The 144,179-nt window shown below is 33.9% G+C and overlaps 12 protein-coding genes and 2 pseudogenes across 17 annotated transcripts; 8 read left to right on the top strand and 6 right to left on the bottom strand.

Annotated features, from left to right (window-relative positions):
- The first annotated feature begins 2,130 nt into the window (after positions 1–2,130).
- Positions 2,131–12,474, top strand: LOC108200076 (putative MO25-like protein At5g47540). Its single transcript, XM_017368136.2, has 11 exons — positions 2,131–2,456; positions 3,556–3,717; positions 3,901–4,019; positions 4,451–4,525; positions 4,777–4,870; positions 5,765–5,824; positions 9,657–9,725; positions 10,225–10,323; positions 11,343–11,387; positions 11,768–11,870; positions 12,071–12,474. Exons 1-11 carry the CDS (start codon positions 2,334–2,336, stop codon positions 12,139–12,141), a joined length of 1,020 nt encoding a protein of 339 aa, XP_017223625.1. The 5' UTR covers positions 2,131–2,333; the 3' UTR covers positions 12,142–12,474.
- A 7,557-nt stretch (positions 12,475–20,031) lies between these two features.
- Positions 20,032–21,244, bottom strand: LOC135148510 (MDIS1-interacting receptor like kinase 2-like; annotated as a pseudogene).
- Positions 21,245–31,941: 10,697 nt separating this feature from the next.
- On the top strand, positions 31,942–36,049 carry LOC108198310 (ABC transporter B family member 11-like; annotated as a pseudogene).
- Positions 36,050–42,428: 6,379 nt separating this feature from the next.
- LOC108199295 (DENN domain and WD repeat-containing protein SCD1) lies at positions 42,429–64,826 on the top strand. Of its 2 annotated transcripts, XM_064083125.1 has the most exons (23): positions 42,429–42,939; positions 43,664–43,757; positions 44,531–44,732; positions 45,357–45,498; positions 45,583–45,687; positions 46,934–46,993; positions 47,151–47,264; positions 47,758–47,975; positions 48,754–48,808; positions 48,905–48,988; positions 57,613–57,808; positions 57,928–58,054; positions 58,143–58,209; positions 58,296–58,340; positions 58,820–58,895; positions 59,880–59,953; positions 60,037–60,087; positions 60,289–60,446; positions 60,995–61,042; positions 61,396–61,453; positions 61,544–61,627; positions 63,045–63,306; positions 63,400–64,826. In XM_064083125.1, exons 1-23 carry the CDS (start codon positions 42,766–42,768, stop codon positions 64,542–64,544), a joined length of 3,639 nt encoding a protein of 1,212 aa, XP_063939195.1. In that variant the 5' UTR covers positions 42,429–42,765; the 3' UTR covers positions 64,545–64,826. The 2 variants fall into 2 exon arrangements, with proteins under 2 accessions (XP_063939195.1, XP_063939196.1); XM_064083126.1 differs by lacking the exons at positions 42,429–42,939; positions 43,664–43,757 and having other exon boundaries at positions 44,531–44,638.
- A 2,833-nt stretch (positions 64,827–67,659) lies between these two features.
- LOC108197187 (ras-related protein RABA5a) lies at positions 67,660–72,343 on the top strand. The gene is made up of 3 exons (XM_017364728.2): positions 67,660–67,884; positions 70,719–71,451; positions 71,787–72,343. Exons 2-3 carry the CDS (start codon positions 71,112–71,114, stop codon positions 72,113–72,115), a joined length of 669 nt encoding a protein of 222 aa, XP_017220217.1. The 5' UTR covers positions 67,660–67,884; positions 70,719–71,111; the 3' UTR covers positions 72,116–72,343.
- A 2,742-nt stretch (positions 72,344–75,085) lies between these two features.
- On the bottom strand, positions 75,086–79,689 carry LOC108199763 (heterogeneous nuclear ribonucleoprotein 1). The gene is made up of 4 exons (XM_017367728.2): positions 79,389–79,689; positions 78,809–79,031; positions 77,329–78,529; positions 75,086–75,648 (listed from the first exon to the last, which is right to left on the bottom strand). The coding sequence occupies exons 2-4, from the start codon at positions 79,028–79,030 to the stop codon at positions 75,635–75,637; spliced, it is 1,437 nt and encodes a 478-aa protein (XP_017223217.1). The 5' UTR covers position 79,031; positions 79,389–79,689; the 3' UTR covers positions 75,086–75,634.
- Positions 79,690–84,670: 4,981 nt separating this feature from the next.
- On the bottom strand, positions 84,671–89,283 carry LOC108199876 (scarecrow-like protein 13). Of its 5 annotated transcripts, none has more exons than XR_001802504.2 (4): positions 89,160–89,283; positions 86,045–87,864; positions 85,323–85,374; positions 84,671–85,243 (listed from the first exon to the last, which is right to left on the bottom strand). XR_001802504.2 is itself a non-coding variant. In XM_017367884.2 (3 exons), the coding sequence occupies exon 2, from the start codon at positions 87,666–87,668 to the stop codon at positions 86,055–86,057; it is 1,614 nt and encodes a 537-aa protein (XP_017223373.1). In that variant the 5' UTR covers positions 87,669–87,864; positions 89,160–89,283; the 3' UTR covers positions 84,671–85,374; positions 86,045–86,054. The 5 variants fall into 5 exon arrangements, 3 of the variants coding, with proteins under 3 accessions (XP_017223373.1, XP_017223372.1, XP_063938833.1); XR_010286296.1 differs by having other exon boundaries at positions 84,671–85,153; XM_017367884.2 differs by having other exon boundaries at positions 84,671–85,374.
- Positions 89,284–93,976: 4,693 nt separating this feature from the next.
- Positions 93,977–98,552, top strand: LOC108197338 (uncharacterized). The gene is made up of 8 exons (XM_017364921.2): positions 93,977–94,283; positions 94,375–94,468; positions 96,170–96,292; positions 96,377–96,425; positions 97,167–97,266; positions 97,381–97,442; positions 97,540–97,598; positions 98,115–98,552. The coding sequence occupies exons 1-8, from the start codon at positions 94,132–94,134 to the stop codon at positions 98,217–98,219; spliced, it is 744 nt and encodes a 247-aa protein (XP_017220410.1). The 5' UTR covers positions 93,977–94,131; the 3' UTR covers positions 98,220–98,552.
- Positions 98,553–101,749: 3,197 nt separating this feature from the next.
- On the top strand, positions 101,750–105,017 carry LOC108197754 (rho GDP-dissociation inhibitor 1). Its single transcript, XM_017365449.2, has 5 exons — positions 101,750–102,098; positions 102,223–102,289; positions 103,636–103,854; positions 103,936–104,060; positions 104,548–105,017. The coding sequence occupies exons 1-5, from the start codon at positions 101,814–101,816 to the stop codon at positions 104,623–104,625; spliced, it is 774 nt and encodes a 257-aa protein (XP_017220938.1). The 5' UTR covers positions 101,750–101,813; the 3' UTR covers positions 104,626–105,017.
- A 413-nt stretch (positions 105,018–105,430) lies between these two features.
- Positions 105,431–106,872, bottom strand: LOC108197756 (F-box/kelch-repeat protein At3g23880-like). The gene has a single exon (XM_017365451.2). The coding sequence runs from the start codon at positions 106,786–106,788 to the stop codon at positions 105,610–105,612; it is 1,179 nt and encodes a 392-aa protein (XP_017220940.1). The 5' UTR covers positions 106,789–106,872; the 3' UTR covers positions 105,431–105,609.
- Positions 106,873–109,071: 2,199 nt separating this feature from the next.
- LOC108198845 (acyl-CoA--sterol O-acyltransferase 1) lies at positions 109,072–110,519 on the top strand. Its single transcript, XM_017366625.2, has one exon. It carries the CDS (start codon positions 109,190–109,192, stop codon positions 110,351–110,353), a length of 1,164 nt encoding a protein of 387 aa, XP_017222114.1. The 5' UTR covers positions 109,072–109,189; the 3' UTR covers positions 110,354–110,519.
- A 2,211-nt stretch (positions 110,520–112,730) lies between these two features.
- On the top strand, positions 112,731–114,011 carry LOC108198867 (acyl-CoA--sterol O-acyltransferase 1). Its single transcript, XM_017366640.2, has one exon. It carries the CDS (start codon positions 112,825–112,827, stop codon positions 113,887–113,889), a length of 1,065 nt encoding a protein of 354 aa, XP_017222129.1. The 5' UTR covers positions 112,731–112,824; the 3' UTR covers positions 113,890–114,011.
- A 1,588-nt stretch (positions 114,012–115,599) lies between these two features.
- LOC108198714 (mannan endo-1,4-beta-mannosidase 6) lies at positions 115,600–118,534 on the bottom strand. The gene is made up of 5 exons (XM_017366491.2): positions 118,032–118,534; positions 117,146–117,343; positions 116,910–117,032; positions 116,396–116,607; positions 115,600–116,258 (listed from the first exon to the last, which is right to left on the bottom strand). The coding sequence occupies exons 1-5, from the start codon at positions 118,422–118,424 to the stop codon at positions 115,853–115,855; spliced, it is 1,332 nt and encodes a 443-aa protein (XP_017221980.1). The 5' UTR covers positions 118,425–118,534; the 3' UTR covers positions 115,600–115,852.
- Positions 118,535–119,743: 1,209 nt separating this feature from the next.
- LOC108197141 (fumarylacetoacetase) lies at positions 119,744–125,327 on the bottom strand. The gene is made up of 14 exons (XM_017364654.2): positions 124,952–125,327; positions 123,198–123,276; positions 122,963–123,021; positions 122,756–122,880; positions 122,570–122,644; positions 122,165–122,237; positions 121,823–121,922; positions 121,670–121,729; positions 121,487–121,557; positions 121,343–121,405; positions 121,088–121,152; positions 120,755–120,851; positions 120,226–120,351; positions 119,744–119,949 (listed from the first exon to the last, which is right to left on the bottom strand). Exons 1-14 carry the CDS (start codon positions 125,153–125,155, stop codon positions 119,887–119,889), a joined length of 1,260 nt encoding a protein of 419 aa, XP_017220143.1. The 5' UTR covers positions 125,156–125,327; the 3' UTR covers positions 119,744–119,886.
- Positions 125,328–144,179: the final 18,852 nt, after the last annotated feature.

Genomic DNA, 144,179 nt, shown 5'->3' with positions numbered 1-144,179 from the left:
ATTAGTCTAATAGATTTCATATCTTATAAATCTTCAATTTTTCAAATCAAAAAAAATTGAGTAAGATTAAACTTACAAAATATTTTTCCCGATTGATTTTTTTTTTGCAAAATTTAGAGTGGATTTCATTAATACTTTGAAAGAGACTCAATCGGCACAAACTCCCAACTGATCATGCAACTAGGTTGAAAAACAAATAAACGAGCTAAATAATTAGCCGCTTTGTTTCCGGATTGGTTAACTACTTGAATACAAATTTTCTGAAAATTAAAAATGAAGATAATGATTTTCCGAGTAATCCAGCCTACATCTCCGCTGAAAATAGTAGCTTGACAATTGACACTCACAATAATTTCATACCAACCACGTCGTTATTATTAATGTTTTAGTACTTTGGAATAAATATACTAATTAACATATCATTACGGCCTAGGGAATGATTCAAATACATTTAAGAAATAGTTTAATAGATCCTTTTGTCATCGACATAACTGCCGATCATATCATCATTTATTTTCAGTTCAACTTAATGAACAATCTTATCAGTATCAAAATCGACGATTTGAAGAAGTAAACAAACACGAGAAGTGTTGTACCGCCATACCATTAATGATTTAAAATTTTTTTTGTCATTGAAATTTTACATTATCAACTGATCATTGGGTTCAATCAAATGAACTATTATGATTTTATATGAAGTCTAACAAATGCGAGGTAAAATGCTGTATAATTGATTTAAAGTCTTTAGGATTACAAAGTATAACCCCGAGAATTATTAGAAATTGTAAGGCATATAAGCCTGCATTGTCAAAAAAAAAGTATAACCTTTCAAAATCTCCTGGATTACACATATGGATTTCTAAAAACCCAAAATACACAATACTATAACATCCATCAATTATAAATTTCAAAAAAAAATCCATCAATTTATATCTAATGACAGATTTTAATGAAATTTAAATAATTCCAACTAAATATCACTGATTTTTAAGCATATTTTAAAATTTTGATTAAATACTATCATATTTTTTAGGATATCTTAATTGATTGTTTTAAGATTTTATAAAAAATTTAGAATCTTAATCGAATATATCTGGATTTTGAAAATTAAAAAAGTTCTTAAAAATTTTAATTGAATATCCTAAGGAGAGGTGTATTCAATTACGACTTTAAAAGATTTTTTTTAATTATGAAATTCAGTGGTATCCAACTCAAAATTTAAAAATGTATCAGAATCTTGGGATATTCATTTAAATTTTAAATTATGCTATAAAATCTGATTGTAATTAATTAGAATTTAAAATTATGCTATAAAATTCGATGATATTCAATTGAGATTATTTAAAATCTATTAAAATCAGATGGGATTCAAATTTTGATGGATTTTTTTTTTCACTTCATAAAATAATGGAATTTGGGGAATTGTTCAATGTATTTTAAAGGGCGTTTTAAAAGCGTGCATTTCATTTCATGGATTTAAAATGACCGGATTTGAGTTGTCATTTCGGATTTTCAGATTTATGCTAATATCTGAATGTTTGGATTTCAAATGAAATCAAAATCCAAATTCTCAAACATGATCAAATCCACAATTTCAAATGAAGTCCAAATTTTTTAACCTGCCAATTTATTTGACATTCCCAAAAATTAAAATCAAATACAATCTACTCTCTCCATCCCAAATTAGATGATCCTTTTGAGAAATTTTTTATTCCAAAATAGTTGAGCCTCTCACTTTTCAATGTATATTTAGCAACAATCTTCCATTCTCACCCTCTCTTATTTATCATTTCCAATGTACCACTAGCTAATATACAAAAGAAGTCAACACAATAAATTTGGGTAAAGATGGAAAAAGTAGCAACCATTTAATACAACACAATAAATTTGGGTAAAGATGGAAAAAATAGAACCATTTAATACTCCTTAATATGTGTGAAATGAGCAAAAGACTCGTCTAATTTGGGATGGAAGGAGTATTAAAATCTATCAACGGCTGATATCCATTAAAAACGAGAGTATTTCACGACCCCAATCCTACGGCTAAGATTTGGCTGGGAGACTCTCCTGCAAAAGCAATCTCTCTCTGTCCCAAAAAGGATATATCCACGCACTATATACCTATTCGGCAAATTAATATAAACAAACAAACAAATAAATAAAATTATATAATAAATGACCCCCTGCTGATACATACACATTTGCTGTATCTATACTTCCACCACCGAACGGAGATAGAGATCGGTGAAAGAGAGAGAATAGGAATCTGTTTGTCCGGTGGAACCCTAGCTGAGTCGCGGCGGCGAGTGGACACTCTCTCGTCGGCGGCGAAAATGAAGGGCCTTTTCAAGTCTAAGCCTAAAACTCCGGTCGATATAGTTCGGCAGACTCGCGATCTCCTCATCTTTGCTGATCGCTCTGCTTCTGAGGTTCGCACTAGCAAGCGCGAAGAAAAGGTTCATAATTTTGCTTCGTTGATGTTTTTTTTGGTGAATATTAGTTGAATTGCTGTCATTCAAGTGTTTTTGTGGTAAAGATTTGATTTTGAGGGTGTTTGTAGATTGTTTATGTGAAATTGTGTATGTGGATTAGAGTCTACTTTAATTATTGCTGTGATTGAGCTGTTTGTGTTGTGAAATTTTGTTTTTCTGTAAGTGGTGTGTAGTTGGAATTCGTAAGAAAGATGTGAATATCTTGAGATTTTAATGTTTTGACATTGTTTGGATTGTGTGCAATTTTGGTTTGAAAGTAATTAGTTTGTTGTGTTTGGTGATGGTGCTTTTTGGTAAGTGTTGTGGTTAGTTGTGTTGTCCCGAGTTGGATTGAAGTTTGATGTTGTGGTGGTTGTAAGGATTTTTGATGATTTAGAGGTTGTTCTAGTTTCCAGAGTTGGCGGTTAAGTTGTTGCAAATGGTTCTTCAAATTGTAGTGCTGACGGGATTGGTTTTGCTCGGAAATGTGCTTACTTTTTAGTACCTATGATTAGAGCAACACCACCTGATCTTATCAAGTACTGACAGATTTGAAGAAACTAGTGTGTGCTTAAATGGTTAACTGACACTTTTCCAATTGGAAATCATTTTTTAGCTGTCACCCATATGAGCTACTAATAGGGAATAACGCGGAAATTTATTTTTTATGAAAAACCTAACGGTTATTTAACTGGTGCTTTACAAACATGTTACGTTTTGTTTTTTCTGTCAAGTCCTGCCGACACTGCAATGTATATAATTGCTTGATTCTTAGTATTTACCTTTTTGGATTGGATTGCTTATTTCTCTTAAATTTAAGGTTGAATCAGAAATCTTGTGATTCTCATAACCCCAGAATCTGGGGTTATGAGAATCACAAGATAGATTGCAGGTATAGACATTAAAACCAAAAAGAAAAGCTCAAACAAAGGAATTACTAACCTGAAGTTGCATCTGAGTTTCAAAGCATTGCTCTGGTCGCTATTGTTTGAACCAATATGTTTTTGATTTAGCTCTTGTTAAATTTTCCTGCTTATTTAATAATTATTGTTAAAAGAATGCCTTATTGTTGCCCCTTTAACAGATGGCTGAGTTAAGTAAACTCCTCCGAGAGATGAAGGTGATCCTCTATGGTAATAGTGAGGCTGAGCCTGTCCCGGAGGCTTGTGCACAGTTGACTCAAGAATTTTTTAGAGAGAACACACTACGTTTGTTGATCATATGTCTTCCAAAATTAAACTTGGAGGTAAATGTTAATATTTGCCTTCCTTCTGAGAGGATTCATGTGACATGATTATTAACTTTACTTTTTCTTCCATGCCGTTTTTCTTTTGATCCTTTGCATGCATTTGAATTAATTATTTATAGGTTTTTCTTTCTCATCCTTGTATATATTATAATATTATATCGTAATGATGATTCTATGTAGGCTCGCAAAGATGCCACCCAGGTTGTTGCAAATTTGCAAAGACAGCAAGTTCATTCAAAACTAATTGCTTGTGATTACTTGGAAGCAAATATCGATCTTATGGATATACTGATAGCAGGGTAAGATTTGGCTGCAGTTACAAATTTGTTCTCAATTGCTTGAGTGTTAAACTAAAAATGATAACCTAAGTTATTCCATATTTGGGGGTGTTTGATGAGTGAGGTAAGCAGTTTACAAACTTAGCTTTGTTGAACAGTTTGCATCCTATTTATTAAATGTTAATTATTAAATTCGGAAAGAAGCTTATTTGATGCACTTATTCCCTCTGATCAATTATGTTGATGCAGTAAGTATACCTTTTGTTAATGTCTATTCTGCTGAATGCTGATGCTATGATTTATTTTTTCAGTATCGAGGTGATATAGGATTTATTGCCGTTTTCTCTTGTGAATTTTAACATAGTAGGATTGGTGTTCTGAGGATGCTATTAAATAGAGTGATTACTGATGTATGTAAATTAAACGAATTCTAAATTGTGCTCTTCATTCAGTTATGAAAACCCCGACATGGCTTTACACTATGGTGCAATGCTAAGGGAATGTATACGCCATCAGGTTGTTGCGAGGTGAGATTATGAAGCAATTTCAAACATGTTTGCTTTTCTGGCTTTTATGTGATTAGGTTCATGTGGATATTTGGTGATGATTTCTTTGAGGATAGATTGGCATTCCGTGATGCAAATGGAAATGATTATAAGTTGGATATTTCTCATTACTAGGATGTGTTATCAATTAAAATAAATTTTTGCCAAAATCGTTTTTGGTGTGGATGACACATTTTCAGTTTATCTTTAAATATCCCTTCTTTATCTTGCAGGTATGTCTTGGAGTCCGAGCACATGAAGAAGTTTTTTGAAATTATACAACTTCCAAATTTTGATATTGCTGCTGATGCTGCTGCAACTTTTAAGGTTGAGTGTGTACTATGATAGTTACTGTTTAAAAAATGTTATTGTGTGGAGTTGCTATTTATAAACTGCTTTTATCCATCTACTTGTCTCGAATCCTTTCGTCTTAATTTTTTTTTGCCTTCCCAATTTACACATTGTAGAAGTTGATCATATAGTTCTGATAAGAAGAAAATGTTACAAATTGTACTTTTTTTGGTTTTTCTAAATTTCTAAAATCTCGTACAACTACAACCCCTTCATAATGTGGTAATTCTTGATTTTTCATTCAACATGCATAATTATATAAACTGCCATTCTTTAGTTATTGGTTCTGGTGCAAGTTATAATTGGGTCAAATTTACTTTTATAACAGGAATATTTATCAGCATCTACCTGAAATATAGATACCAAAGAGAAACAGGCACATCTTGTGTGTTCCTACTTTAACCAAAGATTTGTATAATTAGCAAAAACAATGTTCATGCCAATATTACCTTCATGTTACACTGTGCCTGGTGCAAGTCCAACATTGTTTTGTACGGACGAGAATAGCTTGGGTTTTCACGTCTTCTGCAATCACTTTAGTTATAAGTGGCTGGCCGTTGCTACCTTTAGCAAGTAGTCAATAGTCAGTGATACTTAACTTTTTTGGTCTTCGGATATTTTCTTAAATAGGAATTCGAAACACTAACTCGGTCCTTTCACAATGAAGGCGTAATGAGGAATGACCTGGTGCTCTTCCCAGTTGTAGCAAAATCTTTTTTTGTGATAAAATTACAAGTTGCATATAATTGCATGTTTACTGTGTATTTATGATGTAATGATTTGGCTTTTTTGTGCTTGGTATTCATTTTGATCTGTTATGTTACATCGCCTCTTGCCATACATGATTTTGTTGTAAAATGATTGTTTCAGGAGCTTTGCACGAGGCATAAATCGACTGTAGCTGAATTTCTTTCTAAGAACTATGATTGGGTAAGTTATATTTTCATGTAGTATATGTTTGGAAAACAGTTTATATAGAGATAATTTGTTATATGATGGTTTCATGTAGTATATGTTATGTTGAGCACTAATTTGATGATTTAGTACATACACTGAAAGTGGACACTACTTCAACAAAACATGGAGGATATAATCTTTGAATCTGAAGTTTTGTTGTTTTACTCACTATTAAAATTGAAGAAATTTACACCTATCGACCTTTATGCAATTGCAATGTTTTCTGTATTGAAGTCAGTCCCAAGACTCCAAACTGATACTTGAATTAATAAACCACAAAGCTGTTACTGCATATGGCCTTTTTAAGGTAGAGATAACTTCTAAAAATACCCGATACTGATGGAAGTTTCCTGTTTAATGTTTACAACAAGCTTGTTAAGTCGACAAGTCGAGCCTAGGCATTCAAGTGCCTTCAAATTGATTAGTTGACATTTGACAAGTCATCCGACTAGTCATAAAATAGTCAACATACATATATTTAGAGTAATCATAATATATAACATTAGTTAACAGTTAACACATACAATTCAATAGTTCAAATATAAGTAATAGATAGTAAGTTAAAGTAACCAAAGTTATATAGTGAAAACAACTATAAAAACACAATAATGTATCAAAGAGTCAAATAAACTAAACAAACACAATCATGCATCAATAGTCATCCTTCTCATTATCATGATCTTCATCTCCCTCTCCAATATTCTCATCAGGGGTACACCATAACCATCTTCAACGTCCTCATCATGAAGAAGAAAATTGTCTTTCATCCTCCACTTCCCCAAAATCATCAATAGGTTGAACTTGTGTTGAACTTGCTCCACGTCGAGTATAAATAAGAGTGGGATCACCTCTAGCTCTCCTCGGAAAATTGCGTCCCTCAAGCGCTTCGGATGAGATCAGAGATGAAGGAGATGAGATGAAGGCAGTTGGAGATGAAGATCATTTAGGTTTCAATTAAAAATCACATAAGTTCTATTAAAAACCCCTAACTTTTAAGTTCGGGTCGAGTAATTGTGTTTCGGGTCGGATCCGGGTAAAACCCATGAACGCCAAACTGAATAAGTCGTGGGTTGACTTTCTCTGCTATGTCGACTTGTAGCCGACTAGTCGTCGACTTGACAATCATGGTTTACAGTTTTACTCTTATAAAAATTTTGGTTAAATAATTAGTAAAAGCTTATTAAGAGCCAAAATTGAAGGAAATGCAAAGTTATAAATTGGGTTGTTATTCACCAAACGGAAAAGATCTCCATAACCTGGGAATGTAACCATTAATACAAAAAGAATATGACTAGACTCGTAACCTTGAACCTGGAAAAGATCTCCATAACCTTGAATCTCTAAAAAACTCCCTCTCTCATGAGTCATGACCAGTGTTATCGAAAGCATTAAGCGCATCGAGGCGCAAAACTCTCTGGAGCCTAGGCGCAAAGCGCAAAAGCGAGGCGCGCGCTTCTTTGAAGCTAGGCGCATGTTTTACAATTTTTTTTATTTATTATTTAGGATATATGTATATAGGTTTATAACATAATTTATACTTCATAATATATTAAATCACACTTTAAGCCAAAAATAACTTAATGTATCCTTTATAATATATTAAATAATACTTTTAGAGGGAAAAACAATCCTAAAATTAAATATTAAAATTCAAAATTTATGTTTCATAGGCAGAATTCCAGGCTAGTACTTTTTATTTGGGCCTAAAATTCTTTTTTTTTTTGTTATGGGTTAGTACTTAAAATTCTTTTTTTTGTTATGGGTTAGTACTTTTGGGCCTTAAAAGTGGCCCAATAACATTAAATATCTTATTATGCGCTTAGCTTCGCTAAAGCGCGCTTTTCTACCGCTTCGTGCTTAAGCGCGCTTTGTGCTTCAAGGCTAAAAGCGTGCGCTTCATTGAAGTTGCTTCGCCTCGACATATATGAGGCGCTAAGGGTGCGCTTTGCTTCGCTTTGCGCCTAGGCGCTCGCCTAGGCGCGCTTTTCACAACACTGGTCATGACTCATAATCTTGAGCCTATGTCTATAAACGCTATACAAAATCATTTGCCCAAGTTTCAACTAGTCTCTAAGTTTCAACTAGTCTCTAATTGAAGCTATCAACTTTGATCTCAAACTTAACCAACAAAATAGTGTCCCTATATATGAAATTGGAGTGGCCGGTTGCTTAAGTGAAATGCCAAGTAATGCAACTTTTATTTGCGTGCTGGTGTGTTAATGTAGTCATGGGTGTTTTAAAGCTAATTAATGAATGATCTAAGCATTAGTGGAGGACCAGAAATCAAAAAGACGGAATTAATCGGATTAGCAGTTGCCACTAGATCCAAGGTGATCCATATGAAGAAATATTACATGACAACCGCAGAAACAATTTTTCATAAATTGAAACCCATAAATAGTCTCCATAATTAAGGTCTTTCAAAATCCTAAATAAACGATTACATTCCCTTCTAGTGACAAAAGGAAGAAAAAAGATTACGGCCCAGTTTGGTAATTAGCGGTTAGCGGATTGAATTAGATGTTTTGACTAGCTGATTGAAGTAGATATTTTGACTAGGGGATTGAATTAGTAGTTTGTCGTAAAATTGTTTGGTAAATAGCTGATTGATTAGCTTTTTTTGACACAAACCAAAACCTCTAACCTAAAAAGCTCCTCAAAGTAGCTTTTTCAAAACTAGATTTTTGGATCGAGACCTCTATTTCAATCCGCTAACTACCAAACATTAATATCAGCGGATTTTAGTGGTCAAACCTCTAAAACATCTCAAACCTCTAATTTTGCCCTAAACATCTAACTTCCAAACAGGACCTACATCTACTTGTATAGCGGAGTTAAACCCTAAAACAAAGAAACTTCAATAAAGTAAACAGTTCTCTTATAATTCTATTACATATTCTTGATCATTCCTGCTAATCCTTTTATCTAATATAGGTACACTTTATACAATTCAAATATATTTCTAAAGTAATGACATGATATAAATACATATTAAAATTTTAAAAATCACGCTCCGCATCAATTAGGTCTAAAAGGAACCTTTTGCATTATGTTCTTTTTGTACTCCCTGAATAGATAACTTAATTGAAAGGCTTTGTTACTGAAAACATATAAATTATAGGGCAGAATATTAATTAACCTGAGCCATTTCACCTGGAACGCTTTGGAAGTTGCAGAGCAGAGAAAAGAACACTCGAGTGCCACCTGTGAGTGTCAATTTGTTATTGTTAGAAAGCCACTAGAAATTAATTCTGAAGCTCTGATGTGTTAGATTAGAGATCAAGAAAATGGCATTGTTGACTTTTCAGCATGGATGCTGAGAGTATTTACTATATAGGTTCTCTTCTCCTTATTAGATCTCCCTGGATGATGGCATTGCTGTATAGCTTATTTACTATTGGGGATCCTTATCTCTTTGGTCATATCTCTCAAGTGGCGAATCTTTTATTCATTTTTTCACTTTTGTGTCCAGTTTGTTTTTGTTGAGTCTTGCCTTATTAAGCTGCTTCGTACCTTATCTTTACCTAGGTGTCATAGATGCTTATTAATATTGCATTGCCTTCTCACCGTAGCTGACAACTTAACAAGTGATACTAATGCATAAAATATTCTCAATCTCTGTAAATTGCACTCAGAAGGGAACTACACATTCATGTTTTCAGGATAATATTGTAAAGGATTAAAAAGGCTTATTCTACAGGATATTAATGTTTCCACTTTCCAGTGTCTAAGCACAAGCATTTGATAGTTTAGTTTATGCCTCTATGATAGCAAATGTAATAATTCTGCAAAATTCCGCTTTCAGTTTTTTGCAGAGTACAACTCGAAGCTGCTAGAATCTTCCAATTACATCACCAGACGTCAAGCTATCAAGGTATATACCAAGGAATTCCATATTTTATGTATGATGGTCCTTTCACTCTATAAGTAGCTGAACTATTTGATCTCACTTTCAAATAATATTTTATATATGTTTGTTGATACAATATGGAATTATAAATATTGTACACAGTATATAAATCATGAATACTTTGTAAGTTGGTTAGGTATGGAATCTTTTACTCTCATTCATTAGATATATCCTATTTCTTATGTATATTTTCCTGAATATTATTTAGGAAATAGCATAAATGATATAGTTTTTGTGATTGGGTATAAATAAGAAAATTCTTTGGTTTGCACTCCTCTATTAGTAGATAAGTGGTCTTGGATGACTTTTGTTGTATAACGTAGTGTAGAGTTACTATATAAATTAGTGTACTAAAGTTGTTCCAGCATTACGTTTATTCTTTTAAGATATTTTGAGAGGATTTACTAATTGGCATTTATGACATCACATCTTTATTTTCTTAATAATTTCTTTGATTTGACAGCTGTTGGGCGATATTTTATTGGATCGCTCGAATTCTGCTACTATGACCAAATATGTGAGCTCAAGGGATAATCTTAGGATACTGATGAACCTGCTCAGAGTATGATCTCTTCTTGATAATTCTTTTCTTGTGTGAACCAGGGGTGGCAAAATCTGACACGATCCGAAACCCGACTCGAAAAAATCGAATTAGGGTCGGGGATTTTGTAATTTGGGTCGGGTAATTTTTTGCCCGAAAAAATCGGGTCGGGTTTGGGGACCAAGTTTACCCGAACCCAACCCGTAATATTTTTATATATAGTATATTATGTTAATTATATAAGGGTCGCGCTAAAGAGAGAACTAGTCCTTGAAATAGAACTATGAAACCACTAAGGTTCTGCTGCAGAACCCTAAATCTTAAATAGATTTTTAGGATCTAAATCTAAATACATGTTTTTTTCATGTTTTTTCATCGTTGTGTGTGTTCAAAAATAATTTTAAAATATAATACACAGATTTTGACATTTTTTGCATTTAAAGTTCTGCTGCTGAACCCTAACTAATACTAGAAATAAGGTAAGGGTTCTATGGGTTCTCTCTCTAATGGTTCTCTCTTGAACATGACCCATAAATTATAATTGAAAACAAGATACTATAATCTCATAAAATTATTATTTTCATATTTTTAAATAATTATAATAAATATAAATTTTCTAATAAAAATAATTAACTTTTAATTAATTCCGGGTCAAAATGGGTCATTTCTGGGTAATCGGGTACTGAACAGGTCGGGTTCATGTTAATTTTCAACCCGTTTCGGTTTCGGGTCGGGTTGACCCAAAAACTGGACCGGGTAAGACAACCCGACCCATTACCCAAAATTGTCACCCCTGGTGTGAACACAACCCAGTTCCCCTTTTCTTGTTTTGATAGACAGAGGGTTAAATCTGTCAAGAGAGGAAGATAGGTTAATAAAAATTCTTAAATCACAAAGTTTAATGCTGTTGCCTGTTTACATCTGAGGATAATTCAAGCTTCCTCGTAATATTGTGTGCAGAATCTTGAAACAGAAAGTACTATGTGTACAAATCATTTCTCTGTTTTATGTAAGCTAATCAGTAGTCCCATCTTTTGCAGGAATCGAGCAAGAGCATTCAGATTGAAGCATTTCATGTATTCAAGGTAATTTTGTATATATGTCTGCAGTCAAGTTGGGGAGGGCAAGATGAAATAAGGAGATAATAAACAATTAATAACGTTGTAATGTAGAATTCTTGCTTACTGAGTGGTAATTATTTAAAAATATCGTCATTCCTAATTTTCTACCATTATACAACAATAATCAGTACAACTACACAAGTTAAGAAGTTTGCAGGTTAATTTTTACAGCAAGTGTTAAGTAATATTTGTTAAGAAATTAAAAGAAAAGTACTAACTAAACAACCAGAGTTGAGTACTCAACTACCTGCGGACGGTAGACAATATTATTACTTTACTTATAATGGTTGCAGTTCCTTTTTTCGACATTTCGCTCACTGTACTTGTTCTATATCATTTTGCAGTTGTTTGCTGCTAATCAGAATAAGCCCCCAGACATCATTACTATACTTGTTGCAAATAGAAGCAAGCTTCTGCGGCTTTTTGCAGACTTTAAGCTGGATAAAGGTGGGAAAGTATACATATTTTTTTAAAGGAATTTATTTCTATTTATAGTGTTTTCTCTTTTTGGAATTGGCATCCAATTTGTCAATGCTAGTGTGAAGTCACTTTTTTGCTTTAATTAATAGATCACTGAAAGGATGGAAATAAGATGGCAATTGTATATGTAATTTGCTGCATATTGACTACTACGTTTTTTTTTTCAGAGGATGAACAATTCGAGGCAGACAAAGCACAAGTTGTTAGAGAAATTGCTAGTCTTGAACCCAAGGGATGACCTGGACCCTGCATGAATCCATACTTCCAGTCTTTGTATGGTAGTGTTATATGTGCAGATCAGTTATAAAATGTTTATCTACAGGTTATAAACAGATTACAGTGTCATAGTCCAGGGCAAAAATGGAACTTATACTTCCGTTCTCATCTCCAATCAGCTGTACAATGTTTTCCCGATTCTATTTTGTATTTGAGATTAACATTTGCAAGGACGTGATCGGGAAAATATGATAAACAAAGATAAAACTAGAATAGTTGAAGTTAATTACTATACATGAGAGATGTATTAAAATGTGTTTCATCTCGTCTTCAATTGCAAGGTCTTATTACATTTCTTGCCGCCTTCATTTCATCCGGTGGGACAAGCATCTCTCCATGCTTATATGTGATTACATTTAGTTTATGTGCAAGGTATTTAGTTTGGTTTATATGTGATTACATTTGCAGACTTGGCAAGTTGGGTAGTTGATCCTTGTGATTGGCAGGGGTGATCCAGATTCTTAAATATTTGAGTAATAGATGACGATCTGTAATCTTTTGTTATGAGCATACAGACCCTGTGTCATAATTAGATTTTTCGGAGATAGGCTTAACGCCTTGACCAGCATTACTAAAACAGTAAGCACGACAATCAACAGAACTTGAAAAGTAACGGTTTTAGACTTTTAGTTCGTGCTTCAAGTTTTTCTGGCCGACAGATAAACTGAAGAGTAGCGAGTCGAGTATTAAAGTAGCAAAGTCACTGAAGTTTCTGCAAGTATAAATAATGTAAATAAGTAATATATATACCATATTAATAATATCAGATATGTTTTTATGCTTATAATCTAAAATGTTAATATATTTATATTTAAATTCGGTCGGTGGTTGTTAACCACGGTTAAATAACCGAAATTTTGATTTTTTTTCTCTACCGAAAACCAAACCAAAATATTTATATTGGTTAACTGAACCGAATTTTTTTTTCGATTATTCGGTTAACCGAGTCGAATGCTCACCTCTAATTGTGATGATTAAAACAAGGTTAAGGTGAAATAGATTGAAAATGATTTAGTAACACACTACAATTTTCAGTTTATACTGAAACGTAAATTTCACGTAATATTGAAAAGTATACTTTTTTTATTATTTATACTAATCGCGAAGCACGAGTGACTATAGTTAAATTTTTTTTGTTTGTTATAATTTAAATGTTAATATAATTTTATTAGAGTTCTAGTATTAATCAAAGTTTAATTAAATTACAATAACCGATTGATTGATTTTCTCTTGAAAGTTTAGATTTTGCACTATTTTTTTATATTGTACATTGGTAGTATGAATAATAAATATTTTTATTATTTATTTTCCAATAATTTTTAAATATAAATATGTGAATGTAATTTTTGATTAATTAAAAATCATAATTTTCATATCACATATACCTTTATTTGCATTACCAATGAAGATTAATATGTGAAAAATATTTGAAAATAAATAATAAAAATGTTTATTGTTTATACTACCAATACATAATATAAAAAGAAAAGTGTAAATGCTAAATTTTAAAGAGAAAATACAATCAGTCAGTTAATATAATTTAATCAAATTTAATTAATACTAATATACTAATAAAATGATGTTAAAATTTAAATTAAATATAATAAACTTTGAACTATTTACACGTTCATGCTTCGGACGGGTTTAAATCAATAATATAAATTGTCACAACACTAATAAGTTAGTGGAAACGTGATCGTAACCGGAAAAAATTGGAAAAAATTGATTGATTCGAATGTAATCCACCCGCAACCAAACTTGAAAAATTAAAAACCGATCCGATTTAAATGGTTGGGTTCGGGTTATATTTCCTAACTAAACGAATAAAAACCAAACCGAATCGGTTATATAAATAATAATAATAAATGGTTTCAAAAAAATAAAAAATAATAATAAATATATAAGATATAATTAGTATATAATCTAATCATATTTAAAAATCAATAAAATCTATTCAAATACTTTTTCGGTTGGTGAATTTTTTTTTGTCATGGAACTTTTGGTAAAATATTATATGAATTTAATAAATTAAATAGCAAATAAACTTTTTGTATATTTCGGGCCATGTGAACATTTTCTTGGTCAATAATGTTTTCAGTTTTCTATTTGCTTACAATTAAGATTTCTCATAAGAAACTCACTATTAAATGCAAAATATCTAAATCTATAGTTACAATATAGCGCCCCGAAGTGATTTTCAATGTTATAACAGAACTTTTACTCCAATATTAAATGTATTTTACAACTTAATATTTTAATATTTGACTAATTTTTTTATCCATCTCAATATAATTCGTTTAAAGTACACTCACTTGCATTTCATTTATAATTAATGGATGAGTTGATCAGATGCATGTATGTATTTCAGGATGCAAATTTTTTTTCCTCACAATTTTAGGATGCAAAATTGGACAAGTATGTATTGCACATATTTGAATCGGTATTTCTCTTAATACGCTTGAATGATTTAGAATATATATATTTGTCGTGCTGGGTGTTCTTGGTGCCCGTTATAGTGTATCTCTCCTCATTTTTATCTTTATATGATTTTACACCTCAAGTGATAATTACATTATTATGTTTGATACAATGAGATCATAATTAGAGATCTTTCTATGAATTTGTATTTTATGTACTAAAATTTGGAATCAGTCCTTGAGAAACTTATTGGTGAATAAATTAGAAAAAAAAATGTATATTTTTTATAAACAACGATATATTTTTAAAACAAATTTTATTGCTATTAATTTTCATTCTCAATTACAACAACTTTTAATATTCAGACTCTTTAAAAGGAGTTTAGGGGTAAAATAGATTAAAAATGATCTAAAAAGTAAATTTTTTTTTAGTTTGGACTGAAAATATACTTCTCTTATAAGGCTCAACAGTATATTCTGTGTACGGTCATAATTCACTTATACAAAAGATTCATTTCAGGCTGGTTTTAACAAGAGCATTGACATGTATGGCTTACACATCTGCAAGAAAAATACAACCAGGTCCGTCAATAGTATATTGCATAGGTGCAGCTGCTTCTTGCTCTTGGGCCACAACATTGGATAATTGTGAATCTATGCAATACTATAATAAGCCAACATGGGTATAATTTGTAGTCCAAGGTTTTAGTTATATTTTTTAGTTTGGTACTCTCCTTTTGGTACTACAAGTCTACAAATACTAAAAACACTTATAACAATACATTATCATATAATATTTCATTAAAAAAATTATAATGATGTTATATATAAAATTATAAATATACAATTTTGATTTTTTTTTTAACAAGAACCTTCATATAACTCTTTTTAACTTTAACGTGTTCTATTTCAATATAACATTACATAATATAACTCTTTTTAACTTTAACATGTTCTATTTCAATATAACCATTACATGACCCTTTCTAACTCTAATCTTAAAAGTTATTGTTATAAAAAAAACTAAGATTACAAAATTACGTTGAAATTCGATTGATTGATCACTGAATCTTTCAAAGGTATTACACGATCGACTATGTTTGGAAAAAATTAGAATTTTCTAATTTTTTTTTATCTTTAAATCTACGTGTACTAAATTCGGATTAAATGTACTAAAATCCTAAAATCGGGACAGTTGAATAATATAATTTAATTAAAATTCAATCCATTAATACTAAAATACTAATAAAATGATGTTAAAATTTAAATTATAAATAATAAATTACGAACTATATATCTGCCCGTGCTTCGCACGGGTTAAAAGCTAGTATGCATAAAAAAAAAGGATAGTTGTGGATGAGCATAAAAAAATAAACACAATTTTATACTTGTACATATTTGAAGAAGTTTGGAATGATTTATACTAAATCTAATTCTTAGAATTAAAAATATAAGTAGAGAAATTATACGTCACGTCAGCTACATGACATATATGTAGTGAAATCAAGTGAGGTAGATATGAATTGAAAAGAAGAGTTACAAAATATATTATGTAATTAAGTATTTCTTAATTAATTGCACAATATAAAATTTATTATGTAATTAAGTTTTTCTTAAATAAATTCACAATGTAAAAGAAATCTAGTGATTTATTGGATCCTTTAAAATGTCTAAATATATTTGATATATTACATATGTAGTTTATATGTTGTCAAATGTAGTGGAAATCATTTAAAATTACCAGGAATATAGGATTATTTTTAGTTGGCTGATTTGATTGAAATAAAAATTTAAAATTTTCTATTTCTAAATAAAAATATAAGCATATTATAGGGTTAATGTCCTTAATAATATATTCTTAATGACTATCGACCAAAATATCATTTGTCGGGAAAGCAACCCATAATGACCACTAACTTACTCATTGCAATATGTGTAGGTAAGGTGTATATATTTTTATCATGCGTAATTATTTAATATATTAATATTTTATTATTTTTCGAGTTGCATAAGCATAAAGCATTGTCGATTAGATTTTTATAAAACATGGGTTCCTGTTATGCATATATGTAATGGGGGAGTTAAACTTGGAACGTGGCTTCTTTTATAATTATAAATAAGCACGGTCTCTCAATATCTCTCACAAAATTTTGGATCACCCAACTAAGTTCATTCAATTTAAAAGGAGGATACAAAACATGTCAACAATGATGATGAAAAAAGAACAAAAGGAGTTAACATAATACACGAGTGTAGCAATGCTTTTGTGGTGCTAACGACGAGCATATCAATTCTGTTCCATTTCTTCATTGATGTTACACTTACCGGAGGAATGGGATTTTGGTGCTTTTGTGGTGCTAACAACGAGCCTACCAATTCTGTGCATTTCTTCATTGATGTTACACTTATAGGGGCATGGGATTTTGGTTTATATTTGTCCAGAGCACATTTGGGAAATGAATATTGTTGGCTTAATCTTAAGTTGCTAAGCTTGCTATTTTATTGTCTCTGTAGCCCATATATAACATTCAAGAAATATGATTTGTACCGACCTCTTAACTATCTTATGAAATATTTTATTTTGTTTTAATACTAGCAATGAAAATGAGAAAAAAAAATTGTATTACAGGACTCAACCTCTTAATTTGGTTAGGTTCTTGTTCCTCAGCCAACATATGTTCTTTCTGTTAAAATCTAAGAAGCGGTGCTTGACAGATTCATACTATAAAGGCATGGGCACTGACGCTGGTTCTAATATTATTACCTTACTGCGTTTTCTGCTTATAGTATGTAAAACAACTACTCCCTAGCTCCGTCCATTCGATTGTTACGTTTCTTTTTCTGTTTGGCACGTATTTTAAGCCTCTTATAATATATAATCTCTCCCTCTTCACGTTTTTTGATACTCGTTTTAAAGTTTAGTTCCATAATATTTTTTAATTCTTTTTTCTCATAATAAAAGTTTGATATTTTAACTTTTATACAGAAAAAAAAATTTTAAAGAAACATTTTGGAACTATACTTTATAGGAGTCTCGAAATGCGTGCAAACAGTAAACGCCGGGACGGAGGGAGTAGTTCTATAACTTATTTTTAACTTTTTTATCGTATAAAATATAAATGTTATACTTTTATATAAAAAAAAAGAAAATTTTAAAAATAAGTGGCAAAACTATATTTTATTGAGGCATTAAAATTCGTGTTTTCGTCACTCGATGTATACTATTGGCCGAGACGGAGGGAGTACCTTGTTTTTTGTATGACTTGTTCAATGTGCGATTACTAATCCTTGATGCGAGAATTGAATCCGAAGTTTATGTTTATACTCCTTCCTCCCATTTCATATCGTTTAAGAAGATTATGCGTTTAAGAAAATGTTGATTGAGTTCTTAATTTTCTTGTTTATGCATGATAATTGTACTAAATTGAATTATGTTATGAGTATATGTATATTACTTTTGCTATTTGGACATGTTAGTTTTTAGACTTTTTTCATGTACTTTTAAGAATTTTGGTCTTATATTTATAAAAAAAAATGTTTTGAAATTTTTTTTAGTGAATAATAAAAATATGACACTAATATATTAATTATTCACAAAAAAAATTAAATATAATAGTTTTAAAAATAAGAGAGTATTAGTAAAATATTAAAATTTTCATTTCAAAAACATTTTAAAAACTATTCAAAAAATAATTTTGAAAAGAGAGAAGAGTAAGGACAAGTACTATTTTAGGACAATTTTTTTTTTCTTACAAATATATATACTATAACAGAAGAAATAATAGGACTTTGGATCTTCATATATGCTATACATTTTTTTTCTGCGAAGTTAATTTTTATTGTGGATCTGCGGTTCATTATCAACTATTAATCTATTATTATTGGGACGAGAAGAAGTGAAAACAAGAAGACGAAAATGAGATTGCCATGTTTAAACAGACTTTAAACATTGCTGAATTGCTGCATCAGTCAAACAACGACCAAATTCATGGACAATAATTTTCATATGTTTAACCATATGCACCGGCTCTGATCTCTATTCATGACAGTTAAGCTGTTAGTTATATATATAATATATCATACACAAAATGCTCATGCATTAAAAATTTTACATAATCATGGTACTGCAATTTGCTGGATACCGGCTTTGTAGATACTGGTTTAACAATGATAATGTCCGGAAAGCACTGCATGTCAGAAAGGTACGTCCAGATGTCCTGAATTTCTTTGAAAAAAGAATGTAGAATTAAACAGCATGTTCAATACAGGGGACTACATGGGAATGGGAAAGATGCAGAGATGCTTTGCCTTATGAATATGATGCTTCGGATAGTAGAGTGTATCATGCAAATCTAAGCAGGAAGGGCTATAAATCTCTAATATACAGGTAAGGTCGGACACTATTTTATAAGACAATGTTGATATATTAATGATTTGTTTCAAATCTATTAATGATTCGTTTTGAGATTAGTTATATAAGGCCTCCTGCTTTGATTTAGCTATGTTCGGTCCAGACTTGGAAGGTTCTCATCTTAAGTAACAATAATTTGAAGAAAAAAATCAATTTTTTGGTGCAGAGTGTATGACTCATGGATTGTTTTATAAACTTTAAATATAACTACAATCAGGGAGCTCGAAAGAGAAATTGAAAGAAAACAGTTTCTGTTGAATAGGGCCCTTAGTGCCATGGTTTAGAACTGACTTGTGGATATGGCAAGTCAAATGATTTATCTCTTTAACAGTAGAAAAGTGATATGATATGCTTGAATATAAAACCAAGCTTTACATCGAGTTGAATAAGTTATGATCAACTAGATAAAAGTAATAGTAATGAAGGCACAGTGTGTGAAGTAATGAGGGATTTTCCTTCTTCAAGTAAGGCTTTAAGTTTTGCTCAAAGACCTGGATATGGGCAGCTTGGCACAAAATGTGTTGTCAAGGCTAACCATTTGTTTGCAGGGTTACCAGAGAAAGACTTGAATCATTATGATGTAAGATATATTCTGTGCTTATAAGTTACTAATATCATTTGTTAACTAATAAGATGAAAAACAATTACGCCCTTTTTTAAAAAAATTGGGGCCCTTAAGCTGGCATTTCTTCTCCATTAGTGCTATGCATTTTACAAATCAAATTTGCCTTCTGTATTTTTTTTTTTGTCCTTTCTTCTGAAATCATTAGTGGAAATTTAAGTATAGTCAATTAGTCATCAATATTGTTCATTTTGTTGTGTCCCCGGTCTGTGACATTTATACCTTATTGTCCAAAATATTGCAGGTTACCATCACCCTTGAGGTGTCATCCAGGAATATGAACAGAGCCATAGTGGCAAACCAAAACATAAAGGCGATATTTGAACTCTGTCCTGCAAGAACACATTTAAACATTTAAACAATATTACCTGGCCACAATTGTTCGATTATTCACACCGCACAAAACATGTAATTTTTATTTCACTCTTAATATCTGACAATAGGCTATAAGCCTCTATTACATACATATGATGATCGTTGAATATACTTCCAAGCAAAACAGTTTATTCGAGTACGAAAGCTATTACACTAAACACTAAGTAGAATACACAAAATCAACAAACATCTTCAATTGAAGTGGTATATATAGAATCAATAGTTAAAGTCCTTGGAGTTTGTAAGAATTCCAGAGATAAAGTAAGCATAGATGGCCGCGATTTGGGATTGGAGCACAGACACGCAAATGCTTTGCTCAAAACAAGAATTATGTCATGTTCTTGACGTCTTGTAGGATGCGGGAGGCGTTTGTCCAACAGCTCAATCAACATTTTACTCCTCATGTATCTGGCACGAGAAGATGTAACTAATGACAGAAAGTCCCCTGGATGGCTTCCGGTGATTATTTTCAATGCGACCACTCCAAAACTATACACATCACACTTTTCGATCACTTGCATGGTGTATGCAAGCTTTGTACAGTTAGAAAACAAAGGAAGATTTTAGGAAATTTTCCTAGCATAATTCAGTGCAACAATAAAAAATATTTGTGACTGATTAAATAATTATATCATGAGAGGAGGAGATAACCTGGAGCTATATAACCATAAGTTCCAGCAACCATGGTTCGATTGGATGAATCAGGATTTAAAAGCCTTGATGCGCCAAAGTCTGCGACAAATGCCTCCATTTCAGAGTTCAAAAGTATATTATTACTTGATATGTCACGATGAACTATTGGAGGAGTACAGTCATGGTGCATGTAAGATAGAGCATGTGCTATACTTTTCACAATTGCCACCCTCTTACTCCAATATAATTCCAGTGCTTGGGTATCATCTCTAAGAGCACAGAACAAACTCCCCCTCTCCATGTACTCATTGATAAGAAACATGCATCGATCGTGCAAGCAAAAACCATAGAGCTTCACAATATTTCTATGTCTTATGTTTGACAAGACATGTACCTCATTCTTGAAGCTTCTGTCAAAATTTGGGTCCTCGGCTTCCAGGTGGTGAAGTTTCTTCAGGGCAAAAGTTTTTCCGTTTGGTAACCGAGCCTCATATACACTACCATAGCCCCTGTTCCTATACAGTATCTTATGTCAAAATTATCTGAACAGAGCCCGTAAGAGAATTATGTGCTGCATAAAATCCTTGGAGCTGAGTGAGATTAGCATCATAAAAATCTAAAGAGCCATTTAATTGATTAGAACTAAGGTGTAGGTAATTGAGTTTAGTTAAGGAGCCTAAAGCTGATGGGATTGTCCCTGTGAGTTTGTTATACTCAAGGAATAAAAATGCCAAGTTACTCAGGTTTCCTAGTTCCACATGAATAGTTTCACTAATATTATTATTATTAATGAGTAAACCAACCAAATTTTTACTCAGGTATGCTAGTTCTAAGGGGATTAACCCTGTGAAATGATTCTTATCTAGATAAAGCCATTGTAGGTTAGCCAGGTTACCCAAAAAAGAAGGTAAACTACCACTGAGATGATTGTCATGTAAATAAAGATCCACTAAGTTAGTGAGGTTACCCAAAGAAGAAGGTAAACTACCACTGAGATGATTATCATATAAATAAAGCACCTCTAGGTTAGTGAGGTTACCCAAGGAAGAAGGTAACTTCCCACTCTGAAGGTTTTCAGGGAGCATGAGAGAGCGGAGTTTTGAAAGCATTCCAATTTGGTAAGGTATGCTTCCATGAAGATGACAGTGTAAAAGATCAAGTGTTTGGAGGTATGGGAAGGAAGAGAAGTGAATTTGACGTTTTAAAACCAAAATAGTAATTAAGATATCTGATCTTATGGTCTACCTTTATCAAGTTCTACTATATGAGTTGGATGCTATATGGAAGGTTTGTGGTTTATGTCGTCTTATTATATTACAATTTTCAGCAATTGGATTTATCAAGAACATCTAGAATGTGAAACTAATCAAAAATCGTGCGTATGCCCGTGCTTCTTTGGAACCCAATTATCAACCTCCTGCGATTTTCATTGTGGTGCAAAAACCACATCATACAAGGTTATTCGCAAACAACCTCAGGGATCAAAGCTGCACTGATAAAAGTGGAAATGTTTTGCCAGGTATTATAATGTTCTTCATGTCAAAACTAACACTTCTTTTATACATGCAAGTTTTTGTCCCTATTTATTATGCTGTATACTTAACATTATTTATTTGATAAATTAATTTCATTCTCACGAACCATAGTTCATTCAGGTGATAATCCTGGGAATCCTTTATCCGATATGTATTCCGATATGAAAGGGTAATATTGAGGTCTCGAGGATGCTGTTTTTTTTTTTGTTTCACATTAGTGGTGTACTTGCTCTATTTTGTCAACAGAAATTTTTTTCCTCTATTATTCGTATAATTTGCCTTACAAATTTGTCTGGCCGTCTGGGTGTTGTGAAGTGATGCAGGGTAGGTCCAAGTCATATCACCATTCTTCATATGGGATTCAAGGAGGGGACTACCTTCCACTATTAAGAAAAACACTTCCTCAATCAGGAACAAGATATCTTGCACCAGATTCTATTGACAAGATATTCCTCTTGAGCTGTCGGTAATCTATTAGCCATCAGTATTGTTCTTTTTGTTGCGTCCCCAGTCTGTGATATTTACCTGATTGTCCAAAATATTGCAGGTTACCATCACCCCTGAGGTGTCATCCATGAATATGAACAGAGCTATAATGGCAGAACTGGTGAAGCTGTATAAAGAATATGACTTGGAGATGAGATTACCCGCTTATAATTTGTGAGTCAGCTGTGCTGGAAATTTTCTACCCTTATGCTAATTATGAATTTAACGATACATAACTTTTTCATAGTTTAAGGCCAAAAAAGAGCCTTATACTGCTTTCCCTACCCTGTTTTTCTCACTCTTTGCTTAATTTTCTCTGCATTTTAATCCCAACTTATATGTACCCTACCCAAATCCCAAAGGTATAGTTTAAGCATCTGTATATATTTAACATGATAATTATTGCTCTACATCTGATGTTGAACCCAGTTACAAATATGTTGAATACACGATTTATTTAGGTGTTATTTTTAAAAATTGTGATGTTTTTTCAATAATTTTCAACATAGATCCTTTCTACTAAAGATTAACACGTTGGGTGAATTAAAAATTCAAAAAAAATTGTAAATTTTTAACTTTAAAAAAAAATTATTTGATTCTATTCATATGTATGTGTATATATTAATTTAATATTTATATAATTTTTACCATTATAAATTTATTTAAAATATATACTGAATTTGTTGAGAATATTTAACTAAAATAGGTGGAATAACTTATTGATCAAACAAAGTTAAAATTAGCCTAATATTATATGAAAATATATTATTCTTAAGGTACCGTTAGTATTCGTTTTGGTTCGATATGGTCGTGAATCGATTGTTATCGGTCGAGTTTGAACAAGGAAATTCGTCTTATAAAGTTATTGAACATCATTTGGTTCATGTCATTATTTAAAGAAATCGAATTTTTTAATGTTAATGAAAATATTTCGTCAAAATATGAAGATGTGTCTTCGAAAACTTTTCTCAACAGGTAATTTTTTGATTATCAATTACCAATATCATGTACCATATAAAATATAGATACATATATGTGCATCCGCAGACACCCTAAAGACAACAAATGTTGTGCATTACTAGTAAAAGACTAGAAGTTTATTGTAATGCCACCATTCCTCAAAAGGAAATTTAAGAAACCTAGAATCTCAGCCTTTTACTTATCATTTTACGATTTATTAGAGGTTTTGAGAGTGACAAGAAATGACTTTCATACTAAATGAAAATTATTGATATATGTCAAAAATATAGCTTAAGACCTTCCTCTAAAATCTTATTATTTGAGATGGACTGATTTTCAACATAATATTAAAATTCAAGTTTTGACGAGATTTCAAATTTAACTTTCACAAAGTCATTACTCCAAAGAAAACTCAAAATATGGGATTTCGAGATTCTCAATAACATCAATTGGACAATTGATCAAGTACTGTAAGGAAAAAACTCATATGATTGTAGCTTGAACATCTTTCTGTTTGAGTTGAGACATATACTTGTAGCTTTTATGGAGAAAATTCCAAAGTTTGACACGAGAGCAAAAAATATTTTTACTTAACATCCTCAATGGAAGGACCTATATACAACTGTCTGTATATGTTAGATAATTATTTAGATATATATTAGTTTCTCTTTAGTGTGTTTCTGGTGTCATGAAATTTGATAAGTTTGTTTCGCATCTTAATTCACTCTCTTACAATTAAATGTAAATTTTGTAAGTTTGTATCATTCTCTCTTTAAAAGTATTGAACTTGAACTTTCATAAGATGATCAACACTCATTGAATCATTAAAATATCTTAATACGAATTAAAGAGTTGCCGAAAATACTAAATTAAATATCAGAAAACACAAGAGGATCAAATCCCAATACAAGAAGTTACATCAAGGGTGCCCGTGAGTTGGGTTGGGTCGGTTTTACCCAAAACCCTAACCTAACTTATTTTATTCGGTTTGAACAACTCTTAATCCAATTAAAATTCGGTGTAAATTTTATCGGTTTGGATCGTGTTAGAATTTGGTTCGGTTTGTTCAGGTTGGATCGGCAGAATAACCTTTTATTTTCTTCGGCTACATTATCTATTTGGGTCGGTTTGAATCCGTGTGTTTTAACCAATCAATCTCTCATGTCCCGCTACCAAATAAAAAAACAAATGAATGCTTCAGTAGTCCTATAGCTGCTGTACACTACAATACATAAACTCATATAAATATAGATAATAGATAATCAGGTCACTTGCCGTTAGTGACGTTAAATAGTTGACGGAATGATGAGTTGGCGGTAAATTTTTTTAGAAATTCTGATTTTTATTAAATTTTTTTAGTTTAAAAATTTTCAAAATTAAAAATTTTAAAAAATTCCAGAATTTCAGAATTATACAAATTTTCAGAATTAAAATTTCAAAATTATAAAAAAAATCATATTTTTAAGTTCCCGTTAAAGAATTTTTTTTCATACATTTTCATTTCAAAAAAATTTCGGATTTAAAATTTTTTAGAATTTTAGAATTTTAAAAATAAAAAAAATCAGATTTATTTTCATAAATTCCCATTTTAAAGAAAATTTTCATAAATTCTCATTTTTTAAAAAAAATTTATTTATATGTTTCCAGATTTAGATTTTTTTAAGTTTTCAAAAATTTTATAAATTTCCAGAATTAAAAAATTAAAAAATGAAATTTCTAAATTTCAAAACTTTTTATCATAAATTCTTATTTATTTTGAAAATTTTCAGATTATTTACTTTTCAAAAAATCTAAAAAATAAAAAAATCATATTACTTTTTTTGGAAAAGTTTCCTTTTTTGATTTTTTTATTTCTTAAAAATATATAGATTTTTTTAAAAAAATAATAAAAATTTAAAAATCGGATTTATTGATGTGGCAACTATCTTAACGGACTTCCATCTAAAGTCAATGCAATTTAATGGAGTTGAAAATTTTAACGAGTTTAATGACTTAATTGAATATTTTTCTTTGTTATATGATCTGATTGAAAATTTTTTGAGTTGGATGACCCAATTAAAAATTAGCAGTCAGTTGGGTGACCTAGATGCCATTTAACCCCGACCGCTCATGTTTGGTTCACAAAACTGAAGAGAGTCGAAATGAAAACAATGAGCTCGATAATGGGATTCGGGCACCAGGTAAAAAGGCCACCAGTTAGGTAGCAAGAAATAGACTACTCTGTGTTTGGAGATGAAAAGGGGCTTTCTTCACTTTAATGAAAGAAAAGGTTTGAGGATTGAGTTTGTTTTACGTTAAGCTTTATTTTGTGTTGAGATCTTTATCCATGTATGTCCACATGATGGGTCAAGTATAAAGACCTTACAAAATGGGAAAAAACCTAAAAAAAATCTAAATGCCGATATACCACAGAAAATTGTTTGGATAACACGTACCAAACTATATTCTGTTTAGAAAATCACCACAATATTGAAACCACGGCATCAACAGCTCCGCTCTACTCCCGCTCACTCCATCGCGCCTCTCCTTGAATCGAACAGCGACCCACCTTTCTGTGCAGCATCTTTTGATTATTGAAGTCGGGATTAAAGTCATCTGCCCCTCTTTTTAAGTCGATTGAAAGTTTGAAGTTATCTGTCTAGTGTTATTTTCGTAAGTTCTCTGATTATAAAAATTTCCGGTCGATTTAAAGTTGAATCTCGTGTTTATTTTTTGTTTGATTTATAATTTTGATATAAGATTCTCTAATTTTGTTTGTGTTTGATTTATAAGCTTTAGTTGAAGATTGCTTTTAAACTGTTTGATTGAATGCCTAGACAACATTCAGTGATAATTTTTATTTAACTGTTCAAATTCCTAGGTACACTTGTTTGATATTGCACAATACCAGTTTACATTTTTTTGCTGTAGTTGATTCCCAGCCTAATGGTGATAGAATTGATATCTTGCTTGGCCAGCCAAAAGTTGGTTTTCACCTGTTTTCAGGGTACATTAGTATTGGTGAAAAACAAGAAAGAACTCTGTTTTATCCTCTTGTTGAAGCTGAAACTAAGGCAAATTCAAAGCCTCTTGTTCTTTGGTTGATGGAGGTACAACTACAAATACAATTTACAACCCATTTTTTCTTGTTCTTTTTATATATGTTTAATTAGGATGAAGAAGATTAAATTTATGTTTTAGATCAAAAGATATTTGGTCACCGAGCTAGAATTTGAATTGGGTGTTGGTGAATCTGGTGTAGCACTGTTTCTATGTATGTGCTTTCCTTGATAGTGAAGTAAAAGGCTCTAAATTTAAAATAGAACTTCTTAGAATTTTGAATTGTTCAAGAAATTCCACAAATGCAATGATATAAGACATGCTATGGATAACTTATAATAGTCGATATTGGTGAAGTATGCGATTTCTTGATGGCACACCCAAGTAATACTTTTTTAACTTTTTGATAAGTATAGTTTTGTATAGATTCTTGACACAGTGGAAGATACAGGACTAGAAGCTGTTGGATCTAGTTGTCCCTTGCTCGAGGAACTGTGAATGTTTCCAACAGATTATTTTAATTAGGTTATAGTTCAAGAGGTGACAAAGTCAGGTGAAATTTATGTTCTTTGTTGTTAAAGGTAACTAGTTACTTGTTTTTTAGGCTTTTGTTGATCATTCACTTTTGTTTTATTTTTATTTTTTGTGTTAAATTTAAGATATTAATTATATGTTAATTTACTTGATTTGGGACTTACTGAAATTTGAGATTTGATTTCGCATTCATATGCATAAATAAATATATTCGATATCATGTAATCTTTGAGTCCTGTAATAAATATATTTTCACGCTGGATAAGGCTCAGGGTGCCTTTTAACTTATATAACACTTTATACGGTTGTGTCATCTCCAATTTATTATTCCATGACCATAGCTCCCTCTGACCACTGTTTATAGTTTTTAATAATTGGTAGGAACTTTTGTTTCCACATTATATACTTCATCTAAAACTCTTCAATCAGAGTAGTACTTGTAGCTACATGCTTGGTTTTGTAAATTAGTATATTATATGTGATTGAGATAATTCGAAGTAAATGAGCCTCTTCACATGTGAATTTAAAAAATTGTTATAAACATCATGCACTAGACAGAAGTCTACATGCTTAGAATAATAATACTACACTAAATTACTTCACCAGAGTGGGAGTATATGCAACACTATAGACCATTGTCAACTCCATTTTTTGCATGTGTTTTCTTTTAACTTGCCTTATTCTGGACTATTTATGAAATAAACTACATCAAGTGTGTCATTATTCCGTTTTTATCTAGTATGGCTACAGTGTCTAATTCCCCCAGGTTTCCTAAAACCCACCCGAGGAGAAATATTCTTGCAAAATTCATGCCACAGTTGACTGCTAGGGTGATGAAAGATGAAGGAATTGTTCATGACGATGCTAATAAGTTATATGTTTATCAGTTGTCGGGCCTAGAAGGGATGCATCTCCCTTTGTTCTTACTCTCTGAACCTAACACAGGATCATGGTGAGCTTCCACAACTTGCACAACTAATTGTTAAAACAAAAACGAAGATCAATTTCAAGGGAATTGCGGTTAGTACAACTTAATGACATATAATGCAGCAAATTGTTTCGAATCTACTGGTTTACTGAACTGGAATACTTATGTATGATCAGACAGGGAATTCTCTATTGGAATTCAATACAGATTTCATTACATCGCTTAATATCAGACGCTACTTATGACCTGTTCAATACAATTTGTAACTATTCCCAAATTCGAAGACAAGCATTGAAAGGAGTTTTTTTTTCTTGATTGTTCTAGAGTGATCATTCAAGCCTCAAATGAGATTGGTGGATTTATGGACTCATATGATGTTACTCTTGACGTCTGTTTGTCCTCAGTCCTTTCACAATCTGGAATTTTAGATAAAACATTGAGCACATTACTTCATATATCCAATGTGATTGACCTGAGCACATTGGATAAATTACAAGCCGGTGATATTATGCCAAAAATTGAAACTAATGCCAAAAAATTTGTTTTAACTAATAAAAATGAAAAATTGTTAATTATATATAAAATGCATTTCAATTTGACAAAGTGTCACAATAACAATGGCTTGTAATTTATCCGATGTGCTAAGGTCAATCACATTGGATATATGAAGTAATGTGCTCAATGTTTTATCTAAAATTTCGGATTGTGAAAGGACTGAGGACAAACAGACGTCAAGAGTAACATCATATGAGTCCATTAATCTACCAATCTCATTTGAGGCTTGACTGATCATTGTAGAACAATCTGGAGAAAACGCTCCTTTCTGGGCTTGTCTTCGAATTTGGGAAGAGTTACAAATTGTATTGAACAGGTCATAAGTAGCGTCTGATATTAAGCCATGAGATAAAATCTATATTGAATTCCAATAGAGGATTCCCTGTCTGATCATACAAAAGTATTCCAGTTCAGTAAACCAGTATATTCGAAACAATTTGTTGCATTATATGTCATTAAGTTGTACTAACTGCAATTCCCTTGAGATTGATCTTCGCTTTTGTTTTAACAATTAGCTCTGCAAGTTGTGGAAGCTCACTATAATCCTGTGTTAGGTTCAGAGAGTAAGAACAATGGGAGGTGCATCCCTTCTAGGCCCTGCAACTGATAATTTATCAGCATCGTCTTCATCCTTCATCACCTCAACAGTCAATCTTGGCATGAATTTTGCAAGAATATTTCTCCTCTGGTGGGTTGTTGGAAACCTGGGGGAATCAGACACTGTAGCCATACTGGATAAAAACAGAATAGTGACACACTTGTTGTAGTTTGTTTCATAAACAGTCGAGAATAAGGCGAGTTAAAAGAAAACACAAGCAAAAAATGGAGTTGACAATGGTCTCTAGTGTCGCATATACTCTCACTCCGGTGAAGTAATTTAGTGTAGTATTATTATTCTAAGCATGTAGACTGCCTGGTGTATGATGTTTATAACAATTTTTTAAATTCACATGTTACTTCGAGTTATCTCAATCACATATAATATACTAATTTACATAAACAATCATGTAGCTACAAGTAATACTCTTATTGAAGAGTTTTAGATGAAGCATATAATGTAGAAACAAAAGTTCCTACCAATAATTAAAAACTATAAACAGTGGTCAAAGGGACCTATGGTCATGGAATACTAAAATGGAGATGACACAGTTGTGTAAGGTGTTATATAAGTTAAAAGGCACACTGAGCCTTATCCAGGGTGAAATACATTTATTATAGGATTCAAAGATTACATGATATCGAATATATTTATGAATGCGAAATCAAATCTCAAATTTCAGTAAGTACCAAATCAAGTAAATTAACATATAATTATATCTTAAAATTTAGCACAAAAATTAAAAATAAAACAAAAATGAATGATCAGAAAAAGCCTAAAAAACAAGTAACTAATTACCTTTGACAACATAGAACATAAATTTGACCCGACTTTGTCACCCCTTGAACCATAACCCGATTAAAAAGAGCAAGGGACAACTAGATCCAACAGCTTCTAGCCCCTTATCTTCCATTGTGTCAAGAACCTATAAAAAACTATACTTTATCAAAATTTAAAAAAGTATTACTTGGGTATGCCATCAAGTAATTACATACTTTACCAATATCGACTATTATAAGTTATCCTAGCATGTCTTAGATCAATGCATCTGTGGAATCTCTTGAACAATTCAAAATTCTAAGAAGTTTTGTAAGCTACTCCAGATTTACCAACACCCAATTCAAATTCTAGCTCGATGACCAGATATCTTTTGATCTAAAAAATAAATTGAATCATCTTCATTAACATATATAAAAAGAACAAGGAAAAACGGGTTGTAAATTGTATTTATAGTTGTACCTCCATTCAACCAAAGAACAAGAGGCTTTAAATCTGCCTTAGTTTCAGCTTCAACGGAAGGATAAAACAGAGCTCTTTCTTGTTTTTCACCAACACTAATGTACCCAGAAAACTGATGAAAACCAACTTTTGGTTGGCCAGGCAAGGTATCAATTCTATCACCATCAGGCTGAGAATCAACTACAGCAAGAAAATGTAAACGGGTAGTTGTGCAATATCAAACAAGTGTTCCTAAAAATTTAAACAATTAATTAAAAATTATCACAGAATGGTGTCTACGCATTCAATCAAACAATTTGAAAGCAATCTTCAACTAGAGCTTATAAATCAAACAAAATTAGAGAACTTTATACCAAAATTATAAATCGAACACATACGATTCAACTTTAAATCGACCGGAAAACTTTATAATCAGAATACATACAAAAATAACAGATAGGCAGACGATTTCAAATTTTCAATCGACTTGGAAAGAGTGGCATATGACTTCAATCCCGACTTTGATAATCGAAAATGCTATGCAGAAAGAAGGGTCGCTGTTCGATTCAAGGAGAGGGGCGAATATGAATTTTTATTTTTCAGTTTTGGCATCACTGAATTTTGGCATCACGAATATGACCGATGCCTAAAACTATTATTTGCATTGTTTAAAAAATAACCGATGCCCAAAATTATTATTTACATTGGTTTATATAAACCCGATGCCAATAACTAGTATTTACGTCAGTCTAATTATAAGATGATGTGTCAAATCACCTAAACAGGCATCGGTGCCTGATTGGACGATGCCTAAAATTAAAATAGGCATCGGGTACCTTTGAAACCGATGCCAATAACCTGATGCCAAAAGTAGTTTTTGTAATAGTGAATTCCTCATGTGATTGATGATTTATATTTCCTATTAGGGATGGCTGGATGGGCAGTTCAGTGCCATTATTTGGCGTTTTTTCGCTACTGCTGTGAAACGTAATTATTACTTATGGACATTGTTCAATTTTTTTTATCAACTGAATACATTTATATGATAATCTTATGGACTGCTACAAGTAGTATAAGTAACTGGTATAGATTGGAATTCGTAATACCTATGTCAGTAGTGAGTCTCTTCTGAGTAGCCTTAAATTTGTACGGAAACGAGATACTGTCGCTTATGTCATGAGAATTTTATCTTAAAATTCAAGTTTTCTCAATGTTGCCTGATATATGAACATATCATTAAAAGAATAAGCATATAATGTTTTATTAGGAATTACTTTGTATGAATCATATAGAATTTACATAATTCTATATCTATCTTCAGGTATGCCTTCTGTATGTATACTTGGCCATTGGTGCAGGCATTGCTTCAGTTCTACGTGTGTGTAAACTGTTATTCAGGTCATGGCTAATATATGTTTTTTTTAAACTATTTTTTGGACTAGTTCATTAAGCCAAACACTGCCAAAGTTCAAGTGCATTTTCAGCAGGGCAGGCTGCAGCCTATAAAATGTTTGAGACAATCAACCGTAAACCAAATATTGACGCATATGATACCAGTGGAGTTATATTGAATGACATCAAAGGTGCTATTGAGCTGAAAGATGTGTATTTTAGGTATCCAGCAAGGCCCGACGTGCAAATATATTCAGGTTTATCGTTAAACATATAGAGTGGTGTAATTGCAGCGCTGGTTGGGCAAAGTGGAAGTGGGAAATCAACAGTTATTAGTCTTCTGGAAAGATTTTATGATCCCGACTCTGGTCAAGTCCTTATTGACGGGTTGATTTGAAGTGATTTCAGCTTTAAATGGATAAGAGGGAACATGGGGCTTGTGAGTCAAGAACCAGTTTTGTTTGCTACAACAGTAAAATCAAATATTGCTTATGGAAAGGAAAATGGTACTGAAGAGGAGATAAGAATGGCTATTGAGCTGGCCAATGCTGCAACGTTCATTGACAAATTACCTGAGGTATTCCAAGTTTGCAAGCTTTAGTAATATTTTTTCTTTATAAAAATTAGAAGTGCTGAATTTTACTATGAATACACCTCACTACAAGAGGAAGTAGGCGTTTCTCAGTGTTGGAACATTTTTAAAACAGGCTTTGAATGTCAACAATTTAGAATTGCATAAAATTTTTATTAAGCGAAAAAATAAAAGAAGAAGAAATGCTAATTATTAAATTCTATTGTCAGACCAAAGTTGAACTTTGTTATACAACCTTATATGTGACTATATTTTCGATGGTGCCAGGCAGAACAGAAATTAATTGAGGCAACTCATTGTAAGTCCACTGCTGGCCCTCTCTGAGACTGCAATATCCGGACCTGGGCCTGAGCCTAGAGCCTTCACAAGGGATCATTTGATGTCACACTGTGTTGTTAGTTAACAGTCCATTATATATAAAGTTAATCGTTCTAACTGCGCATGGGATGTAAACAGGGTGTGGACACAATAGTAGGTGAACATGGAACTCAGATGTCTGGTGGGCAAAAGCGAAGAATTGCAATTGCAAGGGCTATTCTGAAGAATCCCAAAATTATTCTTCTCGATGAAGCAACAAGTGCTCTTGATGCTGAATCAGAAAGTGTTGTGCAGAATGCACTTGGGAAGGTCATGACAAACAGAACAACTGTTGTTGCTCATCGCCTCACAACCATCAGAAATGCAGATATTATAACTGTAGTGCATGCTGGGAAACTCGTAAAGAAAGGTGACTTGTTTCATTTTATTTGACATTTCTGATACAGATATTTGCGGACATTCTCAAGTAAAACATTTACTATCTTAAAAATGTTTTATGTGTTTGCTCGATTAGGAACTCATGATGAGTTGATTAAAGATCTAGAAGGTGCCTACACTCAGTTAATCCGAATGCAAGGTGGGGGTACTAATTAGGGTGAAGCAACTCGAGATGTGGAAGCAGAAGAGGATGATAAAAACATTAGCAGCTCCTCTAGCCAAGGATTTTCCACTATGAGATCCTTAAGCAGAGGTCTAGTCGATCTTCATACTTAGTTTCCGTTCCAGGTTTCAACCATATTGAAGAATCTCTCCTAGGAGATAGTGAGAATAGCACTACCAGAAGAGAAAATAATGAAACTGATAAGCAAAAGAAGGAAGATTTTATTTGGTGGCGGTTGGCCTATTTAAACAAACTGGAGCTTTCAGTTTTGATCCTTGGCTCAGTTGCAGCATGTATCAATGATGTGATCTTCCCTTTGTTTGGTCTATTAATATCAAAGGCCATCAATATTTTCTTTGAACCACATGCTAAGATACGAAGGGATTCTAGATTTTGGGCACTCATGTATGTTGGTCTTGGTTGTGTTACCATTGTAGTCATACCAGTGCAGAATTATTTCTTTGGAGTATCAGGAGGAAAATTAATTCAACGAATTCAATCACTATCATTCCAGAAGATTGTGCACCAGGAAATTAGTTGGTTCGACGATCCCGCAAACTCTAGGTACATATGTTTCTTTTTGGAGTGCATACATATTTCTTTAGTATCAAAGCATATCCTCTACAGAAGCAACTTTACCTCAATTACTTAAAGTCTTAAACAGATTCTTGCAGATGCGTTTATACTTTATACTAAGTAAACGACAGCTCTCTCAGACTGAATATTGTTCTTGAATGCAATGGAGCAGTTGGTGCCTGATTATCAACTGATGCTACAACGGTCTGGAGTCTTGTTGGTGATGCATTGGCATTGATTTTCCAAAACATGGCAACAATAGTAGCCGGAGTTGTTATAGCATTCACTGCTAATTGGATGCTTGCACTGGTAATTGTAGCGGTTTTTCCTTTGATGCTTGTGCAAGGACTCCTTCAGACAAAGTTTAATAAAGGGTTTAGTGCTGATGCCAAGGTTTGTACACTAAAGCAGCTTCAATATTTTTTGACTGTTACTTACTGAGTACCCTGCACATGTTTTTCATATCAGGATGAAATATCTCAAAGGAACTAGTAGATATGAAAATCAAGTTTTTCCTCTTTTTCTATCACGCAGGTGATGTATGAACAAGCCAGTCAAGTTGCAAACAATGCAGTTGGTAGCATAAGAACTGTTGCATCATTTTGTGCTAAAGACAAAGTGATGGCTATGACCCAAAAGAAATGTGATAGCCCCATGAAATCAGGAATTAGGCTTGGAATTGTGAGCGGTTTTAGTTTCGGCATGGGTTCTTCAGTTATCTTCTTAGTTAACTCTTTCATTTTCTACATCGGATCAGTCCTGGAGAAGCATGGGAAAGCCACTTTGCTGAAATTTTCAGAGTAAACACTAATCTGTTTTGTGACCCAAGGTGTGATTCAAGAATTAAAGAAATACTTATTGTTCTTTTGTTTTCCTTTTAAGTATTTTTTTAATAATATTTTGTGATAAATATTTGTCCCCCTTTTTCTAAAAGAATTATTTCATATTTTACTTGCAATACAACAATTTTTGCTTGATTGCAGGTTGTTTTTTGCTCTCACTAGATGACTGTGATTGGAGTAAGTCAGACCATTGGCATGGCACCAGATCTCGATAAGGTCAAGAACTCAGATGCTTCTATTTTCAAAATTCTTGATAGTAAACCCAAAATAGATTCCAGCAATGATGAAGGCTTGATGATAGATACTGTAAAAGGTGATGTTGAATTGCGGAATGTCAGCTTCAAGTTTAACTCTTAACAGAAAAAGAAGTTACTCTTCGAATAAAAGAGTTTATGATAGTTGTTAATCATGTGATCTCTGAATTAATTTCTTACAGACTGTAGCACTTGTTGGCGAGAGTGGAAGTGGAAAATCTACGGTGATTAGTCTGATTGAGAGGTTCTATGATCCTGATAGCGGTCATATTTATCTCGATGGTGTGGAGCTCCAGAAATTGAAGCAAAATTGGCTAAGACAACAGATAGGCTTGGTAAGTCAGGAGCCTGTGCTGTTCAACGTAACCATCCGTGAAAACATTGCTTATGGTAAAAATGGTGAAGCTACTGAGGAAGAGATTATTGCAGCAACAAGATCCTCAAATACACATGACTTCATATCAGCATCACCCCAGGGGTATGACACAAATGTTGGTGAGAGAGGGGTGCAATTATATGGTGGACAGAAGCAACGAATAGCGATTGCAAGGGCTATAATAAAGGACCCGAGAATCCTTTTTCTTGATGAAGCAACAAGCGTCAAGCGTGCTTGACACAGAATCTGAGAGAATAGTCCAGGATGCATTGGACAGAGTTATGGTGAATAGAACGACTGTGGTGGTGGCACATGACTAGGCACCATTAAAGGCGCGGATGTTATAGTAGTTGTGAAGAATGGTGTGATACTGTGATTGGTGAAAGAGGAAATCACAATGCGCTTGTGAGCATTCCTAATGGAGTGTATGCTTCTCTTGTTGCACTTCACATGACCTCAACATGAATGTATTATCAAAGGTTACACGAAATATTGGATAAGCCAGAATAGTTAGGCTTCCACTTTAGTAGTTGTGCAGCTACTGATACATAGGTCCTTGTAATTTTTTGTAATCTGCAAAATTTTAAAATGGTCGTTTCCCAGGTGAAGTTGCTGAGAATGTGGGTTTTACAGGCACATAGCAAGGGTGATGAGTGATCCATATCAAACTCTCTCTGACTTCCGGTAACTAGGACATGTTACCAACTAGGACATAATAAAAAATAGTTGTCCAAATGATTTGGGACATTATTTTAATACGAGTATTGCTAGGTGTACATAATTGTGTACATAAAATTTGTACATAATAACATGGAATTGACATGGAGTGTTTTAATTGGGGTGGTTGATGTGAATACATGGGGCTCATTCTAATTAAAACACACCACGTTCATTATGTATAAAATTTTGTACGCAATTATGTGCACCAAGAATTTTCCTTTTAATATATCAACTCAAACAACATGCCTTATTATTGTGTCTTATTATTAAAATAATAATATATTTGAATTATTGTTGCAGGGAAATGAAAAGGAGAGAGGAGAGATGTGTTGAAATGAGATAAATCTATTTTTTATTGATAAAAATAGTTTAGGGCATGTATAGTTGTGCCTCAAAAAGAAGGCCTTTGTTAGATGTCTTAGAGTTTTAAGGCAACACAGGGATATTGTTGGAGCACTCATTTGCTTCAATGTAATTTTAATTTAGGACATCAATTTAAGGCAAGACTTGCTCTTACAGAAGACAACTAAAGCACATCTTATTTCAGAAAATGTGTTAATGTGTTACTTAAATTTTATTTTATTTTTGTCTTTGTGATATTATTTTATTTTACTTTTTCAGTTTAAAAACGTAAGAGTTTTTTATATCTAAAAATTTTAAATTTTTGATCTACATATACTCACACTATTCTTTAATTTGTAATTTTTAAATTATTAATTGCTTAATTCCATTTATTTTTTGTCATAGCCTAATTCTATTTATCTCAAATTACTTAATTCCATTTATTTTTTGTCATAGCCTAATTATCAATTGCTTAATTTTAAGTAATTATTTAAAATGTAATATTACATATAGCAGCGGGGCGGGGCGGAATTATATTAAATCTCCAGTGGGACAAGGATGGGGATTAAAAATATATCCCTCGGGGAATGGGGCTGGGGCGGGGACGGGGCAGAAAAATATATATGGGGTGGGGCTGAGAAATGTAGTCTCCGCCCCGAACCCACCCCATTTTTAACCCTAGGTAAGAGTGAAATTTCAATTGGGTTTGTAGTTTGTTAAACAAAAGAGTTTGCGGTAGAATAAGACTATATGTATGTATGTGTATATATATATAGAGAAGTGATCAATTACAAACCAACTTTTAAATACAAACTAAAGCAGGCTCCCCACCACTATTTATAACCATAGGAATCACTAATTTGTACTGCATTAATCACTAATTTTACACAGAAAAATAAACAATTTTTATTTTTCAAAATTTAGAAAAATCTACTTATGTTAACTACTGGTGATTGATTATGAATGATCAATTTCAGTGGTAGTGAGGTTCTTGATGACAAAAAGTGATAAGTGGAGGTGTATGATAGTGGTAACTATTCACTAGTTGCTAGTTGTATTAAGTTATTATGACAAGTGTTGGTGACTATTTGTGATGGTAGGCAATGGTGAGAATCCATAAAAATCGCTAGTAATGGTGGTAGGAGTTCCATTATTTACATTGATGAGGAAGATGATGGTGATATACGTTTCATATATACATATGTATATATTTATATTTGAGAGATATGTTACATACAAAATAGTGATTACCGATGTACAAAATAGTGATATCTGTGGTTTAAAATAGTGATTAAAACACTAAAAACTAATCTAAACTATTGGATCAATCTAATACAAATCAAAAATAAAATACAAACTATAAACTAATCTAAGTCATTAGATCAATCTAATCTAACGGCCCCTTAGAATTCACCACACACAATAAACATGTACCATCCCACGCATTAATAAAAATTCGGTGAAGTCCGATTGTGTAAAAAGTTTACCGATTGACGGGAAAAATCATATTAAAAACAGAAGGGATTAGGCGGGATTGTGTGTGTGAAGGTGTATTGTATTTGCGTGTGATGCTCCTGGCGGGGCCGTTAGATTAGATTGAATATATGACTGAGGAGATTAGTTCTCATATCTCACATAGGTATGAGGTTCTCATTTGAGCACCTGCCTATATATATATGGAGATGATCTAATAAATAACATTATTAGTCTAAAAAATCTAAAAACTAGTTTTAAAATGATCAAAGATTTCCTTATACATTTTATAGGCATCCCCAATTGGTACATCAATTTCCCATAACTAACCTTTTCACCCAAATGTCACATTAGTAATGAGACTCGGCTAGAAGTCACGTCACCATGTCAGCATGGAGGCCACCCAGATTGCCACATTAGCTATCACTTCAGTACCGGGGGTCGTCTAAACTGCCACGTCAGTATGTGGGGCTGCCCAAATTGTCACGTCAGCATGACCGTGCGGCCACGTCAGCACGACGGTGCGGCCACGTCAGCACTTGCTGAAGTGGCAACTGTCACAACAGTAGCCCCGTCACGTCAACAGTGGCCATGTTGCTGGTATGCCCTTATAAATTGAAAAAAAAAACATGAAGTCATGCAGCGGAGTTCAATTACCAATTATGTAATGGATATAGCAAAGTTAAATATTCTTAACATTCCTTAATTTGTAAGTTAATTTGTTTTGTATCGAAATAAGCATGTTATATATAGAGTTGGCAATCGTTTAGTTTCGTGTATTTTCGTGTTTTGTGTACTCGAAGGTGAAACCAGTATCCGCTCGTTACTAATTTCGTGTACCTAATTTGAAACCCGTATCCGTTCCGAAACGTTTCGTGTATTTTTAGTGTACTTTTTGTGTATATTATATATAAAATATAAAATATTAATATAATTTTAATCAAAAAATAGATTTAATATATTTTATCCTATATAATTTTACTTAATGTGAATGATATATTTATACTCGTATATAATTCTCTACAAATTTGTTAATGTATCTATAATAGGGAACCGGTCCACAGCCACCGGTGGATAAAGACCGGTTTCCAGCCACCAAATCATAACCACTCGTTGCTGTGATCCTACGGTTGAAAAACACACTCCCCGCAATGAAACATTGCGGGTATACATGTCCCTGCAATGAAACATTGCAACCCCGCAATGAATCATTGCGGGTATACAAGTCCCCGCAATGTTTCATTGCAGGGAGTCTCTTTTTATTCCCTGAACCCTTTTACCCCTCCCTTCACATATCATATGACTTGTAGAGTTTATTAAATTAAATTGTTATCATTTAACATTTTAAATTATATTAAAAATATTGTTAAGATTAGAAGTGGTGAGAAAATTTTAATTTTTCTTAGTACAATATATGAATAATTTTCTATCTAATTTCTATATATTTTTATCTTATTAACTATTTTATGTCTTTTAGCTATACGAATAATTTTACTTATTTGAATACTACTGCTTGTTTCTTAAATATATCGAATATATGTTTGAACTACATAGTTCACATGCTCTTTTAAGGTTGATTAACTTTTTGCAGCTAAAGTTGAATTATTTTATTAGAAATTATTCACTTTTTCCGATTCTCTTTTGTACTGGTAGTGTTTTCAAATATACTCGAAAATATTCAAATCAAAGATAAATATCGAAATTATGAATAAACATCACTTAAATTGGTTGAATATTAGTAAGAACACATATAATTAGTTTTTTGACAAATTATTAACTTTTTCCAATTCTCGTATGTACAAGTAGTGTTTTGAAATATATTCGAACAAATGCAAATCAATGATACTCAAACATATACAAATCAAAGAAAAATATCTAAATTATTATAAATATTACTCAAATTAGTGAAATATTAGTAAGAACACATATATTAATATTTTCTAGCTAAAGTAGAATAAATTCTTACAATTTATTGAACTTTTTAAAATATTTTAAATAAAACAAGTAATATTATTATCCCCTCAATGTTTCATTGCGGGTATGGTTTACATAATTTTCTTTAAATTTAATAAAAAAGGTGGTTGGATGTGGTGGACAGTTTTTGTTGCAAAAAGACCCCGCAATGATTCATTGCGGGGCGTATTTTTTTTAAAAGATACCCGCAATGAATCATTGCGGGGGTTATTTTTTTACTCCAAAACAACCAAGTAAGGATTCGTACATTGTACCTTGCAGTTTCAAGAGAAGGGGGGGGGGAGTACCTAATTTTCAATGAAGAGGCGAGATTATGCAGAAGATAGCAGATGGGAGCCGGGAGTGTCGAACGGATGGGAGATGGGGATGGGATGGTCGCAAGTCTGCAGTGCAAATGGGAACCGGTGACCTAACTTGCAATTGAAATCAAAGGAGAAATCGGGTTTTACCCGGTTTTTCACCATCCGCAATATTTCATTGCGGGGTTTAATTATAAAATATTTTAAGATTATAAACAATTAATATTTTAAAATATTTGTGATATAATAATTTAATATATTTATACATTATAGTGATACAATTATTATGAATAATAATCCTAAAATTTTAAATTTTAATATATATATATAGAGTCCTACTCCAATAGAAACCAAATTAGCCTAAAAACTAAAAACCAGTTTCTGGACAGTTTTTTATCACTATTTTTAACTACAGAAATCACTAATTTGTACATAACATATCACTAATTTATATATAGCATATCTCGCCGATATAAATATATATACACACATATATGCAACGTATATGACCATCATCTTCTCTCAAATCATAATAATGGACCTCTTACCACCATTACCAGACGTTTCCATGACTTGCCACCATTGTCTATCATCACCAATAGTCACATACACTTTTCATCATAACTTACAAAATTAACGATTATTTACCATCATCACACAACTTCTCTTGGGGTTTCCTACCGCCAAGAACCTTCCTACGAATAAAATTGATCATTTATAATCGATTATCAATAGTTTAGATAAGTAGATTTTCTCAATTTGGACAATAAAAATCGCTGTTTACATACTGTATAAAAACAGTGATTAGTGCAGTATAAATTAGTGATACCCGTAGTTATAAATAGTGGTAGGGAAACTGGTTTCTAGTTTTTATTTTAAGAGTAATTTCTATTTGATAATGAGCCTATATATATATACATATATATATATTGAATTAATGAAGATAATCATATATTTAAAATGAAAGGAATTAATTTAAAATTAAAAATAAAAATTTATTAAACTAAAGTGGTGGAAGGGTAGTCTGGGGAGTTGGATTGCTTCGTAGTTCCCGCAATGAAACATTGCTGGTGCTTACCTACCCGTAATGAAACATTGCGGGTACTTTCATACCCGCAATGTTTCATTGCGGGTACCTCAGTACCCGCAATGTTTCATTGCGGGGAGTCTTTCTCATCCAACGGTCAAGATCTGATGGTTCGCTATCCAACGATGACTGTATAACAACCCCCTCTATAATATATATCTATATAGGCTCATGATCAAATAGAAACCAATTTTAAAATAAAAACTAGAAACCAATACAAGTTAGTGATATTCTCAGTACAATTTAGTGATTATCTCTTTAGGATTTAGTGATCTGTGCTGCAGAATTTAGTGAAAACTCAATCTCCAGATATTAACCAGCTTAGAATCTCCAGATCTGTTCATGTTTTCGATTCAGATGGTGGTGATAGTGGTGGAGATGGTGGAGGTGAAGGTGGAGATGGAGGAAAGATGATTGTAGCGGAGGTTTGGGCGGCTTGAAGTAGGGGGTTGGAGCGTTGCCGGAATAGTGGCGGCTCCGCCTTTGAAGTTGAGTCGAGGTGGAGAAAGAAGTATGAACGAATCTGAAGGAGGTTGAAGCGGCGATTAAGATGGGCCTGGTGAAGATGGAGGTGTGGAGGTTGTGTTGTTAAAGAAATAATGGAGGTGGAGGTGGAGATGGAGATGGAGGTGGTGGTTATGGAGGGGGTGGGCGGCATAGAGGTGGTAGTGGTTATGAAGGAGGCGACGACGGAGGTGGTGGTAGTGGAGGTGGGGTTGGTGAAGATGGAGGTGGGTTTGATGAAGATGGAGGTGGAGATGGGGTTGTTTAAAAATTTAGTGGTATTTGCTTTAGGATTTAGTGATATTTCAGTTTGGTTTTTAGTTTCTAGGATAAGGAGGTTTCTATTGGAGTAAAACTCTATATATATATACATATAAGCATATATTTTGTACATAATTATATATTTAATAAATTATAATATAATATAAATTATGTACAAATATTTCGTGTACGCAAGATGAAAACCTATATCCGACACGAAATATATCGTGTAATTTCATGTTTGTGTACTTTCGTGTTTCGTTCGTTTCGTGTGAGCGTGTCAAATTGTCAGGCCTATATATTATACAGACACCGGCTCCTATTAATATTTTCGTTTCGAGTGATTTGAGATCCAGACCAATGTCCCTAGTCCACTTCAACACATTTTCCTTTTAGATCCTTGCATACATATATAGTTAGTTACACATACACATTTCAGATCTAACATAACAAAACAATTTACTCAAATTCAAGTGATCTCTCTCACAATTGGTGAATAACTTTACCAATTTGAGAGAGGGAGAGAGACAGAGAGATTTTGAGAGAGGGAGAGAGGCACACAGAGAGATTTTTGAGAGAGGGAGAGAAGGCACACAGAGAGATTTTGAGAGAGAGACACAAAGAGAATTTGAGAGAGACAGAGAGATTTTGAGAGAGAGTTGCAATGGCTGGAATATTCGAGTACTTCGTGGTTTGTGGTATCGGACCGGAGATTCGAACACTGGAAGGCGAAAAAGGCTTTCACGGCACATTAGTGATGTACTTGCCGTCTCTTCTGGATCAGTATCCTCCTCCTAATCACACTCTCTATCCTCCCCCGCCTCCGCAGCTTCCTACTGTGAGTTCGACTTCTGCTCGCTTATCGATTGGCTCATCATTTGTTCACGGAACTGCGGAATGAATGTTGTTAGGTGTTTTCATGCTAGAAATGTTTCGCTTGATTGTATATATCTTCTTGTTGTTTTCAGTTGAATTAGTTGCTGTATGTCCAGTTGTGTTGTGTAATTCGAGCTGTTATGTTAGGTTTTGGACGTATTGACGTTTTTGATATGTTTATTGTTTACTTGAGATGCCTGAATTGTCATTTCATAGCTTTGTTTATCGGACTTTGTGTTGAAGTTCTTTTTTCTTTATGAATGTGTATGTCTAACTGATTCAAGTTTGATTAGTTGCTTATTGACCTGGATGATGATTTGTGATGTGTAGTTTGAGTTCCGCAGGTTTTATTGGTATTCTGATGTTTATGATATGTTTACTTTTGATTATGATACTGGAACTATCATTTTATAGCCTGTTTATAAGAATTAGTTTTGATGCTCTTTATCCATTTGTTATTGTATGTATATTGTTGTTCCAAGTTGAAATACTTGCTTAATGGACTGGATATTGAATTATTTATATGTGATCTGTAATTTGAGATTTAGGCTTGCCGGCTTGGGTTTTGTTGGTGTTGATGTTTTAGTTGTATTTGTTAACATTGAATTTGTCGGAAATTTATCGTTTTTTTATCTTTGTTTATGGTAGGGTTACTGGTTGTAATTCTCACGTACCTCAATTTGCAGTGTGTTTTACCAGCTGGTGTTGAGTTTTATGCGTCAGGATATGATTCTAATGATTCAGCGACCTTTCCACGGAGTTATCCTATTGTTTTAACTGGTATGCAAGAGCTATTTTATTCAATAATGCATATTTATGTCTGTGCATCTTAAGTAAATGTACTTGCTATTGCAAAGATCTGCGTTCTATATTAACCATCATCACCTTTTTCTATTTCTTTTGCTTACTCATCACCATGTTTAATTATTAACTCCTTACAATGTTGTAATGTGTAATTGTGTATATGTGGATATATTTATCTATGTATATTTTTTAGTAATCTGCAATCGAAGTCCTCTACAAGATTATTTTGTACTACATGTATTATGTATACCTGTGAAAAATATAATATCACGAGTTAAAAGTGAAATCACTTTTTGGTTGGTAACCTTGTGTTTCTCTTGGCTACTTTGTTTAATATTGGTTTTTCTAAATAAATTATGTTTTGATCGGCATGTGCATCCACCTTCATAGATAAAGTCTATTTCCTTTTAGTAACAGGAAAGAGGAGAAGCCGCGTGAAAGGCTTCTGATAATGACATAAATAGAGCTTGTTCCGCTAATTCCCTGATCCAGAAAGGATTTTTTTTTTTTTTTTTTTGTGGGGGGGGGGGGGGGGGTTGGGGGTGTTACAATGAAGATCCTTAGGGAGAAAACTCATGTACTCAGTACTGCTTGTCCAATGTTCATCTTGTTAGTGTCTTGTAAAAATGCATCCTGTCATGTCTACTTGTGTTTTTATGTAATCTACACATTATTTGCATATAACTTTAGTAATTGTTTTAATTCTGTGGCCCCAAAGTTATAAAATCTTATTATGCTGGTTATTACAGAGGGGGATGGAACCAAGATCTATGTTAGTTGCATTGCTTTCAGAGATCCAGTATGTGATGATATCGCTGAAGCTTATCAGATTCCTGCGAACTCATTTGCTGACAAATGTATTTGTTTTGTATCACGCTCTCCTAGTTTCAATATACTTCGAGATGCTTTGGAAGAATTATATGTGCTTTGTTTTTCCTCGAGTGGTAGTAGGTATGTATTATTTGGTAGTTTAATAATTCTCATAAAGTATAATGAAGAATTTAACGAGGAAGTACTAATCATTTGGGACCTGGAGGACATTTGTTAAAAATGCATGTATAAGTTTTGTGAATGGTTAAGCTTAAAATATTAAAATAAACACTAGTAATCAATTACTGCAGTTACTGTTTCATTCAGCCTAAAGAATTAAATAACCAAACAAATTTAATGTGGGAATCGTTAAGAAAAAATTCATTTTGTTTTATTCTCATGTAAACAAATGGCCCAAAATTGTGCTGTTTCAACATCCAAACTTGTTACACAAATGTAAAGAAAGCTTTTTATAACTAATTATTTAGGATTACCTTAGAGGCACATGGATCTAATTACTATTCAGCTATGCTAAGTTTAAATTTGAATCTGCCTCACTTGTTTGTGAGTTACCTGTTTAGCTTGATTTAACCCTACAAGAAAGTAAAGGAATTTAGAGTGTTTAACAGTAGAATATCCAGTTCAGCTAATTTGCTAAATTGGTATTTGGTGTTCATAGATATAAAAATTTACAGTATTTTGTTGAGACTATAAATAGCAAATGAGTAGAATGTTTGTTAATCTTCAGCATTGAACCAATTTCAGCAAGCCATTATGGGATGTTATAGCACATACGGTTTCGAATGTACCTTTGCCAACCCCCGGAAAGGATAGGCTCCTGTTTGCTATTGAGAATAGCCTTCTTGCTGTTGAGGTTCCACCGATGAACGGGTTACCTCATGCTGATGTATGTTCTAGCCTGCCTGATTTTTTGAGTTATCAATACTGTAATTGAGTATTATTGTAGTTTGACCATCTTTTTGTAATGCAGATATCATTTCAGCCATTATTGCAGTGCTTGGATGTTGATAATTTCATTATGCTATTTACAGCTGTTCTGATTGAAAGGAGGATTTTAATTCGATCAAACAAGTACCTCATTCACACTGAAACTCTGTGATGCTTAATCATATATAAATGCCTGTCATGTTTAGTCTTCTTTTTCATTTTTTATTAGGGCATATCTCTTTATTTGTCAATGTGTTGTACTGTTATGCTACACACTGTCCTTGTGTAACCATACTTGCCTTAACGTAGTTGCAGATATTTTAAGGTTTGTGGTCATAGTCTCTAATCTTTATATATGTTCTGTAGCTAGAAAAATTTTTGAGTGTGTGTGTTCATTAGAAAAGGTTTGACAGGGAGTCTCCTGCCATTGGAAAATTTGGGGTGGGGAAGATGAATAGGGGGGGACTTAAATAAGTTCTTTGATGGTATGGAATTCACGATAGCCTATAGTAGGAGACCAAGGAAACGCAAAGAGACTCTATTTTGCACAATTCAAATAGAAAACAAGCAAGTCCTAAACGATCTGACACTATGCTCATAGTAATTTTCCTATCAAATTGAGCGTTGAACTTCCAGACTTTCACACCGTTTATGCATCCTCTTTTCTTTCCAAACCATCATAAACAAATTAACAAAATTCGTTCTGTATAATTCGGAATCTACATAGGTTGAGCTCTATTAGCCCGAAGAAACTACAGATGTATATCAAGTGAGCATGAGTCTTATTAATGACAATTAAACACATGCACACACAACAAAATCCATATACATGACACACCTCTCTCTGAAAACAGTGCCTTAATTTTTTGTTTGTATCTGAAGCTAAGCATTTTGAGAAAACTTAAGAAGAGTTTGGGGGCCAAGTGCTGCAATGCAGATTACCGAACCCTACGTATTATATTTTCTGCTTTCTTTTAATATTTTAAAAAATTAAGGGAAGGGCTTATGTGAGTCAGGCACACCTTTGTTTCTTCCTTAGCTAGCTTGAGTAAGATTACATAATTATTTAGATTATCAGAAATATAATTTAAAAAAAAGGCTTAGACCATTTGCTTCCAATATGTAGTATCTCTCTGTTTCTTCTTTCCTGGTTACTTCTAAGCTAATGCCCCATTCTCCTTCCATTTCCATTTTGTTGCACAATATACTGTTTGCTATCTCTATAGTTTAATTGAAGCATTTCCATATTTGATTCGAATCCAAGTCAGATAGTGCCTGATGCTGTAATATTGAAGAATGAAACTAAATCTTGTTACTTATAATTTAGGTTGTTGCAACTTCTTCATCTTAATAATGATTCTTAACTGCTCTTTTGATATTGTCCTTGCAGGTACTCTCTGTTAACTCTTGCATCAGAAGCCATATGCCACTTAATATATCCATTCCGGTGGCAGGTATGTCTGAAGAGTGACTATAGTGTATTTAGTTTCTGATGCTGCACTAATCAAAAATATATATAATTGACTAGTACAAGTTCCATTAGTACTAATGCTATCAATTGAATGTTGCAGTGGATAGCCATCTGATCTATTTGTTTTTGTTGTGCTGAAGCATGTGTACATTCCGTTACTATTTTTCAGTGGAGTTGATTATATTGATGCTCCCACACCCTATATGATGGGACTTCATTCTGGTGTCGATACTTATGGTTTGTCAATGGATGGGGTAAGTCCCTCTATGACTTCTCATTTACATAGCAGTCCATTTAATTTGCAGTTACCTTAGTTATTTAGACTTGTGTGTGTGTGTGTGTGTGTATTTCATTATTGCTATGCTAATCTGTGGGACTGTGCTTTGACATCATTCGGCATATCATATCTGTTTGGATATGCGCTATTATGTTAAGTGCCATATAAATCAAAATGTAGATCATGCTGAAAGTTAACCTAAACCTAATTTTTCAACTTGCTATTGAAGTATTATATGTATATGCTGATCTTTAGAGTTGATGAGTACTTAAAGATTGAGAACACTAACAGATGCCTCAGCCAAAGCATCTAGCTGAGTGCATGGTTCTCAATATCTGTATTTTCTATATTGTCTAGTATCATTTTAAACACTGTGATACCTTCGAAGTGTGTACCCTCTTCTTAAGATATGCATGTGTATTATAAATCAAATTCAATCAGGTGTTAATTTTCTTCTTGGGCTGTGGTAGGTAGTGGTTGTCGACCTTGACATCAATCGCATCACTACATCAGAAGATATTCCTCCTGTACCAGAGCCAGAATATAGTTCTTTACGTGGCGAGATATTAAAACTATTATGTCCAAATGTTATGGGGATAGACTTGATGAAAATCAATCCAGGGAGTTCTCTGGAGCAAAATCCTAAAGCTGGCAGGCTCTGGGGACCAGATCATGACCTTCAGTTGAGGTGATTACTGAACCCTGAACAATTTCCTAGTGATTTAATTGGCTAACCAAGCAAAAAATACTTGGTGAAATAATGGCTTAACAATTAACCACCCCTGTTTCTGCTTGTTTATGAACTGATTTTCTTAAAGCTAAGGAATCTCTTGTCGTGAACTCTTCATTTTATACATTTTTCCGGTACTTTTATCACATTTCCTCGATAATTTTGGACCTTTAATGTGCCTGTCTGTGGTTCAATTTGTGTGAGAAGACACTGAAGAATGTTTTAAACAAAAACAATTATGTGGTTGTTACACATACTCATCATATCCAAACGTGCACCATGACTTAAATTTGTTTTTGATTGTTGATTAATATCATGTGGTCTTCCAGTTCTTTGATACCCTTGACAACTTCCAATACTGTTTATTATATTTTAATTTAGCTGATGAAAGTTGTCATTATAAGCTTCTTTATCATATAAACTTAACGTTTTATGTGCTCTGAACATGGCAATTCAGATTATACAGTTTATTCATCTGCTGGCACTGAATTACAAACTGGGCCATGCATATGCTTTTGAGAAACTTTGTTTCTCGCTTTTATAAACAATAACTATTTCGCTATATGGGCACAGCTAAATGTTGATGTTAAGTTCCTTGATGCATTATTGATTCTTTTGCAAGTGCAATTTAATTATTAAATGTAAGCATGCACACTGGACAGAGTTGTGCTTGTTTGTCAGTACTTTACATTCTTATGCACCTGTTTCTCAGTCCTTGACATTCTCTGTCACGCAGGTTAATATTCTTAAAATTCTTTGCATCGCTTTTAGGTGGCTATCGCAATTTCATAGTACGAGTTCTCTCTGTCTGTTTAAGTTTTTTTTTGAGTTCTTTGTGCAGTAAAAATGTTCAAGTAATATTTGTTGATTTTTTTTTTCTGTTATAGGAAAATACCGCAACTCAGGTCTTTAACAATCAGGCATTCTTGAGGAAGCGCTCTCGGTTAACTAACCAGCCCCCAGATCCAATGGTTATATTCTCTTTATACTATTGCACATCTTTAATTTAGAATGTAGCAAATTAAAATTTGTTAGTTCTTAATGGCTAAATATATCTATTATTGAGTGAAGCAGGGACTTGTTTGTGTGATCTTAAAATATGTTATTTTTCACTTATACGAGATAAGTGGCACATAAGTAAAATGAACTTTCTTATCTGTGAGTCTTTGTGTTTAAATAATTTACTTTTAAGATTAGTGAAGTGTTGATAAATTATTAAATATAAGTTATTGATAAAGTTAACTAAAGAAACCTTTTGATTAGGTTTAATAAAAGGCTTGTGCTAAATGCTTAAATGTTAATGTCAAAATTATAATCACAAATTTTGAAATATAAATGACTAAAGACAAAGAAAACAAATTAAAAACTACAACATATACGTGTTTGTGTACAATGGAACGTATGAGTATGAATTTTTTTCCTTTATAATTAATCATGTTTAATCTTTTATTAATATTATTTTGTAATATACATTTTAACTATTCTATATTATTAATAGATGATGAAAAACATTAGTAATAAAAATTCTTAACACGATGTAAAAGATAATATTTTTTATGAAGACTAGTTGTAAAGACGCCGCGGCCTGAGCTTTTTGGTTTGTGAAAATATGAAAATAGAGTGGTGAAACTAGTTGGGCTATCCTCACATACTAGTAATCTCATGTCTATTGGTATAAGCCCGTATTATAGATTTGCTAAACACTTGCAATTTATTGAAATGGGCCAAATCCCATAATATGTGGACTTGTATGATCTCCAAACGGGCACCAGATCGCACGAAACACTTGTATTCCAAAAACTGTTAAGAATTATATTTATTTGTTATGTTACTCGGTCTCTTCATTTGGTCTCGAAGTACTCGGGCCGGACACTTGACATTTGAACATGAACACTTGGACTAGGACACTTATTTTAGACAAAAACATGTAAATTTTATTCATGTCGGATACTTCGAGTTGAGTTCAATTAACACTCCCTCCATCCTAGTACGTTTCTTTTTCACTGCTCGACGCGCATTTTAAGGCTCTTATAAAATATAGTTCTATAACTTATTTTTAAAATTTTCTTTTTTTGTATAAAATTTTTATATTTTTATACAGAAAAAGAAAATCTTAAAAATAAGTTGCAGAACTATACTTTATTGAAGCATTAAAATCCGTGCCGCGTCCCCGTCCCCCCAATGTATACTATTGGCTGGGCTGGGACGGAGGGAGTAGTTTATTTGCGAGTTGCTTAGGAATGTTACTTTTGTCAAAGTTATAAGTTCGACTAGTGGTTGGGGAACATTGCCATGACATGGACTGTTTTCTTTTAAATATATATATAAACCTATATTTTGATATCTATACCATGCATATACTATATTATTACAACTAAATATGGGTATATTTCGCAATCGGTTGGTGGTACGTAACCCAAGGTTTAGAGTTCGAATCCCATCAACAACATATTTAAATTTAGGGAAATGTTATATCGAGACCTTGAAGACCATATATATCTTTGCATAGCAATATATTTTGCAATTTTCTTGCTAAAAGAACATATATGAACATATACGGTGTCCAAAGTCTTCAATAAAAAAGCGGTCTTCATAAAATCAGCCATTTAAATTTAATATTGAGAGTATTAACTTCAGAACTCATCAATTACATATTAAAATTTAATATTATACAATTCACAAACATATTAATATATTATTGACATTGAAATAATGTAAAATATTTCAGATATAAATCTAAAAAATAATGCATTAAAATTAAACACACATACACATATATTAGAATTAAATATACTAACAAATGTTGAGAGTTAGTATATTTAGAAGTGTCAAAATTACATATGGTATATACATGCACAACTACATACAGATGATATATACTTATAGTTACTTAAACAGTACATACAAACACTATATATATGTTAGGTATCAGCCCATTACAAGGTAACATGGACTTTGGTGATTCAAAATATACATGGATAATAATTGTATGTTTAGACAATTATTATAAAAGGTATGTCTTGATCACAAAGTTAGAAGAAGATTGTTGGGTATTAACCCAGTTGGAATTGGATTCTGATTTGAGTTGAATATTTCAGAATTGGATTCCAATTGCAGTTAGGTATTTCAGAGTTAGAGTTGATTCTGATTTCGCTAAATTTGAGATGGCTATATATACATAGTCATATTGTGTTTGATAGGTGTGCTCAAGATGCAGACTTAGGTATCTCTTACGAGCGGATGCTTGAGTGCTGTTAGGCTTGAGTATCCAAGTTTGTTTGATTGTATTATTAATAACGGCTTTGATTAATAATACAAGTTGGGACGTGGGTTTTCCGCGTCAAATATATTGTTGTCTGCGCGCTTTGCATTAGAAGTTGAATCTCGTATTTTTATCCCTAACAATATATATATATATATATATATATATATAGAGTTTTACTCCAATAGAAACCTCCTTATTCTAGAAACTAGAAACTATCACTAAATTTCTAAGAGAATATCACTAAATTCTCAAACAACCCCACTTTCTCCTTCTTCTTCTCCAACCCTCCACCCCACTTCCGGCAGCTTCACCCTACCACCCCCGTCAAGTCTCTGCTACTCTCTCCACCTCCATGCCGCCCGACCCTCCATAGCCACCACCTCCATGTCGGCCTCCATTATTTATATCACCACCAAATCCAACCCCCCTCCGGCCTCCACCGCCCCTTCCATTCCACCCCCACCTCCACCTCCACCTGTACTTTCGTCCTCACCTCCACCTCGGTCTTCCTCACCTACAGTACCGTATATCTAGCTTAATGCCGATTTAAATTCCAGATCTTTGCCAAAAATCTGCCGGACAAAGCTAAAGGCTCCTTCCATGTCCACCACCTCCATCTCCACCTTCACCTCCATTATCTCCACCACCGCAACCACCACATGAATCGGCAACTAGAACAGATTCAGAAATTCTGGGCAGTTTCCGCAAGTTTTCACTAATTCGTGCAACACATATCACTAAATCGTAAAGAGAATATCACTAAATTGTACTGAGGATATCACTAACTTGTATTGGTTTCTAGTTTTTATTTTAAAAGTGGTTTCTATTTGATCATGAGCCTATATATATATATATATAGTTACCTACATATGCATAATATTAAAATAAACACACCAAATACACAACTACATACATATAATTATATTCAAATGTTGAATACTATGATATATGTATTGAACAATTAATTCAACACTAGAAATTTGAAAACAAAATTGATTTTCACAAGTAGTTTTATAGTAGAATAATTCTGGATAATTATTATTCTGTTGTAGAATAATGTTAGAATATTGCACAAATTTTAGTGATTCTTATAATGAAAACATTGTATAATTTCGTTTTTGATTTACTAATTAAAATTTGTAATTATATTTCATTAAAATTGATGAAGACGTGGTTATGCATATTTTTATAATGGTATGTTACACAATCCTATATAAGAGGGCATTTTAAAACCGAAACATTAGAAGTATCTGTCGATATTTGGGCCTATGCAGGCCCCTTTAATTTATAGCATGATTTTTTTTTTCATTGTAACTAAAATACATTCAAACATTCTCTGTGTTTCGGCCTAATTTCGGGGCTCTTTAATTTGTATTGTATTTTAGTAAGTCTTTTCGATTATAACTAAAACACATTAAAACATACTCATTAAAATATTTATATCTAGGGTTTATTTATTAATAAGTGCTTTGACGGGCTTATTATTAAAATATTAATAATAAAATATTAACTCAATCATGTTTATTTACATAAAAATCTATTTTAATTAAAAAAGCATATTATTCCATCGTAAACGGATCTAAGAAATAAAATAGAAATAGAAATATATTTATATATATATATATAATAGAAAAAATTGTACAACATCCGTGCATCGTACGGGGATAAACTGATTATACTATTGAATTCGAAACATAACAAGTTCTGGTCGGCCGGTCGGTCGGCATTTGAGCTTTTATTTGCGGGCTTTTTAAATTTTATTACATATTTGTTTTAATTGATTTTGTAATTATAAATATAACACATTTAAACATCCCCAATAAAAAAATACTTTTTCACATACCCAATAAAATAATATTAACCTAAATATGTATATATAATTTTATCATATATGTATCTTTGAAATAAAAAAAAAAAAAAGAAAATACACACACACACACACACACACGGGCTTACTCCAGTACAAACTCACTTAAACTAAAAATTAGAAACCAATGATCGGAAGTGTTCGTCCTTGGGAGCATCCCGGGCAAGATATATGGCTTCAGCTGCGGCTAAGCGTGCCTTCCACCCCGCAAGCGTATTCTTCACTCTATCTATCCCATCTTTTAAATTATTATTTCCGGATAATAAAAACGATCCTTTTTCAAACATGGCTCCCATTTCGAATCAAAATTTACCAAGCTGGAGTACGGTAGGGGCAGAGGGAATTTCCGGTGTAACATGGCTGAATCTAACTCGGGTTCGGGGTGTAACAAGGCAGAAACCCCCGACCCGACATTCGTTAGTTTCGAATGAAGAGTGCTCCACGCTACATATTTTATTTTAACCCTTACCAACTGGATCTTGTTTTCGTTCTTTCGTAATCCACAGGGTATGATACCTCGTAGTGACTGAGGGGGTCGAAGACCAAGAAATAAAAATTTTTGACGCCCGAATTTGGAGTATCAATCTATTCACCCGTCTAGATAATATTTTTCGGTTTCCATTTCGGTTGTAGGTGTAACCAACCCGAGGTCTCCGGTTCAAGTCCAGGATGGCCCAGCTGCGCCAGGGAAAAGAATAGAAGAAGCATCTGACTCCTTCATGCATGCTCCACTTGGCTTGGGGGGATATTTTGATTTCTCGAACCGAGAGATCCACGAATCTGGATCCTGATGCACGGCTCCGTGAACGTCTCGCGCCCTTTACTAATCCTCCAAGCTATCAACAAATGAACAATACCATTTAATTTCTAAAAATGTTAACTAATCGATTACGTTTTGCCTCACAAAAACAAAACAGAAGGAGTGCCGCGATCCCGTAGAAAGACATCACAATCCCTCGTGGATCTTGGTCCATGATTGCCTTTTTATTGATTTTGACATTTTTGTTACTTGACCAACCATCAGGAGAAGCAAATACAAAGCCGGGGACCTAGGTGGTAATAGTGAAAGAAAGAGGACCGTCAGTCTTCGGATAACTACTATTACTTTTGCCATACCTTGTATGAGCTTTACCTCTTGCTAGCAAGTAATCCTAATTAGCGAACAATCAACACATGGTCCTTTTACCCCCTTTTACCCCCTTTTACCTTTTATGATAAATTGGATAAACTGAAGATATCAAATGGGCTACATCAAACTCGCATGCCCAGTAACCCCTCGAAAGGATTTTCCCGTACGAGTAGACATCTCGCTCTGATACTGGATCCCAATCCAATAGCCGCAATTAGTTCGGAAAGAGGGGAAAGGGGGTTCGGTGGGAAGAGGATTGTACCGTGAGAGAAGCAAAACGCCGTACGACTCGTAAGACATAAGACTTCTTGGTCAAGCCAAAAAAAAAAAATTCATTGCAGTCTTAAGAAAAAAAGGTTTAACACCATGCTTCCTCTGAAGCAAGATTGGAGTAGGAAGACCATGAGCGGAAAGGAAGCTTCAGTCAGCCCCTTTCTTCCTATTCTAATTGGATTTTTTTTTAATTCCGTTTATATGCCAAGACAAAGAAGTCAACTACGACATGGATGGCTCGAGTTGAGAAAGAGGGCTAGGTCATCGGGAGGGCTTTCAGGGAAAAGTGTATATATTTTACAGAATCGTGAAATTAAGGTAGGCGATAAAGTAGCTGGAAGACGGCCGGTCATAGTTCAGTAAAGATTTTAAGTGTGGGTAGGAGCGGGTCGAGTCCATATCGCCGCGGAATTGATCGGGTCGTGTAGCAACAAGGTTCAAGTCTACCGGTCCGGCCCGGGTTGGCTTTTTGGGAAGCCCGTTCCCACCGCGCTAACTTGATTAGCAGCTTGAACTCGCAAACAAAAGTAGGATGGTCCGGTCTATTGCTTTTTCCTTGTGCCTATTTCGCGCAGGGGCGCTCGCGTTTTTGGCGGGGTCGGCTATAAATTCTGCAAAAATATTAGGGCTTCCGCTTGACAAGGGATGGGGTAGTATGGGATTCGTGGTTGGAGAGAAAACCGCCTCTAGCTATAACTCATATATGCAAGAAGCAGGAAATGAAACTGGGCAGCCCTGCCAACTAAGCTTCGCCGTTCCTTCCGATTCGGATGGAGATGCGGAATTTTCTTACCGTTATCACATTTGAGTTCTTTACAAGGAATATTCAGGTATAAAATTTGGTTTATTTTACGTGAATTCCATTGGACCCAGAAATGATACATTGGAAGAATCCGTCGGGTCTTCCAATATCAATAGCCACCAACAACTTGTGTTTCCGTTCCCTGGATGAGGAACGATATTAGACAACCCGCCCCTTTTCTTGTTATTTTATTCTTAATTGATTGTTTCCGATTTTCCGGAAGTAAGTCTAGGGGGTGAAACAAAGAACAAAGAGTAGTTGGAGTCGGCGGCCCACCTAGGGTTATTCACCGACTGACTTGCTGAATCTCAAATCGTCGAAGGACTAATTGGTTATTGCCCCCAATAGGAACCTTTTCGATTCCAACGCAACTTATTCTTTTGGAGCTGACGTTGTTTTGGGCACTAAGAAAGGCTAATAAAGAGGTCTTTTCTCTCTTCTATTTTGAGTTCGAAAACCCCGAGCCCTAGCCCAAGCCCAAGCCCAAGCCCAAACCCGGTGTTCCTTCAATCACTATTATCATCTCTGATTACCACCATTAATTCCGACCAAATAATCGGAAATGAAGTACTTCAAAATATGCATTTGTAATCATCCCCAGCCCACAGTCTGCCAACTTTGAATTGGGTCATCGAGTGGGAAAAAAATATGATTCTAAGAAAATTATATAAAAGAAAAAGGTTAATATTTTTCTTTTCAGTTTTATTCCAGCCCACCTGCACCCCCACCGCACCCCCCCCCCCCTGCGATCACTGTCATCTCCGATTACCATCATTAATGCCGGACGCAAATCTCAAGGCAAAGCTTTGGGCAGATCGGATGGCTAATCTAGCTGATACGGTGACGGCCATGACTGGTTTCTAAGTTTTTTTAATTATTTTTTCTTCAGAATATATAGTTAATGTTTTAATATTATTCAGAAGCAAAAATTGAAAAAATTAAGTTCAAACGCAAAAAAAAAAATATAGAATTGGGTAGGGCGGAGGGAGTAATAAATAACTTTTTTATTTTTGTGTGATTACAAAATAATTAAATTTAAAAAAATTAACCTTTTTCTTTTTATATAATTTTCTTAGAATCATATTTGTTCCCACTCGATGACCCAATTGAAAGTTGGCAGATTGTGTAGTGATGAATTAGATAAAAAAATTTGAGTTCGGAGGCTGATGACATGGCTACATCGTAATTGATGTGGCTTCACTTCACAGATTTCTCCGTTAATAGTCAATGCATTTAACAGTCGTGCAAGTATTTTGGAGTTTACTAATGTGATTGAAAATTAACTGCAATTTTGTGATGTGATTGTAAGCATTTTTAGGCTGGTGTCCCAACTGAAACTTTCAGTATAGTGTGTGTATATTATGTATGTGTGTGCGTGCGCATGTCTGAATCACATCAAAATATACCATATATGTATGTATATTTATGGTCCTATTCCACTAGAAACCTCCTTGACATAAAAACTAAATACTAAAATTAAAAAAAATTCTAAATCACGTCAGAATGCAAATTTATTGTTGGGAGTTGAAAAATAGAGGGAAGTCAAGATTTCTAAAAACACTTACCGATTGATGGGAAATATCAAATTAGAAATGGAGGGGATTATGTGGGATCATATGTGATAGGTGTATTTTAATTGTGTGTGGTGACTCCTTGGGGTCATTAGATTCATCTAAGGGCTTAGATTAGATTATCTACGGGCTTAGATTAATCTCTAGTTTTTTATTTTATTTTATTTCGATTTCCATTTGATCACTTGTATAATATTGAATGTTGGATATTATTTCCGAGTTGTTTAATTAAGAGAACGAGCCGAGCACCAGACTGCTCTTTTTCTATTTTATTTTCTTATCGAGCTTTGTCTTCTACTTTTAAATCAACCCAATTATAAACGAATTCTAGTCAATATCACACGGGTAATCATAATTACAGTCTGACCTGTTTATTGCTTGTATTTGTAGTCAACTTCAACTTTGAAGTTTTTGTTGGTAGACTTGTTTGTAGACCGGAGACTTGGGCCCATATGTTGAGTGTTCAGATGTAGTTCGACACTTAGAAAAATAGACCATCTATTGACATTGTCATTTTTGCCCATTTGTACCAGAAAATACGATTATAAAGTTGCTTTAGGATATAAAGATATTCCACAACCTAATAAAGGGGTCCATTAATTATATCTTTGATCTTTCTCTGAGAGTTCTAGAATCTGAGCTAATACCTTCAGATCTGTTGTATCTTTTATTCTTTTGTATCACACAGATTACCCAGTTTCTAGAATCTCAAGGCTTTTTAGACTATTTGGAAAGAGGCCTTGGCTCTGATGAAAATAGTAACAACCTTCTTGACAAATTACAAGATGCAATTGGAAGAGGTCAAAATCCTTTATCAATTCTTCCATCAGATTTAGAAGAGCGCGAGATTATTACTATCTCTGATTCTGGTGTGGGCATATCAGGTACTTTTGAAGATTCTTTTTACTAGTTGCTTCAATTAGGTGAGTTGGATTGAGGGCAACATGTGAGACGGGCCGAGTCAAATATAGTGCTGACGTAGATATCATTTTATTTTTACCAGGATCTGGTGCAAAGTATTGTTATGACAGGTTTCCTGCAAACAGCAGAACTGAAGAGCAGGAAGAAAAGAGGAAGCAGATTTTAGCAACAGCAAGTGGAGCTCTTGATTCTGGAAAGCAGCTGTCTGGGTATAGAGATATGCATATTGATTGAGGTCCTTCATTTTGATAGCGATTTGATTCAGTCTATGCTTAATTGTGTTATTTCTGTTATCAGTTCACCGTCTGTGCTTGCTGCGGGCAAGGACTCGAAAGCTGAAAGTCTAAGTCCAAGGGAGAGAGCTGTAGGTTCCTATAAGCGATTGTTGTGACTTATAACTGATTCTTAAGTACTTTACCACAATTGTTATATGTATGCAATGTTTTGCAGGCTGAACGTGAGCGTATGGTTTTAGACATAAAGGTTAAGCTTCAGGTTAGTTATTTTTCATTGTCCAATCGTTTCCACGTTGTTTAAAATAGAACCGTTTGTGCATTTTACAATCAAAGCGAAGCATTTAGTGAAAGTAAAATACGGTTACAAGTCTTTGTGACATACGTTTAAAACAAGCCTAAAAGATGAATTCATGTCGTGTGCCTTTTTTCTCTTATACCCTTGTTCTGGAAGTAGCTGCATTGTAAGTTATCATATAGTAAATTGATAAGAGCACTTATATATATAAGAGTGTGCATCAGAATATGATTTATGAAGCAAAAGATGTTTTATGCTTTTTGGGGAACCCTTAACTTGGAAGGAAATAACAATTCAACTGGTAAGAACTTATCAATGATAAACATAACTCTAGCAAGATAAGGGCTGACCCTATTTACATTTGTAAGAAAGTTTTGTTTCTCACTCTTCCGTGTTTTACTTTACTTTGTAGTTCTCACATTCTTGGTTTACACTTGATGCAGGGGCTATGGCTACGTCTCTTAAAATTAGGATCAACTGATGATCCGCTCTCGTCTTTTGAGTATGGAACAATTCTCGGTAAGCCTATAAGGATGATCCACATTCAAATTCTATTAAAATATCATATATAATAAGTGTAAAAGGGATCTTCAACATTTGACGGTAACATGTATCTATTATGTATGTATATATCAAGTGAGAAGATCTAAAGATCGATTTCTAAGCATCAAAAAATTATATATACAATAATAGATAATCTCAAAGATAAGAAAGAATAAGTGAAATAATATATGAATATTCGGCTAAAAATATGTTTATATTTTGATTACTGTTCTTTCATACGATAAATTAGATCCACTTTTTTACAAAAAATCATACTATTCTTAAAACTGTATGACACAATATATTGTATCAGAATACGTATCTTGCATATAAAGTACTTAAGAAAACATAAAGCAATTGGGACCACCCTTAATGTATCAAATAGACACAATAAATCAATATAAGAAGCTAATGAATTATATTATAAATTTTTACTGAATCAATTTCTAATATCAAAAAATGTTAAATCTAAAATTCTGAACTTATTCACTAATTGTAATATATATATATATATATATATATATATATATATATATATATATATATATATATATATATATATATATATATAAAACTTTTGAAGACCTTGAAATTAAACAATTTCTTTTCTAAGAGTAGGTTGTCAGCGGTTTAAATCAAATATTTAAAAATCAAATCTTGACCACTACGTATGTATAACCACTTAGAAATTCTCAAGTTGAAGAATATAATTGTGGGCTGGATATAGGGAAACAGAGAAATTTCAAGAGGGTATAACATATTTAGTTGGTATGTCAAAGTGATGAGAATATAATATGCATGTTATACTTAAAGTTGTAGATGCTCTGTGCATCATATAGGTTTAAACTAGTATCTAATAATTTGTTCAAAGCAAATGTAGACTGCTTCTGCATATACCCATCACGAAATATACTTCTACCTACGTTGAAAATCATAACTATATATTTGATTGCTTTGCAGCTTTAATTGAGTCAGATGCAGAGGGTATTGGTGGTAGTGGCTTTGTTGAATGTATAAGGGAGCATATTCATTCAGTATGTAATTCTACATTGTGTAGGATCTTAGAGATTTTAATGCAGTGATGTGTGCCTAAACTTAATTGTGCTTGTTTTCTCAGGGATGGCTTTGTCAATTGACTGATGAACAGTTTATTGCAGTCAAAGAACTGGTACGTCTATATTGCAGCAAAGGTTTTTGATGTTTGTGACCAGAGAAATGGCCTGTATGAGATGGCTCTTTGTTGTCTTAAAACAGAACTATAAAAGTCTATTTTATAAGAAAAATTTTGCCTCAAGCTTCTGACATTACAGGTTTGTGCAGCCTTTTCTCTTTTTTGTTGTAATGTAACATCGTTATGTATATACTACAGCTCAAAACGGCTATCAGTCGTGCTACCTCGCGGAATGACATGGCAACTGTTAGGGATGCCCTCGAAGTGTCTGCTGAAATGTTCAAAAAAGACACAAATAATGTTTCAGACTTTGTTCAGAGACATCTCCGTTCTCTTACCATATGGGAAGAGTTACGGTATGAGTTTACCTTTCCATTATTCTTCACGTGCTATGAGAAGTCAACTGCTAGCATTTTTATGTTACATAAACTACACGTTAAATTTTTATCATGTAATCGATTGACATTTAAATCTGTCTTCCCTTATAGTATTTTAAGTGTTGTACTTCACTTTAAGTTGTAAATCATTCCTCGAAATGTGACATTGTCCCCGCCCCCCACTCCCATATAATTTTTTAAAATATCCTTGTATCAAGGTTTGTGCATGGTAACACGTTAGAAAAGATACGGCAGGATTAAAGTTATAAGAATTGCCAAGATAAGTAATCGGTTACCGCCCATAGAAACCTGTCTTTATCACTGCATTTATGCGATGTACAAAGAATCAACCAAAAGTTGTGCAAGACCATTTAAAGGCCATTAATGTCTTAGTGATCTGCTGGAAATGCTTATCTGGATTCTGGATGCCTAAAATAATCAACTTGATAGGATAAAAAAGACATTTACGACAAATAATATACAGTTGGGCTTTGATAATTGCTATCTCTTATTCTCTTCTATTGCAGTTTCTGGGAAGGATATTTCGAGTATCTGATGGAGCGCTTCTCAAACAAGTAAGGATTTGTGTGTGTGTATAGTCGTCAAGTGAATATAATACTAATATCCACCTATAGATATTCTTGTTTCAGAGGTTTGGCATGGATTTGTAGTAATATGAGCTCACTTTAATGTGAGGATTAGAATCCTTACTAGGCTATGAAGTATATCCTGTATTGTTTATGCAATGTTTTTTCTCAACATATCATTGAACAAAATATCTCTATGTTTTACTTTTTTAACCTATTAAATTTAGTTGAGAAAGCATGGGAAAGATTTTCTTCCTGACAATGCTTGTTAGATTTATCAATGTATTCAGTTAGAAAAGCATAGCATTGTGTTTGAATTGGTATCAATCTTTTTTTGTCAGATCAGCCAATTATGCAACACTAGTTACAACCCAGTTAATCATAGTGGCAACACACATGGTAATTTGCTCTTTACCTCTCTTTGACTCTCTCACCCTTTTAATCCTTATATTTCAGTTTATTATCCCTTTGTGTTCTATTGTTATGTAGGCTGGGTTAGGACTTCCTGATAATGATGCGTGGTACATGATTGAAACAATAGCTGGGAAGAACAACATTGGTTACAAGCATATTGTAAGTTCAAATCAGCGTTTTACATTTGTGGATGCTTCAGTTGGTAATATCATATACTTCAAAAAATTTGTCTTCGGTAATTCTTCAGTACTTCTAAAGTTGATAATTTCCTTATAATATAAAAACATAATACTGTATATAGAAACAGAACTATTAACAACGGGACAAGTACAGATAATGTTTCCTTCAACTACCTAGAGACCACAAAGTTAACATTTAGATAAATGGCACATTTTTTTCATTGTCAAAACTAGTGAAAACTGTAATCAGAAGGTCAGAATACTGATCTTAACAAATATAGTACCTTCCTGGCCCTTGTTGCCATTTTTTTTGGTATATACGCTTACTGCATTGGTTATTTGCTTAGGAAATTAATCAGTTTCTCTCTCCTATCTCTAAAGCTTCCTTTTTATTATCTTAGCTCTCTGGTACAAATTTAGATGTTCTTTAGGATGATTCCTGGCGTTACTTTTTATGTCTTGCCCATCTTAATTAATGTCAGTACGATATACATTTAAAGCAGATACAGGAATTCAGAACTATCCTTTTGTTTTGGCAAGGTTTAACTCTAAGATTATTCAAGACCTGATATTCCGTGATAACATTTATGATTATTATTTTTCTTCAATCTTTTATATTTTAAGTCATCTATATAGTTTTTTGGCTAATGCTACCTAAACTCCCTATGTTCTGCAGAAGAGCTTCGCTTTATTTGTAAATAGAACAGTTCCAATGATCTAGTGCAGTATGAAATTTAATTAATTATGTTAAAGCGGAAGCCAAGTTGATTGATTTCGGGTTTAAACTAATTCATCTTGGATTTGATTCTTATGTTGTGTTCAGTCGGATGACATGGAAACAGTTTGTGCTTCATATTCATCTGGTACTCTACAAATTGAAAGTAAACCAATTAACAAATGAACACTCATTCCTACCTCCAATTTTTCTGCCTAAAATAATTTTCACTCTCACCTAACTTTCCTTCTTTTCCACCACTATTTTATATTTGCTCTTTTATTTCATTGCATTCCATTCTACAAACCGAACACAACATTATTCTCCTTTTGTTTGCAAAGAATCAAATGAATGAAGAACGGAGTAAAAATTAGAGGTCGACAAGATAGACGAATGGAAGGTTGGTGGAAAATTCAAAGCTAATTTTCTATTCTAAGGTTTCTGAAGGAAGTAGAAGGAATAAGCACATAATATTCCGGAGAAAGGAATGAAGGAATGGAAGTTGTGAATTAAAAGGCTGCACCGTAGTGTGAATTTCATATTATTCCCTTTTAAACCAATGGAGCATCAGGATTCTCCAATTTGACTAACAATACATACTCGACCCTATCTGCAATAAGAATGGAGTATATTTTAGAACCTTGTATTTGTAATGCATTTCTGATTCTTTTATGTTTTTCAGATAAAACTGCGGGGATATTTGTCTCATATTCAGCAAATATGTATTGGTTACTGGGGCATTTATTCTATCAAGTCCCAGTCTGCTGCTTCTTATGGATTTCCCACTCCACATTTACAAGACTCCGCTGATGACAGCCAACAACCTACTGAAGCTTCCGGAGTTGGAAGGAGCTGGGTCCAAAGCATGTTTAGCCGTGATCCATCATTGCGAGGAAACTCCTTAAGTCGTGTTCGTAAATGGACTTCTGACGGCGGCAGTTTAGGTAAACTTTTTTTAACTAGTGCGTGAAGAACCTATTTGTATTATTAAACTCACTGTTATGTACTCGTACATCGCCATCTATTTTGTTAAGCAGCAAATGAGAATGGAACACGTAAACCTGATTTATCTTCTGGAGGACAAAAGAAAATACAAACCAGCATTCGAACACTTAGGGGTCATAGTGGTGCCGTAACAGCTCTACATTGTGTAACAAGTAGAGAAGTTTGGGACTTGGTCGGCGACCGAGAAGATGCTGGTTTCTTTATAAGTGGAAGCACAGATTGTACTGTCAGGATTTGGGATCCTAGTGTCCGTGGTTCTGAACTCAGGGCAACATTAAAAGGCCACACAAGAACAGTGAGGTCTATAAATTCTGACCGAGGAAAGGTTGTATCAGGTTCAGATGATTATTCTGTTCTTGTGTGGGATAAGCAGACAACTCAGCTTCTTGAAGAGCTTAAAGGGCATGATGCACCAGTTAGCTGTGTGCGCATGCTGTCGGGCGAGCGTGTTCTCACTGCAGCACATGATGGCACTGTAAAGATGTGGGATGTAAGAACTGATACATGTGTAGCAACTGTGGGTCGGTACTCAAGTGCTGTTCTATGCATGGAATATGATGATTCCACAGGGATAATGGCTGCTGCAGGCAGAGATGCAGTTGCAAACATTTGGGACATCCGTGCTGGTAGGCCGATGCACAAGCTTTTGGGTCACTCGAAATGGATCAGGTCCCTGAGAATGGTTGGAGACACTCTCATTACTGGTAGTGATGATTGGACAGCACGATTGTGGTCTATCTCACAGGGAACATGTGATGCAGTGTTGGCTTGCCATGGAGGTCCAATCCTATGTGTAGATTACTCTGCTTCTGATAGAGGAATAATAACAGGTTCAACTGATGGCCTAGTACGATTTTGGGAAAACGAGGAGGGAGGTTTGAAGTGTGTAAAGAATGTCACAGTCCACAATGGATCTATATTATCTATTAATGCTGGGGAACACTGGTTAGGAATAGGAGCAGCTGATAATTCAATGTCCCTCTTCCATCGGCCTCAAGAGAGACTCGGCGGCCTCTCTAGTTCAGGAGGAAAACTGGGCGGGTGGCAACTCTACAGAACACCCCAGAGAACTGTTGCAATGGTCAGATGTGTTGCTTCCGACCTTGAGAGAAAAAGGATCTGCAGTGGTGGACGTAATGGGATGCTTCGACTTTGGGATGCCACGATTAACATATAATTTACCACCTTTTCCTCGATTATGTAATTTTGTATCTAGTCTAGTTATAAGTAGCAAGCATGTAGTATTTGAGTGTTCAAAAGAGCTTCCATTTCTATACAATACATTTAACTGAAAGAAATTTTGTTAGCATCTCAATTGTGTCAATTGTATTATGATCTTAAATAGTGACACCAAATTTGTGGAGTTGGGCTTTAAGTTTTGCTTATACATTTGAAAAATCTGTAACTTTATGAGTATTACTTACTACTATTTGAACTAGTATTATGATTCATTTTTGCATCTGCAAGTTCTGCAAACAAAATTATTTGTCAATCCATAGTATGGGGTAAATCTAATTGCAACTAGTGCAGCAAGCTTTTGACTTAGATTCATAAAAGTTGCGCGCCTCGGCCCATGACAATGATGACAAACATATCATAAAACTGTGTAATGAACAGTATATAGAGATATATATTTTATCCTTGTTCACGGGGCATTGAGCTGAGAGCATCCTCTCCACACAAACAGAGAGACACATATATGTACACACATGTACTAGAAGAGGAATAGGTTGTCCCATCCATAATCCAACCAATACTGCAGAAATTATTGGTTTTTAGGTACTGTCAGTTCTTACTGATGCTGAAGATATAAAGCTGCCTCTTCATTTATAGCATTTTGTACTACTACTCAATTGCGTTGTCACATTTTTCATGAATGGGAGGATGGATTGGCACTTGACAGTAAAATTTATTTTGTTTATATACAGTATGCATAATCAAATCCGTCCTGTCATATTTCCTCAAGATGGGATAGCAGGCAAAGTAGAAATGTTCATATTTAACTGCAGTTCTTAGCTACACCTTTTTATTTCCCCGCTTCCGCGTCACGAAGTAGCATGACACATCTAACCAGAGGCACGGGAACGAGTGACTCTCTTAAAAAGATTTGATACTTTTTAACACTTTTAAATCTTACAAAATTATAAAAACTAGCCTTTAACCCGTGCGAAGCACAGGCGGGTATATACTTCATAATTTATTATTTATAATTTAAATTTAAGCATCATTTTATTTGTATTTTAGTATTAATGGATTGAATTTTAATTAAATTATATTATTTAACTGACTTATATATATATATATATATATATATATATTAGTATATTTCATCCGAATTTAGTACATGTAGATTTAAAAATAAAAAATTAGAAAATTCAAATCTTTTCCAAACATAGCCGATCGTGTAATACCTTTGAAAGATTTAGTAATCTAATCAATCGAATTTCAAACGTAATTTTGTAATCTTGATTTTTTTGGCAACAATAACTTTTAAGATTAGAGTTGCAAAGAGTTATGTAATGGTTCGTGTTTATATTGAAATAAAACACATTAAAGTTAAAAGAGAGTTATATGAAGGTTCTTGTTAAAAAAAGATATTCAAAATTGTATATTTATAATTTTATTTATAACATCATTATAATTTTTTTAATGAAATATTATATGATAATATAATACTAATAGACTCCACATTTGTAGAGTTGTAGTACCAAAAGGAGAGTACCAAACCAAAAAATATAACTAAAACTTAGGATTACAAATTATACCCATGTTGGCTTATTATAGTATAGTATAGTATAGATGTCCCTGAAAAATTTGAAAATAAATAAAATGTCTTTTGAAAATTTGTTTGATGTCCACCGTAGACATTGTCCTAGCAGCACCCGGTTTTAGAAATGAACACTTTATTGACATGAGATTCACATCATTCTGCGGACATTAATTTGTTTGGGGTGCCTCACATGTTTATTCTACTATTGGCCGTGCGACAAACAAAGCGATTTCTGATGTGGCACACATGCGTGATGCATCCACCACGGCCAATTTTTGACAGTTCTAAATTTCTAATAATTTACAGGAGTACGAGTTACATACTGTATATCTTTTGCCTCTTTTTAATTTTGAGTGCATAGAAAAAGCTTTTGATTTTATTTATACAGTTTAATCCTGTACATAGGAAAATCAAATTACCATAAGCAACAGGAGTATAGAACTAGGGGACCTTATGGTCCTTACTTTCATGTGCGAAGCCTCACACACCACCAACACATTGGAGCTCTCACACACACTCAGTGGTCTCCCTGTGATCTAAAATTTTACTGAACTTTATACTGTATATATTATATAGTTAAAAAAATATTATAAAAAGTATATGATTATAAAGTACATACAATCTACTTTAAAATTCAAATTTCATTTTTTTAAAATAGTAAAAATATTATGTCAAAAATAATTAATTTAATCATCGAAAGTCATGGACAACAAAAGAATGGTAAAGAACGAGAAGAATGGGACACTCAGGGGTGTAAATAAGTCGAGCCGAGCCGAGCCGAACTCTAGAGTGCTCGTGTATCGTTTGTTAAAAAATTAGCGAACTCGAACTCGAGTTCGAGCTTTGATCGAGCCAAAAATATTATTTGAGGATCGACTCGTTAAGGAATAACTCTGTTCACGAACGGCTCGCGAACCGCTCACGAACATGTCTCACGAACTTTTTCATGAGTTTTTGCTAACGAACCGCTCATTAACTTACGCTCACGAACATGTCTCACAAATTTTTGCTCATCAACCGCTCATTAATTTTGTTCACGAGCTTTTCAAATAAACTTTGCTAACGAGCTAGCTTATGCTCATAAATTTATTTATGAGCTTGTTTATTATTTAATTTAATTAAAAAAAATTAATATTCTAACAATATTTAAATTTATGTTCTAAGAAATCATAAATTCATAATAACTACGCTCACGAGCCAAGTTCACGAACCATGATCACGGGCCGAGTTCATGAACCATGTTCACGAACTACGCTCACGAGCCAAGTTCACGAACTCATAATTCAAACTTGTTCGCGAACTATCGAGTCGAACTCTGTGTGTTCAAGTTCAGCTCGTTTATAAAACGAACTTTCAAATTGTGCTCAAGATTGACTCGCTTATGAGTCGAACAAGCTCAAACCGAGCTTTTTTTTAACCGAACATCAGGCGGTTCTCATTTGCAGCCTAGGGACACTAAAGCGAAACAGCGTTAACTAAATTAGATATTAAAAAAGCTGGGCCGTGTCCCACTTTAGGAGTAGCATAAAGGCCCAAAGTTGCCCTCCGCAGCCATCTATCTTCAACTCTTTTTTTAAATCTCTCTGTAAATCTCTCTCTCTCTCTCTCTCGCTCGTCTCTCAATCTCGATTCTCCAACCAAACCCAAACCTAATCATCACCTTCCCCACTCCACTTCTCCGATTTAATCTCAATTCAAACGATCACAATCATCATCTCCTCACACATTTTTCTCAATAAACCTCTCGGTACGTTTTTTTTACCCTAATTATCCACTTTTCAATTCAATATCAGTCTCTTCTTTTGTAGATTTCTCATAAAACATCTATGCTGCTTCTCTATATTCAGTTTCAGTTTAGGACTTTTAATTATTTATGTTGAGTTTGATGATTTGTATTTGCAATAGAACAGGAAAGTGTTGTGGAGAAACAACTGTTTGAACAATTTTAACTTAGATGCCGAAAAGATCGAAGAAAGTTATCGAAAAATACGGTTAAAGGCCTTACAGGAGAAGTGTTTTAAGTAGCTAATTAGCTCCTATAGTTGAAATTAGGACAGAATCGAAGTATCTTGGTTGTTTGTGATTTTGTAGGATTCGAGTCGTAATTGATTTGGACTAGTGAGGTTTCTGTTAATTTGTTTTTTTGCTTTTGCGTGTTGGGAGAGAGTTGTTGTAGGATCGGAAATAAGAAAAAAGAAAGATTGCGTAATGTATAATTTTGATTCGGGGACAGGAAATGTATCCTGTTCCATGTGCTTCATGTGTTGATTTGATATGGTACCAGAAATGTGAAGTTAAGAAGGGGTCTGTTTAAGTACGAAGAACAGTTAGATTCATGCTAGAAAGTAAATGACTCGAGTCCGTATACCTGTGATTTTTATCTTTATGCAAAAGTTTGGGTTGGCTACTTGGCTTTTATGTTGCATTTATGGGATAAGGATCGGACATGGCATACCAGTTACAATATGTATGTCGGTCTTCTCCGTAGACATAAATTGTGCTAACTCTGTAGTTGGATTAGAAAAGGCATCTTTTACCATGTAAATGTCTGTAGATTATTTATTATTTCTTAATAATCGGCGTTTAAGTAATTGGTGTGAGTATTCACTTAGAGCTACAAGCTCAGACTTTAGGCCCTACTAGGTCTTAACTCCTAAGATGATCTGGGACCTTAGACATCTGGACACCAAGTCCTGTGCTACATTAACATAGCGAGAAGGCTCTGAAGCTTTAAATTTGGTTTTTCTAGTAAGATCTATCTAATTGTTTAATATTTCGACTTTTTCAAGGAATTAGAAGTTACTCCCACCATTCCAAAGTAATAGCGAAAGCGCGTAACTCGTGGTGCAAAAAAACATATTTTCATACATCATTTTCCAGATTTTCTTTTTCTAAAAAAAATTTAGATGTTAAATTTTTATTCAAAAAAAGAAAATTTGAAAAATAATATTTAGAAATATGTTTGTTTGCACCTTAAGTTACGTGGAAAAAGTCAAAGTGACTATTATTTTGGAATGGAGGGAGTATGTATGTAATTATATGATAAAAAAAATATAGACCAAGCACATACACTTTATATGTTTTTAGAGTATTTAGAGATATGGGCGACAAAAAATGAATGTAAAAGTTTCGAGATTATTTCACAACAGAATTTTTAACTACAATCTATCTGATATTAAGAACCAGTTCCACTTAGATTTAAACTTAAATCTCACACAGAAAACAGTGGCATAATGGGTTCACTAGGAAGCAGACTCACTTGATGCGACGTTATAAATTTTCTCGTTTTGACTTTTGCAGTGCAGTTTATTAATCTTATGAATTACAAAGTTTTTTTTTTATGATCCTGTTATGAAATTGGTGTGATGTTAATATTCATCGTGAAGATTTTTATATTTGTTAGTCGTAGTTGATGGAGTTATGCAATTTAGTACTCTTCTGGTTTTATATTAACGTGGTGGAAGTACAGTGGTTAATTATCTAGTCTAAACATTGCATGACGCCATGACCGAAAAACTGGATTATCAGGAAGGAGAGATGTCATACAAAGTTTGTGTAACTTTCTTTCATGTATTTTGGTTATGAATATATCATGACAAAATTTTCAAGATATATTTTCTACTGTATAGTATTAGCAATTTACTGGCAGAATTCCTATTTTTTCAAAACCTGTCTCTCGATTGCTGCTGTGGATGTATCACTTGAAATACCTAATATGTTGCGTTAGTTTTTAATGAAATGGATATCCTACCAGTGTCTGAGAACTGAGCGAAATATAATGTGCTTATTTGTTATTGCCTTTTATGAATAATATTTAGACAGGGCGGAGGAGTAGCATTTTAAACTAGTTTATCTTAAGAATGTAAGAAACATTTCAGTTGATTATATAATGTATATACATATATTTATTTATGATTGAATAAATAAATCTGCATAAAGGCCATGTATGTTTCAAGGGATTATTATCTGGTGGCTATTATCTTATTTGCTCTATAAATAAATTTAAAGGAAAAGTACGTTCTAGTTCATTTCCATGATATTATAAAACCTAGTGAGAGATGGTAGTATTTTTGTTAGGACGTTTCTCGGACCACTCTTTACCCGTTTTTTTTTATAAATGGGGTATTTTTGATCCCATAGATGACTCTGATCTAGTACTTAGGATGATAGTTTTTTAAACTTAAGAGTAAAAATAGTAAGTCCTGGGGATTATTATCTTTTAAAATTTGAAACGAACACGACCAAAGAGTTTTAATATCAAGCACAAAACTGATGTAGCAGATATGTTAAGCTCTTCACTATTTTCTTTCTTCTGCGTTTATTTAGCTATATCTGTGATTTGATACGTTAGTATAGAGTGATAAGAGTATTTTATTTTTAGATGTGCCATCTAATCACAATAGTACCTGCATGAGATATCTGATTCCGAGGGAATCTTAAGTGTTAAAATTGTGTATCGGCTTAAAAAATTGTACACACTACAAGCAAGCACTTGCGCAGTGTTATATAAATAAATTTAAGGGAAGCAAGATGATAAAGTTGGTACTTTTGTTGATATTCTCAATTTTTCTTGCTTTGCAGGTAGCATAGAGCTGTCACTTTCCTTTGTATGGATGACAAGATAGGAATCTGACACAAATCTTCAGATAAATTGCTTAATTGAAAGGAAAAGTAGGTGAAGGTGGGGGAATAGCTCTCTCAGAATAGTTTAAACCATCTTCCCTTTTGTGTATGCAGATACTTCCCTGGATACCTTTTATTCTGCATCTCTTTAATTGCTTTCCCACAGCTTTTGTCCTTCATATTCCTGGTGTTCCTTCCAAGCTTCCTCTTACACTATACTCTCAAATTATCATACCTTAAAGTTGGGAATGATAAACATTGTAGATAAAGTAACTGCTAATGCCCCCTGGTCATAGTGCTATGTTAGTAAAAATGGTTATCTAGTAATCTGAGATCTCAGAACGTTTGGACATGGAACTTTCATCTGGTGAAGAGAAACCCGAGGACTATCTTTTCAAGATTGTACTAATCGGTGATTCAGCTGTTGGAAAGTCAAACTTGCTCGCAAGATTTGCAAGAAATGAGTTTAATCCCAATTCAAAATCAACAATAGGAGTTGAGTTCCAGACCCAGAAAATGGAGATTAAGGGAAAGGAAGTTAAAGCACAGATCTGGGACACAGCTGGTCAAGAGCGTTTTAGGGCTGTTACATCTGCATACTATAGAGGTGCAGTGGGAGCTCTTGTGGTATATGACATCAGTAGACGACAAACTTTTGATAGCATTGGCAGATGGCTTAACGAACTTCACAGTAAGCATTAAAACAACATTTTCCTTTAACCCCGTTTACTTGATTTTTCTTTTTCTTTTAGTTGTGGCAATCTAATCAAGACATCTGCACACTCTCCACCTTCATACTAACAGATACAACCATAGTAGTTCCTAATACTATGATTGCTTTGAGGTGGTTTTCTTAGGTTCCATTTTGTTAAAAAGTTCAAATGAATTTGTGGGCTAGACAAAAAGTTTTTTAATCATGAAAGGAACGAAACAATAGTAATAACTTTAAACAGATGTGTATGCTGGTTTCTTCTTACAGTATATTATATGTAAAGATAGTTTTTGACGTTTCTTATTTGTAAACAGCTCATTCAGACATGAATGTTGTTACCATACTTGTCGGCAACAAGAGTGATCTTGAAGATGCCAGGGAGGTTTCTTCATCTGAAGGGAAAAGTGTAGCGGAGGCGCAGGGTCTTTTTTTCATGGAAACCTCAGCTCGTGATTCGTCAAATGTTACTGCTGCTTTTCAGACAGTAGTGAAAGAGATTTATGACATCTTGACCCGGAAAGTTATGCAATCCCAAGATTTCAAGAAACCAGAGCCCGGGAATGGCAAGACTGTAGTCCTGAATCCGGATGATAAACAGGATGTAGGTGAAGCACCAAAAACATCAGGGTGCTGTTCATCTTAGCCATGCACATCTGTGAATTGTGATTCTCCAGCTAAGATCTTTTTTCATTTGTCTGTTCCAGAGGAAAAAATTTCAGACTTTTCACAACCTGATGTAATTTTTTCCTGCTGAAATTAAGAACAGAGATCCACCGAACCTTGGCCGCAAGGAAAGATTCTGTTAGAAGTTGTAAATGACCTGAGAAGATAAGTTTTTGGTAATTATGTGAAATATCCATCTTCTGTTGTATATTCCGTCTTGTCCAATTTTCTCCACAAGGTTGCCTCACTCTCAACTAGAAAGTCTTCTGGGTGGATCATGGATATTCCAGTTTTATTCAAAGGTATTCCACTTTCGTTTTCGCCTTATACACGATTACTAAACTATAATACATCTGTTGCATAAATTTTTCAAGATGTTTAAACAAAATTGATAATACAAATTTAATTTGAATTAATTTATAATAAAGGAATTGATGCACTTATTGAATCTTAATTTTATTATACCACAATATAGGTACCCCATGTCAAAGTGAACAAAAATTTCAGGATCATTCACATATATAATAATAATAGCATATCCTGTATCCTGGGCTCCTGGCTCTTTACTGGAATGTGACTTGAGTTGACACTGGGTGCGGTGGACCTCCCTTGTGCCTGAACCACCTGCTGTAGCTTTTTTATGTAGTAGCATTTCCTCTTGTAAGGACTATGGAGTTATAAGAGTTCGTACTATTATAAATATTATTTATATATAATCATAAATTTTAACTAATATAATCATAAATTTTAACCACCAAATTGAAAACATAATTATTTAAATTTTTATTCGAATGATCATTAGAAATTATATAATATTGAAATGTTTTTCGAAAAAAAAAATATATTCAAACATGAATCCATATATAACAGAATTATAGTTGTTGAGAATTATTATATAATAAAAACAATTTTGAAAATCATGATTGTTTTCAAATTTTAAGTGTTATATTATATATAAAAATATGTACGTATATATCATGTTTTCGATATTAGAATCATATTATAGGTATCTTTAGAGCATCCAAGGGTTGAGGATGTGTTAGTTAAAATATCTATGTGTCATCCCATGTGTTATCTAAATGACATTTTTAGATGATATGTAAAAAAGAAAAACTCTCCGACCATCATCTTTTAGCAAAAAAAAATATAAATAATCATGTTTGATTCAATAGATTTGTTGAACTAATAAAGCTATTATATATAATTTTAACTTGACATAATTATACATAACTCCATTGGAGTGTTTTTCTCACCTGTTAGCATAAAACTTGTATAAACAATTTACATAATCATTATAGCTAACAAATTCAGAAATCACCCTTGGAGATGCTCTTATAATATCTGTAATAAAGTCAACAATTTGTTATGAGATGCTACAAAATTTCATAATCAATACCATATTACTAATTTAACATATCAAATATTTTCAATATTCAATAAGAAATAACTCATTTTAAAAAGCATTCCTAACAAATTAGTGGGGACAGTTTAATTTGGAGGAATCAATAAAGAATAAGGGTATCAATTAATTTTAATCTTTTTGTTGTTGTTTATTTATCTAAGAAAAATGTTATTTTCAGAGCAATATTTTTGTTTCCAGAGCAAATTCGATTCTCTCCCTCTTGCGTCCACATATATCATGCAACTTTAGTACAAATTTCTGAAAATTAAAAAATTACTCTGTATATAACATTTCCCGCAAGCTAAAATATCATTTCATTAGCTCTTTTAGACTTAGTTTTACCAACTACTCGTATATCTCTGTTCTCATTTCTTAATTACTTGCATCATTGTTCATGTCACCGTGATCCAGATCACCACTATCAATACTATCATCATATCGATCACGGATCACCACTGCTAATGATATCATCGAAATATGTGGTTAATCAGCAACCGTCATAAATAATTATCATGAATCATACCATCAATTATTGTTGTTGGTCGTCATTGACCATCATCATTATTGATCGTTGACAACCATCATCCTTTGTCAAAATACATTTCCTTGTAAAAAAATTATCATAAATCTAAAATCACCATCACTAACTGTCATTAGAAATCACCGACAACGGACAAATCACCAATATTATTATTATTATTTCATCTCAACACTTACACATATGTACGTGTGTAGTTAATAATTTCATTAATCATTTATTTTTATGACAGGAAATAAACAGAGAAAAAGAATCATTTTCTTTCTTTCTAATTATTTTCCTTCTTAAATTCCATTCTTTTTATCCCGCACCAACAAAACGAGCCTGAATTTATTTATATATTCAAATCGAACGAAACCAAAGCCGGAAAGAAACATGAATATGTTTCAATGTTTGAGGATAAGCTCTGAAAGTGGCCACACAGGTACACCAATAAAATATACGAGTGGTTCTTTACATGTACATTTCACCAAACGCTTGAGATAAGTATCATCATCTTCAATCCGTAGCTATCAGAATCAAAGAGATTGAAGCCCCACGTAGGGATGGATGGTTGCACCAAGTTCTTAGAAACCATCACTTGGTCGTGGTTTGTCTAGAAGTATTAGCTCACAACCCTTGGATCGGATATTATTTAGAATTAAATACGATAAAATATATTCGTCAAAAAAATAAGACAAAATATATATTATTAATAATATTTGAATTTCAAGAAATTATTTGCATTTTTAAAGATAATAATGATACAAGTATCTCATCTTGATAATATGATTAACAAGATCGGAATTTCAAATCATTAACAAATTTTATTTAGTAAATACAAAATAATTTTAATATAACAAAATCCGGTCTATTTAGCAGAAAAAGAAGCAAGCACAAAACAGTAAACAAATAATTTGCAATCCCCATTTATTTCGCAAATCTGTAACTTAAATAATTCTGTATATATAAACGTAACAACTATGAACTATTTAAACTATTTAAACAAAAATAAAAAGAACAAGCAAACCTTGCATGCAAAAGTAAATAAGCATCATCACGTTTATTCTTTGGGGTTTAATTGCATCCCCCAAAAGCTTTTTTTTTCACACAAGTAAACCAACCAAATGTTTCTTACAATCTACTTATGAATAAAATCCCAAGAGGAGCATACATGACAAGAACTAGCAACTTTGCTAGAAGTACAACCATCCAACTAAGAAAAGGAAAAATGAATTATGAAAAAGTAGTTTTTATCTTTTATGTTTTTTTTTTGCGTATTGTTACGACACCGGAGATGCATTCATGCTCAAGTGTTCTTGACCATGTGCCACGATCACATTTTACATCTCAACCAAATTCCAAAAGAAAATCTAATATGAAAAAACCTTGAGCTTATGCTCTGCGCAGATATCAGAATCTCTAGTAAAATGCTCTCTGATGAGCTATTGAGCTCTATAAACAGGTCCCTAAATGTACTTCTAAACTGACATATCTCCAAGCTGAGTAATGAGTAATTCACAGTTCTCCATATTGATTCACCTGATATACCTACTTAACGTAGTGACATAATAATCTTCCTAGGTAGCAATTCCTGAATCAAACAAAGATCAAAAGAACGTGTCAAAACATAATCGATAAATAGTAAGATCATTCATGAACAAATTATGGCATTGAACTTGGAAGATCAATCAGTTTCAGATAAACATACTACTAAACTATAATCCAGCAAAGTGATAAATGTGATTTCCCTAATGAGAGAACAGAGTGTTCAATAAACCACCCCGTGAAATATATACTTTGATAAAAAAAAAAAAAAAAAAAGGTGCCTGGATATCTATAACCTGTGTGCATTAAGGTTTGTAAGGTAAATTACACATTACTGAGATGCATCTAAACTTTGTAGTGAAACTGTAGTGCTGTACATATAAAAGTTCATAAATAACTCTCCTGTTTGTCAGAAGACTGAATTTGCAATTCAAAAGTATTGCCACCAAAGTTTGCAATGGTTGAATACATGAGCCATCATGCCATCTTATTTTACACCCTCATTCCCTTAGTGAAAGCAGACTGCATTATGAATAATGCGTTTTGAGGTTTTACGGAAAATAAACCAAAAAACCTATCTACCTCATTCTTTCTTTCGTGTCTTTCTTCAATCAATATTACAAGTATTGAGATTAAGATCCTATTTACTAAAAATGGTTAGACGTGGCAAAACACATGCAAAAGGTGGCACCCTGATTATTATCTAAAATGGCTAGTCTTGTACTGCTGAACTTGAAATTAGTACCCAGGACGGACAACATAGAATCAAGCAACATAGACATAGACAGACAAAATAGCATCTAGCAACATACCAATCAGACTATATTAGAAGTCCGGACACATACATTTATGCACCTGCTATATTATATTCTGTACCATGGATCCAAATTTTAAAAAGGAGCTTTGCAAGACAGAGTGAGGACTATGAACTGTAAAAAGGCTTACGTGGTTTGACACATCACGATTGTAATATGATACTAGAAACTCATCTCAGGTTGGGATTATGCACTCACCATGAGGCAAGAGGAAGGAGTAACTTGTGTCCATGGATAGAAGGTAGATGATGTTTGGGAAAAGTAACATTACCCAGGGGAAGATAATTCCAAAGAAACTGCAAGGAAACTGAGATGCTACAAAGGCCAAGATGGGGTACTCTATCAACATGATAAGCAAGTCCTTTAGCTTTAAGCTATTAATTTTCAAGCACAAAGATGCAATGAAGATTTATATCTAGAACTTCAGAGTTAAATCAACAAGATGATTAGAAAAAGGATACTTTAGATGAGAACTTCGTTAGCTACTTTGCGATATGGTTTTATATATATACCCATATATACATATACACACACATATATACATATATGTATATATATGGTCTTACTCCAACGGAAACTTTTTTAGCCTAGAAACTTGAAACAAAGAGTATTAAAGTGACGGGAAAAGGGCAGTAGAGCCCAGGGGTGGGGCCGGGCCGGGGGCATTTCTAGTTTCTAGGCTCTTGTTTCAATTTGAACATTTGCCTATATATGTAAACAATACTGTATAAATTTAGAGTGAGATCCTGAGTGCAAGTTATTTTTTCTATTCACACGTTTAAAAATGTTAACAAACAAGTTCAAACACTGATACGTTGATCATTTTCAAATGCTTATTTAGCATAAGAACTAAGAAGATTAAAACAATGAAATGGAAGAATAATTGGTATTAGAAGTAGAGAGTCACATACCTCTATTTGCTCTATTAGTAACACTATAACCACCAACATAACCAACAGCATTTTTAGGTGTGACCTCAGAAACTGCAGTCCGGAGATCATAATCAAAAGTTCGAGGGCCCTCGAGATCAGGAGATGCTGAACGCCAAGTCGTGTCCCCAAAGACTGAACCACTGCCATGAAAGTTACCAAAGGAACCTTCATAAGCACTATTTGCAGCACCAAAAGATGATATTGGAGATGGAGCCATATTGCCTCTAGTGTTCCTTGCATAACCCAATCCACCTAATTCGAAACTGTTCTCAGCATTGCCATAGTTAATGTTCTCATTGCTAAAAGCAGAACCGATGCCTCTGTCCTGACCTGATATGGGCGAGGAACCCCAAATGGCTCCAATATTACCTAGTGCATTGACTAACCCAGTATTCGCGCTACCAGAACCCATAAATTCAGCAGAATTAGTTAAGTTTTTGGTATAATTAAGACCACCATCTCCCCATGTGTTCCAGTTCATTGTGTTCAACACAGAGCCGGTTCCAGCTATGCCGTGCCCAACTGGACTTCCGTACCTATTTGGACTCCCGTTTTGGAAAGCATCCAAACCACGAGCATAACTAATATTAGAACCAAGGTGCGCAGATCCTTCAAGATTTGATCCCAAACCTGGTTCAAAATATGATCCCAGACCATAGCCAGAACTCAATGAAGAATATCCGCTGCGGCCAACAGCAGCTGGACTAAACCTACCATCCATTCTTAGTCCATAGCCTCCACCTGGGCTTGGACTATACCCCTGAGTGTAGGCATTAAGTAGATTGCTTACTCTGCTCAGACCATAGTTTTGCCCGCTTAGCTGACTCCTAATTGATCCTGGAGATAATTCTTTGGGAACAGCCCGCTTAACCTCGACCATTTTACCATTGAGCTCATGGAAAGTTCTAAGCAGCACCCTATCTACTGCTTCCTCCGAATCATATGTGATGAATCCAAACCCTCTGGGCCTCTGGGTGTTGTGATCATACATTACCACAACATCCGTTATTGTCCCAAATTGATCGAAGTAATTCTTAAAGTCACTCTCAGTGACTGTGGATGCCAAACCTCCTACAAATATCTTCTTGGTGCGGATAGGTACCGGCGAACCTTGAACACTGCCACTGATCCTATTCGGAGTTTGCTGATCATCCCTAGGAACAGCCTTCTTTGCTTCCACCTGAGGAAGCAGATATGAAAATCAAATTTTTATTCACAATAAGAATACATAGTACACAAAAAGAAAAGAATGTTATGTAAACCTAAAATTCTTGCACAATTGCAATATATTAGAACCATCACCAGCTCCAGTCAAATGCAATCTAGGCGTGGAGCAAACCCAAAGGAATACAAGTACTAACCTTTTCCACTTTTCTCGGCAAACAAATTATATTATACCAATGTATCTTCTAAATCATAAACACAACCAAATAAAGAAAAAAAAAGATATGCAACTTACAGTTCTGCCATCTATCATATGTTTATCTTTAACCACCCCTTCCGCAACAGCAGGATCAGCAAAAACAACAAAACCGAACCCACGAGCACGACCCGTTGTTCGATCCTTCATAATCACAGCTTCCACCACTTCACCAAACGTTTGAAAATATTCCTTGAGACGATCTTCATTAGTGTCCCATGAAATTCCACCAATGAACAACTTCCCAGGTTCCATCTCCATCCTGCACTCATCATCCAATCAGATTATCACCTAACATACCTTTAAAAACAACTAATTCCTAAAAATCTCAATCTAAAACACACACACACACAAACATAATCCCCAACAATATACTTACATAACAGATCTACCAAACAACACATACACACACATATATCAATCTAATAACACCTATACATACAACCAATAATCAAAATCATAACCATCTCTGATCAACATCAAATAAAACAAAAAAAAATCATTTTCATCAAAACCATCAAAACAATCAAGAATCAAATGGGTTCATCCATATAAACATAAAGATTCAATCTTTACACAAAAACAACAAAAAAAACCCATAAAAACATCAAAAATATACCTGAAGAGCAGAACAAGAAAGTGAAAAAGAATGGATGAAGGAGAAGACGATGGGTATGAATACAATCTGTATGTATATATGTATATAAAGATCTAAGAAGGGTGCAAAAAGAAGAGCAGAGGGCTGAGGCACCCTCTTTTCTTCTTCTTGTTTTTATATAAAAGATGGAGAAAGATGAAGATGGCAAGAGAATAAAGTTAATTAAACTCAGTTTTTATGGTAACAAATAAAACAGGGAGAGGAAGGGAATTTATTATTAATAATTATTTATAAAATTATTATTTTAGTTTGAGGAGGAGAGGAGTTCAAATTCTTACATGGGTTGGCTTCTGTAATAAGATATGGGATAGATAGATACGTAGGTTTTTGTTTGTGTGTGTATATATTTGGGGTTTTGGCCCCATATAACCATATTTAGCTTCAAAATGCCCTAAATAACCAAATACCCGGAAGATGGCCCTCAATAACCAATAGAGACGTTTTTGGAGTAGCGTTTTTGTTAAAACAACAAAAACGCTACATCGTGTAGCGTCTTAGTTGAATAATTATTTTAAAACGCTACATCGTGTAGCGTCTCAGTTAAATAAATATTTTAAAACACTAAAACGCTACACGTAAAAGCGTTTAAGTGTTTATATTTTTGTTAAATTTCAAAACGCTACTTGTAGTAGGGTCTTATTAAGCGATTAATTCAGTCTTTCTAAAACCCAAACCTAAACCCTAAATGTTAACGGTTATAAAATTATCATTCTGCCAGCGTCTCGGCTTCAGGGCCTTCGGCCCTTCAGCCTCGCTTAATTAGGGTTTAGGCTCGAGGGAGTAGGGCCTACCGGCCCTACACCCTCAATCCTAAACCCTAACCGTCGGCCAATTTATATAAAGTATGAATTAATCTTTCTAAAACCCAAACTTAAACCCTAAATGTTAACGGTTATAAAATTATCATTCCGCCGGCGTCTCGGCTTCAGGGCCTTCGGCCCTTCAGCCTCGCTTAATTAGGGTTTAGGCTCGAGGGAGTAGGGCCTACCGGCCCTACACCCTCAATCCTAAACCCTAATCGTCGGCCAATTTATATACAGTATGAATTAATCTTTCTAAAACCCAAACCTAAACCCTAAATGTTAACGGTTATAAAATTATATATAAATTTATGAATAATTGTTTTTTGTTTGAAATATATATATATTCTGATAAAAGTAAAAACGCGACTCCGTGTAGCGTTTTCCGTTATAGTAAAATGTGAAAACGCTGCACGATTTAGCGTTCCGCTGTAACATAGAAAACGCTATTTCATTTGCGTCTCTTTTGGTCATTGAGGGCCAATATTTTGATATCGGTTATTTAGGGCAATTTGACTCTAAATCTGGTTATTTGGGGCCTTTTTTCATATATTTGGGTATCCTCCCGTCCCGTGTAAGAAATGGAGAGCCGAGGACAAAGGAAGATGTGACTTTCTAGTTTTTCAATATTTATTTTTTGTTTTAGGTAAATCATGCATCACCTAGTTTGCGTTCCGTAAATAGCAATTTGTGATTATTTCTGAGGGAATTATTTTTAAGTGGAAACTGGTTCTAAAGTTTTCCTGATAAAAAAAAAAAAGGTGACATAGTTGAAGGTAGCGGGTGATCATCAAAATCAAACCGGTTACCGTCCGCACCGCACCAAACCGTAAACCGCACCGTGGTTTTCAATTTTTGGTAATGCAGTTGCGGTTTGAGAAATTTACAAAACCGCATATGTGGTTTGGTTTGCGGTTTGAGCCAAAAACCGCACCGCCCGCACTGCAATCACCCCTGGTTAAAAGTACAATCACCAAGTTTTTTTAGTATAAATTATTTATTTGTGAAAAATAAGATAAGTTGGAAGTAATAAGGTGTATATATATTTATGAATATTTATAATATTGTGTGGGGCGCACACGGTGTGTATATATAAAACACAAAATTAATATAATTTCATATTTAAGATTGGAATAATTAATTTTTGCAAGACAAATTATTATAAAATTTGATTGTAAACATCTTAATCTTGACAAAAAAATAATTCAAAATTCATATAACTAAAGATAAAGATAAAAGTAAAAAACAAAGAATGAAGTAAAAATCATACAAAGGCTCAAGTCAATCATGAGGCATATTTACATTAGCAACATTAAATTCAAATCCAATACCAAAACTTAAAAATGAAAAATAAAATTAAATAGAATGACTTGTATGTTGCAACCACAAAGTTGTGATGCCAAATCCTTTTATCCAGAACCCACTTGCTTCATGTGGAGGCAAGGGATGAAGCATAAATCACCTAAACATGGCCAAACTGTCATCACATGTTTACTTGTAACAAATGGACTCCTTTATACTACCTTCTATATAATTTTTGTTACATTCATCAACTCTAGGGAATATATTTTACAAAAAGATAAATTACATGCATATTAATGTACATACATTTTTGAGGAAAAAACAAGCCACTTTATATTTCACTTTAGAATATATAATTGGAAATAAAGTGGGATATGTGTGAGGGACAGAAGGGATTGCTGGTGTGCCCACTCATCTATTGAAAAAAACAGGTAGACTTGTAGATTCATGATAATATAATAGATTACATATGATGCACATGTATGGTGTAACTTGCCTATCTTCCTCAACCAGCTGGTGAGTTGGAGATTTTTATGAATTTTATTAGTTTATATTTGTTTTACAGATAGGAGAAAATATGCCTTGTGACATCCAAAAATAGGCATCCAAGAAATTCCACATCTTATCCAAGAAGCCACATCAATTTTGTTTGTTTATAACTGATAATAAAACCGTATCTAGTGCACAACATTCTCGAAAGCAAAAACTCCCCCACACAATCTAATCTTTTTTCTTACAAAGAATTTCTTTCAAGGAGTTAGACTAACCAAGTTTAAACAGAAAGGTTGTCTGTTGCATTTGAAAGAAGTTTGCTTGCTTGTTAATAAAATTTGTTGCTTCCAAAAATACAATAGCTGTTGAGTTTAAAAGAAAATGATCTTTCACACCAGGACTATATCAAATACACATCTTAGATATGATATTATTTTGGCATGCAATATTGACAGTCTTTTGTAGACATGGTGTGCAGAGCAACATGATACTTGCAACTTCTGTTTGCTTGTAAACTATAACAAAAGTGCCCATTCAACAAACCAACCCTATTTTTAATGCAAATGAATGTTATTCTGACTTGTTCTAAAGTGTAGGCTCATCAGTTGGGCTTTTATATATATATTTTTAACATATTTTGAGGTGTATATGTGAACAGGTGAACTTATGAATGTTTAGGGTAATGGTCGGCCACTTGGAAAAGTTGGATGAGTCTGAAATCATGAAATTGATTGGTTGGTATGTATCTGTTTGGGACAGAGCCTCTCAAAATCCTTTTCTCTGTTTTTATTATTTCTCTGTTCAAGTCAATGTCATATTACACTTGATGCTATTCATTCAACAATATAATTATTGCACATCTTTTCTGCATTTGCAATTATTTATTATACACTTTGAAACTAACTACAGTAACTTGGAATTTTTACATTTAAAATTTTCAAATCGAATTTATCAAAAAAAAATCATTTTTGGCGGACAATCAAGTTCGGCCACCAGTTTGGACTTCGGAAGTGAAACTGTGTGTTTCAAAATTTAGAGCCTAATCTGTACTAGTATAAACTCAGACAGACTACTACTAAACCAGTAAGTGCAGTGAACCAGCAGAGGGCCAATGGTCACATACAAAGAGGCCTCAAAATCTGAAAGGACCTAGTGTCATACTAAAGACAGACAATGTACAATATGATACTTGATTCTGCACCTGGCCATGTCAAATTCAGTGACAGAGAAGCAGAATGAGCTCAAACTGGGCTCTGGTTCTTTCAACAACCTAGTAATTCATCATAAAGATGACCATGCTACCATGCCCCGGAGTCCATACCATGAGAAAAAGCACTGGAGGGACATGTACACAGCTGCGGACCTACATTGAGCCAAGCACATGTCTCGGCTCACCCTAATATTTGAGACTCGCAAGAGCTCATGAGTCCTGCAGTGGTTCAGTAGGTGGATTTGAGTGGAAAGACAAGAAAAATCCTTTTTCCGCCTGGTACACTCGGTTCAATCAATTTTTTTGAGTAACGCTAGGTGCACAGAATCGCCTAATGAATTTTTCCATGTAACTCACGATCTTCATTCATTTTGTGTTGCTTATACTAATGACACACTTATGCTGTCTGAAATAAGTGAATGCATTTTAATCCTTGCACATCCCTCATTGCAATTCGCGAAGTATATTTTTGCAGAAAATGGAGTTTTAGGTTACTGAACTGCACTGTGACTAGAGAACATGATCAAACCTGCTGAACTTGCAGCCACACTGAACATCACCATAACAATCATCTCAAATCCACAACTACACCCTTGATTTTAAAGTGTCCAAGTCTCTAGTTCATATTGGCATGTCAACTCTCCTAGATCATAGCAACAGACCATGACTTTGTGGCTTAACAGTAAACAACGGCTCTTTCCATTTATTAGATTAGACTTTTATTACATGTCATTTCTCTGTATAAACATGTTATATCCTTGTGTAATTCTGCAAGCTTTTACAACATCAATGCAAGAGTTCTCTCTTCTCTAACATTGATAGCAACAGATATATAAACATACTCCCTCTGTTTTGAAATATAAGTCGTTTGACTTTTTGGCACACAATTCTAAATCTTTTGATCGCATAGTTAAAATCATTATTTTTAAAATTTTCTTTTTTTGAATAAAAATATATGATTAAATATTATAATTCGGGAAAAAGAAAATTTTAAAAATAATAATTTTAATTAAGCGGTCAAAAGGCTTAGAAGTGTGTGCCAAAAAGTCAAAGTAACCTATATTTCAAAACGGAGGGAGTATATCTCTACGCTTAAAGGTTCAATAATAAGAAGAGGAAAGCTTACCCTTCTTGATATCTAATTAACTTTTCATTCCATTCAGATGATTTATGTATTTATTCAGTTTTTTAATAACTCGCATGATTTCTTGCCTTAAGAGTTTTAGTCACTTTTGGTTAAGATGATTCTATTATAGAATGTCGATTAAGACAAGACAAAAATACAAGCTATGGCTTGAAGTCTTTATATGATCCAGAGAAGTTTCCATGTTGGACACTACCAGATCTATCTTCTATCAGACAGAAAATATTCTCCGATGTTTATGACAAGGCATTTCAGCATTGACACTTGAAATTCTCTACCATGTATGAGTACTGAGTAGTAGTAATGTGAGCTAGTAGTGATTTTGTTTTTGCATTTCAATTATACAAGAGGATCTCATCAAAGAGGTTTCATGACCTGATGCCACTGAATTTTAAAGTCTGTCAAAAACTGAACTAACCTTAGACCTATGGTTTTTCTTATTACTCGATGCTTCATAAGTTTAAACACAAAAGGGTCGTGCTCAATTAATGATTTTTCGGGGTTCGGATCGGGTTGGATACAGATAAAAAATTCGGGTTTGGATATAGATTATGCCATACCCGACCGGATCCGACCCGATTGCCATTCCTATTTGCATCTTTCCTAAATTTCTTGCTACTAAACTGCTCCATCTCTGAAAATCTATTTCATCATGGTACCAAGTTGATAGGCAGTCTAGTTTCTCCAATATGCCTCCTAGCATTAAGCTCACTTGTCGATACAGACAACCATGTAATATACTTTCCAGTTGCTATTCCCACAAAACTCTATAACATGTCTTCAAAAGGACGAGGGAATGGGGGAAAGAGAGGGAACACCAAATGAGTATGCACATGAGAAGAATAAGCGACCATGATCTTTAATGTAGCTGTCAGAGGATAGCACACGACTCAAATTAACCACAACACCAAAATGGGATGTACCGTGTACGAGCACAAGTGTCTTACCGTTTGTGAATAGCAATCTAAAGCAAGAGAGAATATTGAGGAGCCTTCGATGCTGCAGGATATTGTGCCAAGTAACAGTTATGCACATAATAAGATAGTGTAATATGGATGATATGCTAGCATCATAATTACTCCTATCACAAAGCACTGAATCATTAGCATCAGAAGAAAAAAAATGTAGAATCTTATTTCTGAGCTCAATCATATGAATATCACTACTAGAAAGTAATTACCATTAATCCCGTCATCCCAACATTAAAAAACTGTAATCTGTCTATAGAAGCAGAGCATGGAGGGAGTGCAACTAAAAAATGTACACTAAAGGGAACAGTTTTTGAGCCAAGTATCATACCCATTCATACCAAAAGTGAATATTACTCTTCCCACCTTATATATCATACTAAAAATATGTATTCTTATTGTTTAATACTACAAAACCTCCCAACCTCAAGAAACCACTTGAGGGTGACTTTCTTTAATAAAAATGGCTCCAATATGCCCATATAAATAGTGTAACTTCAGAAAACTTTGTGTATTTATATTAAGGGAGTAAACATGGCAGCAATAAAAATAAAAGCATCCACAAAAATGATAAAATTGAAATTGGTATATTTCAAGTCTACACCTTATATCAGACACGAGTTTTTAAGGCAATTTAGTACTACATGAAACTATTATATCACCACCACAAAAACTACTAGTCCTGCATAGCAGACACTTACATTAGTGTTTTCACCTCCATGCAGAACAAGTAACTAGATCTCTGTTCTTCCATCTAAGATATAGAGCCCCGTTGCGGTGTTCAAGCCTAAAATTCCCATCATACTCCTTCAGCATATCTTTCACGACACCATCAACATCATAACTCAGCTGACATTGGGTATATCCAGCCATTGAAAGTCTTAACCTCCACTTTCCAAAGAGTTCATGCCTTTCCACCCTCTCCGCTCCTTCACACGCTATCATGTTGACGATGTCCCGTGCTACACAATGTTCCTCAGCACTTATCCGCTGCCTATCATCTCTAGCACGAGTCGTATCAATTGCTTCAAACATGGCTTCATAATACTCTAGTGTCTCTCTAAACCGGGGTAAGAATGGAGAAGTGTTGGTATTAGATTCTTGTTCAACAAGGGTCACAACCTTTGGGGACAAACTCTTGATCAATCTAAGAAGACGATCTCGATGATTTTCAGTGCTTACACTTTCATCTGGCATATGGTGCAACACATATGGAAAGTTCACCGCCAAGGCTTCACCCTGTCGAACCCTTAGATTTTCAAGTTTGACCTCAGATCCAGAAAGGGCTGCGCCATGGAACTCAAATGGCACCCCACATGATTCTGCAACCTTTGACAACCTGTCTCCAACCAGTTGAAGTCCTCCGCCTCGAGCATAAGCTGCGTTGGAATCATCCACACCTGTGATACGGACACTTGGGGGCCCTCCAGGCCGAGAAGCGAGAGCCTGGATGAGGGGTACCCACTGGCTGCCTTGCACTATTTGAAAATCAATAATATGAATTCTGGACTCACTTTTCATGGCTTCTTCAATTATTGCATTGGAAGACATGTAAGCGAATTTGTAGAATGGTACAATTTGATAGATGACACCCATGTAAGACATTAGTTCTGAGCTCGTGGGCTCATCACTGCATTTCAGCTTTTTGTAAAGTATGCTCCCAGAAGACATCAATCGTGCTTTGATTCCTTCCATCATGTATGCACCCAACCGCTGCATTGGCTCTCCCGTGACTGAAACCTTGCGTTCCAATATGTTCATCAGCGGAGCTACATTTGATATATCACCGTTTGATACTACTTCAGCACAGGCAAGAAGCACTTGTTTCACATCTAATGTTGAAATCATTTGCAACATGGAAGTGACTTCTGGGTTTACACTGTTGAAGGTGTAACTACATACATCATCAGTTTCAGATTGAGGCCCAAGTGATTTGCTTTCCAATTCCTTATGGAAAAATGTCAATTTATTGCCATCATGAATCATAGGGGATCCACTCAATGGCGATCCATAAGTATAATCAGGAGACTGATGTTGCTCTGACCAATTTGACTGAGAATGTTGAACAGATAGAGGACTTCGACTACACGTGCTTGCAGCAGAAGGGGAATCATAGCCTACATAATCAGCTGGAAATGAGTCCAGGGTGAAAAACTGTTCATCGTAATGGAAGGAAACTGGCGTCTCTTGACTGCTATTATCTGAGGAGACACTGTTGTTAAATATCTGAAACTGAGACGCACGATATGGTTCTACCTGCTGCATTGATTGGTGATACAACCTATGGATAGCTCCTGAACTCTGACTTTGCTGGTATGTTTGCATCCAAAACTTTCTAATTGGCGTTGACGAGAAACTATACGATCTGCAAACTTTTTTCTGATTTACAACTACCACACAGCAAAGTTGTCTGATTCAATCCCTAAAAATCACAATCAGTTGAGATTTCTTGACATATAAAAGCTGGACACCATTATCTTTGCAGTATACTATTCAGTTATGCTGCCCCTTCCAATTAAGCCTACAAAATAAATTCAAAAAAAATATATCATCATTCATCAACGCAACTTTATTAATATTGATGAAAAATAAGTGTCAGAGGGAATGAAAGGAGTATGAGAAAATGTTCAATGAAAAACAAATGAGGCTCAATTATTCGTAATAGTCACTAGAGTTTTTATTCTTGAAGTTATTGCAGCTAGAAAGCTCCTTAAAGTGCAGATCACGACTTTAAGAAAAAAAGGATCTTGTGAGTTACTGTACTTTGCGGACAAACTTTCAAAATTTCAAACTATTAACTAGGAAATGACATTCAAGGGTACTGCTCCCTTTTGAACATTTATATTGATGTCAAATATTATACACAGTAAGAAGAGACTCAAACAAAGGTTTAGCATAAAATGAAACTTAGAAAGACCATTTGAGGACATACACTTGCAACAAAAATATTAAAAATTATCTACAGAGCAGACACATATTGTTGCAGGGTTCAATGATTACGTAGGATGCTGAAAGAGGAGTCATATTAAATCCAACACTAGATATCCAACTTAAAATAACTATACAATTAGCAAAAATTAAGAAAGAACTACCCTCCATTATATAGTAGAGAACAAGTGCTGCTTTTAACTAGTGTGACTTTAAAAGGGAAAGGTTGAATTCTTATCATAACATTACCAGGTGACAAATTTTAATATTAAAATTAATTATCCACTGAAATCATAACCTCAAAACAATAAATTGGTTAGGCAAAAAAGAAAAGAGACTGATACTCAATTAAGACCACTAATACATGTCTAAACGCCCCATTAGAACCCAGAATTGACTAATACATCAAAAAAGCTTTCATCATGAATGAGTAAGCATGCTATTTAACTATCCTCCTTATCACCTCATGATCATCAAAGACCTTGTAAGCTAACATAGTACCAGAGCTCAGTTGACAAATCGAACTTGAGATTGTAATTTGGACACTAACATTGAATATCAAATATCTTATAAACGCATAGACAATTGACCCCCTGTGACTTGTCTTATTTTTCAGAAACAAGTAATTTGAGAAATAAGTCACTTATTTCAAGTCCTACTTTTTTCTGGAAACACACAAAACAACTTTTACCTTAATGAAAACTAAAACAGCAACTGAGAAGATCAAAATTACAACATACATACATATACAGAAACAAGGTTGTGCTCAAATCACACCATTAATTTCAAAAGATTAATGATCTAACAAACTTTAACACGCGTGTGTACATATAATATAAAAGACATAACTAAATAATGAAGTAAAGAGGTTTGATCTCGTGTAAGTACCTTTAAAATTGAAGAGTTGACCTTAAAACCTTCAAACTTTGATTCTGGAGGATGAGAAGTAAACTTGTGTTCTGTAAGAAGCTGTGTTTTGTTGAAAACTAAGACCGTGTGGCTTATGTTTTTGTTTCGTTTTATTTTATATAGTTCTGATTTATATTAATGGCCTTGTTTCTTGATAGAATTACAGTTTTGCCACTGAGGGGGCAGACGTGTGGAAACACGTGTGGGCGGTCGTTTTGAGATGCTCGATACTCGTTATATCAGATTTTTATCTTCAACGAAGGAGAAATCGCAATCTTATCTGGTGAATTTATTTATTAATTTATGTTGTTTCAGATTTCTGAAAAAAATGTGAGGGTTATAAAATTAATTTTTAAAATATATATTTATATGATAATTTTAATATAAAATATTTAATAAGTTTAATTAAATTTGTTTACATAAATATGTCAATTATTCTCTAAAAAGGTATATATATTTGAAAATGTATAAATTATTTTGGAAAAACATAAATCAAACAGTATCATTGAAATATTGTCATGAGAGAAATGGTGAGCGCAATTTCAAACTTTTTTCGAAAGAAAATGACCAACTTGATAATTTAACGGATTTCAGTGTAGGTTTTGGATAAATTTCCGCTAACTTGTGTATTTAAGCAAAGTCGAAGGAAATTCATTTGCTGCGGAGAAGTAAAATTTATAAGCACGGTCTACTTATTACTTGCATGGACCATCTTGAAGGTTCGGTCATCGACTCAACGGTGACCAGTTAAGATGAGTATTGATCATTGAATGGCATATGTGTTATTAATGTTAAAGTATGTGCCTACTTTAGTCACGATGTTTATTCCCAGTAAAGTTGATAAGTTGATACCGCGTAGTGAGAGACAAAAGTTGATTCCAAACATAAATTAAAGCTATAGTAATAACATGTGGTTTTCAGATGAGCCACACTGAATAATTTTATAAACCGATTTTTCAGTCTGTTTTGATCTGATGGAATGAGAGGAAATATAATGAAAAAATATATAAAAAATTTATGCTAATAAAAAAAGGTATGAAATAATAATCGTTATATATGAATGCATTAAATTTTATTATGATAGTAAATTATAATAAAAAAGTATAATTTAGAAATGTAATGAACATATGTGCCAACACATTGGCAAGACACGTGTGTTAATTATAATTGATATAACTAGAATGGAATGATTAAAAAAAATTATAAATCTTGTTAGTATAAAATTCATCCTATTCGCCTTTCATTTCATTCTATCCAAACAAACATAATCTAATGTACCACTATTTAGTTGTATTATTGATTGATTTTTATTTGACACTAAATTTATTGATAATGATTTTTTTTGCATGAACAATAATATTCATCAATAATGATCTTTTATCTAAACAAAAAATAATTATTAATGTGTTCATAGTACATATTAGAAAAGCTCTTTTATAAATGATTATGTGATGTAAATGTTTATTATTATATGTTATGTGATGTAAATGTTTATTATTATATGTTATGTGATGTAAATGTTTATTATTATATGTTAACCGGATCTGCTAGATTGTTACTCTGTATTGAAGTTACGATTTTAAAGCATTTGCTGAAGAAAATAATTAGATATTAAAAATAAAAATTTTAAATTGATTCTTAGGGGCCATTTGTTTACGGTTTAACGTCGCTGAATAAATATGAATGGAACGATTCAGTATGTTTGTTATATTTTTTAGTTTGCTGATACGAGAGAATGGTTCTGAATACTTGCTGACTCGGTAATGTAGAATATGAAAGCTGGAGCGCTCAGACAACAACACTTCTATATAATTAAACTATTTTTGTTGTGCTTTCATCTTCTTTTTCTACATGCAGAAACAATGAAACATACACAATTCTAAGCAATATATTCTTGTAATATATCTGGTGTAATTTTAACTTAATTATATTAATTAGTTTTGATTTTATTATCACACTCATATGGATTTTCATGTAATGTTATATTTATTTTATAAATTTATATTATAGCTAGTTTACCATAGTTGTTATATTTAATAATTTTATATTAAATAACAATTTTATTTCAAGTCAAAGATAAAAAATTTGGTATCATTCAGATATTTTTAAATATATTTTTTCAAATAAGATTATTCATTCAGCTTTCAGAAAAATAATTCATTCAGATATATTAATCATTCATCAATTTTATATTCAGATTTGCCAAATGACCCCTTAGCTAAACATAAAATTTATCATACAGTAATTCAGAAAATTCTGTACTTCAAATCTCTTTTATTCTGGCCCCGGGGTATTTAGAAAAAAAAAAAAAAAGACTGCATTTTGTGAACCGGATGGACGATGACTCTTCAATGTCTTCATCCCTTTGTTTCTTATCTTGTTGGTCAGTTTTGGGATGGAAAGAGGTTAAAATATTTAATAAAAACAACATATGAAATTACTGGATTGATCAGAACTGCAAGCAACCTAATATGATTGAAACATATAGTCTTCTTCTATAAAAGAGGCCATATTTAATTCAACAGTTTCATTTATCTTATGTTATCCTACTTTTAAATGATTGAATTATAATTGTTTTGCTAGTTTTCATCAAAGAAGGTCAGCTGAGTGCAAAATTTGTCATTGTATAAACGCCAAGAAATATGTCCAGGGGACCAGGGCAATGCGAACAATATTGATGTTAGAGGTATTACAATATAATAAAAAAAAAAATTTGATATTAAAATATTAGAATTTCGGCTTGATTTTCTGATAAAATCGGAATTAAAATTCTACATCTTCGATTTTAGAATTTGAAAATTGCAATTATCACCGAGTAACTGATTCGGCTTTGATTTCAAAAATTCTGATTCGAGTTTTATTAGTTTGAATTCTAAATTAATATGTCAATTTTAAATCTGATTTCGTTATTATAAATCGGTTTTTCTGTGGTGTGCCCATGGGCACACTAAGCGCTAACTTTTATGACTATGGTGCATTTTTATTGGTCCTCCAATTATGAATATGGATGGCCCCCTGCATTTACACCAAGTCCACCAATAAAAATCCACCAAACTCGTCAAATTTAGTGTTTATTATGTGCCCTTGGGCATACATTAGAAAGACCCATTATAAATATAACTAAATTTTCATTTATGATTATAAGATTTGTTCATTCTTTTTTGTCATAAAACGGTTGTATCACCTCAAGATTGGAATTTACAATATCCGGATGGAGAAAGTTTCCTTCATTAGAGAAAGTATCTCATCTAACCGAAAACTGCTCCAGATATTTACATAACATTGCCTTTTAAGTCAGAGAGATAACTCACCTAAAATGTCTGGTTAAAACCCCTCAAGAGTAAAACCTTATGAAACTCAAGTGGGGAAAAAAGGTGTCCTACAAAATTACATCGTTTACACAACTGACTAAAAAACTGATGTCTTCTTTACTCTCTTCTATCAATATTTGTAACTCAATTGTCTTGTACACCAAGTTTCGCGATTTTTCAAAAGCAGCCTTAATAAATGGTACAAGAATCCTTAATTAGGAATAATTAATAATTAATATGAATTAAGGCAAAATTATCGACCAGTTAGCACCCTTCTTTTCCGTCTTTTCCGGATCTCTCCACCATCATCATGAATGTTACAACCTTATTATGTAAAAAGCTCCTCCATCCATAACATTTAGCAGTACCAGAATCAACACAAACTCTCTCTCAATGTATATATTTTCATGGATGCACGATACTCAAACGATATTTTCATGATGTACAACTTTTAATTAATATTCTTGTTAAACTGATATTTTTCGGAACAAGAACCATTATCGATTTTAAAGAAAAAAATTAAATTGATTTTTAGTTACCATATGGGTAATTTTATTAGAACTTTATAAGCTATACTAACATAATTATCATTTTTAAGTAAAACAAATTATAAATTTCAATAAAATTATTTTTTGATAAATAAATAAAACATTTCATTAAAATAATCGAAACTCAGTGAGGAAAAACCCCCAATTAGCGATACAACGTGGTTGAAAAATAAATAAACGAGCAAAATAAATGGCCTTGTTATTTCAAATCCCTTAAAAACTGAATATAAATATGGTTAACATAAAAAATGATTACAAAATTCTTCCAAGTAATACAAACGGTAACATATTTCATGAAAATAGTAGCATCTCAATTGACTTTCACACTTAAAAAATTAGTGATAATCGATTATTTGGAATCGTCAATTTCACTCACTAGGATTGGGTGCACATATTCCCTCATGTGTGAACAATCTTTCGTCGTGATATACACCATCGTTTCAGTCTCAAAATGATCTTTCGAGATTTTCAAATACAATGAGGAAATCATTTTAAAATTAAAAAACAACAAACGGGAATGTAAAAAAAATATGAATAGAAAAAATGGGGACAACCAATAATCAAAAAAGATGAATATATCAGATGTTCGCGGAAATATATTTATTGAAACGAACACAATAAAAGAGGGCTTCCGACAGAGGAGCCAACGCTTCTAGGGGTTTTCCGATGGAGGAGCCAACATAAGAGGGATACACATGAAATATGGATAACGTTTTACTTTCTTAGAATATTTCGAGCGAATACAACCTTTACCTAATTTTTTTTAATAACATTATAAATTATATTAAAATTTGAAAATTTTACAAAATAATTTTAAAAAAAAATCAGTTGTATAATTTCTAGACAAGAATATAATATTATACTATTTGTATTACGAAACAATTTCAAATTTGTAAATATAATTGGAGATAAATAAAAATATTTTTCTGCAAAAGTCATGACCAATACAAAGAACAAGACCGTGTTTGGCATAAAATATCACAAAAACACACCCGACTGAATCCGATCACAAACAAGTAAACAACTTATATGTTCTGAAAGGGTCTCGAAAAGCAAGAAGCAGCTGCAAATCCATCGATCCAAACAGAAACGATGGCGGAAGATTTAGTGTTAGATACAGCAATAAGAAACTGGGTTTTGATACCATTGTCTGTAGTTATGGTGCTAATTGGTGTACTTCGTTACTTTGTTTCTAAGCTCATGCGCTCCTCTCAAAACCCTGATCTCAAAATTGTCAAAGAAGGGTATGTGTGTGTTGATTTGTGTGTGTTTTTGTGTTTATGTATGTGGGTTTTGATGGGTTTGATGTGAATTGTTATGATGTTGAATTTGCAGGCAAGTTATTGTGAGGGCTAGGAATTTGAGGGCTGCTGCTAATTTTATTCCTGCCAAGGCTTTTCGGGCCCGAAAAGCTTATTTTACCAATGAGGTTTGGTTTTCTTGATTACCTTTTTTTTAATGATGCAAGCTACTGATTGATGGTTTAGGAAGTGAGAAAGTTTCAATCATTTTTGTTTGTTAATGAATTTTTATATTGAATTTGTCGGTGGCTATGTTATTGTTAGTTTACGGATCACTGCTGAACTTGAATGCTTGAAGAACACATCATATATTGTGTGATGTAAATTAAGTAGTCGCTAAAGTTACTGAATTAAGCTGTTAACTCTGGTTCTGCGCCGCCCAACTATAGTAGGTTTAATGCGGTGTTGGTATATTTTGAGGTTGAATTTATCCTACAAGTGTAGAAGAAGATACTATCAGGATGAAGTTAAGTGCTTTCATGACATGGAGTATCAATTATGGAGAATTACTTATAATAATAGGCGTAAACTTAATCTATGGTGTGAGACTTGCAAACTTTATCAACCAAGTAAGATGTAACTTGCTAGAGCAAGTTCAGAGAAATATATGCTTCTTTTATGTTTAACCTCGATATGTCACATTCTTTTCAGCTTTAATTTACATGAGTGACTACAACACTTGTATCTAATCAAAGAGCCGTTTATTGTTATCTATTTTTTTTTAATGATTAAGTTATGTATTTTGCATTCTCTGCTATCACTGAAAGATATTAGGTATAATTATCCAACTATAACTCATATACTTTTGACCTAGTTTGAAAATGATAATTACATAGAAATTCAACTTACTAATTGGTGTTAGTGGTTATTGTTTCATTACGGTTAATACAATAGTGGAAGGTGGAGCCAGATTCCTTTGCCGTAACAAATTTTATAACACAGTGTTGTGTGGGATATTATAAAATTGTTATCCTTGTGTGGATGAAGACTGGACCATTTCTACTTCACTTGATTTGATTAGCACTATAAGTCTATAATCAAGTTGCATACATGTGCTATAGATTTATTTTCAACAAATGACTGCTAGAAACAAAAAAGAGATAGGGAGCTAGCTTTAAACTGAACTAGGAAAAGAAACAATAGAAAGATTGTTTTAGTAAATTTGGATTTAGGAGGCTCTGAGAGGAAATGCTTATTTGCTTTCTCACATGTTTATTAACTCATGTGCAGTTAATAATGAGGGGAAAAAATAGCATTTCTTCCAGGATGAATGACTGTTTGCTAATTTTCATGCTAGTGTTGGTAGGGAATAAGATAGAACTTCCTATTGAAACATTATCATTATTCAAGGACGGGTCTTTGAATCTTGCGGGCATGTTGCAAATTTGAAAGGCCTGGTTTCTTGTATATGCTAATTCAAGTGGTAGAAAACCATGTTTTCAATCTATGAATAAAGATATTAAGGTCTTCAGTTAGGAGGGGTGTGCTACATAGATGTATATACTAGAAAAGGTAACGTCGTTGAAAAAATAATATAAAATTTATATTCTCCTGTAGTGAAAAAATAATCAGAAAAGTGTATATGAACTGCACAAGACTAAGTCAGCTGAGGTATTTTTTAGTACACCACGGGCTTGTATGTATGCATATGTAGAAGCACCTATATGTATAACAAAGGAACAAGTCAGTAGCTTCTGTGCTTCTCCTTGTATATCTTGTCGAGCAAGTGGCTGCAAGTCTTCAACTCTGTGTGTTTTAAAGCTATTGCACTACCTGAGCTGATAATGACAGTCTAATTACATTGAAGTTAATTCGATACAACATTGCAGGAAAATGGATTGCTTCATGTTCCTAAGGGCCAGGCTCAGAACAATCCACAGGCTCAGATGTTCTCTGATCCCAACATGGCTATGGATATGATGAAGAAGAATCTTTCAATGATCATACCCCAGGTATTTATCTTCAATCCCCTACTCCTTATATTTTACCAATATATACATCTATTGATTTAACAGATATTTATTTCCCTTTAACAGACTCTTACTTTTGCATGGGTCAACTTTTTCTTCTCTGGATTTGTAGCAGGTTTGTATGCTCTATTTCTATTTCTGTCTGGAATCCGTTACTTCTGTTTTTTTTTTCTTTTTGTCAAACCACGTACTTGCATTACTCATAAAGCTTCAGAAGAGATTACATGATGAATAAACTCAGGGGCATTTAACTGCCATTCTCTAGACTCTGACATAGAATATGCTGCCCTTGCAAGAGCATTAGCCGCACCATTCGCAGATCTACGTGTAAAACACACCACCACTTCATCAAAGTAGTGAAACAAATCAATACAATCCCTAACAATAGTCTCAAAATATGATATTCCGTTAACACCTTTGCATGCTCTCGCCAGAACTTGACAATCAGTTTCAAATACACATCTTCGAAAGTTTGTATCCTTAATCCAAGACAAAGCTTCTTTCAGACATAAAGCTTCAGCCTCCCTCGGAGGTATTAAGCCCTCTCTTCTCATACTTCGAGCCATCAGGAATTGGCCATCGGCTCCTCGCACTACACTCCCCATCCCTATGCATCCGATACCTTCAAACAATGCAGCATCGATATTGATTTTAACCCAATGACGCTGAGGTTTCACCCATTTTCACCCAATGTTACTTCTGTTTAAACCTCTGTGTTCTATATTTCACTGAAATATATAAACATGTCATCTAGATCAGTATTCAAACATCATTCTCTACTATATTTTTTGCTCTTCTCTGTTGATGGAATTTATTTTTGTTAATTAATATGGATCTCTCTGTTTTCTGTCTGCAGCAAAGATACCCTTTCCACTGACTCAGAGGTTTAGGTCAATGTTACAAAATGGAATCGATTTAAGTACTGTAGATGTTAGCTACGTCAGCAGTCGCTCATGGTACATATTCAACTTCATTAGCATAAAGCTTATTCATTTTAGTTTGCATCAAACTATGTTTGTTATCTTAATCGCATCTAAACAGTTGAACACTGTTTTCTGTTTCTTTATCAGGTACTTCCTCAATCTGTTCGGACTAAGGGGTCTATTTAGTCTTATTCTAGGAGAAGAAAATGGTTAGTACATTTGCTACTTGTCATTGAAGACCGTGTCTTAATTTGAGACATGTAGCAAGTGCAGCTGGTATTAAATTAACACGTTTTTGTGATGCAGCTACAGACGACACACAACGCATGATGCAAATGAGTGGATTTGGTTTTGACCCATCTAAGGTAAATGGTGATGAAATAAAGGAATAACCTTAGGTCTTTGTTTTTCTTTATAATCAGTTGCAGCAAAATTGGCTACAGTTGCCTTGCTTAAGATTAATGAGGGTACGCTGTTGTTTGAACAAGCAACATGAGCTTTAGCTCTTTGAATCTCGTTTGTTTGAGCTATAATATCTGGGACCTCCATGACTAGTATAGTTTCATGGTCCAAAGTGGGCCTTTGACTAATCTGACCAGACCTGGATGCACCTCTGATTGTTGCAATTTCCTTGATAATCCATAAAAAATAGTGCATCTCTGGTTTTTGCAGACCTTAATAGTTTTAGCAGTCATTCTATAAATAAATAAAGTTTTTGTTTGCTAAATAGATTCCTTACTTGGATCCAAACAATTTTACGTTATTGTATTTTGGGGTCAACTGAAAATAAAGTGTATGTTGATTTAGCACCACCTTGCATTATATTTTCTGCATTTGTGAACTCTTAGATTTAATCATATACTTACTATTGTTCTTGCCAGAGTTTGGGTGCGGAGAAAGATGGACTTGACATAATTCAGCATGACTGGGCCATGCCAAAGTTTGAACAGCGAGCGGAGGCTGTACTAAGGAAGCTTGTTAGCTAAACAAGTGATGTTTGACACCTTATCTGATTGGACCGTATCCCTTTCCGGTGCATTTTCGCCTTCAGCTCCGCAGATACGTCCAAAAGACTAGCTTCTCAACAACGTTCAGATAATTGATGCTTGTTGATACCATAGACCTCTTGTGAGTGAGAAATCTTACTTGTTCTGGTTGTGTATTAAAATTACTCAAAGGCTTTAATTAATTTGATCCTAGTGATGCCTGAAGTAGGTGATATCAGGATTTTGAATTGTAGTTTTCCAATATGGGGATGGTATCAAATTACTAGAATAATTTGTTTCAATTTGTGCAAATGCATGTAGTATTTACTTTGACTATGATCCTAAGTTTTGGGTTTTGTTAAAGACAGCATTAAAACAAAATTTGATCATATAGAATGTCACTTCTTGAATAAAAATGATTGTCCTAGTTGTAACGATAATTCTTCATAAAAAGTTATACTTTTTCTATGTGGAGATATTATTTCCACATTAGATAACTTGAATGTGAAGTTATTCATTATTGTCACCTATGAGCTAGATCTATTTGTATGCTATTTCTTACTGCCCAAATACTAGTACTCCCTCCGTTTTAATTTATATGTCCATTTTGAAGAAAATTTTTTGTTTCAAATTAGTTGTCAACTTCAACTTTCGATACAAAATTATATTTCCAAAGTCAATTTTACTCCACATATCTTTTATTTATAGTATTTCCTAAATCAATCTCAAACCACATATTACACTCATTTAATGCATCTAATTTGTAATATCTACTTTTCTTAAACTGTGTGTTTTTTCTATTTTGAAACGGAGGGAGTAGTAGTTTTCAAGTCTTTCCACTAATATGCATTTTGTCTGGTGGAATTGCTTGCTTGCTTCCTCTAGAGTGTAGACCTTTTAAGTTAGTTTCCGTGACTCAAGGAATCACAAATCTAGCCATAGATCTTTGCAAAAGATTTTGCAGCTTAAAAGCCTAAGTTTATTCTCAAGATCAAAGGAGAAATGAAGTTAGTAAATAGTATGATCTTGGGCACCACTTCTCTTGGAAGAAAAAGTAACTGGACAAACAAACAGCAGGAAGAAAGACAACGTAGAACTTGAATTATATCTTGATTAATCTTCTCTGTGAAGATACCTGCAAGGAATGTTGGATGCCCTTTTCTCTTTTTCTTCTTTTTGGTCACCGAGACCAACTTGTAATCAGAACGAAGACAAAAAGTGGAGGCTTGTATTTAAGTGTGACTTGTATACTGTTTTAGGAGCCGTTTGGGTAAGCTTAAAAAAGTGTTTCTTGCTTAAAATAAAAAAGTGGACTAGAAGTGAAAAACAAATTAAGACGTGATTACATTGTTTGGGAAAGAAGTTGAAGTAGTGAAACAAAAGCTAGCATTCTTGGTTTTTTACAAGTCCTTCTAGCTTTTTACACAAACGAGTCAAGAAAAGTAGAAACCGATTTTTTATCGAAAAAAATCAGAAGTAGCTATAGCCAAACATGCACCTAGTCAGTCTGATGAAAACAGATGAGAAAATGAAAGCCCCAATGGCTGTGTCTCCGGAGATGTGTTGAGCGTTCAAATAATTTGTCTTTATATTTGTCTGAGTAGCGTATTCTTCATTCTCATTGACAAAGAGGTTGAGATGAGAGATTCAAGGTTGTGGTCTTGGCAGTCATGTGAGCACCAGGACTTCCTACCATAAATTACCCCTGTCATGCATGTTTGGACCACAACATTGCCATTATTATAATCATTAGGGTCGAGATTTCCATTACCATGATTATTAGAGCATCTCCAACGGCGTTGACTATAATCGTTGGTTAAATTGGACCTGTAAGACATTACGTAAAATTTGCTGAACCTGTAAGACATTTTGCTTCAATGGTACTGACTATATTGGTTGGATATAATTTAAAAATAGTATGTTATTAATATTTTAAATTGTTAAAATAGAATATATCAGTTCAATATGGTAATAAATGATGTACAATCTTCCTACAGATTTTCTTACAGATCTGTAGAGGTTCGACAAATTTAGCCATCCATAGGAGGTTGGCTAAATTTATAGACAACAGCTGAGCATGGTTGGAGTTGGGTTTTTGGAGGTGTTGGCTAAATTTTTTTATTTTAGGTATGTCACCTCACTTTTTAGCCAAGGGTCTTAGATGGTTGGAGATGCTCTTAGGGACAAGATGGTCACATAATTTTTATTGCAACAATGAGCGGATAGATTGTTGCAACAATCACTTGTGTCCGACTCCGAACATCACAACATTTTTTCTCTTAATATCAAAATTAAAGCATTGGATTTACTTATTATGAACTTCCCGCAACTTCACAAATTGGCTATATATTGCAGTTATTTTCTTATGACTCCTCCGTATTCCTAGCTTATCCAACTAATTTTCAGTCCAACAATTTAAAACAAATATAATACAAAGTATTTTTTTTCTTTTCTTTTTTACAAAATAGCAGTTTCCTAGTTACAAGTTACAACGTATGTAGAGGTCATACTGCTTTTTCCATACGGTCCAAAATGCAACCGTCCAAGTCAAAAGTAATCGAACTTTAACAAAGACAAACAATCACTACACACCCCAAATATGCTTCTGCAAATTAAACTGCACATTTTTCTTATTTATAAGTGCAAGTTCCTCGAGTCAACAAGAAAACAAACACAAGACTTGTAAGTTGTAACCTAGGCAACTGGTCATCTCAACCTAAAAAGAAACAACCTGCCATTCCCCAAACATTTTTGTTAATTGCATGCAATTTGCATGGAAAGGGTACTGGACATGTTAAATAACATGTTTTTTAACCGATGGATGAAAATCCGGTGATCAGAATTTGACTGTTGAATTAATATCCGACAACCAGAATAATAAAATTTTCTTTAAGATGTTTAACGTTTTTTAACCAATAGGTACGAAATCTCTCTCACTTGTCAACATACACTACATTATAAGAAAAATGTTAAAATATTATAAGTGAGATTCAATGATACATGCTCCATGTGTGAAACTGATGTGTCTGCCCAGATTATCAGTTGGAAATTTGGAATACCAAATCACTTGTCTCACCAAATTCTAGCTGTCTTGAATCTAGCTATAATCATAAATTAATAATGCATATTAGTGACCTTCACGATCTCACCACTTCTCAAATACATTCCCATTCTATTATTTACTACATTTTTTCATACTTTTTTTAATAAATTTATTATGAAACTGCCCATCTCTCTTTTTCTTGTTTATTCTCACTAGCCTGTCTTTTCTTGTTGGAAGATTTATCTTTGCGCTCATTCTTACTATCACTTTTTCTTTTTTACTCTTTGTCCCCTCTCTTGGATTCTCTTAAAAAATTCTATCTTTTTTTTTTTTTCATTTTATATGTAATTATTAATGGTGGCAATTTGGGTGTGACCACCTTTTTTTTTGTGCTTTATCCTTTTACACTCAGGAAGAAGAATCTTAGTGTTCAGATTTTTACCACAGTAAAAAATTCTGGTTTTCCTTGGAATTCACATTTATATAGGCCATTACTCATTGGCTGAGGGTGTCATTTATGAGAATTGTCTCTTGAGTGAGTGCTCTTATTAATGTCTTTGGCTGTTGGACTAGTTTCAAGTGCTTCTACTTCAAAAAACATGGGATTTGATGAAAACAAAAATGAGGGTGCTAAAGAAAATGAAGATGAAAACAAGACAGTTGGGGCTGAACCAGAGGCTGAGAATGGTGGTTCAGGAGAGGAGAAGTTGACTAGGCAAATTAGTAGGAGCTCTGTGGATGCTTCTGATCATGATGAAGAGGATGAGGAAGATGTTGATGGCAAATTACAGTTGGGTCCTCAGTGCAGTCTTAAAGAGCAGTTTGAGAAGGATAAGGTTTGTTTCTTTTGTAATTGAACAAGAATTGATTACTCATTTTTATGTTAATTACTAAAGTTTGAGTTTTGATTGTATCTTAGAATGTTATGTTTAATTTTGTTGGTATGATATGGGAGTGTAGGATGATGAGAGCCTGAGGAGATGGAAAGAACAGCTGCTTGGAAGCGTGGATATCGATTCTGTTGGAGGTAAACAAATCATGGATCTTGTAGCTTTATGAACTTTTTTTTTTTGAAGGAATAGAAAGAATACAGGAAACTGATATTATGAATTATAATTGCAAAACTACTAGTTTAGCCAGGATTTTCACGGAAATAGACTCTTTACTTAGGACTAAAGGTAATTTTGGCGTTTCATACCCTCCCGAGACACTAATTTTGAGAGAAACATACTGTGTATGTTTGATTTGATTTACAAAAGTTACTACTAGACTTTTACTAAGTTTATAAATAGATGACAATATTAGAAGTTAATTTGTGCTGATTCCTTCTCCTCCAAGAACTCTTTGTTTCAATCTTAGAAAATTTGGTAAAATTGAAGCAAGACTTTCACAAGTTTTGGAACAATGGTGAATGGACTTGCCGAGTGACCAAATGGCTTAATGTTTGAGTCTTGGCAGAGTTACCGACATTACTGTAGATACCTCATACTCATACCAGAGACCAGTAACATAAAACAAATGTGACGAAAGAACTGTTTATTTTGGTATCAATGGCAACCATTGACAAGCATTAGCGAAAGTAAATAATAATGAATGGCCTTACAAAAATTTGAGTCTTGGTATACACTGTATTTGAATTACAGTACTGTAGATCCCCATCAACTTGAACCAAGTTCTCTTTAATGCATTTTGACCTGTCACATATCAAGTTTTCGAATTTAAAATATTTTTGGGTCCGTCATTTCCAAGTAAAAAAAATGTTTGCATTAATCGAGTTACGGTTTTTCTATGGTGTGACCATGGGCACACATTAAGCACCAAAATTTATGAAATTGGAAGGTTTCTATTGGCTTAATTTTTTAATAATGGTGGACCCCCTGCAGTTACAACAACACCACCAATCAAAACCCTCCATTTTTATTAATGTTAGTGCTTAGCATGTGCCCATGGGCACACACTAGCCAAACCGATCAAGTTATGATGTCAGCTGGGTCAAATTGTCAGGAATTTTGAAAATAGTGTGCAATTTTCTTATGTGTTGCAAGTTTCAGCCTTGTTTTACTGATTACAGGATGTGAGATTTTCTTAGGTTTAGAACATTACTAGCAGAAAAATGAAGAATCTTTTATTTAAAGTTTTAATAAGCAAAAAAGAAAGAGTAAATAGTCACCAGGTTTTAGGCTTGCTACCTTTCTGTTTTACATACCAGCTGTGCTAATAATTGGCCAATTGCCCAATTTTATTGAACTCTTTTTCTGTAATGGCTATATTCACTTATCGACAGCGAGTGTGATGTTAAACAGTGTGTATGAGTTATTTGCCATGATAGTTTCTAGCTCATCGTCTGAAAATTTATAATCCTTATAATTGTAGAAACTCTGGACCCAGAAGTTAAAATTCTCAGCCTTGCAATCAAATCCACTGGAAGATCTGATATTGTTCTTCCAATTCCTGAGTCTGGTAATCCAAAAGGTCCATGGTTTACTTTGAAAGAAGGAAGCGTTTACAGCCTAAAGTTCGAATTTAAGGTCTGCAACAATATTGTATCGGGCCTTAAATACCATAACACTGTTTGGAAAACTGGTCTTAAAGGTACTTTTTTTTCACTCATGCATACAATTTATGCCAGATGCAATTTCTGTAGATGTAAAAATAATTTTAAATTTCTTTTAGTGGACCGGACTAAAGAAATGATTGGGACATTTAGTCCTCAGCAAGAGCCTTATACGCACGAGATGCATGAAGAAACAACTCCTTCTGGCATGTTTGCCAGAGGATCATACACTGCCAAATCAAAGGTAATTAAATTCTTTTCTTATGTAGTTGCCAATATACCCGACATTGAATATTAAAGCTAAGATGCGATTCTTTTTGTGTAAACAGTGATCTTGATGTAATAAACTTCGGGGTTACATGATATGATGAAATAGTACAAATTTGAAGAATCCTCTTCTTTCTTTTAGGTGGCTGTTGCCCAAAACAAATCTGCAGTTTGAAATTAAGTACCAGTAGTTGGTCCTTGCGTGCTATAATAGCTCATTTAATAACGGGGGTATTAACCATCTTATGTCAATTTTGAAAGTATGCAAGTATGGATAGTCACAACTCATAAGACCTTTATTGTTACAATCGGTGGCACAGCAGTTGGAAATTGTTCTTAATGTTCTAGTACCACATTTATAATGCGAATTTATTAAGAAGAAACAGATGGAATGCATATTATGGTTATTAAACTTCATAATGTACATTTGATAAGTTTACTCTCTTATCTTTCTTTTGTTGCAGTTTCTTGATGACGACAATAGATGTTACCTAGAGATCAACTATACCTTTGATATTCGGAAAGATTGGCAGTCAATATAAAATGAGAATTCTCACACCTTAACTGTATTCAAGCATACTTGCTCTACTTTTCATGCTGATTTCTCATGGAGATAGCTAGGATGACAAATTGCAAAGAAGACATATTGTCCAAATTGACCGAAACTGCAGAGATCTCAGAGTTTCGTTTGTTGTTGGTCAATAGGGTATCTGCCTCTATATTCTATCACTGTTGCATTTCTTGGTATAATTGCAGTTCAGATATACTGATGGCTTTGTGATAGAATTTCTATTAGGATTTAGGAGAGTACTAAACAATGATTCTGTTTCAGACAGCCTGAACTCTGTCCTAAAACACAAAAAAGTCAGATTAATATATGCTTTAGTGCTAGGGAATCATCTAACCATGATTCTTAAGGACACTTGTTTCACAATTAGTGCTTAAACTTAGTTATCCTCTGTTTAAACGCTGGAGTTCTGTTGACAAGTTATACTTTGTGCAGATGAATTTTCAGAAGAATAATGTAGATCTATGGCTCTATGCTTTCTTCCGATTAAACAATAACAAACCACAACCCCCACCAAATTAGCGATTTATTAAAACTTCAACCCTCAACTGCAGGTCCGTAGCAATGATTTTGCAGGCCTTGTTTTTTAAGTCGAAATTGAGGCCTTTAATTTTGGAATTAATTTGTCTGAGAACGGTTAAAAAATCAACCCGCGACTGCAGGTCCGTAGCAATGATCATTCATAACACAACACATGACTTCATATCATTCAATTTCAATTCATTCTCATTCGAATTTCCATTGCTATGCTACATATAAAATTGCTTAATGGTAAGCAGTTGAAAAAACTCCAGTGGGTGATAGTTTGATATTTTTTCCACAAAAATATACAAAGAACAAATCACCAGAGTACGGAAACAGAAAAGAGGATTGCAAACCATAATTCATATAAAATTTAACTAAACATTTGATCAAACACTTACGTAGGTTATAAAACCAAATGACCTTAAGCAAATGATTAATGTTTAAGTGCATTGATTAATCCTTGAGGAACTCTGGAATACTGAACCCTTGTACGGCGAGTTCGGATTGTTGAATAAAAAGCAGACTCCATTCCCTCTATGAAAGCCAAACTAGGAGTATACCTGAAGCAGCTTATTCTCGAATCAGCTGTAGTTGCAGAAGATGTATTAAGGATCTTATAAATCCTATCTGTTTTGTGATCGTAAAAGCAAAACTTACCCCGATCAGAAAACACAATCTCGCCACCAGAAAATCCCTGTACCACCTCAAACCCACGATTAAATGGTCCGATAGTGTACATCTTAGTCCAAACACAACATCCCTCCTCCCCGTCCAAAGAAAATAGATTGAGCATAAGCTTCGAAAAAGGATACTTGTCATCATACTCACGCACTATCAAAGTAAGACAACCATTCATATCCACAAATTCAAAACCACCTACTTCATCACAAAAAAATCCAGGCATCAACTTGAACTCGTCACACACAGCATCAAACTTGAGAGCAATCAAACAATTAGTACCGTTCATATGCTCATCTTTCGGGTATCTACGAAATGCCCAGTAAGGACAATCCTTTACAATAGTCACGCGATTTGTTGACCTGGTTCCGCTAAAATCAGCACACACATTACCAGGAACAGATATATCAATCCAATCACCAGAATTAGAGTAGTAAACCATAGCAGATTTTAGATCATCTGACAAAATGACAAGCTTGTAAATATCACTCACGGGATCAAAACCGAACCCTATGTCATACTTTCGATCAGCACGGCATACCGGTGCGAAAATTTCCTTGGATCGATGTGTTGCCGGGTTCCATAACGATAACATATGGAAACTTGCAAGACAAACAAGGCCACAGACACAACCAACTACTTCAAAGTAATGCGTTGAATCGAGGGCAACTCTTTCTTCGTGGCGGGAAAGAATAATGAGTTTGGTATTCCTTTTAGCAACGAGACAGTCATTAGGGATTTGAGTGGCGCTGTGAGTCAAGTGTTGTTTTATGAACTGGGGTTCGGAGAGGAGAGATAGCCATGATTTGGATACGGATTTGAAACGGACCAGAGATCTGACCGGGAGTCGTGTGAGGATTTCGCGGCGGATTAGTTCTTCGGGGAGATCGGCCGCCGTAGTCTTCTCTCTTTTCGGTTTTCCACCCATTCTCATCAGATGCCGTTGGAATATGAAATACAGGGTTTTGGTTAGGGCTGCTCGTGGTTTGGTTTTGTTTGGGGGTTTTGAAGGTCTGCCAAATCAAACCGAATTTGGATGTTTAAAATTCTAGAAATTAAACACAAATCGATTATTACTCCCAACATCCCAATTTAGATGAGCTTTTTATAAGTATTATGTTGGATGTGTTATTTTTAGAACATCGGTTGTATATTAATAATTATATATTATGATATTATCTTTATTATAAGTATGTTGGATGTGTTATTTTTAGAAAATCGGTTTTTAATTTTGGAATCTGAAAAAGATAGTGCGTTTTTTGAAAAAGGTAGTTTCTAAGAAATTTGAGTTTTTTTAGTTAGAAAATATAGAAAAGATAGTAATTTTAGTTAAAATGAATAATTCATTATATAAGTATGTCCATAATTCGGCTCATGTATTGACCAACTAAATTTTTAATGTTTCGACTTTAATATTATAATAATAAGTATAAATATCCAGATATGTGCAAGACATATAAACTATTTTTCACATATTGAAAAGTCATAATCGAAGAAAATAAGACATGGATAACCTCCTGTAATTAAAAATAATATTGATAATGTTGCTGAAAGCCATTTATGACATTGTGTCTCATATCATAAAAAAAATACTAATAAAATGAATCATATATAAGTTACAAATGTATATCTTACCACGTAACTCTCCCTAACTCTGCCTTTCTCTCGTGCGCTTCTTTCTTTTCTTGCTTGGCCGTCGTGGGCTTCCACCAGATCTCAACCAGTGGAAAGCCCCAAAATCTTTTATTTTTTTTGTTTGTTCTTCCATCTTTCAATAAAATTTGTTTTTAAAGTTTTTTCTTAAATTTTAGTATTAGTTTGTGTTTTCAGATTTAAGGATTCAAAACCTTTTTTGATTTGACCTTCTTTCTTTTAGATCTCGATTCCACAGAGCTACGAATTTCTCGTTCTTCCCGGTGATTTTGTTCACGACCGTGGTCAAAGTTTTCTTGTTTTTGTGGCTTGTTTCCCAGATCTAAGTATTGTTTTGATTTAGCTAATATTTCATTTACGCATTTGTAAATTTAAGGTTGCTAGGTTGTGGTTTTGGTTTTTGTCGTCTCACCGTTTGTGTGAGTTTTGTTATTTTCTCACTATTTGTGTGAGTATGATGTTTGATTTAGTAATGAAAGTTGTTCGGGAATTGCATTCTCAATCGATAGCTCAAATTGATATTGGCAGAAGCGAAAGTGACGAAACATGTGTATATTTCATCTTCAATAATTCACGTGATTTTATCACCAAGAAGAATAGATTGATCGATGATTGTTTCTGTATTTTGTTTGTTCGACGCGACTTTTTATGCAGATGCCGTATGACCTTTTATTATTGAATGAGCTCATTTATTTAAGAAAAATGAATCATATCTTTAGAAAGAAACACACTATCAAATCAACTTGAAGCAAAATTACAAAATGAATGACTTAATAATCCTTGTTATTAGAGGTAATTGTATATCGCACTTCCTAACTATCGTTCAAAAATGATATTGTACCCATACTTTGAGAAACTCAACTCGCACCCCTTATCTTTACATTTCAAAAACGATATGGGTACGATATGGGGAATTTAACAGAAGGGGTGCGTATCGTTCTTGAAATGTAAAGATAAGGGGTGCGAGTTGAGTTTCTCAAAGCATGGGTACAATATCGTTTTTGAACGATAATTAAGGGGTGCAATATGCAATTATCTCTTGTTATTATATGTATAAAGACTCGGTCCTTGCACCTTATTTAATAAATAAGAGAAAAAAATGCAAAAATTAATATAGTACAAATTTTGTATGGCCATGTTAAGAAATTAGCGGTAAGCAGTTAGCTGATTTAATTAGATTTTTTGACTAACTGATTGAAGTAATTGTTTTGATTAGCGGATTGAATTAGCGGTTTCTCGTAAAATTGTTTGGTAATTAAATAGCTGATTGATTAGCTTTTTCTGACACAAATCAAAACCTCTCAACTATAAAAACTCCTTAAAGTAGTTTTTTTGAAAATTAGCTTTTTGTATCCAAACATTTATTTCAATATGCTAACTACCAAACACTAATATTAACTTATTTTAATGATCAAATCTCTAATACACATCAAACCTCTAATTTTGTCCAAAATCTCGGTTTACATCGGGGCCATTAATATCTTACAGAATATTATTAATCCTCGGTATATATCACCCATCCAATAGTCAATGAGCAAAAAATAATTTAGAAGTGTAAACTATAAACAACTCATCTGGCAGATCTTGCCCACCATCTTTCTGAGGTTCGGGAGGGAGAGAGAGAGGGAGAGGGCGAGAGAGACCGAGACAGAGAGAAAGAGGGAGAGAGATCCTGCATCGAAATGGAAGGAGAACTAAACACCTTTGTAATGGTCTGGACATCAGTCTTAGCATGTCTCTGCTATTCTCACACCATAACCAAGGTTTTTCCCAAAGGTACCCTCAGATTCTTAACTATTTTCCCTGTTCTATGCTTATTTATTTATCTTCCTCTCTGTCTCAACTCCATCAATCTCGGATGCAATTCAACTTTCTTCATTTCATGGCTTACTAATTTCAAGCTCCTCCTCTTTGCTTTTAGCACTGGCCCTTTATATTCTGACCCTCCTCTTTCTTTGACAAGATTCATCCTCTTGGCTTGTCTTCCCATAAAGATCAAGCACCCAAATCAAGAATCTAAAAATCAACCAAATAAAAAATCTGAAAATTACCCTTTTCTTGAAATTGCTAAAAATGGCCAAAAATATGATTTAAATGGAGAATCTAAAGAGTACCATGTTCAAGAATTACCCAAAAAAGGCCATAAGTCACTTTCTAATTATGCTATCAAGTTTTTGTTATTTTCTGCATTGATCAAAATTTATGATTACAAAGATAGTCTTCATCCATATGTGTTGTGGTTGCTTTATTGCTTCCACATTTACTTTGTTCTGGAGTTACTATTAGCCACGTTTGCCGCCATTGCTCGATCACTAATGTCATTAGAGCTCGAGCCACAATTTGATGATCCTTATCTCGCAACTTCACTTCAAGATTTTTGGGGAAAAAGATGGAACCTCATGGTGTCCAACATTTTGCGTCCTACAGTATTTGTGCCTGTCCATAATATTTCCACAATTTTAATCGGGAAGAAATTGGCTGCATTGCCTGCAGTGATCGCCACATTCTTTGTATCAGGACTAATGCACGAGCTGATTTTTTATAGCTATCAAAGGCAGAAAACAAACTGGCAAGCAATGGGTTTTTTTATGTTACATGGGGTGGCATTGGCTGTGGAAATCGGAATTAAGAAGATGGTGAATGGGAAATTCAGGGTACCTCGGATGCTTTCGAGACCTTTGACATTAACGTTTGTGATTGTTACTAGCTTTTGGTTGTTCTTTCCGCCATTCTTGAGAGGGAACATAGCAGAAGTGAAGTCATGTAAAGAAACTCTTGCTTTTGTTGAGTTTGTGAAGCATGGTCGTTTGGTTGGTCCTGATGAATTTTCTTGTCCTTTCTTGTAAGGTTCATTTTAGGTGTGTCTGATTTGTACCAGATGTATAAGTTGACTTAGTTTGGTTCTTACAGATTTGTTGGCAGATTTAGACAGGTATAGACTTTCAGCTACAGGCTCCAGGTGATACTACCTGTGACCTGTGGTTCCCTTTTCTGGTTTTCCTTTCACTTTCTCGCGTGCATAAATTAATAAAGTAATCTCTTTATTCTCTATTGAATGTATAAGTAATAAATTAATATTTAGGTAAAAGGTTTGTTTTTTGGCAAAGAATTGGAATAAGAAGTACAAAAAGGTCAAATTAACTTTTAAAATTTTCATAATAATTCTTTTATTATTTCAAATAATTTCGAAATAAAAAAAAGGGTATTTACCAAGTATACCACTTTTTAGTATTTTAATTGAAATAATACAATCTTCTCCCAAAAATTGCATACTTACTTTCTTTTTAAAAAATCTACAAACTTTTTGCATGAATACGGTTCCCGTCCCTGCCTCGCTCATTCTCTGTTTCTCTCTACTCCCTCTCTCTTTTACCTAGTTCGGGTATGGGGAGGGAGGGTTTCGGTTGGAGATGAGGAAGTTGAAGATGGATTGCCGTCGGAAAGGGAGTTAGGAATCTAATTGAATCCATATCTTCTTCTCCTCCGATTTAGAGTAGCTGGTTGTTGCTTTCTCACGAGATTCGATATAAGAGTTGAGCTCCTTTCAGTGCTATTGTTATCTTCCCCGCTCATCTTCTCTGCCACACCAATCCATCTTTTGATGATTTAGTTTTAGTTTTAGTTGATTTTTCTTTCGTGTTTTTGAATTTCAGCAACAGGCTCCAGGTGATACTACCTGTCGTACCATTTGCTGGTTCTTTCACTTTCTTGCGTACATTAAATAAAAAGTTAAAATTTTTTATTCTCTATTGAATGTATAAGTAATAAATTAATATTTAGGTAAAAGGTTTGTTTTCGGCAAAAATTGAAATAGGAGGTACAAAAAGGTCGATTAACTTTTACAAAATAAATGTACACTCCCTGCACTGCCCATAATCTAGGGATGGACGCGAGGCTCTAAGTCAGGGAGTGCTATCCCGCCCCCAATCCCGTATTCAAAACCCATCCTCGATCTCGTATCGAACCCGAATGAGGATTTTTTTCATCCCTGATCCGGCGATCCCCGTCCCAAACTGATGTAGAAGATAAATAAAAATAATGAATGAGAGTAATTTTATAATATTTTTCATTATTTTAAATAATTTCGAAATATAAAAATTTGATAAGACCCATGAAAAAGGATGAGAAGTGATTGAGCTGAAAAAGTAATTAACCATTTAAAAATATATATATATATATATATATATATATATATAGAGGAAAGTTCTATGGAGACCGCATTTTTATCGAAGACCTCGGAGACCACGTATATTCTGCAATCAAAACATTGTAAAATACATTATTTTGTAAAATATGTTCTACAAATATCATGTATTCATTAAAATTGTTGAAGATCATCAATGTTTAATAAGTAGATAATGCATATTTTGCAAGTTGAATAAATGTTCTGCAAATTAAACATATTTCATAGAACAAAACATTTTGTAATGTTCTACATGTAAAACTTATATGATATTCAAGATTTTAAATGTAATAATGATTTCGGAGAACATGATTTGTAAAATTATACGTTTTGCAATGTTTTTATGAAATATTTTACTTGCAGAACATATGTGGTCTCCAAGTCTCCAGAAAAAATGTGGTCTCCATTGAACTTAACTCTATATATATATATATAATATGTTAAACCGACTTCTATATCCATGCTATGCATGTGCAAGATAGAGTAATATTTATAACGAATTTTCTATGGTGTGCCCATGGGCACACAATAGTCACTAACTCCCATGAGAATAGTAGTTTTTGATTGGTGGATAAATAATAAATATTAATGGCCCTCCTGCATTTACACCAAGTCCACCAATCAAATGAAACCATTTCTATGAGAGTTTGTGCTTATTGTGTGCCCTTGGGCACACATTAGAAAGACCGTATAATAAAACATCGGTTTTTCTATGGTGTGCCCATGGGCACATGCTAAGCGCGGAAAATTTTGTGTTTGGATCATTTTGATTGGTTCCTATCTCATGATAATGGTGGACCCCTCCTGCAAATACACCAACCACACCAATCAAAATCTCCCAAATACAAAAATTTCCGCGCTTAGCATGTGCCCATGGGCACACACTAGCCAAACCGATAAAACATATCCAAAGAATTCCAGAGAGTGTTCCAATATAATACTCCAACTCTCACATCTTGTGATCGTCAGCATAAATAAATTTGAAACTTCCTTGGCTAGTTGGCTGTCAGCTAGCTACTAGCAGTATTTTATTGACCTAAATCTTTGTGCCTATTTAACTACACACATCACATAGATTTGCACATATTCAAAGTCTATAATCCCTGTTTTCTCATCACTGGATTCATCAAAAAAATGGAAGGAGAGCTCAACAACTTTGCAGTGGTATGGATCACAGTGTTGGCATCCCTATGCTATTGTCACACCATACCCAAGTTCATCCCCAAAGGTACCATCAGATTTCTATGTCTCCTCCCAGTCTCAATCCTCTTCATATTTCTTCCTCTCAATCTAACAACAATTCATCTTGGAGCCACATCTTCATTTTTCATATCTTGGCTAGCAAATTTCAAGATCCTCCTCTTTGCCTTTGACAAAGGCCCTCTATTTTCCAATCCACCAATACCACTATCACTTTTCATCCCACTAGCTTGTCTCCCAATCAAAATCCATCACTCAGATAAAAAATTTAGAGAAACTCACAACCCTTTAAAACAAAATACATCATTTTTGAACTATGTTGTAAAGATTTTGCTATTAGGGTTTTTAATAAAACTCTATGACTATACACAACATTTCCATCCAAATTTTCTCTTGTTACTCTATTGTTTTCACATATATTTTAGCTTAGAGTTGATACTAGCTTTGTTTGCTAGCTTAGCTAGAGTACTCATGCAAGCAGAATTGGAACCACAATTTGATGAGCCTTACCTTGCAACTTCATTGCAAGATTTTTGGGGTAAAAGATGGAATCTAATGGTTACTAATATCCTAAAACCAACCATATTCGAACCGACCCGTCACGTTTTTTCGGGTCTGGTTGGGAGAAAATGGGCTATTTTTCCTAGTGTGCTTGCAACATTTTTTGTGTCCGGGCTCATGCATGAGCTGGTTTTTTACACCTATGGAAGACAAAAGACAAGGTGGGAAGTAACTTATTTTTTTCTTATTCATGGACTGTCTTTGGGCGTCGAAATCGGATTAAAGAAGCTGTTGAATGGCAAGTTCCGGTTGCCGAGGATGGTGTCCGGGCCTATGTCCATAATGTATGTTGTGGTTACAAGCTTCTGGCTATTCTTTCCACCGTTTTTACGAGGAAATGCAGATGTAAAAGGTTGTAGAGAGTTTCTTGCTTTTGTTGAGTTTGTTTGGAATGGGAGACTTGTTGGTCCGAATGAAATGTCTTGTCCATACTTGTAATGGTTGGTTTCTTGCGATAAATCACCAAACCTATTAGTGCCCGGCAGGTTGGTAGAAACTCGATGCCCCTCAATTTAGTATTTCGTCGATATATAATTATTACAACCATGTTTGATTTTTTACCCGTACTTTAAATTTAGTAGAATCAATGATTGTACATCTATAACGGAAAAATGACATTATTTTATATGATTTTATAATTTAAGATTTTCTATAATTTCAAAAATAGGAAATTCAACAAAGATTTTAGATTTTTAATTCGGCAATTGCTCGTGAAGTTTCTAAGTCTACGGGAATGTTTATCTGCCGAGATGATAATCGGGTTGATCAAATTAGGTAGGATCAGATATAATCGGATCGGAAAGAGTCGGATATAATCGTATCTAAATTTAAATCTGAACCCGATCTGATGGCTTTCAGATCGGATTCAGATATATTTGAAACTCGAACTTTTTTCATATTAGATATGAATATATCTGAAATCAGAAACTCGAACCCGAAATTGAAACCTCAAAATTCGATTTTTTTAATATTTTGATTTTCTACCGTGACTTCTACTTCTGGTCTTTGCTCAATGCGGAGAAAGTAACCAAAAATTGTTTGGTTGACATGCTCGATATAACATTATTTCACTTCTTGCATATTGTTTGTTTGTATGTGTTTGTATTTTTAACTTTCTAGATAATATATTTTTTAATATCTCTTATTATAATTAAATAAGAAAAATTACTTATTTGATAATAATAATAATTATATAGAATTTAGTCGAATTTTGATTAAAATCATAGACAAGTGGTAAATATGGTCAGATTGCAACTGTGCTCTTGGGGATTTGGATGGTTAAGAATAAAAGAGTCTGGGAACACTAAAAAAACAAGACAAAATCGACCGGCTAAAAAAAGATTGCCAGTTGCAACTGTACTTTTGGGGATTTGGCGGTCTGTTTTGTCCTGTTTTTTTTGTAGTGGAAGGGAAATGGGTGTCTCCTGCTGTGGCCTGCTGTGGCCGTTGAATGGAGCTTGAAACAAATAGATGAATGGAAACAGGCTGTGTCGTTGGTCCAAGGAATGAGGGGTTGCAAGTAAGGTACAAAACCAAGCAGTTCACTAGGATGAAATCAAGTGGCAACCTCCAGAGATAGGGCATCTGAAACTTAATGTGGATGCTTCGACATATGCATGTTCTAATTCCTTCTCCATTGGCACGATATAAAGAGATCATAACGGTTTATTTTTGAAGCGCAAAACGATGAAATTCCCAGGGAATGTACAGGTGTTTGAAGCTGAAGCAGTGGGGGTTTATGAAGCAATGCATGCTTGAGGTGGTGTCGACTATTTCACAGCCTCTTACCGTAGATACCGATTCTCTCTTGGTGGTACAGGCTCTGAAGACAAGGGGAAGATATCAATTTGAGGTTGGCTCAATTCTGGAAAGCTTGCCAAGACATTCTTTCGTCTAGAAGTAAATATCAGAGTATCCCATGTTAGAAGGCTAGCAAACAAGGCAGCGCACTTAATGGCTCGAGTTCCTTGTTCGCTCAATAGCTACAACATTTTCGAGGCTCCTCCACCTTCTTTGTTGGAGATAATCATGTATGAATCTTTTGAGAATCAATGCTATATGGTTTTTCTGTTTCAAAAAAGAAAAAGAAAAAAAAGAAGCTTCTCTAGCCCTTTGACAAAGCGGTTGTCACTTTTCACCCCTTGCAGCTTCCACAAACAAAGTCTTACTCCTATTGTTCATAAAGGAACAGTTTCCAGGGGATTACAACATCACTGAAATATTCTCTTGCAACAGAGAATCTGTCTGTTATAATTTACAAACAGCATAGAAGAATGTAAAACTCCAGACTGTTGATCCCTTCTATAGAAGAGTTTGTACAAGCTGACGATCTACTTTACATCAATCCACAACTCCTGTGTAAAGAATTTCCGGTTTCTAGTACATGCTTATGTATGAATATCTAAGCTAAACAGTGACCCATCCGGTGAAGTTTCCTGTTTGTTTCAACTTGAGAAGATATATTATTTACACGTCGTGATTGTTCAACTATAAGTTTATAAGTCGAGGGATGCTCACGTGCTACAAGAGAGTATTCGTCTCCATATTGCTGCATTCCTTCAAGTAGTAACTGCCATATCAAAACTCCTGCTCCGGCCTCTCTTCTCTTTGCGGATTCATAGATTTTGTCATAAACTTGTTTTAGCAGAATATCTCTGTCATACGGTCCATCTAATTTCTTTCTTAGAGGAGAGCCAAATTCTGAAAACAGAACTGGTTTTTTCAACACATCCTGGCCATCTCTTATATGCGCATCCATCCAATGTGAAAGATAATCTACCTTTGCATTTAAATCAGAAAGTGGGATCCTGTATCAGAGCAAAGGAAGCAAAACTAGTATTATCTAAAAAGAAGATAGTAGAATTGTATATACTTCAGCTCAACGCGGTAAGTGTGGAAATAAAGTTCTTTGAACACAATACACTTGACAATTAAGTTCACTAACCAGCTATGGGGATAGGCATGAACTGAAGCAAAATCTATGTTTTCAATTGCTGAGTTCTGTATGAAGTCTGATCCAAGTGACGCTGCCCATTTTCCAGGATTTACAGTGGATTTCTCGGTTGTTTTAAGACCATAAAACCCTTCTAGTCCGACAGTCAGAAGATGTTTGTTGTCCAAACTTTTGACATATGCAGCCATCTCTGTTATCCAATTCTGTTTGTAGGTAAAACGACATCTCAAGTTTACAATATAAACGACAGAGTGACATAATAATACATTGTACGAACAACATGCATCACAACTGCATCATGAGTGTGAAGATAGACTTCAACAATAAGGAACCGCAGTTACTAACTGTAAATAACTAATTTCCTTGTAATGATTTTCAAGAAAATGATGCACAATTAAGATGGTTCTTCTTATAAGACAACCTAAATCACCACAGCTGTACTTCAATCTATTAAATAGGTGCAACATAAAAGGAAAATGCATCTAAAACTTTTATGATCATTCACCTCAAGAGCAGGAGCAGATGAACTTGATTCACACCGAGGCTCATTTATCAGTTCCCAAGCAAAAATAGCCGGTTCTTCAGAATATTTAACCCCACTTAAAGAGTTCCTTCGTGTCACAATAGCCTGGATTATAGACATAGAGTAAAACAGTAAGATAAATATTTTTTCTAAGCATTCAGTTCTAAAGAGCTCATCTTATACTTTTTCTTTAAGGAAAAGTGATCAGCATCCCCTACCTTGACATAAGCTTTGTAATAATTTTTGATGACAGTGTTGGAGAAAAACGAATCATTTGATGAAGATACATTAATTCCAGCTTCTTTTGCCCACCTGACATACTGAGCTTTTCCACCAAATGCATTCAGATTGTTTACAAGACTTAGAATCAACTGAATCCTATGTCTCCTTGCTTCTACTATCACATAATCTAGCCCCTGAAAATTCATCTGTTACTTATAGTGACATATAACTATATAATTAGACAAGTCACTCAACATTAAAACACTAACCATAAGAATATACAAAATTATCCATTGTAGTCATAAAACATACCGGTTCAGGTTCGCTTAACCAGATGAAAATGAAATCGGAACAATAAAAATTGTATAATCATTCTCTGTGATAAAAATAAGCGTTTTGTAAACTAAGTTAGATTGTATTTGAACCTTTAGTTTTATATATACATGGTACCTAACCAAAAATCGAATAAAAAATTTAGACAAGATCATTTCAACTGCAAGAACAAACAAGGTGGGCAGTACTGTCGGTGCCAACTGCCAAGGTGAGTCAAAAACAATACTCTCCCGTCCCTTTTTAGTTGTCATATTTGCAAAAAGAAAATTGTCCCTAGATAGTTGTCTCATTCTTGTTCCAATATAAATTTATACCTATTTTTCCATACTTACCCCTTGATTGTTAGTTCTAATGTTTAACTTTACCACCAATATACTCTCTTATGACTTAGTAGTATATAATACGAAAAATAAGGGCATACATGGAAACAACTTACAACATTTAATTTTTCATGTGTATTTTTTACAAACGTGACAACTAAAAAGGGAGGGGAATAACAGATTCAATCGGAAACTCACAAACAACAAAATTGATTCAAACAAAACAAACCTTAAAGACCCTTTCATTAAAAACGCCAGGCGAGACTTGCAGAGCATTAGGACCATCACCATCACTAAAAGCCCAAGTCCTACACACACTCATCCCCATTCCAGCTCCTCTCCTCATCATCTCAGAAACTCGCCATTTCGATCGACCACTCAAACTATTTTGCATCAACCAATAAGAATTCCACCCATTAACATAAAAATCTTGGACACAGGAATTTGAGCCAGCCTTGATCACAAATCTTGTGGAGTTAACTCCCACGAAACTCATCTTGGGTTGCCAGATATAATAAACCGGAAATTGTAGGTGATCATGGAAGTTGTAGTAGAGGATGGATACCAGGGAGAAGATGCCGAGAACATGGTAGAATTTTATGTGTTTCGAACAAAGATTCATGGCTGTTTTCTTGGATTGTAATACTAGGAAAAGAGTTGTATGTAATAATAATATGTGTGACCTTGAGGTTAGTTTTTGTTGTCTGAATGACAGAGGGTGATGGGGAGTTTGGTTGGTTTACTAGGCGGGGAAATTATTGGAGTACTTTTTCTGTCTTTCTTTGGTCAATGGTTGACTTTTTTTCTTTCATTAGAAAATACAACTGAAAATATGTATGAAATGATGGTGATATATTTAAGGGAAAAAAATGGAAAATAGTGTGATAAAGATATTTTGTTTTCCTTTGAATTTGAAGCATCAGGTAAAGATGTTGATAATGATAAAGAAATATTTTTATTTTTTTATGACATAGTACCACGTATTTTTTGTTAGGAAAGATGTCACAATAGGATGGAATTCAGCAAAGAAAATCGAAATTGGAATTTTTTAGTTCATTATATTTAAGAACTATTGTTTTAGCGAAGAAAACTGAAATCCAATTTTTTAGGATTATTTAAAATCTGATATGATTTTAATTTAAAATCTGATCTGATATTTTTCAACAGAATTTTTTAGGATAATATTAATGTTTCAATTGAATATTCCTATAAAATTCAAATCAAAATATAATAATTTTTCATAAATGAAAAATCTTTAAGAATGTCAATTGAATATACATCATCACGTTTTTGTCGTTGGTTCAAAATATGATAATACAATAAAAAATAAAAAGAAATTTACAAAAATATCTATATTTTCAAATATATGGTCAAAATTGTGAAAGAAATTGTAAGACTAGTTAAAAGCAGTTTGTTTAAATATTGCAATTGAAGTAGTGTGTTGCACCATATTTTTGATTTTTTTTGTAATGGTGATACTTTTTAAAAAGGTCCAAAAAGAAATTCCTCCGGTTTTTTGATTGTTTTTCTTAAAAATTGTCCAAGATAATAGTTTTTTATCCCCATTAACCGACATTTTAGAATGAAAATCAAGAGAGTAAAGAACAAAGAATAGAGTACAAACACCACAGTGATTTTTCGATGGAGTTTTTTTTTTTTTTTTTTTTTTGACGAATTTCGATGGAGTTTTAGTGTAGATGAACAACAAACAGAGTTTAGCCACAGTATAATAAGAGGTGAACCCCTGGAGGGCTGTCCTCATTTTTCACAAATTACAGTTCCCTCTTCTCCTCAAGACCTCAACTACTGACTTTGCTAATATACTTTAAGATAAATGAAGTATTTTACTTTTATATCTGAAATATGTAACAGTTTTCATTTTAATTCTAGATGGCAGTACAGTTTTCATCATATATCTTAACAGACCTTATTTCTGCAGCATTCTGTATGAAGTTTCTCAGGATCATAACCATAATAGATAAAGCTAATATCATGATTTCGATCAACATACAGCAAAAAAGATTTTACGCCATAATCTGTCTCAAACATCTAACCAGATACAGATTCTCCCGTCAGGAAGGTTTTCAAGGAATTGAAGGCACAATTTTCCCAGAGCATGTACCAAAACCCACATTGTAACCATTCCCCTGCAAATAAATCAAGCAGCAGATGAGTGGTGGTACGTATACTGCATCAACTTAAACTTAGCATGGTAGAATAATACAATTTTCTTCAATCATTAGAGAAAACAGATAGCGGCAACTCATGAATTCATAGGGTGACTAATGATATACAACAGAATCCCTCTAGCTTATTGATTAGTTATGTCAACAATTATGTATTACTTTAGGATTCTTGCACTACTTGATAAGAAATACTTAATAAGCACATAGGAAAGAGCTGAACAAAATTTCAGAAACAACCTTGCAACAACCAGTGAAAATAACTTCATCTCCATCTTCTAGAAACTTGCGACTTGTCCCTCCTAAAGAAACATTTTTTTGTCCATTCCATGTCAACTCCAGTAAGCATCCATATGATTCTGGTTCCTGTTAGAAAACCCAGTGGTCATTAAGTTTCATCAACTATAAATATATCCATCTTTTGTATAATTTATACTAATAACAGATATAAATATAATTTACTTTAAGTTTCTCGAAATAGAGTCCAATACAACATTTAGTCAAATTACATCAATTAAATTCAAGAATTAGTGCAATGTGCTAATTTTGATTTATACAAAACATAAATATAGTAAAATTTGTTACAACTACCGGGTTATCAGTATAATTGTTATGTGCATATTTTCCTTGGCGAAATAGAGTTTACAAGGTTGATAAACACTAAAAGACTAGAAACTCTGTTGTACGATTAAGAGAACATATAAGCTTTGTAAATAATATGTATACAAGACATCAAAACAGATTGAGAATTCATATAGAAAACTCTTACTGGTCCACTTATTGTGCCAGTTCCAAGAAGATCACCAGGCCTCAAATTACAACCATTTATAGTATGGTGAGCAAGTTGTTGGGTCACTGTCCAATACCTGTACCATAGATCAGGAAAATGACAACCCTGAATAGAACTAATAAGTAACACCAAGTGGCAGCAATTTAAACTAATATGACATGGAGCTGAAGAATAATACAGATATGCAGTAGTTTAAAATATAGCAGTGGACTTTTTCAATTGACCACAAATAGTAGCGGACTTGAGAGAACTATAATTAAAAAATTATGAGATTCGTTAAGAGTTAAGCAACTAATAAGGCAAATTCCTTACAGGTGATTGAAGTTACTCCTTGTGACAACATATGATGTTTCTTCTCCAGCTGGTCTAATTTGAACCTTAAAGCAAAGTGTGAAGCTGATTATTGGTCTACTAGAAATCTGAGGCTTTATAAATGTAGTTAAAATAGATGTGAACAAAAAGTAAGTTTAGCATTGGTTTTAAGCATCATACTGAAAAGGATCTGAGAACTAATAATGTGAGACACTGGTAGTACAGTATTTTTATTATGAGTAGCTGTGAACTTACCTCCAAAGAAATGTCATAATTCTTGGAATTTTTTTCTGCAAGATATGGCAAGGGACTAGGATTCTGCAATCAGAAAAAATGATAAACTGGAAGAGGAAATTTCACAAACTCCACTGATCTTATAACTAAAAAGGGATAAGTTACCTGCTGAGGAGCATCACAACCAAAAGGTTGTAAAGCATCTAAGGTTACAATCCAAGGAGATATAGTTGTCCCTTTAAGAAAAAGAGTTATCATAATTTTAAATTATGCCACTTAACCTTTACATTACTTGATTTGAAGCAAATAAAAAACAAAGCACTTGGCAAAAAAATAAAAGAACAATACCGAAACTTTTTCCAAGGAAAGGACCAAGAGGTACATATTCCCATGCCTGAATATCTCTAGCTGTTTAATATAAAAGAAATATAAATTAAATTCTCGGTATACAAATCATAGGGTTAAATTTACCAAGGGATATGAACTTGACTCAATTTATACCACTCCAGTCATTCATCAGTACTAGTCCAAATATATGCTCTGCAGCCTCATTAACATCAACAGGCTCTCCTAACCTGTTACCAGGTCCAACCACAGCAGCCTTGGAAGATTTACAGATAGTAAAATAAATTTAGTTACAAGTTATGGGAGGAAAAAATATACAATAAACTACATTAAAACGATATGGAAGAGAATAAATAGGAGATACAAGCATCAATAAATCTATAATCTTCCAAACTTTCACTGTATTAATAATAAATGCCAAAATTTAAAAAAAAGAGAAGAAAAGACGTCCTTTAATGGGGAAAGGCCTGATACATTAGAAAGTGTCGACATACTAACCATTTCTAGCTCAAAGTCTAGCTTTCGTGAAGGCCCAAAATAGGGTGAGTTGCCAGATGGATGACCTTGACCTCTGGGAAAAGAATTAAAAAAAAAAGTCAGAGATGAGTTATTAGGAGCTCTCAATCTAAAGCAAGGAAATGACAATCAAAAAGTAAACTTTTCCGCCATTATGAGTAAGTATTCTGGAAACAGATATCATTCTTTATCCAAAAGAGTTAACTGAAGTAATAAACTGCCATAAAGTAATGACTGGCTAGTTACTGAAGTAATAAACTGCCATTGAGTAATGACCAGCTAGTGGATACTACTGAGCATAGAGATGTATCGATACTTTAGTCACATTATGGAAGAAAACAATTCTTTCTAACACTCATAGTGGATACATAGCACCAAGTTTCCTACCTAGGTCTGATAATATCTGTCCCTGATACTACGATAGATGATGCCCGGCCATGATAAGCAATAGGGAGGTGGAACCTGAAAACAGATGAAACTGCCAAGATAAGCACGGAATGTATGAACAAGGACATTAAACTCGTTCCAGCCTTACAGCCACAGGTGAGGTGAGTGAATTTTTGACAGCCATACCAGTTTGGATTAATGGCATTTTCAGGACCTCTAAACATCAAGCCGCAGTTCCTAGCATGATGCATAGATGAGAAGAAGTCTGTGTAATCCCCTATTGCCATAGGAAGAAGCATTTGTACCTGGGCCTATAACATCGAGAAAAATATTAGCACCGGACAGATTATACATTCGACTTAAATGAGAATATTTGATGCAAGTATGTCTTACGGCAGGTAGTAGGCCATTCTGTCTCAGACTTGCATTGTCGCGCAAAGAAGGCTCAGCAGCTGCAAAAATTGAGATTCAAAACATACCTTTAAACCATCCTTCAATTTTCTTTTTTGTTAAGCACAGGCATAATTTATAATTAGGATTTTTCCGTGTGCCCATAACTCTAATCTGCTACAATTTCTATGAGTAACATGAAAACATTGATAGATTCAATTAATCTGAAAAAGTTTACATGAGAGTAGTTTTTGTATTGTAGCACGAGCCTCCTTCCATGCAGGACGTCCCATTTCTAGGAACTTATTAAGATTTGGCTGCAATCATGTTACGAGAATGTAAGAGATTTACCAAGTTGGTCCAAGTTTTAAAACTTTAAAAGAAACACAAACTTGTTCAAAGAAAAAGCTATCATCTGTAATATATATTGATAACTGCAGGTATAATTGAATTTATCACCAAATTTATTAAAATAATACACAAATTTATCTAGCATCATTATATTGACATGTTTTATACATGAAAAAATTCAGATGCATTAGAGACTAAAATATTAATTATCGTAAAAGCTATACCATGTACTGTACTCTTTTTCTCCAAGTTATCTTCAAAAACAAAAAAAAACACCTCGTATACGAATGATAAGAAATTCGACAAATTCCACAGGAACAAAAGGTGTTCTCCATCAAAATTAGATGCCTCTTTTTGAGACAATAAGGATAGACACGATACAAACCAACTAGCATCAAAACACGCACAATCCATTCATCATAGTCACACATTTCCACCGATCATCGCCAAAGCTAGGTGAATAATGTCCCACATTTGGCAGATCAACTCAAACCCTTTACTAATGGCAATAACTTGACCATAAATGATTTCTCGAAATCAGAGTCTCCTCAACTCTTTCGTATAACAATCAACTTTACAAACTAGCTAAAAATCTTTCGACATATCATATCACACGTAAACACAAACACAACGGCGCAACTTAATAATGAAGTAATGAACTAAAAGTTGAAGTGAACAACTAATTTGAAGATTTTTTACGGTTAAAATTGGACATGTAAATTGAAACGGAGCGAGTAAACAATACATCAATTTCAACATTTCCAAAACTAAAATCGAATACTCTCTCCATTTTGAAATATAGGTCGCTTGACTTTTTAGAACACATTTCTAAGTCTTTTGACCGTAGTTAAATCATTATTTATTTATTTTTTTAAATTATAATATTAATCATATATTTTTATTCAAAAAGATAATTTTAACTATACAGTCAAGGTTATTAACTATATGGTCAATGAACTTAAAAATGTGAGCAAAAAAGTTAAACACACCGTAACATCCCGACTTTTGGAATATCAATACTAAATTCAAAACTAAAGTACAACGCTATTTATTAATCCAAAATTTTTTCACAATTACAAACGTGCTAACAATCTATAATTCAATGTGTCAAACTTATCCAATTCAAACTTCTCTCTTATATCAAATGAGCTATACAGCACAACAAACAACTAATCGATCCAACTAGTTGGCCACAGTAACATATAAAAAATATAATTTTCGATACGATAATGATATAAAGCAAATACGTTCTCAACACTTTCATTCTTATTCGAAACGATAGGACAATCACATACAGAGCGAGTAAGTAACGAGCCTCGGGAGTCGTGACACGTTAAAATGATTCCCTTATCCATAGCCTCGGGAGGCGTCACACGTTAAAATTACTACTCGGATTATAAACACGATATCTTAAATCGGTTTTTCTATGGTGTGCCCAAGGGCACACACTAAGCACTAAAACTTATAAATTTGGGAGATTTTGATTGGCTTACACTCTTTAATAATGATGGCCCCCTTGCATTTACAACAACCACACCAATCAAATCCCTCCAATTTTATAAATGTTAGTGCTTAGCATGTGCCCATGGGCACACACTAGACAAACCCATCTTAAATTATTTAATAACTCGGATTACGAACCTGATGAAAACAATCAGAGTTCGCGAGAATAGGCCCGTTGAAAAGACCAGCGGAAGCAATAACTTGAAGATCCAACACGTAATCTCCGATAGCAACGCCAGGTCGAGGTGCGGAAGATTCGTCAGGCTTGAACACGCCGTACGGCAGATTCTCCATCGGGAAATGTGAGTCCGGCGAGATTTCTAGGAATGATTTCAATGCCATAGCTGCTTAAACGGCGTCGTAAATTGAGTTACGTTTCGGACTTGTTGTGAGAGCAAAGGAGTAGACACTAGAGACTACAAGTGGAGCAGAGAGAAAGACAGAAGTTTATAGACAGAGTAGTTTGGGCGTAAAATGTAAATCCACCGACTAATACTCCCCGTGCCCCGTAGTTGTCACCATAATTCTGTGTTAGAGGCGTTTATCCGAACTTTTTTTTCACGTAATTAAAAGTGATCGAAAAATATATTTACATTCTTATTTTCAATTTTTATATAAATAAAACTATAAATATAAATTTTAATTTAAGAAAAGAATATTTTAGAAATAACTAGTGAAAATATGGTTTTTTATCACCTTAAATCATGTACAGAAAGTCAAAATGATAAAAAAAAATTGGTGGAGAGAATATTAAAATAAATACTACTCTGATGATTGTTTTGTAGAAATATAGTATTGATTTGAAATCAGCTATAGGGTTGAGATATCATGTGTTTGGTCGAATTATTAAATAAACATTTTTAATTTAAAATATTTTTAAATAATTAATTATAACTAATCTAAAATATAATTTTAATTAATACTTTAATATATCTCTGAGCTATGGATTTAGGTTTATATAAAAACTTTAATCTAATTATATAAATATAAATAAAATATAAAACAAATTTTCGATTCCTCGTATTCATACAGGGAACGCACCTCCGTACTCGGGCATGGAAAACTCATACGTCATGTTTAAGATATGAGATTTCTTTTTCTCAGCAAAACACCTGTATGGATTTGGATAAATTCGAACCAAATTTTTTTTAAAAAGTTTTGATAAGTTCTAACGAATAATAAAATGACCTTTAATTCACTCATTTATATAATTTATGTTTTAGAATTCAACTTTTATTCATATAACTATAATTTTAAATACAAATAATATTTCAATTCTCACCGGATCACGCATATTATTACTAGAACGGTCTAAATTTGCTTTTGGAGAAACATAGCCAATAACATAACAAGTGCAGTCCTATAATTTAATTGGACACTGCTAACAAGAGTCATCACATTCTTTTGTTTTGCACATATTTTCAGGAGTCATGTCTTTTGACTCGTGTCTTGATTTTCTTTTTCGGCTAAATTAGTTCCTTTATTTTTGTTACGGGTTGATGTTTAAAAAATTCGGAGCCTCCTATTTATGCAAATAATTTCTACGTCAAAACATATTTTAAAGATAAGCCATATTTAGGAGAATATTTTGCCTTACGTTGTTAAGGGCACAGGTAATACTGGGTTACGTATGCTATCCTGGAGATTTGGTTGGTGTAGTTGCCACGGTAGTAGGTATGTTGAGTGGTGCGTGATCACATAACAAATTCATTCCACTTGCTGCACGAAAATGAGATCTTTTCTTACAGTTTACGCATCTGACAAGTTTAAAGGTAAAAATGACATAAATTTTAACTTTCAAACTTACTTGTAAGCCCATCTAAAATAGAAGGGTGCTTATCCCTGGAGTCCTACGAGGTACGGCTTTACGAGCATTCATTTTATGGATCGTTGGATAAATATTTAGCGACTCACATTATATCATTTTTTTTATATATCTTGCTTTTAAAAAGCGTTAGATAAGAGATCTAACGCTTTTAACGGTAGAATTAATCTCGTTTAGCGGTTAAAAAACGCTGGATATACTAAACTTTTATTATAATCTTGGCCGCTGGATATTCATCCAACGTCCATAAAATGAATGTCGGTTAAGCCGTCGCAGTCCATTGCCAGAGACCAGAGACCGGCACCCAAAATAGAAATAAGAAAATGAAAACTATATTATTGCGCTAATCGTAAGTAAAATTTTTAACTCAAAACTAGATTAAAAGAAATTATATGATAAAATTTAAGAATAGTTTTTCTGAATACTAATTTGAGGTTTTTTTTCCCCACAAATACTCAAGTTTAGAAAGTATTTTGCGAAAAAATTATAACTTTTAAAAATCTACAAAAATACTCTCTTCCAAATAAAAAGTGCAGAAATACTATTTTTTGAATTTTTTTGTTGTAAAAATACGGAGATTGCATTTACAATAGCAACCATAAATGAGTGATTTTGGAAAACAAATTGTAAAAATTGAATTTAATAAGTTTCAAGTGACTGCAAAAGCTGAAAAATGAGCTGCGGAACCAATACTAATATAACAAAACCAACTACAAAATCGACTAAAAGCAAAAATCAACGGGAACAGGGGCATTTGCTGAGGAAACTAAAAAGACAGAAGCACTGATCGTTACTGGTGGTGGTATAATAATTTATGGTGGATATTCTAATGAATTGATCAGACAGTGGCATGGAAATAGTGTTTGTTTGTGAAATTTTGCTTCTGCTCCTATGGGTCTCGTATATGGGTTGGCTACGACAGGGGCATGATACAGTTGATAGATCTGAAAGGCAATCTGACTACAAAATACAAATTGGGTTGGTCATAATTGCCCTGTTATAAAAATGGTACTAGTTGGTAACGGTTATGTTTATAGCATGGCTACACATGGTGGGATATATTATTGGTTGATCGTTGAAGAAAGGGGTTGTCTACGGCTAGAAGGTACACGCGTTGAGTTATGGAACTGCACTCACACACTCGGGCTGGCTTGGTACTTGATGAAAATGGCATGCCAAAAACCTACACATCTCCAGCTACTGTCATCAGCACATCAGCTAATTACACTTCCGTATTATATAATCTTTATATATGTAAATCAAAAATGAATCATAATATCATATTGTCCTGATTTTCATGTGTGATGCTTTTAGTTTTATATATTTTTCAACATTATTTAAATATTAATGTGCTGGACATATGACAATGTATAATGTACACTATAGGCTTGTTATGCATCTATTGTACAAGAAACGGAGTTTGATCAAACTCAACTTGAGAAGCAGTTGGAACCATTTGACTGGTGGTTGCAGGCTCCCGCTCCTTGGTTGAGAACCAAAAAACCACAGGCTAGTCGGTAATCCTCGGCTTCCAGCTCGTGATCAACTTCTGTAGAACTTGGCCACAATAGGAGGAAAACAAAAAAAGGTTGTAATTTGTAAAGTCTCTGCACCTGGAGGCACAGCTAGCTGCAAGCCATAACATTCCTAACAGGGTATTCTTTAAAGTTGTCTTTGGGTCCTCGAGGTGTCGAAAAATAATCCTCATGCTTACCAGAGACAACTTGATGATGAACAAATCAAGAGCTTAATTGCGGCAACATTGAATACAGAGGATTCTGCTGGTAGAAGTCGGTTCTCCCATCGCATCTCAACAGAAGTGGTCCATCTTGTGTAATGTGTCATATATTGTCCTTGACATGTTTGAAAAGTATAGACAGGTACTCCCTCCGTTCTTTTTTATTAGTCGCTTTGACTTTTTAGAGGTGCAAAAAAAACATATTTATAGATATTATTTTTCGATTTTTCTTTTTCTGAAAAAAATATAAATGTTAAACTTTTATTCAGAAAAAAAGAAAATTTAAAAAAAAATATGTAGAAGTATATTTTTTGTACACCTCAAATTACGTGCACAAAGTCAAAGTGACTAATATAAAGGAACGGAGGGAGTATTTTTTTCCTTTCTATTATTATGTGATCTTTTAATTGTAGCATTCATTTTTTTTTCAAGAATTGCATCATTCATTAGTTAAGGAGACAATTGTTAGTTTTCGCTTAGTTTGGAAATATTGGGGCCGTTTGGTTGAACTTAAAATAAGTGCTTCTTGCTTAAAGTAGAAAAGTTAAAGTAGAATTTAGAAGTTAGTTAAGACTTATGAGTGATTAAAGTGTTTGGGAAAAAAGTAGAATTCCTTAAACAAAAGCTAGGAATTCTAGCTTTTTATAAGTGCTTCTCGACTTTTTACACAAACAGTACGAATAAGTACTTCTAACTTAAAACTCCATAAACGGGGCTTTTAAGCCCCGCCCAAACACCCACATTATATATGAACTTATAATTTAAAATTGTACGATGCTTGTAATTTTTAAAAATTACAAATAATGCCTCATTGTATGTTATTTTTTGACCAACTTTATTAAGAGTAGCACTATTACAAAAGGAAACAAGAGTCTAATTAATGTGGTAGAGCTGCTCTCATCAACTAGACTGAGACATATTATCTTGTGAGAGATGCCTCCGTATCTCAAGCTTGTGTTAAGTTCTCCGTGTAGGGATATTGGTGTATTTATAGTGCTATTGAGAGGAGTCTTTAACTAAATTTAGGTTTTTTTGAAGGCCAAGCTTTATCTTCCCTTGTAAGAGTTAGTTTCCACGAGGGATAATGATTCTTGAAAGCCACCCCTCTATAGAATATCATTAGGCGTTTCTAATTAGTTATATTTTCACCAAATTAATTACTCAATGTTATAAATATGTTATTATATTATAATATACTAGGCTACTAGAAAGAGAGTAGGAGAATGATTTTGTATTACTTGTGATATCTTTACAAGATCAAGTTGAGCTCCTATTTATAGGTGTACTACATGGAGGTTACAAGGAAATGGAAGATCAAAGTTCCATAGTTACAAGAATGTGAAAGACCAAAAGTGTGGAGGATGAAAAGCCAAAAGTCTATCCTTGAAAGGTCAAGGACATCCACACATATATATTATTTATAACACTCCCCCTTGGATGTCCGTCAAAATGTCTTGTTGTTGCCTTCCTGGAAAAACCCTTTGGGAGAAAAACCAAGTAAGGAACAAAAGCATTTATTTTATAATGTGCACGTGATGCTGCCTCGTTAAAAACCTTTCCAGGAAAACCCAGTGGGAAAAACCATGGATAAGGAAAAAAGAGTGCAGCGTGCATTTGCTCCCCCTCATGATAATATCAAATAATATCTTTGAGTTGATGAGCTCCTTTGTTCCAAAATTTCTCAAATATAGATGTTAAAAGTGCCTTCATTGAGTTGCGTAGCAATCATCATAAGTAGTCACCGGAGCTTTCATATATATGGTTGGTGGAGTTCCCATCCTTGCAAAATATCATAATCTTGTCATGCTGCAATGTTTTTCCAACTTTAGCCATCTTGGATTGCTGGTCAAAATATTGTGATAAGAAGTTCCTGCAACAACTCATTTCATAGCAAAAATCTCCAATATAATTTATTCAATTTTTGATCCACCGATATCATAATTGAAATGAGGATTTTGCTCCTGCAAAACTAACTTAACACCCTTATGAGATAGATTGGTGGAGATTGAATAAAATTTCAGGATTCATACGCCTTTAGAGCGAGCGATTGTTTAGCAATGAACACTAATCAAAAGCAGAAAACCTCCTTTTTGATACTCTCAGTGTTTTGATGATCACACTGCCAGCAAGCTAATAGCATAAAACTTGTGCTTGTTAGCGAGCTATCAAAGTGATATATGCATGTGCTAACAGCTTGATAAGTTTCAGTGTTATGTTCAACTGTCAGCAAGCTTACAGGATGTCATTCAGACTTATCAGCGAGCTTACAGCGTGAACAGAATAACAAATGGATAAGGATTGAAGTCGAAAAGCAAGGAGATTTATTAGGAATCGATTTGTAAGGACTTTAATATTTATATATGACTTATATAAATATTAGAGCTCAGTTTTAAATCAGAATTTCAAACAAAAACCGATTTCCTAACTTATAGGAGTTTTATCTCTTATTCGATCTTATCTAAAACTACTCCTATTTGATTTCAAATTATGGTTTTATACATAAACGTTTTACTGAGATATTTACAACGTCTCTACACTTTTACTCAGTAAAAATACATTGTTCAAACGTTCATTATTCAAGCAAATTAAACGTGAGGTTGTTAAGCCAAGAACGTTGGATAGTTTGTTGAGTTATGACCGTTTGGAATGATGGTATATAAACTTGAGTGTGGTTTCCGTTTTTAAAGAACAACAAGAACACACTTCAAGCTTCTGAAATACAACACACTTACATTGCAAAATCTTTACTTGAGCTCTAGTGCTTATATTTGATTATATATCTATATTGAGTTCATAGTTTCGGTTGTATTACACTCTTACATTGTATTGTTCAAAGTGTAAAGGTTTGTTGCTGTGTATCGAGCTTGTGAAACAAGGGAACAAGGGGATTAGTTAGCTAGAAGAGTATACTTGGGAAGTATAGGTCTTGGAGAGCTTTTGGTTCGTGGTTCAGGGGTTTCAGCAAGCTGATAACAGGAACAAGGGATAAAGGGAGTTATATTATTGAATCGTTGTGATCGTTGACATTATTGATTAATAATATAATCTCTTACCAGTTGGTAGGGGACCAGGACGTAGACCATTAGGGTTAGGGGTCGAACCTGGCTAAAATTCTCTGTGTTGCTAGCTTACTGATTATATCTGTTTTGCATTGCATCTGCATTGTTAGCTAGCTGACTGTTGACTCTGAAATTAACAGCAAGCTGTCTGTGACAGTATAAATATTCGGTAACGTTAAAAATCGGTCATATTAGCCATAACACCTATTCACCCCCCCTCTAGGTGTGTAATTTCAATTGGTATCAGAGCCAGGTTTGTACTAATACTTCTGTAACAGGAATAGTATCGATCGATATGGCTGATAACTTTCAGGGAAAGTCCGATTTTAGAGCTCCTCTCCTCACGGGTTCTGACAACTACAATTGGTGGAAAGGCCAAATGGAGGCTCATCTATCCAGAGATCCCCTAATGCAAAGAGTTGTGCAAAGAGGTCCTTATGAATATCGTGATAGCGATGGCAAAGTCAAGGATGTTGATGTTCTCACAGCGGACGAGCTATCAAAGGTTGCTGCCAATGGAAAAGCAAGGAGTACATTAATCAATGGGCTGAATCAAGCTGAATATGATAAGGTCTCGTCTCTCAAATCTGCAAAAGAAATTTGGGACGCATTGGAGACATATCACGAAGGCTCAAAGGCATTAAAGAAAGTCAAGCTCGGGAAGCTTATGAAAGAATTTGGAAGCTTTGCTATCAAGAAGGGAGAATCCATTCGAGAAAGCCAAGCTAGATTCCAAGTCACTCTCAACAGTCTTGAAAGACTTGGCAAAAAGATTCCTCAATCGGAAATCAACATGAATATTCTAAATGCTGTTCCATTCGAATATGGTGCCAAGGTCACAGCATTGGAGTCAGCTCTCAACATTGATACTATGGATCACCTGGCTATATTTGCTGAGTTGGAACAATTTGAAGCTAAGATTGAAGCTAACAGCTCAGAAAGCAGCAAGCTGCCAACAGAGAAAATGAAGAATCTTGCACTGCACTCCTCTGTCAGCAAGCTGGAAACAGATGAGGAAACAGAATCAGATGAGGATCTAGCTCTTATGTCCAGAAAAATCAAGAGAATGATTGAAAAGAAAAACAAAATGAAGCGAGAAAAGGGCAAAGCTTTTGGTGCAAAGAAAGATCCAAAGGATGATGCATGTTTTGAATGTGGCAAGAAAGGGCATTTCAAAAGGGATTGCTACAAGCTGAAAAACAAGTCAAAGCCGCCTAGACAGCAAGCTGATTACAAGAATAAAAAGAAATCCAAGGCACTTCTAACTTGGAGTGATGATGAAGATGAGTCAGCTTCTGATGAGTCTAGTGATGAGATGGTGAACTTGGCTCTTGTTGGTCTCGATGGCTCAATTGATACAACGGATTCAGATACGGACACTAACAGTGAGGTAAACTCTATTAATTCTGAATTACATGCTATTGATACAACTACTTGTGAACTAACCATGCAGGATAAGAGTTGTTCATCAATAATGGAACTCATTGATCTTAAGAATGAGAATTATGAGCTCGAGAAAGAAAACGTTCATTTGAAGAAAGTCATAGGTGATTTCTTGAATGAAAAGAGTGCCAAAGCTAGTAGTGGAATCATTGCTGCCCTCAAGGAACAGATCTCACAACTTGAAGGGAACAACTTGCAAATCCAAAGAAGGAATGATACACTCATGAAGGAACTCAGCTCGCTGAGAGCAGATCTTAAAGCTAAGGATGTAAGCTTGGAGGCATTCGAGTTGAGCAAAACACAAAGCTTAGCCGAAATCTCTATTCAAGCTGAAAAGATCAAATCATTGGAGCAAGAAGTCAAGGATCTTCAGAAAGCCATGGGAAAGTTTGTTCAAGGAGAAGAAAGTCTCAAATCTATAATGAAACAAGCTAAAGGTTCTCATGACAAAGGAGGCATTGGTGCAGCTTCTACATCCACATCTTCAATGAGATATGAAGGGAAAAATGGCATTCCATACAATTATGCCATGCCTTGGGTGACTTGTCACAAGTGTGGAAAGAAGGGCCATCTTGCTAATAATTGTCCAATGAAGAATTCTCAATCAGCAAGCTGGGAAAGGAAGTCAGCTCACAGACAGTATGCTGACAACAGAAACAGACAGAAGACAGCTCCAAGACAGTATGCTGATAAGACCAGGAGAACATGGAAGAAGAGTTCTAAAGTGGTCCAAATGTGGATCAAGAAATCTGATCTAAATGTTCTATATGTTTTATCAACTAACACTGCTGGACCCAACAAAATATGGGTACCAAAACGTTGAGTGTTTTGTGTTTGTTTTGTAGGTTTGTCTCGTGTCTAAAGTAAAGCCAAATCAATGGATATTGGATAGTGGATGCACTAGGCACATGAGTGGAGACAAATCTCAGTTTCTAAGCTTGAAGATGAAGAAGGGTGGTCGTGTCACAATTGGTGATAGCAAAACTCTTCCTATTCTTGGCAAAGGAACTATAGGTAATAGTATCATTTCTATTAACAAGGTACAATATGTTAAAGGTCTTACTTATAACTTGCTTAGTATAAGTCAGTTATTTGATGATGGTCATATTGTTAACTTTGGTAAGGATGAATGTACTATACTTGTTGGTGCTAACAAAACTCCTCTAGTTGCAAAACGAGAAGGAAATATATATGTTTTGAACTTTGAAGAACAGGAGGCAGGTGTTTGTTTAGCAGCTGTGGATAATAATCCGGAAATTTGGCATAGAAGGCTTGGACATGCTCATATGGATCATCTCAGCAAGCTGTCAGCAAAGAAGCTTGTTCGAGGACTACCAAAGCTTAAGTATGTCAAAATGGAGACGTGTTCTGCTTGTCAATTGGGAAAGCAAACAAGGACTCCACATAAGGCAAAGAAAATGGTATTCGAAGTGATCATGGTGGGGAATTCCAAAAAGACTTCATTACTTATTGTGAAGAAAGAGGAATCTCACATGAGTTCTCAGCACCTCGTACACCTCAGCAAAATGGAGTTGTAGAGCGTAAGAACAGGTCCTTACAAGAAACAGCTAGGACATTGCTGCAGGAGAGCAAGCTGCCAAGAAGCTTTTGGGCAGAAGCTGTCAACACAGCAAGCTATGTTCTTAACAGAGTGCTTATCAGGCCAATTCTCAACAAAACTCCTTATGAATTGCTAAGGAAAAAGAAGCCTAATATCAGCTATTTCAAGGTTTTTGGATCTAAGTGCTTCGTACTCAAAACCATTGATAGGGATGGTAAATTCGACTCTAAATCTTATGAAGCTATATTTTTGGGTTATTCTTTAACAAGTCGTGCTTATAGAGTATATAATCTTGCTAAACATACTGTTGAAGAGTCTATTGATGTTGCATTTCAAGAGTCTACTGATGATCTAGCAAGGGATGAGGAAGAATGTGCAGGTACAGGTACTAGCAGCAAGCTGACAGTGCAGGAAACTGGAAATCAGCAAGCTGACAAGTCAACTGCCAAAACTTCAGAAGGCAATAAAGCTACTGAATCCACTCCATCTCTTGAAGAAACTTTGGATAAGATGTCTAAGCTCACATTGGATGAATCCAGAGGTCAAACTTCATCAGCAAGCCAAAATGTTGTTGATCAGACTCCTCCTAGGCAGACTACAAGGAATGAAGAGGTCATAGCTCAACATAATCTACCAAAGTCAACTAGAACAGTGAAGAATCATCCACCTCAGTTGATCATTGGAGATAAATCAGCTGGAATCAAGACAAGGAAAGCTCAAGCCAACATTTGTGCTTATGCTGCCTTCATAGCTCAAGAGGAACCAAAGAATGTTCAAGAAGCTTTACAAGATGAAAATTGGATCATGGCAATGCAAGAAGAACTCAACCAATTTGAAAGATGTGATGTTTGGGAACTTGTAGATCCACCAGGGGATGCTTCAATTGTTGGAACCAAATGGGTATTCAAGAATAAAGTTGATGAATTTGGTACTATCACTCGAAACAAAGCTAGACTTGTTGCACAAGGATACAATCAGCAAGAAGGAATTGATTTTGATCAAACTTATGCTCCGGTTGCAAGATTGGAATCTATTAGGATGCTCTTATCATTTGCATGCTACAAGAAGTTCAAGCTACATCAAATGGACGTCAAAAGTGCATTCTTAAATGGATATCTAAAGGAAGAAGTCTATGTCAAGCAACCACCAGGATTCGAGGATGAAAAATATCCCAACCGTGTCTACAAGCTCAAGAAGGCACTATATGGATTAAGGCAAGCACCTCGGTCATGGTATGAAAGGCTAAGTGAGTTTTTGATCAAAAATGGTTTCATTAGAGGTAAAATTGATCCTACTTTGTTTACCATCATTAAAGGTCAAGATATATTAGTTGTTCAAATATATGTGGATGATATTATATTTGGATCTACTAATGATTCTTTGTGTAAGTGGTTTTCAAAGTGCATGCATAGTGAGTTTGACATGAGCATGATGGGAGAGCTCAATTATTTCTTGGGGCTCCAAATTAAGCAAACTCCAGAAGGAATTTATGTGCATCAATCCAAGTATATCAAGAATCTACTCAAAAGATTTGGATATGAGAATATCAAGGCGAAATCAACACCGATGAGCGTTGTCAGCAAGCTGACAGCAGACGAAAATGGTAAAGATGTTGATATTCGAATGTATAGAGGTATGATTGGAAGTTTACTTTATCTTACAGCCTCTAGACCTGATATTATGTATAGTGTTTGTGTTTGTGCTAGATTTCAAGCAAAACCAAAGGATTCTCACTTACAAGCTGTCAAAAGAATATTTAAATATTTAAGTGGAACCATTACTTTGGGCTTATTCTATCCTATCACAAATGCTTTTGATCTTGTTGGGTATAGTGATGCAGATTATGCAGGTAGTCAAACTGATAGAAAAAGTACAAGTGGTGTTTGTGCATTTTTGGGTCAAAGCTTAGTTTCTTGGTTAAGCAAGAAGCAAACTTCAGTTGCTCTATCTACGGCTGAGGGGGAGTATTTAGCAGCTGGTAGCTGTTGCTCTCAAATGCTATGGATGAGACAACAATTGAAGGATTTTGGAATCAAATGCAAGCAAACTCCTATCTTTTGTGACAACACAAGTACAATCAACATTTCAGAAAATCCAGTCAATCATTCAAGGACAAAGCATATTGATGTTCGACATCATTTTCTGAGAGACAATGTTGCAAAAGGTGCTGTCAAGCTGATTTTTGTGGCTACAGCAGATCAGCTAGCTGACATCTTCACAAAACCTCTTCCTGAAGAACGTTATGTTGTGCTGAGAAGGGAATTGGGTATGTGTGATGTGCAGTCAGCAAACTAATAAGCTTGATCCGGGTACTATCAGCTTACTCTTAGTACTTTACATATTGATAGTTATTTTTGCATGCGGGTCAGTTCAAGAGTTTGTAGTTCATTTCACTTCATAAATTATCTATCCGTTATGTGCTGATTTACATGAATTAATGTGTTGAATTTTTCTACGTGATTATGTGTTAATCTATGCTAAGTTTTAAAATTCAAATTTTTGTTAGCTATTTAAGTGGAAATCTGCTGAGATATGTTATTAGATTGTGTCAGGATAATTTTCTCTAAATATATCATGTCGTTTATAACTAAAATTAGTTTTACAAATATTATCCCTAAATCCTCTCCCGAGATCATTATCAAAAGATTTTTAAAATCTATCATATCTCCGAGTCTATACAGTTTCCTCTTTAAAAGCTCTCAACAACCCTCTAGGGTTTTATCTCTCTTCAACAATCGCCTCTTTCAATTAACGATTGCGACGATCGGTGCTCGTGTTGCGATGAAGAAGAAAACTAGGGCTTCGATGAAGACTCCAACCTCTGCATCAACTGTCACTAAGCGGAGACTCATTGACGAGGATGACACCGAGTTGGATGCTGAGTTGGTTGATGTTGAAAGCAGTGATGAACAGTCGGGTGTTCGCAAAGTAGAGAAATCAGGAAAGAAAGCTCGCATGTCGGTTGAAGAGAAGACCGAGGGTCAGGGTCTTGAGGATCGGAAAATTATTTTGGGAAAGCCATTGTCTGGTAAGGCTTTCTTCAACTGTGGTGTGGTTAAGTTGTTTAGTAATTTAGGCTTTGAATCTTTCTTGGTTGATATGCCTAAACTCTGTTACCCATCGCTTGTTCGTGAATTTTATTCACAACTATCTGAAAATGCTTCTGGTCAGTATGTGTCTTTTGTTGCTGACACTAAAATCACTCTGTCTCCACTATTTTTGAATGCTATTCTGAAAACCCCTCCCTCACCAGTTTCAATTTACACTAAAAGAGGTTTTAAGCAGTTGGATGATTTTAGTGTTAAGGATCAGTTTCATGTGTTGTTTGGGGCTGATGGACCTACTGAAACATTTCCCTCTACTACTCAAATCCTTTCTTTGGCTCATGCTCTGTTTAGGGTATCCATTGATAATGTGTGTCCTAGATTGGGAACTAGGTCTAATTTATCTGCTCAGGATGTGATTGTTGTTTCTATGTTATTATCTGGCAAGTCTTTTGACATTGGGGAGTTGATACTGAAAAATATGATTGGGGCTATTGAGGGTAAGTCGAACACTGGACTACCCTATGGTTTGTTGTTGACTCGAATTTTCGAGTGGTTTGGAGTTGGTCTGGATGGAGTTGAGAGTATACAGGCCAAAGAGTTTCTCGATGGTAAGTGTCTCACTCAGTCCAATCTGAAGCTTGAGAAAGATGGGACTTTATCAGTTGTCGAAGTTCCACCTCCACCTCCGATTCAATCTATTCCTGCTGGTGTTGATCTGGGTATTTCTGCGAAGGAGATTCTGGATTACATGGAGGAATTGAGATCAAACCATAAGCAGTTGGTGGATGGTCAGAAACAGCTTTCTGAACAAATGGAGGAGCTGTCCAATCAGTTTGATTTTTGGAAGGATATTGTCTTTGGAGGAAAAACTGGTAATTCTCCAGAGAAGTGTAGTTCTGGAAGTTTTGGGTATGAGTTACGCAAGAGGATGTTTGGGTCTTGCGGGTCTTCTGATGTCAAGTTCACTTTTACTTCTACTGAGGATGGTACTGATAGTCCTAGGCCACGTACTGCCATGGATGCTCTTAAGGAGGCTGCAGGTACTGATTCTGAGTTGGCTGCTGCTGGAAATCTTATGCTGGAACAGAATCGCATTGCTGTGGAGCTTGCCAAGAAGCTGGATTCTGAGAAGGAGAAAACTGTGGACGATGACGAGGCTTAAGTTTCTCACCTTTTAGATGATTAAGGGGGAGAAGATTTAGGAACTTTAATATCTATCTAAAATAATACTTTACTTAAGTGTTTGCTGGTTGCTTAAGTACTTATTGGCCCTATTATGTTTGTTTCAGACTAAGTTGTTTGTTGGTGTTGAATTTGGTCCTCAGGTGGTTTATCCTGAGTTGAATTTGTTTTTGGATAATTGTTGGATACCGGGTGGTTTATCCTGGTTAGGATTATATTTAAATTATCTATGCAAGTGCTTTATTTGATATCTTGTTGCATAATTGTCATATTTGTTATACTTGCTTTATATGCTATATTTGTTAAAGTTTTAATGATATTAGATTGCTGTATTCAGGGGGAGTATTATTACTTTTCCTAAATATGGTGTAATCATCAAAAAGGGGGAGATTGATACTCTCAGTGTTTTGATGATCACACTGCCAGCAAGCTAATAGCATAAAACTTGTGCTTGTTAGCGAGCTATCAAAGTGATATATGCATGTGCTAACAGCTTGATAAGTTTCAGTGTTATGTTCAACTGTCAGCAAGCTTACAGGATGTCATTCAGACTTATCAGCGAGCTTACAGCGTGAACAGAATAACAAATGGATAAGGATTGAAGTCGAAAAGCAAGGAGATTTATTAGGAATCGATTTGTAAGGACTTTAATATTTATATATGACTTATATAAATATTAGAGCTCAGTTTTAAATCAGAATTTCAAACAAAAACCGATTTCCTAACTTATAGGAGTTTTATCTCTTATTCGATCTTATCTAAAACTACTCCTATTTGATTTCAAATTATGGTTTTATACATAAACGTTTTACTGAGATATTTACAACGTCTCTACACTTTTACTCAGTAAAAATACATTGTTCAAACGTTCATTATTCAAGCAAATTAAACGTGAGGTTGTTAAGCCAAGAACGTTGGATAGTTTGTTGAGTTATGACCGTTTGGAATGATGGTATATAAACTTGAGTGTGGTTTCCGTTTTTAAAGAACAACAAGAACACACTTCAAGCTTCTGAAATACAACACACTTACATTGCAAAATCTTTACTTGAGCTCTAGTGCTTATATTTGATTATATATCTATATTGAGTTCATAGTTTCGGTTGTATTACACTCTTACATTGTATTGTTCAAAGTGTAAAGGTTTGTTGCTGTGTATCGAGCTTGTGAAACAAGGGAACAAGGGGATTAGTTAGCTAGAAGAGTATACTTGGGAAGTATAGGTCTTGGAGAGCTTTTGGTTCGTGGTTCAGGGGTTTCAGCAAGCTGATAACAGGAACAAGGGATAAAGGGAGTTATATTATTGAATCGTTGTGATCGTTGACATTATTGATTAATAATATAATCTCTTACCAGTTGGTAGGGGACCAGGACGTAGACCATTAGGGTTAGGGGTCGAACCTGGCTAAAATTCTCTGTGTTGCTAGCTTACTGATTATATCTGTTTTGCATTGCATCTGCATTGTTAGCTAGCTGACTGTTGACTCTGAAATTAACAGCAAGCTGTCTGTGACAGTATAAATATTCGGTAACGTTAAAAATCGGTCATATTAGCCATAACACCTATTCACCCCCCCTCTAGGTGTGTAATTTCACTTTTAATAAATCTGTAATTATATCAAAACGTGTATGATAAAACATGTTGTAGTTTACTTAGATACGGTACTTCAGGATCGAGAATTTTTTTCAAGTGTTCACAAAAGTTGGTGTACTATCGTGTATTTATAATCCTTCTGGGATTCACGTATGACAATATATCATTCATCCAAGAGCAATTCATCTTTCAATATATACACCAAGAAACACTTTATCACATAATATAACATATAGTGTTTTAATCAGTTGCAACTCAATTCAATGTTAACTAGAAACACATTCTAGTTCCCATCTTCTCTGGCCAGAGACTTTATGAGTTGTCACCTATAATTTGATATACAATTATAACATGTAATTTGTGTTGAACTGCTGGTCCGAATCTCTTTTTCATTTGAGAGGGTATAGTTCTCGAGAGTTTGTTGTACTGCTTCTGGCAGTTAAGATCTTTCTAGGATGATTATTGTCAAGTGGGTTGTATAAAACTTAATCTGAACCTTCACATATTGCGAGACTATTTCGCAATCAAATAATCATTTCCACCACAAATACTATAACTCTTCATGACCAATACAAGGTCATCATACAATTATCTGAATTTCACATTCATAATTTTATTTTATTTTTTGAAACTTCATTTCGTTTTCACACAAAAATCATTCATATCCCACTGACTTGACACCTTTAGGTGTGTTAACCGCAGTTTCAAATATTTCTCTATTTTTAAGAGATATGATTCGTAGGGTGCACAACTTCAGGTGTGAGAGGACTACTGGTCCAAATAATTTTCTTTATAATTGCCTCCATTATATCCTTTATTCTTTGGCCAATTTTATCGATATATTCTAACAGATTCTATTTTATGATCCTCATTATTATCAATAACCTCAAGTTCTATAAATATCATCGACGTCGATTCGATTTATGGTTCCATTTTATTCTGGACAAGACATAATATATCGAGATCTCAATATTTTTCATTACTTTTATCATCCCAAGTTTGTCATGTCTATAATCTCTTCCGGAGATCCTTCAAAAATTATTGATTTCTCAATCTAGCCTTCATCAATTATTGCTCCTTTCACCTTTTTTTTTTGTATAATATGGAACCAAATTGCCTATCACGCTTCAGGCGTTCTTTAGACATAGTAGTATCTTGAGGTTTTCCTTCTGCAACATTAATATCATAGGAGCATATGTAGCCGTTTTTTTGTGCCATAGTCACTATTTTTGGTCATCAAAATGAATTATCCATTGAACTTCTGGTTCATATTCTTTGTTTTGAGGATCAAGATGAGGCAATGATAATTCATTCTTATATTTCTACTTTCAACGACTATTTATTTTCTCCCCCTGATTTTGAGAAAACAAACTCATTAAATCGAGTCATAACAAATACATATTGATGATTCCAAATGCACTCGTATCCAATTGAGGAATCCATCTTACTAACGTGGTGGAAAATCTGTGATGACCAAATAATTTATTTATGATGGGGAGATATTAAGAAAAATTGTTTATATGATGCGAATCGATAAATATGTGATACAAAATACTCAAATATTATTATGGACGAGTTGATACTCATTTAAGCATATATTCCAAATAACGAATCTTGCATACTTCAGGATGCAAGTTGGTAATAACTTCGTATACAATCATATTTTTAACAAAATATCTCACTATTCAATAAAGGGAGATTTATAACTCATGTCATATCTTCATCTATTCATTCTCAAAGATAAAAATCACAACTATATCTTTTCTGGTGATGAATATTGCCTTATAATTAAGCAAATAGCATATGTACCACTGAGAAGAAGAATATACAGGTTCTTCAACAAAAGTCCATATAAAATATCAATTACGATTCGCACCTTTATTAAATTGAGATGGCTTAGCCAGTCAAGCCAAACTGTAAACTTATAAGTAAACTTCTGGTTTACTTCAAATTTCAATTATGCTTATTATAAACTTAGTGGAGAATCTTTCTCCAAGTTACTTTTAGTGCACTGAATGAAATTCAATATTTGAAGGCCCTTGATATCTCAATGCGATAAATTATATAAATTTCAGTCTTCAATCTTCTTGGGAGAGTATAATTGCATCAATACTATACATGCTCTTCTAGAGTAAAATGTACTCGAGAGAGTAGATAAAAATATATATGCTCTTCGAGAGCCTTATTCATGCTCTTCAGGAGCCTTATACATGCTCTTCAGGAGCCTTATACTTTCTCTTCCCAAGTCATATATTTTTTATAAAAAAAAACTATAATGAGGCATCCTCTATATCGTCCCCTTTGGATGACTCATTTTAGATATGAAGTATTGATACTGGTCATCTTTATATCAATCGAGAGAAATATTTCTTATACACATAATAAGATATGACGTAAAGTATTTGTAATGTCATGACCATTTACACTAATACTGTCACATAATGGTACAATATCATTTGTTGCAATTCATGATCCTTTCATCAATAATTCAAATTTAGTAAACCAAATTTAGTCACGATATCAACTCATGAATTTAACAACCCAAATATTTCATCAATTTCATAATATTGTATTTGCGGGACACAATATAATATTTATTTATTCAATTAAAATCTACTATATCCAAATATTATACTATTCTTTATATAGAACCATCTCTCGGGAATATTATATCATTTAAGATAAACTCATAATTTGAATATTATACTACTATATCATCTCCTGGAATGTAATCAAGTGTTTAAACACATAACATTTATTCTATAGACATCGCTCAATATCAAATCTATGAAAAATATGATCAATATCCATTAGATATTTCAAAAAAATTAAACATAACGTCAATGTTTGATAATAAAAGATTTGATTATCATTCAATTAAAAACAATATCACCCAGTAGTTGTCGATTATATCAACATCTTTTAACTTAAGTCGTAAAAAAACACTTTTACCAGCACTAATTTTAAATCAACTATAAATTTAAGGCAAGTAGTGATATTAACATTCTATCAATTATCAAGAATTTTACATTGAGATCACATAATATATAAAGTTTTGACTATCTCAAAATTTGGGGTATCCTCGAAGTAGAAAGATTAAATATGGACAAGTAAGGATCTGTAGAGCATATATTAATCTGAGATATAGACAAATACTAGAGGTGAGGTCATACATAATATACATAGATAAGAATGATATGGAACTCATAGAAAATTTAGCTAAGTCATTAATTAAGCTTACTACCAATTTAAACTCATATAAAATAGATAAATGACTTGAGAAAAGAATCATTTTTTTAGAATAGAGTGGAGACCTTTTAAAAAGATTAGAGCAAATTACTATCCATTAATCATGTACAATTTTTGGATTAGAGAGTCACTAATAAATTATGATTTTTTTTTTAGGAGAATGTCAAAGCTAGCATCACTCAAACATATAAATTTAGTATAGTACCATAAAATGAAAAGAATGGTGAAGAGAGGCTTACCTTAAAATATTATGATTTGATGATCAATTCATTTGAGTTCAAGATTCCTTACTTCAAGAATGTCGTCTTTGAAAGACCACTAATTCGGAAGAACAACAAACTTCTCGTAGCAAGAACAATCTTCGTCGATCCTCTTGAATCAAGTACAAGAATTTGTGATCAAGAACCCCGATTCTTGAATTTTAATTTCACTCTTTCTTTTATGCATTGTTCCTTTCTTTGAAATTCTTGATCACAATCTCAAAAAAATCATAATTCTCTCTTTTAGTCGGTGCTCTTAAAACTTTGAAAGGCAGATAATGCAAGATGTTTTCTTGCGTAGAAAAGTCCGAAAATTCGTTTTGGGGTCCAGTGAGGAATCTGTTTGGCTGTATGAGGATAATACTAGTAAGAATAAGAATGGTGGTGATGATGACCCTCTTATGTGGT

This window comes from Daucus carota, chromosome 8 (genome assembly GCF_001625215.2).
Source record: "Daucus carota subsp. sativus chromosome 8, DH1 v3.0, whole genome shotgun sequence".
Lineage (NCBI taxonomy): Eukaryota > Viridiplantae > Streptophyta > Magnoliopsida > Apiales > Apiaceae > Daucus > Daucus carota.
Note: the sequence above shows the minus strand (reverse complement) of the source record. Positions and strands in the feature narration are given on the sequence as shown.

Coding starts and splice junctions, on each gene's coding strand:
- LOC108200076 (XM_017368136.2), top strand. CDS start 2,334: ATGAAGGGCCTTTTCAAGTCTAAGCCTAAAACTCCGGTCGATATAGTT. Junction 2,457..3,555: donor CTAGCAAGCGCGAAGAAAAG/GTTCATAATTTT, acceptor CCCCTTTAACAG/ATGGCTGAGTTAAGTAAACT. Junction 4,020..4,450: donor ATGGATATACTGATAGCAGG/GTAAGATTTGGC, acceptor CTCTTCATTCAG/TTATGAAAACCCCGACATGG.
- LOC108199295 (XM_064083125.1), top strand. CDS start 42,766: ATGGCTGGAATATTCGAGTACTTCGTGGTTTGTGGTATCGGACCGGAG. Junction 47,265..47,757: donor ATGGTTTGTCAATGGATGGG/GTAAGTCCCTCT, acceptor GGGCTGTGGTAG/GTAGTGGTTGTCGACCTTGA. Junction 47,976..48,753: donor GATCATGACCTTCAGTTGAG/GTGATTACTGAA, acceptor TCTGTCACGCAG/GTTAATATTCTTAAAATTCT.
- LOC108197187 (XM_017364728.2), top strand. CDS start 71,112: ATGGAACTTTCATCTGGTGAAGAGAAACCCGAGGACTATCTTTTCAAG. Junction 71,452..71,786: donor ATGGCTTAACGAACTTCACA/GTAAGCATTAAA, acceptor ATTTGTAAACAG/CTCATTCAGACATGAATGTT.
- LOC108199763 (XM_017367728.2), bottom strand. CDS start 79,030: ATGGAGATGGAACCTGGGAAGTTGTTCATTGGTGGAATTTCATGGGAC. Junction 78,530..78,808: donor ATATGATAGATGGCAGAACT/GTAAGTTGCATA, acceptor CTGCTTCCTCAG/GTGGAAGCAAAGAAGGCTGT.
- LOC108199876 (XM_017367884.2), bottom strand. CDS start 87,668: ATGCAAACATACCAGCAAAGTCAGAGTTCAGGAGCTATCCATAGGTTG.
- LOC108197338 (XM_017364921.2), top strand. CDS start 94,132: ATGGCGGAAGATTTAGTGTTAGATACAGCAATAAGAAACTGGGTTTTG. Junction 96,426..97,166: donor CTTCTCTGGATTTGTAGCAG/GTTTGTATGCTC, acceptor TTCTGTCTGCAG/CAAAGATACCCTTTCCACTG. Junction 97,267..97,380: donor TACGTCAGCAGTCGCTCATG/GTACATATTCAA, acceptor TTTCTTTATCAG/GTACTTCCTCAATCTGTTCG.
- LOC108197754 (XM_017365449.2), top strand. CDS start 101,814: ATGTCTTTGGCTGTTGGACTAGTTTCAAGTGCTTCTACTTCAAAAAAC. Junction 102,290..103,635: donor GGATATCGATTCTGTTGGAG/GTAAACAAATCA, acceptor TTATAATTGTAG/AAACTCTGGACCCAGAAGTT. Junction 103,855..103,935: donor TTGGAAAACTGGTCTTAAAG/GTACTTTTTTTT, acceptor AATTTCTTTTAG/TGGACCGGACTAAAGAAATG.
- LOC108197756 (XM_017365451.2), bottom strand. CDS start 106,788: ATGAGAATGGGTGGAAAACCGAAAAGAGAGAAGACTACGGCGGCCGAT.
- LOC108198845 (XM_017366625.2), top strand. CDS start 109,190: ATGGAAGGAGAACTAAACACCTTTGTAATGGTCTGGACATCAGTCTTA.
- LOC108198867 (XM_017366640.2), top strand. CDS start 112,825: ATGGAAGGAGAGCTCAACAACTTTGCAGTGGTATGGATCACAGTGTTG.
- LOC108198714 (XM_017366491.2), bottom strand. CDS start 118,424: ATGAATCTTTGTTCGAAACACATAAAATTCTACCATGTTCTCGGCATC. Junction 117,344..118,031: donor TTAATGAAAGGGTCTTTAAG/GTTTGTTTTGTT, acceptor ATGAATTTTCAG/GGGCTAGATTATGTGATAGT. Junction 116,259..116,395: donor CATGCCTATCCCCATAGCTG/GTTAGTGAACTT, acceptor GCTCTGATACAG/GATCCCACTTTCTGATTTAA.
- LOC108197141 (XM_017364654.2), bottom strand. CDS start 125,155: ATGGCATTGAAATCATTCCTAGAAATCTCGCCGGACTCACATTTCCCG. Junction 122,645..122,755: donor AATGCCATTAATCCAAACTG/GTATGGCTGTCA, acceptor ATCTGTTTTCAG/GTTCCACCTCCCTATTGCTT. Junction 120,352..120,754: donor CTGGCACAATAAGTGGACCA/GTAAGAGTTTTC, acceptor GTTTTCTAACAG/GAACCAGAATCATATGGATG.